Source organism: Phyllobates terribilis, unplaced genomic scaffold (genome assembly GCF_046119375.1).
Source record: "Phyllobates terribilis strain yellow unplaced genomic scaffold, ASM4611937v1 Scaffold_2__4_contigs__length_985480577, whole genome shotgun sequence".
Classification (NCBI taxonomy): Eukaryota; Metazoa; Chordata; class Amphibia; order Anura; family Dendrobatidae; genus Phyllobates; species Phyllobates terribilis.
In genome coordinates, this window is record NW_027362762.1 from 135,910,042 (window position 1) to 136,037,860 (window position 127,819).

General features: G+C 45.2%; 1 protein-coding gene across 1 annotated transcript; it reads right to left on the reverse strand.

The window, feature by feature from the left end:
• Window positions 1-41,447: 41,447 nt before the first annotated feature.
• Window positions 41,448-101,043, reverse strand: GPD1 (glycerol-3-phosphate dehydrogenase 1). Its single transcript, XM_073662822.1, has 8 exons — window positions 100,869-101,043; window positions 95,848-96,025; window positions 80,769-80,909; window positions 77,714-77,852; window positions 76,194-76,306; window positions 53,972-54,205; window positions 52,115-52,221; window positions 41,448-42,982 (listed from the first exon to the last, which is right to left on the reverse strand). Exons 1-8 carry the CDS (start codon window positions 101,018-101,020, stop codon window positions 42,886-42,888), a joined length of 1,161 nt encoding a protein of 386 aa, XP_073518923.1. The 5' UTR covers window positions 101,021-101,043; the 3' UTR covers window positions 41,448-42,885.
• Between the last annotated feature and the right edge of the window lie 26,776 nt (window positions 101,044-127,819).

Consider the following 127,819-nt stretch of genomic DNA (forward strand, 5'->3'; position numbering starts at 1 on the left):
TGTGCTAATCAATCAAAGAAGATCACAGCTTAAAAAGTCAACATAAAAATAAAGGTATACTGCTCTTGCCATCAGAAAGTATGTCTGGCATAATTAAGAAGAAAAGCTGTGTTGTCACAAACGGGTGTTTAATCTCCATAGGGCACATATGTCAAACTCTGGCACACAGGGTGAGTATATTTGGCCTGCGATGCCAGGCCGGCACCCCCCACTTCCCGTCCGGCATTGCACTTTCAACTGGATGCCGATATAATTGAAAGCATGATGGAGAAGGGTGCGTGAGTTGACGCTCCCTCCGCCATCATTATCCCTTGGTGTCTGACATCTCAGCTCAGTAGGTATGATGACGTCATTACAATGCGCCCACTGTGCAGAGCAGTGAAGAGCTTCATAGAGCTCACTGCTGAACCCGGAGTAGGGGGGAATGGGGAGGGTTGAGTATTTATTTATTTTTTTAATGTGGGGCCCATTATTCTGTATGCAGGACATTGCAGGGCCCCGTTATATTGTATGGAGCACTATGTGGGGTCCATTATACTGTATGGAGTACTATGTGGGGTCGTTATACTATATAGAGCACTATATGGGACCATTATACTGTATGGAGTACTATGTGGGGCTATTATACTGTATAGAGCACTATGTGGGGTCATTATACTATATAGAACAGTATGTGGGGCCATTATTGTTATGTTCTGCTACCAGAGCTAAGGAAAGAGAGGAGATCTGTCCCTACGATAGAACTCAGCTTAATCCCTACGATGTAACAGGGGACCTGATCCTGCGATCAGACCTGCTAAAGTCCTAAGCTAGTCTGTACGGAGACCTATAGATGTGGGGAAGGAATCCCTACAAGTACTAAGGACTGGGAGGAATATGGGACACCTCCTAACAGAAATAGTAGCAGACAGACGAACAAACAAAATATATAGAACATAGAGGTCAGTAGACCAAGCAAACTAACAGAGCAAGACACAGAGCACAGGCTAGCTAGAAAGTAGATATACAATGAAGTCCAGCAAAGCCAGAAGGGCGGAGCAGGATTAAATAGGCCAACAAGGTCATGTGACCAGCAAAGGAAAAAAAAACTAACAGCAAGGTTCTAACAGTACCCCCCCTTCTAAGAGGATCCTCCGGATCCCCTAGGACCAGGCTTATCAGGAAATCTCCTGTGAAACGCTCTGATAAGTCTGGACGCGGAAACATCATCCGACCTCACCCAAGAGTTATCCTCGGGACCGAAACCTTTCCAGGCCACAAGATACTGCAAACTACCTCTATACCGTCTAGAGTTAAGGATGCGAGAAATTTCATATTCCCCGTCCTCCACCACCGGAGGAACAGAGGCAGAGGCGTCACAATCCGATACAACAGCTTTTTTCAACAGAGAGACATGAAATACCGGATTAATTCTCCAGGAGGTAGGAACCTCCAACCTAACCGCAGATTGGTTGACAACCTGAAGCACCTTAAAGGGCCCTACAAACTTGGGACCCAATTTCTTTGAAGGAATCCTCAACCGCAGATTCCTAGAGGACAACCAAACCATGTCACCAACAGCGAACAAAACCTCCTGTCGTTTCCTATCAAAGTAGTCTTTAGATTTTCTGTTGGCCTCCTGAAGATTACCACGCACATCCGTCCAAACTCTCTCCAAATCACCGGAAAAATTCTCCTCCTCAGGCATGGCAGATCCCAACTTGGAGAACGACCCAAACGACGGATGTCTCCCAGAACAACAAAAAAAAGGCGAACAACCAGCAGAAGAAGATGTATGATTGTTCAGAGCAAATTCAGCAAGTGGCAGAAACTCAGACCACCCCTCTTGATTGTCTGCCACAAAACAACGCAAGAACTGCTCAACATCCTGGTTTTTCCTTTCTGTCTGGCCATTAGATTCAGGATGATATCCGGACGAGAACGACAAATGAACTCCCAACCTATCACAAAAGGCACGCCAAAAACGAGCCACGAACTGAGGACCCCTATCAGAAACAATGTCAGTAGGAACGCCATGAAGTCTGACAATTTCCTTGACAAAGGCCTTAGCGAGAGTTTTAGCGCAGGGCAGTTTGACGAAAGGAACCAAGTGACACATCTTGCTAAAACGGTCCACGACCACCCAGATGACAGTAAAACCCTCAGAGGGGGGAAGGTCAGTTATAAAGTCCATAGCCAAATGTGTCCAAGGAGCACTGGGAACCTCCAAAGGACAAAGCAACCCCGCAGCAGGAGTATGTGAGGACTTAGATCTAGCACATATAGTACATTGACGCACCCACTTAATGACTTCCTTCTGCCATCCAGGCCACCAAAAACTGCGACCCACCAGTCTCTTGGTCTCAGAGATTCCGGGATGACCTGCCAACCGAGATTCGTGACACTCAACAAACAAATCTCTCCTAAAGGTCCCAGGCACAAACAACCTCCCATGAGGAGTGTTAGAAGGGGCATTCTCCTGTGCTTTAAGAATCTCATTTTCCAAAACGGAGTCCAAAGCAGCTATCACAACACCTTCTTGTAAAATGTTCTCCTCTTTCTCAGCACCGACTATGGGAGAAAAACTGCGAGACAAGGCATCCGCCTTAACATTCTTAGTACCAGGGATGTAAGTAACGGAGAAATTAAACCGCGAGAAAAACAGTGCCCACCTAGCCTGACGGGCATTCAGGCGCTTGGCAGCATCAAGATATATCAGATTTTTATGATCCGTAAGAACCTGAATGGGAAATTCCGCACCTTCCAAGAAGTGGCGCCAGTGTTCAAATGCGAGTTTAATAGCCAATAATTCCCGATTACCAATATCGTAATTCAGTTCAGTCTCCGAAAATTTTTTTGAAAAAAAGGCACAGGGATGTAATCCATCCCCGTTATCCTGAGACAATACTGCGCCAACCCCCACAGAGGAAGCATCAACCTCAACCAAAAACGGCCTAGTAACATCAGGCTGCATAAGGATGGGAGCAGAGGTGAACCTCTCCTTGAGATACACAAAAGCTTCAATGGCCTCAGAAGACCACTGAACCGCATCAGCACCTTTCCTGGTGAGATCAGTCAGAGGTTTGACAATACTAGAAAATTTTTTTATGAATTTTCTGTAGTAATTGGCGAAACCCAAAAACCTCTGTATCGATTTCAAACCAATAGGCCTAGGCCATTCCTGCACAGCCTGAACCTTAACCGGATCCATCTCAAAACCTTTGCTGGAGATAATGTAGCCCAAAAAACTAATTCTCTGTACAGCGAACTCACATTTCTCCAGCTTAGCAAAAAGCGAATTGTCCATTAATAACTGTAATACCTCACGCACGCTCCGCCAATGAGACTCCAGATCCGGCAAATAAATCAAAATGTCATCCAAATACACAACCACATTTTTGCCGATCAAAGGTCTAAGGATGTCATTAATCAGATTCTGAAAAAATGCAGGAGCATTAGTAAGACCAAAAGGCATAACCAGATTCTCAAAATGACCCACAGGAGTGTTAAAAGCAGTCTTCCATTCGTCACCCTCCTTCATGCGCAACAGATTGTATGCCCCCTTAAGGTCAATTTTAGAGAACCACTTGGCCCCCATTAACTGGTTAAACAGATCAGGAATCAATGGCAGTGGGTAAGGATTGCGTACAGTAATTTTGTTAATCTCACGAAAATCCAGACAAGGACGTAAACCGCCGTCCTTTTTTTTTACAAAAAAAAATCCAACCGCCACAGGAGACTTAGAGGGCCTAATGTGACCGGCGGCCAAACTTGTCTGTATGTATTCCTCCAAAGCCTTCCTCTCAGGAATAGTAAGGTTAAATAAACGACTTTTAGGAAGAGTCGCTCCAGGGACAAATTCAATAGAACAATCATAGTCTCTATGGGGAGGCAAAACCTGCGAATCCTTCTCAGAAAAAACTCTCCAAAAATCCTGAATAGGAACAGGCAATTCTCCCCTATCCAAAGCTGCAATACGCCCGTTACAACACTTGTCATAACATTTATGGCTCCAGGATTTAATTTCACTGGTAGACCAATCCAGTACAGGATTGTGAAATTTTAACCAGGGCAATCCCAATATTACTGGAGAAGGCAAGTTATTCAACACTACCAAATCCAATTTCTCATGGTGAACACCATTAATAGTGAGAGGAAATTCACAGACCTTGAGAGTAATATTCTTCAAAGGGGAACCATCCACAGAAACCACAGCAATGGGGGATGATAAAGGTTCAGGTTTTAAATTGAGTCTTTCCACGAATCCCCCATCAATTACATTCAAAGTAGACCCGCAATCAACAAACACCCGAAATTCCATTAATTCTTTCTGAGCAATCGTGGAAGCAGCTAAAAATACACCCTTGGAATTTAAACAGGCAATACGGGCGTGACTGACCATTTTTTTTTCTTTCTTCATACGAAGCTCACAGCCTTTAATCAAATGACCATATTTTCCGCAATAGAAACACAAGCCTTCAGAAAATCGACGGTCTTTTTCTTGAGAGCGAGGTGCCACCGATCCAATCTCCATCGGTTCACCACTGTTAGTACACACATTCTCATAACCAGAAACTGACATAGCAGAGGATTTGCTCTCATTAACCCTTGCACGCAGTCTTCTATCCACCCGTATAGCTAATTGCATAGCCTGTTGCAAATCTTCAGGTGTAGGATAAGCAATTAGCAGGTCTTTAACCCTTTCACTGAGCCCAGCAAGAAATAGACTTTTCAGAGCAGAATCGTTCCACCCTGTTTGAGTAGACCAACGACGGAAATGAGTACAATATTTTTCCACATTACCTGATCCCTGTTTTAAACGTCTCAACTCAGTCTCAGCTGATGCGACACGGTCAGGATCATCATATAATAGTCCCAAAGCAGAAAAAAAACTATCCACTGATCTGAAGCATGTATCACTAGGTTGCAAAGAAAAAGCCCACTCCTGAGGCTCTTTGCGCAAGAGTGACATTATGAACCCTACACGCTGGGATTCATCCCCAGAGGACTTAGGTCTCAAACGAAAATACAATAAGCAAGCATTTTTAAATGAAAAAAATTCTCGGTGTTCACCAAAAAATAAATCCGGCAAACATACCTTAGGCTCCAAGAAATGTGCTCCAGGACAGTTACTCACGTGCTGACGGAGCTCGGCCACCTCCAGAGAGAGTCCCTGCAGGCGATGAACCAAATCCTGAACCGACACCATGATGGAACAGAAAAATCTTTCCTTAGAGAATTTGCTGGCTGGACTTACTGTTATGTTCTGCTACCAGAGCTAAGGAAAGAGAGGAGATCTGTCCCTACGATAGAACTCAGCTTAATCCCTACGATGTAACAGGGGACCTGATCCTGCGATCAGACCTGCTAAAGTCCTAAGCTAGTCTGTACGGAGACCTATAGATGTGGGGAAGGAATCCCTACAAGTACTAAGGACTGGGAGGAATATGGGACACCTCCTAACAGAAATAGTAGCAGACAGACGAACAAACAAAATATATAGAACATAGAGGTCAGTAGACCAAGCAAACTAACAGAGCAAGACACAGAGCACAGGCTAGCTAGAAAGTAGATATACAATGAAGTCCAGCAAAGCCAGAAGGGCGGAGCAGGATTAAATAGGCCAACAAGGTCATGTGACCAGCAAAGGAAAAAAAACCTAAGAGCAAGGTTCTAACAATTATACTGTATGGAGCACTATGTGGGGCAAATATACTGTATGGAAGACAATACAGGGCCAATTATACTGTATGGGGGACTATGTGGGGCAATTATACTGTATGGAGCACTATGTGGGGCAAATATACTGTATGGAAGACAATACAAGGCCCATTATACTGTATGGAGGACTATGTGAGGCAATTATATTGTATGGAAGACAATGCAGGGCCCATTATATTGTATGGAGGACAATGAGGTGGCCCATTATACTGTATGGAGGACTATGTGGGGTCCATTATACTGTATGGAGCACTATGTGGGGCCATTATACTGTATGGAGCACTATTTGGGGCCATTATACTATATGGATGACTATGTGGGGCCATTATACTGTATGGAGCAGTATATGGGGCCATTATACTGTATGGAGCTCTATGTGGGGCCATTATACTGTATGGAGCACTATGTGGGGCCATTATACTGTATGGAGCACTATGTGGGGCCCATTGTACTGTGAGGAGGACTATATGGGGCCCATTATATTGTATGGAGGACTGTGGGGGGCCATTATTCTGTATGAAGGACTATATGGGGCTATTATACTGTATGGATGATGTAATGCAGCGACTTGCTGGCATTACGGTAATGGTCCAGGATGTGTTTTACTTGACCATGTACCTTCCCCCTCAGGTGACTGGTCACATGACTGTGACATAGCACAGGTCCTGCGCGCACAGAATGTCTGTCTGATCACATGACTGTGACATCAGCAAGGTCCTGTCAGTACGTGTGTGTGTGCACGGGATGTATATATAAACCCTGCTTGATGGGAGACAGGTGTGTTCTGTGAGAGAGGCGTAAGGCCTGTTCCCGTGTGTGTGGGACACCGACCGTGTGAGGCCTAGTGAGGCCGAGTGAAGCCTGGTGCCTGAAAGGCAGAGCCTAGATCCTGTGTGGATGTCAGTGGCCTTTGAGGGAACGACGGCTAGAGACCCCCACCTGGGAAGCCGCAAAGCCACAGTGGTGGCGGAGTAATGGACTGAGACAGCTAAACCCGGCAAAGAAAATACACTACGTTATATGGACATTGCTATGGACATTGCTATATGATTACCTTGCTGAAGGCTGTACCTGGAACAAGTGGGCCTGTGTGTCACTTGGCTCATGAATATTGTATATGTGTGTCGGCGTGCCACTGAGTTGGACCCGGTCATATGCGGTTTATGAAGTAATAAACTGCAGCATTGTGGAAAAACCGGAAAGACATTGCACGTGTGCATTGATTGTCGCAGCGAAGCGAGTATCCCCCACTATGATGACTAGTGCTGCCTTACATATGATTCGAGAATGCGGGCAACTGCAGCCCGGTTGCTAGCGGCAACTACAACCCGGTTGCTAGGGGCAACGGCACAGGACGACGAGTGTGGATTAAAGCATCTGGCTGCAACTCGGTGGGGTTGCGAAGATTGTCGTCGCACTCAAACCTGGTTTGCTGTGGCTCGGCGGGGCTCACGAAGTTTAAAGCATCTGGCTGCAACTCGCGCGGGGTTGCGAAGGTTGTCGGCGCACTCAAATCCGGTTTTGCTGTAGCTCGGCGGTACCACGAAAATTTTCGGGGAGAGCGGTGTAAAGTGTCTAGTGTGTACCGTGATGGCCATGAATGGTGCAGTATCTCCAGACGGAATGGAGAAGGAGTTAGATGACCGTGTGCAATCGCTCTTCGGCATAATGGAGTTTCCTGAAGAAATGCAGGAGCAGATAATGATGGCTGTGAAGGGAGCAGCAGATGAGTCTGAAGCTGTAGAGCGATTAAAGTGCCTGTTAAAACCGGAGCAGGAATTTGAGAAACGTCTACTGGACATGAAACTGGACATGGTGCAGGAACCACAGGAGCTGTGGGCACCATATGGAATGGCGTCAGTGGACCATTCTATGAACTCTCCGGGGGCGCCAGTGTTGTCCCAGAGTGCCCGGGGAGGTGGTAAGAGCTGTTGTGAACTGAGTCCTAAGACTATTATTGATTTTTGTTGTAAAAATTTCCCTGCCAGTGTGGTTGTTAAAAAGGGGGCGGAGTCTAAAAAAGGGGGCGGTTGTTCAAAACAGCGTGGAGGATAGAAAATCAAAAAAAATTACTGGTGGTGGGTTGGTACCTCCTAAAAATGACAATGTGACCGTTGATAAAGGGGTAGCTCCAGTAGAAGGGGGTGACGTCAAAGTGGGAGGTGACCTGTTAGTCCACAACACCATGGGGAGTGACACAGACCCCGTAGCTGACGGTGACACTACGAAAGTAGAAGGAGAGGTCAGTTAGGAGGGGCTAGACGAGGTTAGAGAGTCCCCCTCTCGTCGTCGACGGCGCAAGGGCCACAAAAAGGTTGCTCCTGTAGACTTGGCTGAAAATGAAAATAAAAAGAATGTAGTACTGTGTGCCTTTGCTTTAAGTGTGGATCCTCCATTAGAGGTAGAAGAGGAAGTGACGTTGCCAGTAGCAACCTCCGGTACGGTACCGAGTCAGAAGGATCTGACAGCCCTGAACGAGGAGGCGGCCAGTCGTGACCAAGAGCTGGAGCCTATCGGCCAGCAGGGTCAGAGTGACGTGCAGCAATTATGTGAAAACCTGGGGAACGTGTCCTCAGACCAGTTGATCCTGGAGTCTGAACAGCAGAAAATACACCAGCTTATGAGGAACTGGCAGCGAGACGTGGAGCAAAGCCACGCGGAAATTAACCAGTGGAAGGAAATGTTCTACGCAATTAAGGAGGACCGCCGCAAAATCAAGGAAGAGGTTTTGCAGTTGAAGCTTGAGAAGTAGGCGCGGCAGGATGGTGTTTCTGGACGCGAACAAATCCTAGAACGACTGCGCAAACAGCTCAACCAGCAGCTGTGTGACTCCAAGAAGGAGTGTGGTGAACGCAGTAGGCAACTGCAACAGAGTAAGAGAGATTATGAGGATCTCCTCAAGGTGAAGGAGCTACAGATGTCCTGTGATACCCTCCAGAAGGCGGAGACGTACCTTAAGGAAACAGTCAGCAAGATGGAAGCTGAGCGAGAGAGGATGGAGGAGTCCATCGGAAAAGCCACAGACCAGGGCCAGGAGCTGACTGCTGGTGATGGGAGGTATGAAGCAGATACCTCCTCGAGTGATGTGGGCTCGGAGGGTTCGGTGAATGTCGGAGCCGAGATCAAGCAGCTCAAGGAGTTGCTACAAACCCAGTGGACGCAAGAGAAGCGTGAGAGACTGGCTATTGAGAGCCGAGTGGGCACATTGGAGACGGAGAGGTCTGAGAGAACTCTGCTGCTGGAAGAGCAGTTGAAGCAGGAAGAGCTTCAGAGACGGGCCGCTGAGAGGCGAGTGGCGGAGCTAGAAGAAGTTTCCGGGCTCAAAAGTCGCCTGACAAAGTATCACTCAGTGAACGAGGCCTTCTTGGAGAAGGAAAAGGGCGAACACGTTGCACTCACTCCCTTATACCATGAGAAGGTGGACCTGAGGAGAGGTAAGAGAGTGTTAAGCACAGATAAATATGAGATGGAAGTGGTCAAGACGGAAATTCGTGAAGTTGTAGCTGTGAGTCAACTCAGGGAAAGCATACAGGGTGAAGAAGCTGAAAGTCAGTTGTCCCTGAACCCTGAGCTGGTTGATCGTATGGAAACCACTGGTGAGACCGAAACATCTTGGTACAAGTGCCTCGTTGATGTGCCCGAGGATTTGAGGGAAGAATGCACCAGTGAGTCTGTGCATGAGGAGTTTAAGAAGGCCGTGGGAGCCTGTAAGGTGTACTTGACCTCAGAAGCTAAACAGCTGGTGGTCCTGTCCACGACCGAAGTCACAGTGAAGAGGGTGGCTATCCTAAGTGACATGCACTGGCGATGTATTCGCACAAAGCGGTTTCTCCGGTTGAAGATGGAACAAGCTGTTAGACAACTGGAGTTGATGAGGAAAGCTCACAGTATGCGTGAAGAGGTCATCCGGGTGCCTCATGTTCTGGTGAGGAAGCTTGTTGGGAGAAATGGTCGAGCCATGCAGATGATGGTCAAGAAGTCTGGGGTGGTGAAAGTAAGCAGTCCACGTGATCGTCAGGACTGGATACCTGACGAAGATGGCATGGTATCATTCTCCGCTGTAGGAACAGAAGAAAGCCTGGGATATATGCGCATGCTGTTGAAGTACTGAGTGACCTACCTGCGAGAGGTAGAACAGTTGAATCTCGCTAGACTGCGAGTGGATAGACAGCATCATCTGAGTAGCAGAAGAGAGCAGCCGTCTAGAAATTATGAGACCAGACAGAGAAAGGGCCCCTTAAATAACAGAACAGCTATAGCTGGAATTAGGGACCTTTCAAGATGTCCTGAGAGTAGTGGGCGTGGGTTTAGAGGTAGTGAGACCTCCAGTAACTCAGGTTTGAGCAGCCCATACAAACGACCCAATAGAGGATGGGACAGTACGGAGTTGAACCGGACCTTAGATACCACGGCATGTGAGTCACACCGCTGTATGCCTGACCGCTGGGAGCGGGGGAGACCTGACAAGGTTACAACTGACCGCTGGGAGCGGGGGAGCTCTGACAAGGTTACGACCCGGAAAGGTGACCTGACTAAGTCAGTGACAGTGACAAATGGTAGGTCCCTAAGGAATGGGCTAATGTCGTTGACTAATGTTCCAGGGGCTGAGTAGCACAATTGTAAAGTACATGGTCTCTATGTGAACTGGGGGTTATAATGTCATTGTGTATATTATGTGTTCAACCCCACAAGTTTGAACAGAGCTGGGGCTTATAGTGATTGTGTATATTATGTGTTCAACCCCACAAGTTTGAACAGAGGGGGGGGATATGTAATGCAGCGACTTGCTGGCATTACGGTAATGGTCCAGGATGTGTTTTACCTGACCATGTACCTTCCCCCTTAGGTGACTGGTCACATGACTGTGACATAGCACAGGTCCTGCGCGCACAGAATGTCTGTCTGATCACATGACTGTGACATCAGCAAGGTCCTGTCAGTATGTGTGTGTGTGTGCACAGGATGCATATATAAACCCTGCTTGATGGGAGACAGGTGTGTTCTGTGAGAGAGGTGTAAGGCCTGTTCCCGTGTGTGTGGGACACCGACCGTGTGAGGCCTAGTGAGGCCGAGTGAAGCCTGGTACCTGAAAGGCAGAGCCTAGATCCTGTGTGGATGTCAGTGGCCTTTGAGGGAACGACGGCTAGAGACCCCCACCTGGGAAGCCGCAAAGCCACAGTGGTGGCGGAGTAATGGACTGAGACAGCTAAACCCGGCAAAGGTAATACACTACGTTATATGGACATTGCTATGGACATTGCTATATGATTACCTTGCTGAAGGCTGTACCTGGAACAAGTGGGCCTGTGTGTCACTTGGCTCATGAATATTGTATATGTGTGTCGGCGTGCCACTGAGTTGGACCCAGTCATATGAGGTTTATGAAGTAATAAACTGCAGCATTGTGGAAAAACCGGAAAGACATTGCACGTGTGCATTGATTGTCGCAGCGAAGCGAGTATCCCCCACTATGATGACTAGTGCTGCCTTACAATGACTATATGGGGCCATTATACTGTATGTAAGACAGTGCAGGGCCCATTATACTGTATGGAGGACTATGTAGGGGCCATTATACTGTATGGAGGACTATTTGGGATCCATTATAATGTGTGGAGGGCTGTTTGGGGATTACAGTTGAGTAATCATACTGTGATGGGGTCACAATACTTTGCCGTGGGAGGTGATGGGAGGAGGTACAGTAGGGTCATCATACCGTGCGTGTGGAGGAATTCACTGTGAGGGTATCTTACGGTGTTTGGGGGGGTACTTTTGTTGGCATCATACTTTATTATTTGTATTACTCAAAGTTTTTTATCCTTTGTTATTACATATTTAAATTAGGAAATTGAGCCATATGCTTTTTACTGCTCTTACATAACATATTATATTATTCCTATATTTTATTCTAAGATCTATTAATTAAAATGTATCTTGTTTGTGGGACAACCCCTTTAAGTTTTTCCATATGAAAAGGTTCAATGTTATATTTGATAAGGAAAAACTTCCTAAATTGTAGACATTTTTTAAATAAATATGAAGGTTGGCCCGCGACTTTGTCCAAGTTTTTAATTTTGGCCCTCTGTGTATTTGAGCTTGACATCCCTACCAGGGTATTTGAACCTGTGATTGTTTGATTGCTTGTTCTACATAATGCTATACTACATTGCTGCAATATATAGATGGACTGATGGACTCCACAGGCAGGGCTTCATAGGAGCACAAAGTTGGCAGCCATGGGGGGCCTTCAGCAGGCCCCCAGCTGCTATAGCACACATCAGCTCCAGCCTGGTTTGTGTCACCTAAATGCCACTCTCAGAGATTGACAGCTGCATGTAAGGAGTTAAATAGCAGTGATCGAAGCAAGCTTTAGTTGCTGCAGTATAACACAGCCTGTGTGTAGTGGCAGAGATGTAGTTAAGAGTTCAGCTCAGGGGGGATGAAACACCTGAGTGGGCCCTTAACCAGGGAACAGTGGGTACAACTATGGTGGTGAAACCTGATCGTGGGTATAGAGGAACCTCAGGAGATGACCACGCTGTTACTGAAAATGAATCTCTACACAAAGACCAACACTGATGGTGACCATATAGTGGTAGATATCAGACCTGCAGACCATACAAGTAATCACAGTACAGTTATATATAGTAACTTACATCTGACATTCTTTCTGGTGGAGTAGTTGATTTTCCCATCTGGCCCAGACCAACATGACAACTTCTTCCAGCCAGGACTCGTCTGCAGAGATTACAACAAAAACACATGTGACTTCTCACATTTCCAGCCCCGTCCCCATCTATCCCCAACCTGCATAACCTCCTCATCCTGCTGATAACCCCAATGATGAGCCGCTGCTTCTGTATCTGCTGTGTGGTACAAAAACAGAGCTCCTCTTACTGCCCCACATAATAATGCCACCACTGTGCTCCTTACAAAGTAATAATGCCTCTTTGTGCCCTCTAGATGGTAAAATTGTTCCCTTGAAAAGATTAATGAACTGTGCAAATGCCCCAGAAAAGTGTACACATTTTGTCCCTTTGATGGTTACAATGCTCTGAGTGCCCCTATAACAATAATGCTTCTTAAGTGCCCATTTAAAATTTAATAATGTCCACAGCTCCTCTATATACAGTATAATGGACCCATAACTCCCTTATACAGAGTATAATATCCCCACAGCTCCCCTATATACAGTATGATGGGCCCATAGCTCCCCTATACACAGTATAATGCCCTACAGCTTCCTTTTACACAGTGTGGTGGGCCCACAGCTCCCATATACACAGAACCATTGTCAGTACATGAATGCAGCACCAAAACCACTACTGGTAAATGAATTCAGTACCAGAACTACTGTCAGTAGATGAATACAGCACTAGAACCACACTTTTCCTTCTCTGCATACTGCCCACAAGATACTGTGCCTTCACATTAACATCCCTCATATACAATAAAAGTCCCTATAACCTTCGGCTTTTCCCACTTTGGCAGCAGGGTGACAAGGGCAGCAGGAAACCATTGGCAGAAAGGTGATCGCCTCAGCCGGGTGACTACCTCTGATCAGTTATGAATTGGTACATTTTTACACGATCAGGACGACGGTCAGTACATGAATCCATTACCAGATGCACTGTCAGTACATGAATCCAACATCTCCATATTGTGCCCTCACTTCGTCATATTGTCCCCAAAACTCTCACCTCTCCATACTGTCCCCTAATGCTTCCATCTCTACATACTGTGCCCCCACTTCTCTTTATTGTCCCAAAAGCTTTCACCTCTATACTGTCCCGCCACTTCTTCATATTGTAGATCCACTTCTCCATAGGGTCCACCTACTCTCCCATTTCTCCATACTGTCCCCCACACTCCCACCTCTCCATAATGTCCCCCACTTCTCCATACAATCCCACTTCTCCATATGGTCCTCAGACGCTCCCAATTCTTCATTCTGTTCCCCAATATTGTGCCCTATGCTCCCACCTCTCCATACTATTCCCCCCACTTCTTCATATTGAACACCCATTTCTCCATATAGTCCCCCCACGCTCCCATTTCTCCATACGGCCCCCTACCGCTCCATAATGTCCCCCACTTCTCCAAATGGTCCCCCCACTCCTCCATTATGTCCCCCATGCTTCCTCCTCTACTGTCCCAACACTTTTATATATGGTCCACCCCCTTGCTGCTCCCGTTCACAATTTTCCCCACTGCCCCCCGCAAGCACGACACGACCTTTGCTGCTCTGCGGCTCAGTGATCACAGCAGCAGAGTGATGAGGACAGCACTGTGCAACCTCATCATTTCACTGCATGTTGGGGCGGGGAGATGATGAGCGCTCCCCTACCTCCCGGAGCTGCAGTGTTGCTCAGATATATTCACGTCTAAGAGACATGAATGCATCTGAGCTCAGGAAAAAAGGCAGCCAGCGGCGAGCCGCATGCTGTGCAGTCCTGGCTTAACTATATTGGGGCGCTGTGCACTCTGATGTAGTTAAGGGTAGCTTAGCTCCGAGTAGGTGACTCGTGGTAGCCCCTTCTTGAGCATGGGGTCCGGGACGACCGCACCCTCTGCCCCCCACCAGTAGCTACGCTACTGTAGGGCTCAGCTCCTAAACATACACCTGCACCTGACATGCGTCAAACATCTACGGCGGATATCAGGAAGGGATTAATACTAGTTTAGAAATGACAAGCTGCTTGGTTGGCTTGGACGATAAGGACATTCTTTATCACGGGAAATTCTTGAAATGTTTTCAACATCAATATAGAACATGATTCTTCACAGTTAAGGCCCCGTCACACTTAGCGACGCTGCAGCTATCCCGACAACGATACGACCTGTCAGGGATCGTTGCTGCGTCTCTATGTGGTCGCTGGTGAGCTGTCAAACAGGCAGGCTCACCAACGATCAGGGGAGCAGCGACATCGTGGAAAGAATCTTTCCACAATGTCCTGCTCCTGGTTACCAGCCTGCTGAAGCAGGAGCAGGCTGGTAACCATGGTAAACATCGGGTTACTAGGGGCACACACGCACCTAGTAACCCGTTGTTTATCATGGTTACCACTCTGCTACGGTGAGCGGGAGGTTACCGCTCACTTTAGCAGGCTTGTAACCATGATAAACAGCGGGTTACTAGGTGCGCGTGTGTCCCTAGTAACCCGCTGTTTATCATGGTTACCAGCCTGATCGCTGCTCCTGCTGGTCACACACAGCGATGTGTGCTGACCAGCGGGAGAGCAACGACCAAAAAATGGTCCAGGACATTCTGCAGCGATCAGCGACTTCACAGCAGGGGCCTGATCGCTGCAAAGTGTCACACATAGCGACATCGCTGGTGAGGTCACTGTTGCGTCACCAAAACCGTGACTCAGCAGCGATCTCACTAGCGATCTCGCTATGTGAGACGGGGGCTTTATAACAGTCAAACTATGTAGTTGATTTACAAATTCTAATTTTTAGATAGTGCAGACTTAGAGAAATTTAAAGTGTATTATGCGGTTTGAGAAATGTAGCACATCTTTAGACTGTCCATCATGTGTTGCAAGGCATGAAAGTTTTTTGACGCAAATTACGACAGAGTTCTGATTCATCTAACTTGTAACAATTGTAAATCAGCCACATTGGGGCATATTTAACAAATGAGCCAGAATTATGGTGTAATTTGTGGCAAAAAAAATGTCTTTCATGACTTGCACCATATTTATGATGTGTTTTGCAACTAGTCCAACTAGGGAGCATAGTTTTGCTGAAAAAGGACAGGGCTTAACGTGCAATAATACAATGTGTACATTTCTGACACAAAGAAAACCAACTACTAGGCAGTGTGAACTTAGGGGCCTATTTAGTGAAGTGTTTACACAAGATTTCTGGTGTGAAACACTTCGAAAAGTTGCACATTTTTTTTACATTGCGAAGTTGCTCATAATATTTGTAACTTTTGCCATTTTCATGCAAGCCCCAGCCAGCTTCACCAAAGTGGGCGAAGCATAGATGGGGTGGGATTGGGCGTCGCCCACTTGCTGCTAGATTCTTCAAAAGTTACGTCACTTTGGTGGCATGACTTACTCCAGAAACTGGCTGAAGTAGCATTTCTGGTGAATTGCATGAAGGAGCACACCACTGAGAAGATTCGTCAAATTCATTAAGTGATGGAGTTTGCCAAAACTTACCTGAGAAAGCCTAAAACATTTTGGAAGAATTTTCTCTGGTCAGATGAGACAAAAGTAGAGCTTTTTGGGAAAAAGCATCAACATAGAGTGTACAGGAAAAAAAAAGAGACATTCAAAGAAAAGAACACGGTCCCTACAGTCAAACATGGCGGAGGTTCCCTGATGTTTTGGGGTTGCTTTGCTGCCTCTGGCACTGGACTGCTTGACCGTGTGCATGGCATTATGAAGTCTGAAGACTGCCATCAAATTTTGCAGCATAATGTAGGGCCCAGTGTGAGAAAGCTGGGTCTCCCTCAGAGGTCATGGGTCTTCCAGCAGGACAATGACCCAAAACACACTTCCAAAAGCACTATAAAATGGTTTGAGAGAAAGCACTGGAGACTTCTAAGGTGGCCAGCAATGAGTCCAGACCTGAATCCCATAGAACACCTGTGGAGAGATCTCAAAATGGCAGTTTGGAGAAGGCACCCTTCAAATATCAGGGACCTGGAGCAGTTTGCCAAAGAAGAATGGTCTACAATTCCAGCAGAGCATTGTAAGAAACTCATTGATGGTTACCGGAAGCAGTTGTTTGCAGTTATTTTGGCTAAAGGTTGTGCAACTGAGTATTAGGCTGAGGGTGCCAATACTTTTGTCTGGCCCATTTTTGGAGTTTTGTTTGAAATGATCAATGATTTGATTTTTGCTTCATTCTCTTTTGTGTTTTTTCCTTGCAAGCAAATTAAATGAAGATAATAATACCAAAGAATTTGTGATTGCAATCATTTTCAGGAAGAAACTGAGTATTATCTGACAGAATTGCAGGGGTGCCAATACTTTTGGCCACCACTGTATGTGTCTTTTGCAAAACCTCAGTAACTGCGTAACGTCTATAAAACCAAAATATAGATTTTCTTTGGTGGAAAAGGATAGACAGGAGCGCTTTCTGAGCATAGTAAATGAAAAATATATCAACCAAATGTAGAAAATATTTTCACCTGGCAAAGTTGTGCTGTAGGCAGTGGATTCAGACATCCTGGTATACTGTGGGAAATTCCTCCATGGAGAGTTCCAGCATAGCCAGATAAAATGAAGAAAAAAACAAAACAAACAGAGCGCTCTCAATGTGATGGAATAGACAAATCGATCCAATGAGTGCAGATAAAACAAAAGTTAATAATAATAAAAACTTTTTATGTACAGTACAGACCAAAAGTTTGGACACACCTCATTTAAAGATTTTTCTGTATTTTCTTGACCATGAAAATTGTACATTCACACTGAAGGCATCAAAACTATGAATTAACACATGTGGAATTATATACTTAACAAAAAAGTGTGAAACAACTGAAAATATGTCTTATATTCTAGGTTCTTCAAAGTAGCCACCTTTTGCTTTGATGACTGCTTTGCACACTCTTGGCATTCTCTTGATGAGCTTCAAGAGGTAGTCACCGGACATGGTCTTCCAACAATCTTGAAGGAGTTCCCAGAGATGCTTAGCACTTGTTGGCCCTTTTCCCTTCACTCTGCGGTCCAGCTCACCCCAAACCATCTCGATTGGGTTCAGGTCTGGTGACTGTGGAGGCCAGGTCATCTGGCGTAGCACCCCATCACTCTCTTTCTTGGTCAAATAGCCCTTACACAGCCTAGAGGTGTGTTTGGGGTCATTGTCCTGTTGAAAAATAAATGATGGTCCAACTAAACGCAAACCGAATGGAATAGCATGCCGCTGCAAGATGCTGTGGTAGCCATGCTGGTTCAGTATGCCTTCAATTTTGAATGAATCCCCAACAGTGTCACCAGCAAAGCACCCCCACACCACCTCACCTCCTACTCCATTCTTCACGGTGGGAACCAGGCATATATAGTCCATCCGTTCACCTTTTCTGCGTCGCACAAAGACACGGTGGTTGGAACCAAAGATCTCAAATTTGGACTCATCAGACCAAAGCACAGATTTCCACTGGTCTAATGTCCATTCCTTGTGTTCTTTAGCCCAAACAAGTCTCTTCTGCTTGTTGCCTGTCCTTATCAGTGGTTTCCTAGCAACTATTTTACCATGAAGGCCTGCTGCACAAAGTCTCCTCTTAACATTTGTTGTAGAGATGTGTCTGCTGCTAGAACTCTTTGCGGCATTGACCTGGTCTCTGATCTGAGCTGCTGTTAACCTGCGATTTCTGAGGCTGGTGACTCGGATAAACTTATCCTCAGAAGCAGAGGTGACTCTTGGTCTTCCTTTCCTGGGGCGGTCCTCGTGTGAGCCAGTTTCTTTGTAGCGCTTGATGGTTTCTGCAACTGCACTTGGGGACACTTTCAAAGTTTTCCCAATTTTTCACACTGACTGACCTTCATTTCTTAAAGTAATGATGACCACTCGTTTTTCTTTACTTAGAATTTGTATTATGGCAAGAAAAAAGCAGCTAAGTAAAGAAAACGAGTGGTCATCATTACTTTAAGAAATGAAGGTCAGTCAGTGCGAAAAATTGGGCAAACTTTGAATGTGTCCCCAAGTGCAGTTGCAAAAACCATCAAGCGCTACAAAGAAACTGGCTCACACGAGGACCGCCCCAGGAAAGGAAGACCAAGAGTCACCTCTGCTTCTGAGGATAAGTTTATCCGAGTCACCAGCCTCAGAAATCGCAGGTTAACAGCAGCTCAGATTAGAGACCAGGTCAATGCCACAAAGAGTTCTAACAGCAGACACATCTCTACAACAAATGTTAAGAGGAGACTTTGTGCAGCAGGCCTTCATGGTAAAATAGTTGCTAGGAAACCACTGATAAGGACAGGCAACAAGCAGAAGAGACTTGTTTGGGCTAAAGAACACAAGGAATGGACATTAGACCAGTGGAAATCTGTGCTTTGGTCTGATGAGTCCAAATTTGAGATCTTTGGTTCCAACCACCGTGTCTTTGTGCGACGCAGAAAAGGTGAAAGGATGGACTATATATGCCTGGTTCCCACCGTGAAGAATGGAGTAGGAGGTGAGATGGTGTGGGGGTGCTTTGCTGGTGACACTGTTGGGGATTCATTCAAAATTGAAGGCATACTGAACCAGCATGGCTACCACAGCATCTTGCAGTGGCATGCTATTCCATTCGGTTTGCGTTTAGTTGGACCATCATTTATTTTTCAACAGGACAATGACCCCAAACACACCTCCAGGCTGTGTAAGGGCTATTTGACCAAGAAGGAGAGTGATGGGGTGCTACGCCAGATGACCTGGCCTCCACAGTCACCAGACCTGAACCCAATCGAGATGGTTTGGGGTGAGCTGGACCGCAGAGTGAAGGGAAAAGGGCCAACAAGTGCTAAGCATCTCTGGGAACTCCTTCAAGATTGTTGGAAGACCATTTCCGGTGACTACCTCTTGAAGCTCATCAAGAGAATGCCAAGAGTGTGCAAAGCAGTCATCAAAGCAAAAGGTGGCTACTTTGAAGAACCTACAATATAAGACATATTTTCAGTTGTTTCACACTTTTTTGTTAAGTATATAATTCCACATATGTTAATTCATAGTTTTGATGCCTTCAGTGTGAATGTATAATTTTCATAGTCATGAATATACAGAAAAATCTTTAAATGAGAAGGTGTGTCCAAACTTTTGGTCAGTACTGTATACACCTGAGGAAGGCTGGATGCAGCCAAAACGCGTAGTGTTTCTTAAATACGTTTTTATATTACCTGTGTTTTATTCACACCCATTGGATTGATTTGCCTCTGTCCATCACATTGTGAGCGCACTCTTTTTTTTTCTTCATCTACGTAATGTCTATATGAGCCGGCTGTTTCCCCCACTGTTTCAGGTTGCCAAACCTCAGTCTTGATAAAAATGATCTATTAGACATCGCCTTAAAGGGAATCTATCTGTACGATCAACCCTCCTAAGCCATCTATATGGGCATGAAGGTCATGGAAGCTGAATAAAATGATACCTTGATATCTGCTATCTGATGTTTGAATTCCATTGACTAGCCTTAGAGTCAAGCCAATGGAATTTGCAATGGAAACACAATGGATTCAAGCAAATTTAAATATACTTTATCACAGATACATGATCCCAGTAAAAGACAGCAGACCAACCATGAACTGAGGGAGTACACAAATGATATTTTTGACTTTAAAGCACCTTGTTTAATAGGCAAAAAAACATTAAACAAGGCAATCAGAACACAAGCAAAGAAGTGTATATGGAATAAAGAGGAATTGTGAGGGTAAGGGTATTTCCATAGGCCATACACTCAAAGTGATCAGCAACACTGTAAGACTAGGACTAAACGGTGACTTTAGCCATTACACCTGACCATAGTTTGCTAGGTGTCGCTGCTACATTACAGAACAATAGAAGTGAATGAGGTCACATTGCGACCCCGAGGGTACTGCGACTGCAAGAAGCAAGTTGAAAAAATTCCGACGTGGTTCCAGTACCAGTGGGGGCACAATGTGACCTCATTCACTTGTATTGCACTGCGATGTAGCAGTCACACCTAGTAAAGTTTGGTCTCTCAACAGGTGTTGCAGCCAAAGTCACCATGAAGACCCCAGCGTAAATGTAATTTACGACTCCATGTTTATCTTTGATAAATTAAGCTAATTCTTAAAATGGTCATCCCCTTTTAGAAAAAGTCCCTGACTGCAGCTTGTTGTAAATAGCAAAACGTTCAATACTCAACATCCCCCGGTCAGGTGCGCAGTCTCTGGTGCTGCTTCCAGTGTCCGGTATTAACTGTGATGCTGATGTCAAGTCCAGAGTGAGGTAGCCAATCAGTGAGCTCAGTGGCTCTGACGGGGGCAACCAGGGATAAAGATCTTTTGAAATGGGTCTAGCCCTTTAATATTGGTTCCTCCAATGTTTTGTTTCCTTCTAGACTCGCCTCACCTTGCTTCTGCCCCCTTGCACATAACGGGAGTTATCTTTCACAGTGTCAGACCTTCTCTAGTCCTGAAGGTCCTATTATTTGGAATAGGGCTGTCAGCAAGGTTACCAACTACTGAATGATAACTTTCTCATAAGCTGCTGTACAGGAATCTGTTCTTTTCTCTTTTGGATACGTTTGATGGGAGCCAACAAAGAACCTCAAGAATAGCACAGCATGCAACACCAAAAAAAAAAAAAAGCTCTAGATATTACATAATTAACAAATCCATTAAGTTTAACCTATAATCCACATGTATTAGCCCCGATTCATCAAAGCGATTACGTCGGAGTTCTGGCATAAATCGATTTGAAATGCCGCCAAATTTGTGCTGAGCAAAAATTTTGTGACGATTTCACGACTGTTTTTTCCAGCTCCATCAAAGAGCTGGGGCAAGACCGAGAAGTGACGCCACAGCTCGTCTAATTCACGAAGCGCACAAAACTTGTCAGAAGCCCCTGACTCTTAAGAAATCTGGTATGTTTGACTCCAAAACACCCCTTCATCAAGACCATTCATGAACATCTCCGGTCTTGATGAATTCCGGCCTTAGTGTGATGAAACGAAAGGCTTGTGTAGACGACTGTATTTTTAGTCCGAGTGTGATCCGACAAAATATCAGATCGCACATGACCACGGTTATTCTACGGGGCTGCACACAAGTCTGATTTTTTTTTTTCCTATGGACAGAGTCTGTCCGAGGAGGAAAATCACAGCATGCACGATTTGTGTCTGATAATTTTTTGGTCCAATTTTCACAGACTGACAGAATAGAGAATATGGAAAAAAAAATTCCCTTCTCATCTGAGAAAATCGGATCACACTGTGATCATACTCTGATCAGAGTGTTAGCATAATCGGACCGATATTATCAGATGAGATAATATATGGTTGTGTGACCCTAACGAGTCAGGTTTCATTAGATAGTATAATTTGTAGACCAAGCTGACAACTTACGACTGTATGAGAATTTTGCCCCAGATGTCTCCACAACCCAGTAGTGACAGTTGTCCAACAATGCCCCATTGTCACACAACTCATTCTAGTTAGGCTGGCACACTCACACATCACACACTGATTGACACCCCGACTCATGTGCACTGGACGCAGACAAGTCCAAGATTTAACTGGAAGAATCCTAGGTTGTCCATATACAAATGAAATCTTCGCTGAACGAGGTTCCAGATAAGAAATAATAAAAACGCTATTACAATGCATGTATGACTTGGCCAAATGTGTATTAAAGGGTTACTCCTATCTGAACATCTTGTGATGGAGTCCGCTCCAAACTAGGTATTTACTAATCAAAAAACTGAGTGTAAAAAAAACCACTTCACTTTACAGAACCAGCAAGGTCAAGGAGATTTCTGAAATCTCATGCATATTTTGCTAATATTTTCCTAACAAATTTGAACCATTAATACATTTTTGGAATCTGCAGCACGTCAATTCTTTTGGCATTTTTCACCCATTCGAATGAAAATGCATAAAAAAAGGTTGTGTATTTATTCCCTGCTAACACAATGGGTTATGAAGGTGTAGAAAAATCAGCTGTAAATATTCAACGTGTGCATATATCCGAATACATTTGTTTTGTGAACAATATCAGAATATTATTGTTCTTGGCAGTATGTGTTCTGTATACACAAGACCATCAGCCTCAGAAAATGATGATTTGTAACCTTTAATTAATTAGTCGGGAGAGGTCCATAGGACCCCAAGCCAGTTTGTTTTCATCACATTTCCACATGTATGGAAGGTGGGTAACCGTCCGTTTCGGTAGCTTCCTAGATCGGGCGCCGCTCTCTCCTCAGTCAGTGCATCGTGAGAAGTGGCTTCGACTACACGTACCACAGCGGGGTGCGTGACAAAGGCTATGTGTCCACGATGCAGAAATGCTCCGGATTTTTCCTGAGCGTTTCTGCATCTCCCTGGCAGAAAAAAACGCATGCGGATTGTACATGCGTTTTTCCTGCCAGGGACAAGCGGATGTGAAGCCTTCTTCACATGCATTTCCGCATGCGGGTTGACAGGCGCTTTCCAAGCGATTTTAGCATCACTTGGAAAGTGCTTGTCAACTTGGTCACACTATATAAATCCATGCAAACGGCATGGATTGATATAGTGTGACCCCAAAGAATGGTTAAAAATAAAAAAAAATAAATCTATACTTATCTTCTGATGGCCCCCGGAGTCTTGCTTCGCTCCGTCCTGGCTACCGGCAAATCGCGGTAGACTGAAAGATCTGCCGTCACATGACTATGACGTCAGCGCAGGTCCTTCAGTCCACCGCAATCTGCCGGCATGGGAGGATGAGCGCAGCGGGGGCCGTCAGATGGTAAATATAACATTTATTTTTTATTTTATTCTTTTTTTCAAAAGTTCTATGATACCCGGGTCAGGAGGAGAGTCTCCTCTCCTCCACACCTGGGTACCATCCACACATTGAAACGCATGGAATGCGCATCTCCAGATACAGTGATGCATAATCCATGCGTTTCAATGCAAGTCAATTGCGGGGAAAATGCCGCGCTTCCGCAAAATAATTGCTAGTGCTGCGTTTTTTTCCGCAGTGATAATCCGCAGCGGAAATTTCCGCAGCATGTGCACAGCACATGCGGATTATCATTGGGGAACATGGCAGGTCATCTACCATGCGTTTTTTTAAGCGTTTCTGAAGCGTTTTTGCCGCTGCGGAAACGCTTAAAAAAAACGCATCGTGGGCACACAGCCTTATAGTGTATTTTGGGTCAACTAACTGAAGGTTAACCAATCTTAAAAATCATTTCACCCAGAGAACAAGAGTTTGCTTGGTGATTGCTGGCCTGTTTAGGAACACTCATTTCCGGATTGTCGGCCAAGGTAAATTGGACCTAAGGGTTTATTTCAAAGGCTAATTAGTTTTGTAACCTTTTCCCTACATTCACTTTCTCTACAAGTAATGGTTTTACCTAGAGCCTACAAAGAGGAGATCTGCTTTCTCTGCCCTGGCTGTTAGCAGGAGGCTAGGACTTCTTATCAGTAATTAGGACTCTGAAGGCTGCACTTTGTAAATATCTGTCTGACAATCAACACACTTATCAGTAGTAATACAGTACCTGTATGAGGATCAGTTTTGCTGCTAGTTCACACAGTCGGCTTCTTAATGCAGCAAATGTTAACAAAAACAATCTAAGTTGAGCGTTTCAGCAGTAAATAGTAGGTCATTTATGCTGTTTCCTATTTTTATGCTGGTAAAAATAACGTCCTAATATATTTTTAGTACCAATTTCTCATGGCTTTCAAGATCTCGGTTTGCTGTCAGACAGGAGGTGTGGCGCCCCTGAGGGTTCGACCGCCACAGGGATGCTGCACTTCTCTAATGGAGTGTAGTGTTCCTCCTCTGAGGTAAGGACAGTGTGATAGTCGGGACCTAACCTTTTACATCCAACACCACACTTCTCCACCAGAGGGAGCTAGTATGCACTAAGTGCTGCTCCCCTGGTTACAGGGAGGCTGGGGAACCAAGAGTTAGGGGAACCAGTTAGTGGGTGAGGGTGGAGGACTCACAAGTTAGTTACACTTTAAATTTCATATTTACTAGAAAGCCATCTTTGGTCTTGGTCTTTCGGCTGTCTTTGTGCTGACAAATTACTGTGTGTTACTGTGGCCTCCCACCCTGAGCGTGGATCCTGTGTGGACCTGCAGGGGAGGGAGACACGGTCCTTGTACCCCGGCCTTGGGACGAGAGGCAGGTTGCAGACGGGGAATGTCTCAACCCGGCCAATGACCAGGATCAAGAAGGCCCGGAGCTTAAGAGTGTGGCTCCACAGCAAATGGATCCCAGGCAGGATGCAGACGGAGCGGTGTATGCCACCTGTCCTCGCCATGCTGATATATTCAGAGGGACTCCGGCTGCAAAAGGGGTACCGGCCCCCGACACCCGACCTTGCTACTCTATGTCCTGGTTGGGAAAGCCCGGTAGGCCCAGAGGATCCCATCGGGTATCGGATGGAGCGGAGCTGCCCCACGTACCCTTGTTCTGAGAGGAGCTCAGAGGGCGACCCGGCCTATTCGCACACACACGGACAGGAAAGGATTCGGTCTGTAGTTCAGGAACACTCTGCTGTAGGGTCCCGACTGAATGCTGGACTTTCTCGGAGGTTGTCGGACCCCCGTCCCTTGTGACCACAGGACTCCGCGGGGAGCAGGGAGTCACCTTCCTTTGCCAACTAAGTGAGTAAAGCCTTGGAAGTTCACCCCTATGGCCTCCGGACTGTTTATTCTGCGCCACACCGCACGACGCGGCGCCCGTCTCCCTCTACTACTACCCCCATCCTCCTGTCCCTCTGCCCTGAGGCCTTGCTCCGCCTGTGGGGAGTAGTAAGAACTCTGACCGCCATAAAACCAGGCCTCGGCGGACTGCAGCGGCGCTGGTGACCCTTCACCAGGCACCATAGGTGGCGTAGTCGTTAATTAGCTACTCAACCCGGATAAGCCCACACCATCTCTTTTAACTGTGACGGCCCTGAGCACGGGTCGGGCCCTGGCCACGGCTGCATCCCATTTCTCCATCACAGGGCCAGACACCGAGTCCCCCAACACCCAGGGTAAAACACGGGCTTTACGAGTAGAGGCGTCACAGAACTGGCGTAGTTGGCAGGATCTCGTGCCCGCAGCAACGGAGAAGAGTTCCCATTGCTACCGGGTACTACACGCCTTTCTAAATAGACTGTCGCCTTTTCACCTAAAATGGCGCCCGCCCAAGAAGAACGGACGCCATAATGCAAGGAAGGGACAGCGTCTCAGCACCTCCTATCGTGGGCCTGGCTCCCCAATGGCGCCAAGAGAGCAGACCGCCCCTTCCATTAGAGACTGTCCGCGGGGTAGTGTCCATCACCCCAGAGGGGACATTCGAGGGAGTGCCAGTCGGCCTGCAGCCTTAGTTTCGCCCCAAAAAGAGGTGGAGACGGAGAGGTGCAGCCATTTTTAGCGAGTTTCAGCATCATCACCACAAGCAGCGACGATGGATGCCGGTGGAGACGGAGCCAGATCCAATCCCCACCTGGGAGCCCCTGCGGTCCCCAGCTACGGACCGGTCAACCTGGCCTGGGATTTCATGGAGGCGGCTGCGCGGCAGCGAGAAGAGCAGCGGCGGAGGAGTGAGGCCTTTACCCAAGGGGCGGGTGCCCCAGACGAAGAGTCCCTGGAGGGCGCCTGTGGCCTAGGACCGGGTGAGTCTAGAGCCCTTACCCCGGCCGCAGAACAGGCCGAGCCCCTCCTGGACCTGTGGTCCGAGTGCCAGTTCCCAGGTGCGGTATCCTGGGAGGAAGCCTTCTCCGCGGAGCTCCATACCGCCGCCATCTCCGGAGACCTCCGTGGTCTCTCACCTCCCGTCCCAGAGGAACCCGGATCTGCATGGGGGTCCACGGGCCCCAACCCGGAATGGTCCGCGTACTCGGGCCTGCTGCAGCAACCCCTAACGCCGCTTCCGGCCCCCACAGTTAACTGCACGGCGGCAGAAGAATGGGCCTGGGATAACCAGGGGGGCAACCTAATGGGCTTCCCCAGGGAGATCCGAGCTGAAGCTCAGAGGAGGAACGAGTACTGCCTCCAACAAATTCAGTAGCTGAGTCGGGAGCAGCAGGAACGGGAGCTTCGCTGTGAGCAGCTTCAAGTGCGGGCCAAAGCTGCCAAGTCCAGGGCCCGCCAGTGGGAGGCGTCCAACCCAAGCCCCCGTGAAGAAGGGCAGGTGGTCCGCTTCCACCGTGAGGCAGGATGGGGCTTCATAAGGAGTCCTGGGCTGGAGCGGGACGTCTTCTTTAACCGGCGTGACGTCGAGCCCCAGCTCAAAAAGGGACACCCTGGCCGGAGTCTCACCGTGGGCGACATGGTGACCTACACCCGCCACAATGGAGTTCGAAGCTGGTACGCCCTGGATATCCATAAAGTGTCCAGGAGCGAGGCCCCCGCGCACTCATCTGTGGAGGACCGGCTAGCCTCCGTCGGGAGGAATGAGCCCTTTCCGCGGCGGGAACACATGGACTGAGCAGCCCCCGGCTGCTGTTACAGTTGAGTTATACTGGTTGCGTTACTACATTATGTTTATTTTGTTTTTCTAGAGACATGTGTCCCTGTGGACTGGCAGCAGACAGACTCTTTACTTGTATATAGTTTGCATCTTTTTAGGTGCTCCATATTGGTTTTATGTGAAACCGTGCTTTCTTTCTACCTCAAGACCTCAGAAGAAAAACCTGTCAGGGTGGCGCTGTGGGAGGTCCAACTCGGGATCTTCATGCCCTGCAGCCACCCCAGGGCCCACGTTGGGGGTTTAGGACAGGTCCCTCGCACTTCTGAACTGACTCTGTGTCCTTGCACCTTCTGTTTGCATAAAATGTCTCTGGAAAATGGTAGCACTTTTATAATTTTATACTTTTGTACTTTTATACTGTATACCCTGTTATGCAACATTTAAGAATATGTGCCTCCCATAAAGGGAAGATAGTTTTGTTATATTAAAAAGAAAATTTCCTGGGTGTTACTTCTTTTGCAGCCCGCGGACGTGCTGTGTTTTACCAGGGGGGAATGTGGCGCCCCTGAGGGTTCGACCGCCACAGAGATGCTGCACTTCTCTAATGGAGCGTAGTGTTCCTACTCTGAGGTAAGGACAGTGTGATAGTCGGGACCTAACCTTTTGCATCCAACACCACACTTCTCCACCAGAGGGAGCTAGTATGCACTAAGTGCTGCTCCCTTGGTTACAGGGAGACTGGGGAACCAAGAGTTAGGGGAACCAGTTAGTGGGTGAGGGTGGAGGACTTACAATTTAGTTACACTTTAAATTTCATATTTAATAGAAAGCCATCTTTGGTGTTGGTCTTTCGGCTGTCTTTGTGCTGTCAAATTACTGTGTGTTACTGTAGCCTCCCACCCTGAGCGTGGATCCTGTGTGGACCTGCAGGGGAGGGAGACACGGTCCTTGTACCCCAGCCTTGGGACGAGAGGCAGGTTGCAGACGGGGAATGTCTCAACCCGGCCAATGACCAGGATCAAGAAGGCCCGGAGCTTAAGAGTGTGGCTCCACAGCAAATGGATCCCAGGCAGGATGCAGACGGAGCGGTGTACACCACCTGTCCTCGCCATGCTGATATATTCAGAGGGACTCCGGCTGCAAAAGGGGTACCGGCCCCCAACACCCGACCTTGCTACTCTATGTCCTGGTTGGGAAAGCCCGGTAGGCCCAGAGGATCCCACCGGGTATCGGATGGAGCGGAGCTGCCCCACGTACCATTGTTCTGAGAGGAGCTCAGAGGGAGACCCGGCCTATTCGCACACACACGGACAGGAAAGGATTCGGTCCGTAGTTCAGGAACACTCTGCTGTAGGGTCCCGACTGAATGCTGGACTTCCTCGGAGGTTGTCGGACCCCCGTCCCTGGTGACCGCAGGACTCCGCGGGGAGCAGGGAGTCCCCTTCCTTTGCCAACTAAGTGAGTAAAGCCTTGGAAGTTCGCCCCTATGGCTTCCGGACTGTTTATTCTGCGCCACACCGCACGACGCGGCGCCCGTCTCCCTCTACTACTACCCCCATCCTCCTGTCCCTCTGCCCTGAGGCCTTGCTCCGCCTGTGGGGAGTAGTAAGAACTCTGACCGCCATAAAACCAGGCCTCGGCGGACTGCAGCGGCGCTGGTGACCCTTCACCAGGCACCACAGGTGGCGTAGTCATTAATTAGCTACTCAACCCGGATAAGCCGACACCATCTCTTTTAACTGTGACGGCCCTGAGCACGGGTCGGGCCCGGGCCATGGCTGCATCCCATCTCTCCATCACAGGGCCCGACACAGAGTCCCCCAACACCCAGGGTAAAACACGGGTTTTACGAGTAGAGGCGTCACAGAACTGAGGAACCTTCACTGCTTCTATCCAGTGGGTAAATCTATGTCCATGATGTGATGTGAGGTCTGATTAGCAGACAGCTCTGATAGCTGTACGGTCAGGGTCTTTTTTTTAAATTTATTTTATTGCAGTGGATCAGCTCCAAAACACGCCAGTAATGAATTGGTGGGAAAAAAAAATGGAAAGACTATTAACTTCTATTATAAAACCGCTCTGCTCTTCAGATCTTCAGTCTTTTGAGCATTTCTTTTTCCTGCTTCAGGTTTTGAAAAATGTCTGGGAAAGGGGTGGGGGATGGAGGGGCGGGAGAAAAGAAACTGTATGTCGCTTTTTTTTAAAGTGGCTCTTGATAGAAGTCGCTCCAAACTAAGCACTGTCTAATCAAAAGGTTTCCAAAACGCTTCAAAACTGCTTCATGAAACCAAAAACGCTTTAAAAAAAAAAAAAAAAAAACACCTTCCCAAACAAAGCGTCTCCTGAAGCGGTTTGCACTGAAAACTAGTTGTTTTTGACAGCCTCAAAAAACCCTACGTGAACATATCCTGAGGGTATGTAAACGCAGATTTGTTGCAGAAAACTGAAATCTCCGTTCTAGCGTAACATCTGGATAGGTAATGAATGATAGATTGTTGGAGGTCCAACCACTTCATTTAAAACCTATTCCAGTGGTGTTGTAAAGGGGAAGACCGGGGTGCAAGTACTTTGAGAACAAGGGATCCGGAACTGCCGAGGCCGTACCTTTGGTTGCAGGGGGAAGACAGACTGCGAGCACAGGAGTCAGGTGACTGGGAAGCTGGGGACAGGTCCAGAGTGAGAGCTGGGAAGTCAGGTGACCGGGAAACTGGTGGCGTGGCTAGACAGAGGGGGAGACGAGGACTTTGCACGGGAAAACGGCAGGAGAGTCCCGCTCAGGAGAGCAGTGTGAGACGGTCCAGGCTCCTGGCTCCAGTACTTGGAGCAAGATCTGAGTGCAGTGGACCGGAGGAGTCAAGCCGGCTAGAGGGAGAAGAGATGCAGGTTCCGTGGAGCAGAGTACGTGAGGTGCCGTGTTATGGACTAGGGGCTCAGCGGGTAAAACCGGAGACCGCCCGCTGCCGCCAGAGGAGAGAGCATTGTTTGGGCGGGGAAGCCTGAAGAAAGCAACACCGGCATCAGCTGGCAACTGCCTTGTGGAGGATAAGAGTCAGCTAAGTGTAAAAACTGTCGATTACAACCAGTTCGACTCTGCTACATCTAGTTAAACTGTGAACTGTCAGTTATAGACTTTTACCTGCTACTTCCCTTGTTTTTTCCCCATATTTTCCCCTGTTACTCCCTGCGTGGAGATTGACCCTGTTATCATAAACCTCCCCTGTTTATTAACCCTGTATTGGCTGCTCTGTGTTTCTGTGTCAATGCATCTAAAGTACCCGTGTTACAGTGGAAGCAGACAAGCACAGTGCTTGGCTCTTACCTTAATGGGGTGGTCTGGCCATAGGGTACAAGTCTGCAGTCACGTGACCACAAGTATCTGATTTGTATACTTGTAGTCATGTGTCGACTAGACGTGCGAGGCCTCGTTCAGTACAAGTGCATTGAATGAGGCTGGACACATCTAGTTGGTATGTGGCTGGAAGTATGCAAATTGCATACTTGCGGCCACATGACCACCTGCTCCCAACACTCGCACCGAGGAATCCTCACAGCGTGCAGGCGGCAGACTTGTACTCTAATGTCAGACAACCCCTTTAAAGAGAACCTGTCATCAGGATTTTAGAACTCAAACTAATGGCATATATCTATATATATATAAACCAGCTTTCATGCGGATTAAATCCTCACCTTTCTTGTTATAGAAATCAGTTTTGCCATTTTAGAGAAATCCATAGTTGAAATTGTGGGCTAATGAGTAGCAAGTGGAGTGCGTGGACTCTGTACTTTCAGCAGTTCTGCCTCTCACCCTATTCCCCGCCCACTTCCTGCCTCCTGTCTTTAACTGACAGGTCATTCAAGTTTCATAAAAATTGAAATAAAAGGTTACAAAACAATAAGAATACCTAATGTATCTTCACTAGTGTTGAGCATTCCGATACTGTAATATCGGGTATCGGCCGATATTCGCGGTATCGGAATTCCGATACTTAATTCCGATACTTTTACAATATCGGATACCGGAATCGGAAGTTCCCATAATGCCTGCGCTCTGCAGTGTCTGTGAAGGATGACAAGTTGGATGGCAGCGCGATCCAGTCTGTCATCAGAATGCCATCCCAGCGGGGGAGAATTCTCCTGATTGTTTAAAAGCCGGCGGGCGGTATAAAGCCGCCGGCTTTTAAACAATCACACAGCCCCATACTGCTTCCCCGCAGCCTTCCACCCCGATCCTCTGCTCCCCTCGCCACCTCCCATCCCGATCGTAAGTTAGGACCGGGCGGGGAGCGCAGCTCCAAGGAGCGGGGAGTGAAGGACCCGGGCGGGGAAGCCGGCAGTGAAAAGACTTCACCGCCGGCTTTCCCGTTCTGTGCTGCGCTTTCCCGCCGGTTATTTCAAATGAACAGCTGAGGTATCAGGTGATGCCGATCAGCTGTTCATTTGAAGTCGCCGCGTTGCCCTCAGAGGGTTCATGTGAGTTCATGCTTGACTGCATGAACTCACATGAACTTTCCCACGGCCGCACAGGTCAGCCTCACCTCCCAGACCCGTCATGATTAGTGTGTGTGCGGGGTGTGTGTGCGGGGTGTGTGCGCGATGTTTGTGCGGGTGTGCGCGGTGTCTGTGCGATGTGTGCGGGTGTGTGCGGTGTGTGTGCGTGCAGGCAGACATAGGCCGATGTGACACTACTACTCCCATCGGCCTATGTCTGTCCCCCGTCCACTCCTGCCAGCAGGATCAGCTCGATGGGAGCAGTAGTTCCCATCAGACTGATCCTGCTATTTAAATTGCCCTACTGTGTCCCCAATAAATGTTAAATACATGTCATTGGTGGCCAGTGGTTACCTAAAAGAAATTAGTTCATACATTACCTGTCCCCGCCGATCGCCACCTAAAATAAAGTAAAAAATAAAAAACTACACCTATACTCACCAAGACACCTAATTCCCCGAAGCCATCGATCTCCTGTAATAAAATATAAAATAATAAACCACAACCTTATCCTTACCCCTCCGTAGCAGTCCACGAGTGTCCCACGAAGATCTCCAGTTCAGAGCAGCCACATAGAATGTGACCGCTCTGAACCGCTGCCGCCGCTAGAATGACGGGGCCGTAAGGGTTCACCGGAGTTCAGGCAGCGCTGCTCCGGTTAGCTCCTTTACGGCCCTGCTGTATCGTGAGAAATTCCCACGGTACAGCAGTGCCGTAAAGGAGGTCTCCGGAGCTGCGCTGCCTGAATGCACTCCGGTGACCTCAGTCAGTGGCTCCCGCTGCCGGGAGCGGACGTGTTCCCGGCAGCGTGAGCTTACAGCAGCCATGCACAGCTGTCACCATCTCCAGATGTGACAGCTGTGCATGGGAGATCAGCGCAGGAACGTGGACAGGTAACTATTATTTTTAGTAAACTAAGAATTAAATAAAATTGTGTGTTTTATTTCAAATAAATTATTTTTTTCTGGGTGTAGTGTGTTTTTTCTTTTTAACACTTTGTAGGTTAGTAATGGGGGTGTCTTATAGACGCCCATCATTACTAACCTGGGCTTCATGGCAGCTGGCGCTGACATGAACCCCACCACTATTACCCCCTGCCACCGCACCAGGGCAGCGTGGAAGAGCGAGGCTAAGTGCCAGAGTTGGCGCATCCTATGGATGCGCCATTTCTGGGGCGGCTGACGACTGGTGTTTCTAGCCTGGGAGGGGGCCAATATTCATGGCACCCTTCCTGGGCTATTAATATCAGCCCCCAGCTGTCTGCCTAGCCTTTGCTAGCTATTAAAATAGGGGGGACCCCACGTCATTTTTTTGGGGGGGGTCCCCCATTTTAATAGCTAGTAAAGGCTAGGTATTCAGCTGGGGGCTGATATTAGTAGCCTGGGAAGCTCCGTGAGTTTTACCCCCTTCCCAGGCTTCAAACATCTGCCCCAGCCGTCTGCTTAACCTCCGCTAGAGACTAAAATTATGGGGGATCCCACGCCATTTTTTTTTAAAATAAATCCATTATTTTAACACTAAATGACATTTGAGGAGTTAATAAAGATGCAGTCCCTAAATTATTATTTATTTTTTAATTAATTTTTCCCAAAACTTTTGACGTGGGCTTCGCCATATTTTTGTATGCCAGCCAGGTACAGCATCCAGCTTCTATGAACGCGCCATTTTCCGGGGCGGCTGCGGACTGCAATTTTCAGCGGGGGGGCAGAAAGCTTGGGCCTCCCTGCGCTGCAGATTCCATCCCCCAGCTGCCTAGTTGTACCTGGCTGGACACAAAAATAGGGAGAAGCTCCACGTTTTTTTTTTTTTAATTATTTCATGAAATTCATGGAATAATTAAGAAAAAAAGGGCTTCCCTATATTGTTGTGTCCAACCAGGTACAAATAGGCAGCTGGTGGTTGGGGGCAGCCCGTTCCTGCCTGCTGTACCTGGCTGGACCCAAATATAGTGCAAAGCCCCACGTCAATTTTTTTTAAATTATTTCAGGAAATTCATGAAATAATTAAAAAAAAATTATGTGGGGCTTCGCCCTATATTTGTGTTCAGTCAGGTACAGCAGGCAGGAACGGGCTGCCCCCAACCACCAGCTGCCTATTTGTACCTAGCCGGACACAACAATATAGGGAAGCCCTTTTTTTCTTAATTATTCCATGAATTTCATGAAATAATTAAAAAAAAAAAATACGTGGGGCTTCGCCCTATTTTTGTGTTCAGCAAGGTACAACAAGGCAGCTGGGGGCTGGAATTCGCAGCGCAGGGAGGCCCAAGCTTTCTGGGCCCCACCCGCTGCAAATTGCAGTCCGCAGCCGCCCCGGAAAATGGCGCGTTCATAGAAGCGCCATCTTCTGGCGCTGTACCCAACTCATCCAGGGCCCTGGTGCGGTGGCTCACTGGGTAATAAAGGGGTTAAGGCCAGCTTGGCATTATCAGCTGGCCCTAAGCCCGAAATTCATGGGGTCACGCCAATATTAGACATGACCACCATGAATTTCTAGTAAAGTATTTAAAAAAAACACAAACACCCAGAAAAAAGTCCTTTAATTGAAATAAAGACACAATTCTTTATTGTTCTAAATTAAACCATACTTACAGTCACGCCCATTCCAGCTGAAGCCAACGATCTCCTGCAATAAAAGTAAAATAATAAAGCAACCTCATCCTTACCTTTCCATGGTTCCCAGGACAGCTTCAGCTCTGCTACATCGAGATGACAGGCTGGACCGCAGCAGAACGCTGCCATCCAGCCTGTCATCCCGCAGACACTGAGAAGCGCAGGCATGCTTGCGCTCCTCAGTGTCTCGCTGTGACGGCATCCAGATGAGCGGAGGTCATGTCCAATGAACTCAGCTCACCTCATGCACGTCACTGACAGCGTGGGAAAATTCTCACGCTGAAGCGCTGAGTGCAGGAGAATTCTCCCACGCTGTCAGTGACGTACATGAGGTGAGCCGAGTTCATTGTCGGCTCATCTGGATGCCGTCACAGCCAGACACTGAGGAGTGGAAGTATGCCTGCGCTTCTCAGTGTCTGCGGGATGACAGGCTGGATGGCAGCGTTCTGCTGCGGTCCAGCCTGTCATCTCGATGTAGCAGAGCTGGAGCCGTCGTGGGAGCCATGGAAAGGTAAGGATGAGGTTGCTTTATTATTTTACTTTTATTGCAGGAGATCGTTGGCTTCAGCTGGAATGGGCGTGACTGTAAGTATGGTTTAATTTAGAACAATAAAGAATTGTGTCTTTATTTCAATTAAAGGACTTTTTTCTGGGTGTTTGTGTTTTTTTTAAATACTTTACTAGAAATTCATGGTGGTCATGTCTAATATTGGCGTGACCCCATGAATTTCGGGCTTAGGGCCAGCTGATAATGCCAAGCTGGCCTTAACCCCTTTATTACCCAGTGAGCCACCGCACCAGGGCCCTGGATGAGTTGGGTACAGCGCCAGAAGATGGCGCTTCTATGAACGCGCCATTTTCCGGGGCGGCTGCAGACTGCAATTTGCAGCGGGTGGGGCCCAGAAAGCTTGGGCCTCCCTGCGCTGCAGATTCCAGCCCCCAGCTGCCTAGTTGTACCTTGCTGGACACAAAAATAGGGCGAAGCTCCACGTTTTTTTTTTTAAATTCATGAAATTCATGGAATAATTAAGAAAAAAAGGGCTTCCCTATATTGTTGTGTCCGGCCAGGTACAAATAGGCAGCTGGTGGTTGGGGGCAGCCCGTTCCTGCCTGCTGTACCTGACTGGACACAAATATAGGGCGAAGCCCCACATCAATTTTTTTTAATTATTTCATGAATTTCCTGAAATGATTTAAAAAAAATTGACGTGGGGCTTCGCACTATATTTGTGTCCAGCCAGGTACAGCAGGCAGGAACGGGCTGCCCCCAACCACCAGCTGCCTATTTGTACCCGGTTGGACACAACAATATAGGGAAGCCCTTTTTTTCTTAATTATTTCATGAATTTCATGAAATAATTAAAAAAAAAAAATACGTGAAGCTTCTCCCTATTTTTGTGTCCAGCCAGGTACAACTAGGCAGCTGGGGGATGGAATCTGCAGCGCAGGGAGGCCCAAGCTTTCTGCCCCCCCCGATGAAAATTGCAGTCCGCAGCCACCCCGGAAAATGGCGCGTTCATAGAAGCTGGATGCTGTACCTGGCTGGCATACAAAAATATGGCGAAGCCCACGTCAAAAGTTTTGGGAAAAATTAATTAAAAAATAAATAATAATTTAGGGACTGCATCTTTATTAACTCCTCAAATGTCATTTAGTGTTAAAATAAAGGATTTATTTTAAAAAAAATTGACGTGGGGCTTCGCCCTATATTTGTGTCCAGCCAGGTACAGCAGGCAGGAACAGGCTGCCCCCAACCACCAGCTGCCTATTTGTACCTGGCCGGACACAACAATATAGGGAAGCCCTTTTTTTCTTAATTATTCCATGAATTTCATGAAATAATTTAAAAAAAAAATGCGTGGGGCTTCGCCCTATTTTTGTGCCCAGCCAGATACAACTAGGCAGCTGGGGGCTGGAATCCGCAGCGCAGGGAGACCCAAGCTTTCTGGGCCACCCCCGCTGCAAATTGCAGTCCGCAGCCGCCCCAGAAAATGGCGCGTTCATAGAAGCGCCACCTTCTGGCGCTGTACCCAACTCATCCAGGGCCCTGGTGCGGTGGCTCACTGGGTAATAAAGGGGTTAAGGCCAGCTTGGCATTATCAGCTGGCCCTAAGCCCGAAATTCATGGGGTCACGCCAATATTAGACATGACCACCATGAATTTCTAGTAAAGTATTTAAAAAAACACAACACCCAGAAAAAAGTCCTTTAATTGAAATAAACACACAATTCTTTATTGTTCTAAATTAAACCATACTTACCATCACGCCCATTCCAGCTGAAGCCAACGATCTCCTGCAATAAAAGTAAAATAATAAAGCAACATCATCCTTACCTTTCCATGGCTCCCACGACAGCTTCAGCTCTGCTACATCGAGATGACAGGCTGGACCGCAGCAGAACGCTGCCATCCATCCTGTCATCCCGCAGACACTGAGAAGCGCAGGCATACTTCCACTCCTCAGTGTCTGGCTGTGACGGCATCCAGATGAGCCGAGGTCATGTCCAATGAACTCAGCTCACCTCATGTACGTCACTGACAGCGTGGGAAAATTCTCCTGCACTCAGCACTTCAGCGTGAGAATTTTCCCACGCTGTCAGTGACGTGCATGAGGTGAGCTGAGTTCATTGGACATGACCTCACCTCATGTATGTCACTGACAGCGTGGGAGAATTCTCACGCTGAAGCGCTGAGTGCAGGAGAATTTTCCCACGCTGTCAGTGACGTGCATGAGGTGAGCTGAGTTCATTGGACCTGACCTCGGCTCATCTGGATGACGTCACAGAGAGACACTGAGGAGCGCAAGCATGCCTGCGCTTCTCAGTGTCTGCGGGATGACAGGCTGGATGGCAGCGTTCTGCTGCGGTCCAGCCTGTCATCTCGATGTAGCAGAGCTGAAGCTGTCGTGGGAACCATGGAAAGGTAAGGATGAGGTTGCTTTATTATTTTACTTTTATTGCAGGAGATCGTTGGCTTCAGCTGGAATGGGCGTGATGGTAAGTATGGTTTAATTTAGAACAATAAAGAATTGTGTCTTTATTTCAATTAAAGGACTTTATTCTGGGTGTTTGTGTTTTCTTTTAACTTTGACTATGGGGTTAGTAATGGGGGTGTCTTATAGACGCCTCTCCATTACTAACCTGGGCTTGATGTCAGCTGGCATTATAAGCTGACATCAACCCCAACCCTATTACCCCCTGCCACCGCACCAGGGCAGCGTGGAAGAGCGAGGCTAAGTGCCAGAATTGGCGCATCCTATGGATGCGCCATTTCTGGGGCGGCTGACGGCTGGTGTTTCTAGCCTGGGAGGGGGCCAATATTCATGGCACCCTTCCTGGGCTATTAATATCAGCCCCCAGCTGTCTGCCTAGCCTTTGCTAGCTATTAAATTAGGGGGGATCCCACGTTATTTTTTTGGGGGGGTTCCCCCATTTTAATAGCTAGTAAAGGCTAGGTATTCAGCTGGGGGCTGATATTAGTAGCCTGGGAAGCTCCGTGGGTATTACCCCCTTCCCAGGCTTCAAACATCTGCCCCAGCCGTCTGCTTAACCTCCGCTAGAGCCTAAAATTAAGGGGAACCCCACGCCAATTTTTTTTTAAATAAATCCTTTATTTTAACACTAAATGACAAGTACAGTAATCAACACTGTCACTGTACTTCATATATATGTGACTGACATGTTTCTATCTATCTAATCTATGTGTGAAGCTCTATTCTGTCTGTTATAAATTGTCGGGTACCGCTGCTGAATTGCCGGCCGGCTTTCTTAAAGAGACGGTGCATGAAAACACTATTATTTTTTTAAATAAATCCTTTACACTAAATGACAAGTACAGTAAGCAACACTGTCACTGTACTTCTTATATATGTGGCTGACATGTTTCTATCTATCTAATCTATGTGTGATGCTCTATTCTTTCTGTTGTAAATTGTCGGGTACCGGTGTATGCCGCTGATGAATTGCCGGCTTTTCATGTCATTCTACATTATTCTTAGTTGTTTTACTTCATGTAGAATTAACCTACAAGGAAAGAAAGGGTTTATTTTCATTCCGATATTAGTGTCCCATTGACTTGCATTGGTTTCCGGTATCGGAATCGGCGATATCCGATACTTTTTGGGTATCGGCCCGATCCAATCCGATACGATATTTCCTGATATCGGAAGGTATCGCTCAACACTAATCTTCACACATCCCTTGTAGACTATGAGCCATCGCAGGCAGGGTCCCCTCTCCTTCTGTACCAGTCGGTGACTTGTATTGTTCATGATTATTGTACTTGTATTTATTATATATACACCCCTTTTCACACGTAAAGCGCTATGGAATAAATGGCACTATAATAAATAAAAATAAATAATAATGAAAAAAAAACAAAAAAAAAACTTTTAGGTTAATACTACAGCAAGGGATTAATATATTATGGCACAAATAAAGAATGCTTGATTGACAGTTCAGGCCAGCAGCATGGTTGTACTGCTGGACTGAACTGTGCTCTCCTGATGCACCAATATGAGGCAGCTTTGCCACTTCAGCATCAGAAGCGCAGTGGGAATGGTGTTGGAGGTCATAAGTAGCTAACAGTACAGTGCGCTCCTGCGATCCCAACCGGTCTCAGCGCAGGGCTCACAAGCTCAGCATTAAAGAGCCTGTAAGCACTGTGCATGTCTAGCAGTGGTAGCTAATCCCATTGATGACAATAATTAATAAAATGAAAAAATAAAAGATATCTGGTGAATGGAGCCAATTTTTATTAATAAGTAAATTGCATAGGTGTTTTTTAAAGAAACACTTTGCAATTTTATACATGTAAGGACCTCTGCCATAGACCCTTGGATAATAAATTGCCAACCAAACATTGAATATTGTATAATGATAATATCTAAAATAGCAAATACTCATGAATTTAAAGTTAAAGTGTCTTTTATATTGAAATGCCCACACCTAACCATGTTTTGTTTTTGTTTTTTTTGTTTTTTTAATTTAAAAGAGAACCTGACAACTGAGCTGCCCGATCCATGGGCAGAATGTATCAGACACTGGATCTCAGATTTCAGTCTGAAACACTGTGGCATTTCAGAGAAAAACAGTTTAAAACCTCTTCCCCAGTGGCTTCTCCCCGCCCACTCCCCTTGAGTGACAGGTCTCTCCCAGCGTATGTGCATACGGAGAAACTGGTCAGTAACTGGCAGCAAGCAAGGAGAAGCCACTGGGCACCCACCTCTCCAACTAGTCAACCGTGCGGCTTAAAGTACAATATATTCTTCTCTGAAACGCAGCAGAGTCATATATGCATGACTGAAATAGACGAATACGGCTGATACATTTTAGATCTCATCGTATAGCCTGAGCCTGCTCTTCTCTGCCATGTGCGACATACACTTCATTTATTCCCTGATGAATTGGATAAAGTAGAAATCAGTAATTCCCAGTTACATTGGTGGCATTTTTAGCCTTTTACATGATCTCTCTGGCAGGGATTATTTGATAGGACGACCCCCCCCCCCTGCAGAGCTTTATTGAAGCACAGGTCGTCACAGGCGAGAAAATCCCAAGAATCATCCCAGGTGCTCTACAGTGATATAAACTACACAATTATAGCCTTTACGGCAGACGCCTACACGCTGCTGGACTAATAAGGGTCCACGGCCATTTATTACAACCCTAGAAATAAAATAGTCAAAGCTGCAATTTCTAGTGGTGAGAATATAAGGCTTCACACACACTGCTCCAAATTCGATGACGGGTTTACGACTTCAAGTGATCAAAGGGGAATGTCGACCATAACCTGAATTCATAAAAAGCTGCCTGCTCTCCGCGCACAGGGTGTGATGATCATCATCATCTACTTGATCCTAGTACAATTTTGGGACTTGTCGATTTGTGCTAGTTCAGGATCTGCCATATTGACAAGTGGAACAGTAATTCCCTATCCTGAATTTATCCCCAAGTTTCCAGCACCTGCTGACTAGGCACTTTTTGCCACTGAGTACATTTGCCGCAGTATCAGTTTACAATTTTTATCTGATTGTTGGCCTGTGGTGAGACTTTTGCAGAGCACAGGCGGTAGAATATACGTTACACTAGACACAAGTTGCTAGAACTTGGTGATGGAAAAGGCAAGTAAGAAATTAATTCTCTAGCTCACTGGAGCGGCGCAGTCCTAGTTTACATATGTATGATGTACAGAGTCTGTGATGGAAAGCAATTTATGCGGGAGCTTTTAAAGATCAATAGGGTTCCGGTACTGCGGACTGACAAGATTTAGAAAGTCGTCTACTGTGACATTACATGTGCAAGTGTTGAAACCAAAAGCATTAAATTACATATAGATATAAAAGCTGAAATTACTAAATGCAATTATTTGCAACGCTACCAAACATGATGACTTTTGCCTTTTTATGAACTGTAACAGATCATAGCAAAACGTAGAAGTGTCGCTCTGTAAATCGCTTTTACACTTAAATTAGGTCCAACATTCCGTGCGGATTAATATTGTAATATGTTTCTATAGCGGTCAGGGCTCTGATTGTCTGATATAGAGTTCAGAACCTCCCGTGTGAACAGATAAAGGGGGGGCCTAGCTTAAGGTGGCCTTATCTTTCGATAAGTTTTAAATGCAAGATAATCGATAGCTTTAACTCCTTCACCCATGGCGATTTTTTTTTTTACTTTTTTTCCTCTCCTTTGTCCAAGAGCCATACATGGTTTATTTTTCCGTCCAAATAGCTGTATGGAGGGCTCGTTTTTTTTTGCGGGACGAGTTGTTCTTTGGAATGGCATCATTAATTTTATCATATGATGCACTGGAAAACGGGAAAAAAATTCCAAGAGCGTTGAAACAGCAAAAAAAAGTGCAATGGTAAGAATACGCAGATGTATAAAACGTATATAGTTTTGTTTTTTTATTTAGGTAGTGAAAAAAATTTCGGAAATTTGCAAAAAAAAAAAAAAAAATTTCAGGACATTGACCTATGTGATGGTTTATTTTTTTTGCGATGTGACCAAAAGTGAATTTACACAGAGACAATTAAGAATGAGCTGGACACGCCGGTGGGAAAACAATTTCTCTGGCCCGGGATACTGTATGACAGTTCTAAAAGTCTTAATACTAAAAGGTCATTTTAAGGACGACAGAGAAAAATTTTGGAATTCAAACTAATAAGAATGTTCAATTCCTTGACAATAGGACTCAATTTAACACCTGGATTTAGGACTCACTACATGGATATAATTCATACCTCCACCAGACGGACTCCAGATAATTAAACATTCCCACAGCCTCTCCATTTAGAAGGAAAAACCCTAATTTGATTTCCTTGGCTTATTAGGAGGCATCACCTCATGAACAAATATCTTGCTGTAACATCACTTACAGGGTTGTGCTTTTGTCTTATCAATTAATTTGTAATAGTGCCTGAAGAAGGAGTCTCTGTGCTCTGAAAGCTTGCATATATATTTTTTCTGGTTAGCCAATAAAAGGTATCACTACGAGAATACTTTTGTCATTTTTGGGTATAAAAATATTTACATCAGTATATCAAGAAAAGTCCATACGAGGCTATTATTGGTGTTTATCAGTTTTTATTTCAATCAAAATACAATGTTTATGCACAGATTACATCCTGGGAAAGAAAAAGTATTTTAACAATTAAAACAATGAATAGTTGGTAAAATATTCACAAGTTGTAATATATCCTGCTAGAACTTGTTAAAAGGGAATCTGTTACCAGGGTTCTGCTATGAAATTTGACAGTAGCATGATGTAGGCGCTAAGACCCCAATTCCAGTTATGTGTCACTTGCTGTCATTTTGATACAATCACAGCATTCTCTGCTGTAGATCGAGTAGTGCTCAGAATGCTGAGCCCTGTGTAACCCTGCCCACACCACTGATTGGCAGCTTTCTGTTAATGTACAGCGTCCACAGAAAGCTGCTAAATCAGTGGTAGGGGTGAGGGTTACACAAAGCAGTTGACTAAGAGGCACGAGACACCTAGTCCTGTAGTGATAATCTTCTGCTGATAAAACACTGATGGTTATTGAAACAGCAACACACAGCCTAGTAAGTGACACATCCCTGAAATCAGGGTCTCAGCCACTACATCATGCTGCTCTCAGATTACATAGAAAAACATGATGACAGATTAATTTAGCCAATTACAAACTGAAGAACTAAACCTTGTTTCACTTTAGACAGGACAATTAGAGTCAGGCAATAGTTTGGCTGATGCATGACACTGCCCAGCTGCGATATTCAAAGGCAATGTGATATACCCGCACAATTGTGTGGACTCTGTGGGAGAGTTGGGGGGGGTTCAGCCATGGGCATCGGCCACACCATGTGGTCTTACACTTAGAATAAGTTCACATGTGGCAAATTCCTCAAACCGAAATTCTGTTCCATACATCTAAATGGGATTGTTTCTGAAACAAGTGCAGCAAGTTCTGCAAACCCCTATCAGATGAATGGGACAAGAGTAAAAAAAAAAAAAAAAAATCTGCCACATCTAAAAGATCTTTAGGGTATGCTCATGCCATATAATGAAAATAACCCTTTTTGTTGCGCTTGCCTTCAGAACCCTATTTCCTCTGCTGTTAGAAGTTTGCCTATGACCTGATAACCATTTCAAGTTTTCATTCCTTATAAAATGGCATCCATGTAGATTATAGAGTAATATTTTTTTTCCCATTTAAAAAAAAAAAAATTCCCTTTGGGAACATACCTTAAAATTCTCCAGAGCAAACATGTCTAGGGGTGAATGAGTCCAATCTGGCCATGTCTGCATTAATGAATGCTTCTGGCTATGAGCACCAATATACAGTAGCTAATCTCTAAAATTGCAGGTAATGGGGTTAATACTAATAATCAAGAAGTCAGTTAGTGATATGTCCATGTACAGTGTAGACAGACATCATACATATGTAGAACACGTGGATTTGTGTTTATTACAGGAGGACCCATGATGTGGCGGGATTGTAGTGCGGAGATCCCCGGTTACATTACATGTGCTCGGGATGGTTCTGCAGGCAGGTTATGAATTCTGTCACTGGTTTTCCCTCATAACAGATCTGATATACAGCAGTGAAGAGCGGAAACCTGCGAGACAAAAGAGAATTATTTCAGAGGTCTAGTTAACAAGTCCTTATTTTTCATGCCTGGCTGCATAAGATAATGAGAAATTGAACAGAGATGCATGTTTAAAATGTGCATTATTATTTTTTCAACTATGTTCTTTTATTAAAGTGATGCTGTACTATTGGGGAAACTTTTTAAAATAGCTACAATAAAAAAAATAAAATAAAAAAATAAATAAATTTTGCAATATAAGTCATTATTTTCTTATTTCATGAGCCCGTTTTTGGTGTTCTGGACAAAGCAGATGTTATCAGCAACTAAAACATCTTGCTGACAGTTCCAAGTAAGGGAGAAGTCAGACGGCTGTATAAATCGGACCGAGATTGGACTGGCCGACGGCTCTCCCAGCCGGAGTGTGACAGCTGCCTAGAATGAAGCCATCACGCCCGAGTCAGGAGAGACCAGCCAGTCCATGCATTGTGGTCCGATCTCTGTCCGATTTATACGGCCATCTGACTGCGCAGTTAAAAAAAATGCAACAGAGTTTCTAACTGCAAAAAAGAGGAGCAATTTGATTCCTTCATGACAGCCAGTATTAATGTCTGTGCACTGAATCCTGGGCGCTTTCTGGTGCTTTACTAGGCCTTGTGAAATCATGACGTTGGGTCTAGTAAGATCAAGAGGTGCCCAGGATGCCAGGCACAGAAGTGAAGAATGGCTGTCATAGAGAACCAGACTGGACGCCAGACCAGGGCAGCTAGAAATCAAATTGCTCATCTCTAGAAGATATCATGGGCTGATAATACTTATAAATCACTATCAGTATTTGGTCAGTATTTTTTCTCAGGAGCGGGAGGTGAGGAACAATCAGAGAAAAGGTATAATAGAAACAAGTCACCAATTCTACATTTATCACCCACTCCTGAGAAAAAATACTGACCGAATACTGATAGTGGGGCCGTGGCCTCATATTGAAATAGTCCTGTGAATCTATAGAAAAGGGTATGCTTACAAGACTGTGTAGACTGTTCATGCGCCATTTTAGAAACTGTTCCCCACCACCAACACAAGTAAAAGTTACAATAAGGCCACGGTCACGGGTGTGTCAGAAGTGACAGAGTCGCCCTGCAGTTGGTTGCAGGAGATCTCTACGTTTGCCATTGCAGACACCTTCTTAGAGGCTGTCTCTAGGACCCAGTGGCTACCTTCCTCTGGCTAATTAACACCCTGGCCTGGGTGTATAAATACCTGCTGTGTTCCAGAGTGAGGTGCAGGCGATATTCATTACTCCTTGTGAAGACTTGAGCAAGAGCAGTACTTCTTCCTCTCTGGTGTGGAGGACGTTTGTGCAGTTGTCTGGAGTCGTCTAAAGCTAGGCAAGTCCCCTTTGTTTGTCCCCCCTTGTTGTCTTTCGTGTTAGTGGGGATCGACTAGTGCTCATCTCCTCCCTTCCCTAGCCTTAGCCAAACGCCAGGGAAAGACAGGGCAAGGAATGCGTGTGGCGATTGGTGAAGAACCAATATAGGGATGTTAAGGGAGACAGGGTGATATTCCAATCAGCCAGGAGGTCTCCACTCCCCCCTTTCCCTAGAGTCTGGGTTTCCTTTCCCTCTTCCCTTTGTGTTGCACTAAGTCTTTCCCACACCTTGCATGACAGCCACGTTCAGTATTTTACATCAGTATTGGTAAGCCAAAACCAGGAGTGGAACAATCAGAGGGAAAGTATAATAAATACAGAAGTGGTGACGGGTTTCTATCACCCACTCCTGGTTTTGGCTTACAAATACTGATGTAAATTACTGACCAAATACTGAACGTGTGAACATGGCCTTAGACTTAGGGTAGCAAGAGAGCACACTGTCAGTTTTGAGCCAGTAAGAGAGCGCTCTCCTTCCAGCTCGTCACTGCTCTATAAAGCCAACAAAGAAGCACAGCATCAGTACGCAGTGAAAGTAACACAGCGGCGAGCAGTGACAGCATACTGAGCAGGTGTTGGTATTGATAACCAGTGCATGCTTAGTATAGCAGAGAACAGCCCAGCTCCTGGAAGGGTCGTCCCGGGTGTGGTGATGGGGGCGGGGGGGCAGCTGCAACAGAGACCACAGCACCGGCCAGCTGATGACGTCTCGTTTGAGAATCCCCAGTGGGTGCTAGGAAACTCATAAGGAGCGTCATCTGAAGAGTATAAATGGATAGATAAAGCGGGGGTACAGATATAGTGCAAAATATAATGTGAAACAACGTATAGCAATTCGTGCAATGTATAAAATGTAACCTTTATTGGTATATTATTAAAAACTGATAGACTTAAAGTGCAATAATAGTGACGCGCCCCCTGGGCCTGTGCTGTGCAGGGGGATACCCGGAGCCGGATCGCTGGGATGCTGGGGGTTGTAGTTCTCTGTGGCGGTGACCCGGTCCGTGCCCAGGGCGGTCAAACCAGTGGCAGTCTTAATGTAATAATGTCCGACTACGCCACCCGTGGATTGCGGTCAGTGGGGACCGCCGCTGCGCTGCAGACCGCTGAGGCTGATGTTGTTTGCGCAGCCGAGTATGGGATAACTCCCCACGGGAGAAGTATTGCCTCAGGGCAGCTAATGTGGATGATGGGAGTGATGGTGTGAGTGTCCCAGTACTGATGGTGCTGGTGTGGCGATGAAACACAGAGACTTGTAATTGCAGTTTCCAAAGCTTTACTCACGGTTGTTATTCTGGTCACTTGTGCACATGAGGGACTGCCTGAGCCGTGCTGCGTTCACCAGGCAAGGGACTCGACCAACTCCCAGGCAATTCCAGAGCGTGGCACAGGGCTCCCTTCCTTTCCTTTCTCTGGCCGTCCCCACCAGTGACCCACCTTTGTCCAGCTCCCTCGGGCCTTCTCTGGGCACGCTGATCTCTGCGTCCCTGACCCTATATGGTATGCCTTCCTGGTGGATGTAGTGAGGGGTCGCACCAAGATGTGGTAACAACCTCCGGTCTTTGGCTGAGGAATCTGTTGCCTCTACCAATTTGGGTTCCGGTACCCTGTTCTGCCAACCCTTCACCCTGTATCTCCTGGGCATATGGGGTTCCTTCTGTCCTTGTGTCTCTGGGCCTCTCTCTGTGTTCCTTGCTTCCTTTCTCCTCTGTTACAGTTCCTTTCTTACTTTCCTTTCCTTCTCCTCTCTCTTTCTGCTGTTTCTGGCCTCCACTCCAGGCCTGCCTCTGGAGCTGGGCCCAGACTGAGCCACAGCTCCCTGTCAGCCCTCTCTGGCTGAGCTCCTCCTGACTGAACTGACTCCTGTCCTAAGATGGTGCCCACCTTATATACCTCCTTGTAACACCCAAGCCCAGGTGACTAGCAACCAATGGGCTCCTATCTATGCCCAGAGACCCACCCCTATCTGCTCCTACACCACTGGGTATTCCACCCCCCGCCCCACTTCAGCCAGGGACAGATGCTGTCGTGCCTGCACTTCTGTCTAGTTGGAGCACCGTTGAGCTGTCCCTCGGAAATGGGGTGTGTGTGGTGCATGCAGCTTACCGAGTCCTGGTCCACACTCCATCCTTACCCGGGAGTGGAATACCACACCTCTGGTTCGAGGTGCAATACCCCTGTAGCAGCCGAGCCCTCGGGGTGCTACAATAGTGCCACAAATCAAAACACCCACACAAGTGATGAGATAACCAGTATCTCAAAAAAGAAGTGAAAAAAAAACTCTTGCACAGAAATGGAAAAATATGCCTTTTAATTCCTTTTTACCATTTGTATAATCAAAGGAAGCAATCAATCCAATCTTATAGGCACACCATTACCTAGCCAAACCGTACGGGTCTGCTCATGGGTTGTAGTACAGTGTTACTGTCAAAAATACTTCATAATGGCAGTCATGTAACACCTGAGAGATAGCCTCACCATTTCTCAATTAATTGCTTGAACAACCCCCACTGTCTGTCCTAATGAGGACCGTATTATTTGATAATTTAGACAGGGATGGGCCAGCATGTAAAATATGGTTTTATAGGTGCAGACCTAACATGTACAATACAGGAATAGATCATGGAACATGAGTGGTTATTACAGATATCAATTCATACTCCGAGATCGTTCTTTGGAATGGCTTGTGCAAGACCACCCAATACCTGATGCAGCTAAAAGTATATATATACGACAAATGCAAAAGATTATGGTATGCACATCCAGATGATTAGTATTATTGGAACGTGAATAGCCATGTAATACATTTAATTTCTCATTTTGCCTTTTTACTCAGCTAATTCTTCTGTTCTCCATTACGTCTATGACTTCACATGATTAAAAACCTGACCAGCTGAATCCTCCTAAGTTCTATGTAGAAAAAGGAGATCAATTTTCCCTGTATGAATCATAAGTCACAGCAAAAGTCCCTGGCAGGGGGACGGAGCAGCGGGGGCACAAGTTAAAGAGGGGAATGATTTCTGCAGGGAAACAACACTTCCTGTTTCTACATCGAGCAGAGAAAAGAAGAATTATCTGGGTAGAAAGGCAAAGTGAGCAATTGTAAGTACACAGTGCTATATAATATGATCGCAATAGACTAAGGGGATAAAAACTTTGATTGGATTTAAGATTAACCTTATAAACACAGTCGTTTTAGAATACCAAAGCTCTGAACTGAAGTTAACCTTCCTATGTTTCGAGGGACATGAGGGCATGTGCACACATTAAGTGTATCATACTAACATATCTGTTAGAAACATGTGTTTCTTGTCAGGAATAACCCTGCATAAAGTGCGTTGTTTTTTTTTTACTTGTGTTTTTGATGCGTCTTTTCCCCAATCATTAGAATGGGTGAAAAACGCTGCAAAACAACACTGAAAGAATTTACATGCTGCAGATTTGAAACTGCAAAAACATTAAAAAAAAGCAATGTGTGCATGAGATTTCAGAAATCTTTGCTGGGACAATAAAATGATGCGTTTGTTTTTTTTGTGGAAAGAAAGGAGAAAAACACAAAATATGAACATACCCTTACTCTGCAGTGTATGAATATGGGAAAAAAATACAAAATAAAAAATAAGCTAATTATAAGATATTGGCGTGCATTACAAAGATGCTAGATTTTATTTGCATTAACTATTTACTCAGAGTTTATTATTAAAAGCAGAGAAAAATCATAGAAAGAAAAATTCCACTAATATAAGAAAGAAATGAAAGCCATTTAAAAAATGTGAAACTTGTTCAATTCTCTATTCTTTATATTACAAAAAGTATCGGCAAAAAGAACTTGGGAGCAAGAAAAGCTTGGAAGTTCCCGAATAAGGACTCCTATGTCACACAACGCTAAGATGCCGCACAATGAGGAATGTTTCTTTTGACTTTGAGCTGGGTACACGACGAGAGGACTCATTAAATGAAAGTTTTGCTAATAGGGCCGCACAGAGTAGGAGATGTTCAATGGCAGGAAGAGTGGAAAGTGCACGGCTACCACAGATTTAGAGGCAGCCGTATTAATACATTCACAGCATCAAATTAACACCCACTACAGATCAAACAATAGATTATAGGAGATATAAATTTTCATCCCTGCTGTGACCAAATTTAAAACCAGTCATCAGAGATCTCTGTGCCCCCGAGAGGAAAACAGAGCGTGCTGTGCCCGCTGTAGACGTGATAATGTGTGAGCGACAGCGGCTGATTTACTTTTCATCATCTGGTAATGTGCTGCTATAAAATTGTTCAGACGGCACATATGTAACAATTATTGTTATTATATCCAGTAATGGATGGAAGAGGGTATATGCGACGCCCAGATGCGCTTGGTATCACTGATCCTGGAAGAGTGCATTGATGGATTCCTCCACAAGAGGGCCCCATAACCCTTCACACATCTCCACCTTCCACCTCAGACCAGCAGAGGGAGCCCGTTAGGGATAGATAAATGGGGAAGGTGGAGCCAGGCAGCAGTTAGTCTATTCTGGTTTAGCAGTGAGTCCAGTACAGTCTGAGAAGAGTTACCTCAGAGGACAAAAGCCTGTTCCAGCTCCTGCAATTGCTATCCTGCAGTGGAGCTTATCCAGATCAAGACTCCGTGTAGCTCAGAGAAGTGAGCTTTAGCTGTGCCGGCGCCATAAGATCGGTGAAGCGCAGCAAGCTGCCGTTAGTGTGAGTAGCCTAGTGAGGGCCCGAGTAGACCGAAGGCGAGTGGAGAGTTAGTACATAGGGGGCAGAGGAGCTTAACTTGCTCACCCCGAAGCATTTACCGGACACCGGGTCCGAAGTTTACCGGGATCTCTATGACCCAGTAAGATATAACCGGAATCCCTGGAGAACGACAAGTCCTGGGATCGCTAAAGGGCTGATACGTAACAGAAAAGGGAGACACATAGGCCCCGCAAGCTGAGGAACGTGTACTCCAAGAAAAGGCCCTACCACAAGGTCAAAGTTAGGCCTAGCTCCAGGCAGGTCAGAAACTTACTACGCAGAGGCAAGAAACAGGAGGCCCTAAACCGCTCATCGGGGAGGATCCTGACATGCACCCTTCACCCTACAGTGCTCCGGGACGTGCCTGAATTTCCATCAGTAAAAGGTACTGAAGTGACTATCGTGTCTGTCCCTGTTCTTGCTCTGACCCGGCTGGGTCTCGCCTGGCCTGCATTGCCCTTTCCGTACACTGCCCTGAGGCCTAGCTCCACCTGTGGGGAGCTATACCATCGAGCTGCCTTATCATCGGCCTCAGTGGACTGAGCAGCGCTGGTGAATCTCACCAGAAACCACAGGTGGCGTCACAAACTTTTATAAAATAAACAACTATTAACGCCTTTTTAAAGAGTGACCCCAGGGTACGGGCCCGGGAGCTGACCACCGCGACATCCCCAAGGCCAGGCTAAAGGCCTGGGTACCCGAGTAATCCCCATCCCCCTGGGCGAGTCATATATATGTGCTGAAGATGACAAATTACCAGAACAGACATGATTATATAGTGTTATGTAATAAATGAATGTCAAGGGGGTAGACATGTAACAGACCCGGACAGCAAGGTGTCCGTAGTTACTTTAAATGAAGCTTAACTCCTTAATGACCAGACCAAATTTTTTTTTAAGATCTGACATGTGTCACTTTATGTAGTAATAACTCTGGAATGCTTCTGTCACCGCACGGTTGGTTGGTGACCAGGGAACAGAAGCCCCTACCCTGTCCCTAAACACTAGGGGGAGCCCTAGCTCACCCTATTCCCCAGGATACCTCTGAAGGAGAGGATGCCGGGACCCTCCGCCCTCTCCCTAACTCCTGAGTTAGCCCTCCGTCTGTTCTCCTCCCCCACCCAGGGAAGGGGGCGCTACTGTGCACCGTAGAACACCCACCCAACAAGGCTACACAGACAGGAGTAAACAGAAAACTCCAGGCACACAAAATATTCACTCACATATAACAGAGGGAAGCACCAGGGTGTGAAGGTAGGGGAATAAACCAAAATAGAGAAGGATAAGGAATTACCATGCGTACAAACCACACAACAGTCTCTGATAATCCCTTCAACTCTCCTTCTCATAATAACTCCCCTCCCTCCGTTAGCCATGCAGCAAAAGCTAGCTCTGACAAGGACTAAAAGCAGAGCCCAGATTATAAAGGGAAAAGAAGTGGCTAACTGAGCTCAGTTGTGAGCACATGGCCGTTTAACCCCTGCTCTGCCAAAAAAAAACATGTCTTAAAATGAAGAAGGAGAAGTGCTTCTTCTTGGAGCTAGAGTAGGAGCCCTCAGACGCTGTGATCTTCTGGCTCCACCCTGTTGCGGTAACCCCGTGGCAGCTTCAACATATCCCATGGATTTTGAGATTCTTTTTTCGTGACACATTATACTTTATGATATTTTTTAAAAATAAACACAAAACCTATCAACTAAATTTACCACCATCAGAAATGTGACAAATTTTGAAAAAATTAGCAATTTTCAAACTTTGAATGTTATCCCTTTTATCCAGATAGTCATAGCACACAAAAACATTAATAAATAACATTTCCCTCATGTCTGCATTGCATCAGCACCATTTGTAAAATGTTGTTTTATTTTGTTAACATCTTAGGAGGTTTAAAAATGTAGCAGTAATTTGTCATATTTTTCAAGGAAATTTACAAAACTTAATTTTTTTAGGGACCTATTCACTTTTGAAATGACTTTGGGGGTCCTATATATTGGAAAACCCCAAAAGTGATACCATTTTAAAAACAGCGCCCCTCAACATATTCAAAATGTCTTTCAGGTAGTTTATTAACCCTTCAGGTGCTTTTCAGGAGTTAATCCAGAGTGACATGACAGGAATGAAAAACATATATATTTTTACCACCTAAATGTTTCTAACTTCTGAACAGGCCTCTATAGCTGGAAGACTTAAGGCCAGTATTGGACTATGAATTGCCATGGCAAACATCAAGACCACATAGTCAAGATCTCAGGGTGCCGATGGGGTTAAAGAGGGAGCCATCATCATTGTCCCCATTGGAGCTCACAATCTAGATTCCCTATCAGTAGCTCTTTGGAGTGCGGGAAAAACAAAACAAAACAGAGAACCAGGAGGAAATCCACGCAAACACGGGAAGAACATACAAACTTCTTGCAGATGTTGGTCTTAATGGAATTTGAACTCAGGACTCCAGTGCTAACCACTAAGCCACCATGTATTTACTAATGTGTGTGAAAGAATGGGACTAAAGAGCTCTCTGATATCAGCACGTACTAGGAGGTCACTGGTGCAGCTTCAGTACATAGAGTGGCGTCTGTAACTGTGACCCTGGCACTGACTGACAGCCAGGTCTAATGATGAGTGAGCTGTCAGTCAGTGCCGGAGGTGCGGTTACAGCCGCCGCTCTCTATACTCAAAGCGGTGACTGAACTCGCACCGGCGTCGCCTCCATGACAAATGCTGCCAGAGAAATAAAGTTAATTTCCTCCCGGCAGTGGAGCTTTAACTGTAGATTCAGAATGATATTAACCTGTAGATTAACCCCACATCTGCAGGTTAATAGCATTTTTTCACGTGACAGGTTCACTATAAGCTTTCCTTTCCACTAGAGAATATGTAAAGTCTGTCCAGTAACTATCGAAGCGGTGTTCTTAGTAGATATATGTAGCAAACCATTACACAGTAAACCATTACTATCAGGGAACAATGTCCTCATGTCTACCATGTACTTACTTCTCTACCATGTTCTTGCTCTTGAGGATGTGGTTGAGCTCGGCTGAGGTCTGTGGTCCCTGCAGTTTTTGTCCATTCAGCATTTCTATCTCCAGTTGCTCTATAGACTGAAATAGAAAAAAATAAATTGCTTAGGTATTTTCTTCCTGTGGGTAACATATAAATAGCGGATGATCATGAACAGAAATTAAACTACTTTTAAAATAACAGAAACTAAGAATTTGAAAAAAAAAGAAGCCCCATAACTGTGCTAACATACTGACAGCCACATTGCTCCCATGATAGCCATGTCACAGGATATGCTTGTTCCTGCAATGTTTAGTTAGTTAATGAAGTGCAGAAAGTTACATATAAAGCTGCAGGCTAAGCACTCTCGTAATTTAATAGGGTATTCCCATCTCCAAGATCCTATCCCAATATGTAGTAGGTGTGATAATAATATTAGGAAATACCTCCAACGTAGTATAGTTCTTTTAATTCACTATATCGCTTACCCTATGTGCAAGCCATTGCAGTAGCTTAGGTAGCCACTGTTACAACCATTTATATAGTGACAGCGGTTAGTGGTTGTAACTCTGGCTACCTAAGCTACTGCAATGCCCTGCACATAGGGTAAGCGACATAGTGAATCAGAAGAACTATACGATATTTCCGATTGCAGGTATTTGCTAATATTATTATTGTTATCATTATTACCTACTACATATTGAGATAGGATCTTGGAGATAGGAGTACCCCTTTAAGTCTCACTTTTCTGCATGATTGGCAGCAGCATGAGTACTACCATTACCAATGATGGAGAGGGATCCAGTGTTCCTTTATATAACCAAATTGGTTCAGACCCTGGGTTTTCGGGTAACAAGGATGGTGGGGCACATTCTGAAATTACTGCCTTGGATACCCAAAAGAAAAAAAAAAAAAAAAGAAAAAAAAAAAAGAAAGCGCTTGTCCCACCCCAAAATGCTGCTCCATATTCTTCAGATGCCAAACCTTCCCTAGACTCACAACATATTACTCCCACCCAACCCCAATACTAGCCCTAATTGTAAAAGGCAAGACAACTCCAAATTCCTCAATTGCCAAGATGCAAACTATTTCCACAAACTACTTTACCCCAGCTTCACATCAGAAGGCAATTCCCAACCCCCCGTCCCCCCGTCCCACCCAGCTGTCAATCTATGGGCCATTTAAAAAAGGACCCATCACCAGGCCAAAAGTGGCAAGTTTATCCAATTTTATTCCCACTGCTCCCTTAAATAGGCCTTTTATTTATTTATTTTTTTAAATCCGCCATATGGTTCCAGAGATCTGGGCCTTTTTATTTAGTGTTAACTTTTTCGGTCTTTACAAGGGGTTACTTATGCAGAGCAGCCCAAAACACGCCCCCCCGGAGAATTCTGCGAGCTACGCCCCCTTTCTAAAAGATCAATAAAATTAGCACTAAATTAAAAGGCCCATATCTCTGAAACTGTGTCAGTATTTAAAAAAAAAATATATAAAAAAATATATATATATGGAATACTCATGGAGCAGTGGGAATAAAAAGTGCAAAAAGTGCCCACTCTTGGGTTCCCTTTAAACAGTGTGGAGCCGCAGTCACCCAGTAAAAGGATAAGTTATCAATATAAATTTAGTGAACGACCTCTTTAATCTATCCAAATATGCAGATACGGAATAATTATTACTAATACATGTATTTGAACATTTTATTTGTCTTTTCCTGGTTGCATTTATCTAATACATTTTAGTATGGGAGTAAAATACTTTAACCAAACTAGATATGTGGAGGCATCTTTGTATTAAACCGGTGAGGGGCCATCTACGAATTCTAACATGAAGGAATCCACATGTTCTTACCTTGCCAGTCCGGGCAAATGCTTCACCAACTTTCCTATTCCTGCCCCCATAACACGTGGTGATGAGATCGGCCACGCCGCAGCTCTCCAGGAAAGTGGCAGATGTAACCGGTCCAGCACAAAACAGTTTGGAAAAGGCAATCATCTCCATTAACCCCAGGCGGATAACAGCAGCTTTTGTGTTATCTCCAAAACCAAGTCCATCACAGAAGCCGGCGCCAACTGCGACAATGTTCTGACAAGAGAGTAAAATAATTATTAGTTATGTCTCCAATAGCAGTTCGCACAAACCATAACTTCCATGGGAATATCGATGAGCAAGTGGTGGTCTTAGATTACATAAGTGGCTCTCAAGAGGAGCCATGCAGATTGAACTCCTCCAGGGCATAGGTGGTGGTGATCGGTGCCATGGAACTTGCCCAGTTAGTGGACTAGTCTAGGCAGGGGTGTGACATTGAAGAGCTGGCAGACAGAAAGCCCGGGAAGGCAGTCCCAACCGGACTTCTGCCAAGTGGAAAAAATGTTGAACTGGATTTCTGATCATGGACATGGATGTCGAAATATAAGTTACCAATCATAGTCCACGAGATCCAACCATAGTGTCAAAATTAATGTAGTTACAAGGAGTGACAACATGATATACGGAAAATGGTTAGTGCTATTAAATGTGAATTTCCTCTAGGGTGGTCATAGCATGGACATATTGATTGGCATTTTGTCCTATGTCCAATATGTCAGGTCTGAATGTGGCTCTAAAACGATGTTCTAGTTATGGCTGGATGTCTGCCGATCAGACGTGGTACAGAACAAGGAAGTACAAAATGGGTAAAAACAGAATACAAACATCTGTCAATGGCGAAACATAACAGTAACAGAAGATTGCGAAAAAAACAAAACAAAAAACAACTATGTTATATCAACAGCTTGGAAGTGGTCCTCTCAGTCCAAGTCTACTCAATGCAGCCTATTAGAACACCACTTAATTTCTATCTGGATACGTATACAGCTGCTCACTGTCCTAACCAATACATTGCGCAGCAGAGCAGAATGTTCTTTCATTATTATAATGAGCCTGATTAAAGCAGATGGTAATGTTATAAAACTAAAAACTATAGTAGCAGGGATTTCTGCTAATGAAATTGCATTAAATAAAGTACAAATGAAACAATAATTACATCGTTCACACTTCTTGAGCATTTACAAAACTTCCTATCTGTCCTTTTATTTCACATAGAATGAAATCAGGGACGCTCGACTGCACCTGTACATAGACACTGAATGCTGCAGTCCTTCCTGCGTCTGCACTCAGATAACAAGAGCAACCTGTACATATAAATGTCCAGTGAATATAAAAAGTCTACACACCCCTATTAAAATACCAGGTTTTTGTAATAATTTAAAAAAAAATAATAATCACACCAAGAAGAATCATTTCAGAGCTTTTTCCACTGTTAATGTCAATCAATCTATACAAATCCATTGAGAAAGAAGCCAAAATCAATTTGAGGGGGAAAATATAAAAAACAAAACTAAAATAATGTGATTGCGTAAGTGTGAACACCCTCTAATAATTGGGGATGTGGAGATGACCGGCACTAGCTGGTCATCTCCCGGCTGCTCGCAGCAGAAGTACCCCGACTGGCGGCCTAGGCGGCGCCGCTCCCCGGTCCTCCCTTCACACTTGCCGTCGGGAGATCAGAGACCCTAGCCGCTGATCTCCCGACGGTAGCCGCATGGAGGTCAGCGGCGATGCAGCTGGAAGTACCCGCACAGGCAGCGTCGCTCCACGGTCCTCACTAACACGGTTCTCTGATTGGTGCGAAATTTAAAACACCGCTGTCCTGATTGGTGGCGGCCGCCGGCCGTGACCAATCAGCAACGAGCGCAGTCCGGCCGCGACTTGGCGTCGTATTTGAAACACACATCGCTGATTGATCGCACCCGCCCGGCCGCGACCAATCAGCGACTGGCGCAGCCCAGCCGCGAATTTGCGCCGGATTTGAAACACGCAGACCACCGTCGGGAGATCAGCGGTGATGCAGCCGGGAGATGACCGGTGCTAGCCGGTCATCTCCGGGCTGCTCGCAGCAGAAGTACCCCGACCAGCGGCCTTGCTCCCCGGTCCTCCCTTCACACTTGCCGTCAGGAGATCAGCGGCCCTAGCCGCTGATCTCCCGACAGTAGCCGCATGGAGGTCAGCGGCGATGCAGCCGGGAGATGACCGGCGCTAGCCGGTCATCTCCCGGCTGCTCGCAGCGGAAGTACCCACACAGGCAGCTCCGCTCCCTGGTCCTCACTAACACGGTTCGGAACAGGAGACTCCTGGCTGCAGCCGCAAATAGTCGTGATGTAAGCGGAAGCAAGAGCCAGCTGCAGCCGGGGGAATTACGAGCTGGCTGTGCGTCATCAGCGATGTTGTCACAAGCAGTATTGACTACATGACGTAATTACAAAATTCATTAGGGGCTCCAGGGGGGGGGATACATTGGGGGGTTAATTTAAAGTAGTGCACAACCCATTTAAACACTGCTTCGCTGATTAGTCGCGCCCGGTCGGCCGCATACATATTCTAGAATACCTGATGCGTTAGAATTGGGCCACCATCTATAACATTTCCATGAATGTTATAGAAAGAAGAGAAGCTGCTGGCCAGATTGCTCGTTTCAGACACCTGCCCGCTTAATTTGTTGGGAGCAGATCTACTCCAGAAGGTAAATGCTCAGATATCATATGATGAGAATGGAATGCATCTAGATGTCTCTACTCCATTATCATTAAAGGAACACACGAAGGTAAATGCCCTCCCATTGTGAGTCATCCAATTTGCGACAACCGCCATACCACAGCATTATCTTGACGTCATACCACCTGAACTCTAGTCTCAAGGTCCTGATGATATAGGCCGGCTGCCTGTCCCGCCAGTCCAAGTTTTCCTGAAAGAAGGTGCACGGATTCCCAGGCTCCCACAGTACCCACTGAAAGCAGCCAAAGAAGTGTCATTATATGCCCAGATCCAAGAATTACTCAAGAAAGGAGCATTAATTCCCTGTGTGTCTCCTGCTAATACTCCATTGTTTCCAGTGAAGAAGAAAACTGCAAGAGGAGAACCGGATACTTTCAGGATGATGCAAGATCTAAGAGCGGTGAATGCAGTTACAATCCTGGAGACCCCAGTGGTGCCAAATCCACATACAGTACAGACCAAAAGTTTGAACACACCTTCTCATTTAAAGATTGTTCTGTATTTTCATGACTATGAAAATTGTACATTCAAGAGAATGCCAAGAGTGTGCAAAGCAGTCATCAAAGCAAAAGGTGGCTACATTGAAGAACCTAGAATATAAGACATATTTTCAGTTGTTTCACACTTTTTTGTTTAGTATATAATTCCACATGTGTTAATTCATAGTTTTGATGCCTTCAGTGTGAATGTACAATTTTCATAGTCATGAAAATACAGAAAAATCAGAAGGTGTGTCCAAACTTTTGGTCTGTACTGTGTATATATATATATATATATATATATATATATATATATATATATATATATATATATATATATATATATATATACATATATTTTTTTTCTTACAGGCATTTATTTTTTGGCTAAAAATAATTTTTGCAGTAAGATACTGACTCGTTTGGTTTCTACAGCATCTATGTATAAAAGTACATAGTAGACACCAGAACGAGATAACCGTCAAATCAGTCAGTGTGCTCGTCTTATTTTTCTCTTCTGAATGATCTTTTAAACTCAATTATTTGTAAAAGAAAGTTTCACTTTAAAGGGAATTTGTCACCACTTTGGAGTTATCAGACTTCTACTATGGGCATACAGGGTAAAGAAAAGTAAATCTATACATACCTAATAAGCAGATAAGCGGGGATTGCTTGGCATCCTCCGGACGTCAAGCCTGTACAAGATAGAATTGATTGAAGCACTTTTCTCTGCAATCAAACCTCTGCTATGCGCCATACAGTTATGCATAGATTTACTTTTCTATACCCTGTATGGCCATAGTAGAGGTCTGATAACTCCAAAGTGGTGACAGATTCCCTTTAAATTTGATTACTTGAATAATTCAGAAGAGCAGATTGTACTCAGACCAGCTCACTGATTGATATGACTGGAAAGCCTGTCATACACAGGAGATGGCTGTCAGTCGAACGATGCTTCGAATGATCGTTTGGCTACCTGTCCAATACATAGGAGCGCTTGACTGAGTGCTCCTGCCTTCTCTAAGAGAGGTGCTGCTAAACATGTCTGACGGCTGATTATGTCAGAGACAATGGCGTATGGTCCATAGAGGCAGACCACGCAGCCGCTATGGGGCCCGTGAGCCATCAGGGCCCAGGAGTCGGGAGATGAAATCCACTCTGTAAAACTTGTGCATCCTGGGCAGCAGAGGATGACTCCCCAGCTGCAGTGCAGTGAAGGAGTGGAGGCTCCGCCCACCAGCTGAGCACAGAGCCACCTTACAGTATGGACATTGCTCTCCCTGCCCCCTCCCCTGCTCTGCTCTCCCCCTCCTGCCCTGCAATTACACCAAGAAAGCTCTGCAGTCGGGCCCAATGAAGAGGGGAGGCTACATTATAGAGAAGATGGAAGAACCTGCATCATGTGCAGCCATCTACAAAGAGGGTAAGTCCATGTGCAATGTGTGGTTATAAATATAGAAGGTCTAATATGTTTGTATAGAAGTGTGTAATATGTCATGTCTATGTATTTGTGTACATATGTGTATGTGATGCCCATGTATTTATCTGTGGGTACATCCATATATTCACATATGCAGGGCCGGCGTCAGCACCCAGGCAGGTACCGGGACCCTGGACCATCAGAGGGGCTCACTTGCCGTTGGGAACCGGGCCGCTTCCACAGCATTTGTGTAGGACCTCTAGTGCTGCTTGATTGCCGGCATTTCACCTGACATGGCCGTGCACTGCGTGGCTGTGTGCATCGCCCCTGCCGCGTCATTACTACCAGACACAGTGGCACATCGCACTGGGCACGGCCATGTCAGGTGAAGTGTCGGCAATCAAGCAGCGCCAGAGGTCCTACACAAATGCTGTGGAAGCGGCCCAGGCCCCGACGGCCCGGGCCCCCCTGATGGTGCAGGACCATGTCTGTGACACGCCAGCAGCACTGCACTGACACATGCCTGAGGAGCTGGATGGGACACAGGCCGGGGCAGGTGAGTGAGGCTTGTCGCCAGCTTCCCCAAACCCCATAATAAAAATAATTCTGTGTGTATGTGTATGACTGTGTGTATATATTTATGTCTGTTTTATGTGTTTTTAAGAAGGTGTTCAAATATGTATGTGTGTCTGCATGCACGTGTCTGCTTATTGTATGTGTGCATATCTGTGTACCATGTGCATGTGTGTGTATGTTTGCTTACCGTGTGCGTGCATGTCTGCGTACTGTGTGTGTGCAGGTGTGCATGTCTGCGTACTGTGTGTGTGCAGGTGTGCATGTCTGCGTACTGTGTGTGTGCAGGTGTGCATGTCTGCGTACTGTGTGTGTGCAGGTGTGCATGTCTGCGTACTGTGTGTGTGCAGGTGTGCATGTCTGCGTACTGTGTGTGTGCAGGTGTGCATGTCTGCGTACTGTGTGTGTGCAGGTGTGCATGTCTGCGTACTGTGTGTGTGCAGGTGTGCATGTCTGCGTACTGTGTGTGCAGGTGTGCATGTCTGCGTACTCTGTGTGTGTGTGTGTGCGCAGGTGTGCATGTCTGCGTACTGTGTGTGTGCAGGTGTGCATGTCTGCGTACTGTGTGTGCAGGTGTGCATGTCTGCGTACTGTGTGTGTGCGCAGGTGTGCATGTCTGCGTACTCTGTGTGTGTGTGTGCGCAGGTGTGCATGTCTGCGTACTGTGTGTGTGCATGTCTGCGTACTGTGTGTGTGCGCAGGTGTGCATGTCTGCGTACTGTGTGTGTGCGCATGTTTGCATATGTGAAGGATGAGGAGGCAGGCTGGGTCCTGTGTTGTAAACCTATATTTCTCTGTGTCATGTGACACTCCCTCTCTCATCATTCCTCCTCTGCGTCTGACGCAGCGGCATGATGACGCGCCACACTGTCAGACAGTGGAGCTGGCAGCTGCTGAGGTGATGACAGAGACGCGCTGCAGAGACTGAAGCAGCAGGGAACGAGGAGCAGTAAGTATATATTTATTTTCAAATCAGTGAGTACTGATAATACTGGAGGACTGGGGCTGCATTTTTACCCTATGGTAGGGGCTGCATTTTTATCCTATGGTGGGGGCCGCATTTTTACCTTATGGGGGGCTACATTATACTGCATACAGGACCACGAGGAGTGCAATATACTGTGCGGAGGACCATGGGGAGTGCAATATACTGTGTGGAGGACCATGGCGAGTGCATTATACTATGTAGAGTGTGAAGGTTTGTGCTGGCCATTATACTGTATATAGGCCCATTATACGGCATGGAGGGCTGTGTGGGGGGGGGGTCACAGTTGGAGGATCATACTGTGTTGGGGTCACCATACTTTGCCAGGGCAGTTGAGGGGAGGTACAGTAGGGTCATTATACTGCGCATGTGGAGGAATTCACCATGGGGGTATCATACGGTGTTTGAGGGACACTTTTGTTGGCATCACACTTTATGAGGCAAAGAAAAAGGAATCTAGGACTTCAGCAGGAAGAAAATTACTATGTAAAGGCTGGAAAGTTGTGAGGTTTACATTTTTTTTTTTTGGGGGGGGGGGGGGGGTGTGCCCAGGAGGGGGGGGCAATTAGAACTTCTGCTATGGGGCCCCATGATTCCTATGTACGCCCTTGGTCAGAGAGGACAAAAGTATCAGCAGTCCAAAGTCAGACATGCTGAATCCTTAACTACCCCAACAAAGTTGTCTCTGGTCCCTATACAGATTAGACAGTCGGCCATACCCATCAATATTAGCAGGTTCAGCCAACATTACTCTAAGGTGTATGGGGGGAGTTAACTCTTTCTGCAGTCTGCTATGCACTAGAACAGTTTATATTCTGGCTTTCTGTGTTCAGTTTTAATGTGTACTAATTTTTGTTTGGGTTTTTTAGCTCTTATCGTATTCTGAAGAGGTCTGTATCAATCACTTTTCATTATTCTGTGGAATTGCAGCTCAAGGGAAGTAATTTACATAATTCCGGTGCATTCTGGGAAGAGTGAAGAGTCGCCGCAAGTCTGAAGATCTCTGGGTGTAGCTGGATCGAGCTGCTTGAAGGAAATCTTTACCACAGTTCAACAGCAATTCATTTTGTTAAAGATGAAGGAGATTACCCATATGGTGAGCTGCAATGTGTGCTATATGTTTACAGAGTTGCCAGAGGAAAAGAAAAACTTTAAGTGCCAGAAATGCAAGCTTGTGACTTTGTTAGAGGAAAAGGTGCAATGTCTTCAGGAGAGAATAGCTACACTGGAGCTCATAAAAAGAAGATGAGGATTTCCAGAATGTTGCAAGAGAAAAACTTTTCAGTGTTCCTGCAGAAGCTAATGACAGAAATAACTATTCAGAATGTTCAAAGAAAAGCATCTTTCAATGTACCTGCAGAAGAAGAGAAAGGGAAACATGTGACCCAAAAAAGCAAGAGGATGAGGTGGCAGTCAGCACCCATAATGCTGTAGAACCGCTACCAGGGTCTCACACAGGACAACTACGAAGATGTACATAAAAAAAAGTGCTTTGCCCACAAAGAACACTCCAGTAAGAAATCAGAAGCCTCTTGAAGGGAGAAAAAGAAGTGCTGTGATGAAGAAGAAAATGAGAGCGGTGATTGTGAGGGATTTCCTACCAAGATGAACAGAAGCCACTGTCTGCAGAGCGAACATCACCTCACGAGAAGTGTTCTGTCTTCCAGGTGCTCAAATCAAAGAGGTGTCCGATAGGGTATCAAGACTACTGAGTCCCACAGATTACTACCCATGCCTACTAATACACATGGGAACAAATGACAGCAAAAAAAAGGACCTGGAAACTATATACAGAGGCTTTGAAGACCTAGGCCGGAAAGTGAATGAAGTGTTATCTCAGATCTTCTTCTCATCTATCCTCCCAGTGGATGGATATGGAACAAAGAGATTGAATAGTATTCTACAGGTGAACAACTGGGTATGTCGATGGTGCAGTCAGCAACATTCTGGATTTCTTGACCATGGAGTGAATTACTTGTATGATAGACTCCTCCCTAGAGATGGGTTCCAGCTTACGAAAACAGGAAAACACATATTTGGTAGACGCCTTGCTACACTCATCAGGAGAGCTTTAAACTAGAGCAATGTTGGATGGGAAATACATGGCCAGGAAAAAGTATTCAGCTAATGAATTCTTTTGAATTAGAAATGGAAAGAACAAAGACAACAAATTCTGAATGAATATAGAGGAGCAAGAGAAACCAACTACAAACTAAAATGTGTCTATACAAATGCATAGAGCATGGGAAACAAACAAAGAGAATTGGAGCTGCTAACACAGGAAGAGAGATATGATGTCATAGGCATCACTGAAACGTGGTGGGATGATACACATGATTGGAATACAAACCTTCAAGTCTACAAGTTATTTATAAGAAACAGGCTTAAAATGAGGGGGGTAGGTGTTGCATTGTATGTTAGGAAAGCGTATATCTCCACTGAGATCCAAGCTTCAGAGACTGGGAGTTCTGTAGAAACAGTTTTGGTAAGAATACAAGGAGAGAAGAACAGAAAGGACACTATTGTAGGTGTTTGCTATAGGCCACCGGAACAGACAGAAGACATGGATGAACTCTTTTTACATCAGATGTCTTTGTTCTCAAATAAGTGACAGTGATCATGGGAGATTTTAACTATCCAGATATTTGAGAGAATCTCTCTCAGGAAAAAGTAATGAGTCCAGAAAATTCTTCTCTTCTCTCGCGGACAACTTGATCTTTCAAAAGGAAGAAGAGAGAACAAGAGGATCTGCCATCTTGGACTGAATTCTTACCAACAGGGAGGAAATGGTTGAGGAAGTAAAGGTGGCTGGGAATTTAGGAGGCAGCAATCATGCTATCCTCGAATTTTGGATTACAAGAGGAGGAAGACCTGTGAGGACTCAGACCTTAAGTTTGGACTTCAGAAAGGCAAATTTTAATCGGCTCAGAAAAAGGGTAAGAAAAGGTCGAATGGCTGGATGTTCTAAGGACAGAAATGTCCAAGAAGGATGGGAAATTTTGCTACATTAAATTTTCACTGCACAACTGTAACAATCCCAAAAAGTAGTAAGAATTGGCAGCATTTAAAGAGACCAGGATGGATGAAAACAGAACTTAAACACATGCTAAAAAAGGAAGAAAGAAATGTATAGCAAATGGAAAGCGGAGGGAATATCTAAAAAAGAATATAATGCTGTCTGCAGTGAAAGCGTTAGCAGAGCTAAAGCCAGTAATGAATTGAAGCTCCCAGGTAGACCAAAAGCAATAAAAAAATGATTTTGGGGGTATGTCAAAAGAAAAAGGTCAAAGATGCTATAGGATTTTTGCAGGAGGAAAAAAGTGAAGTGGTCAAAAATGCTGTTTTGAAATCCGAACTTCTAAATTCCTATTTTGCATCTGTGTTCTCTAAGAAAGCAAATGTAACATCAACTGATCAGCTATCAAAGGAATAAAAGAATCCACGCCATCTATAAACAGATGGTGAGACAAAACGTAACTAATTTAAATCTACTAGTCGAGATGAATTACATCATAGGATACTGAAAGAGATAGATGAAATTGCGAACCATTAGCCAGAATCATTGAAAAATCTTGGAGATCAGAAGTCCCAGAAGATTGGAGAAGGGCAAATATTGTTCCTATATTCAAAAAAAGGGAAGAAGATGAAGCCAGGAAATTATAGGCCAGTAAGCCTTACTTCTATACCAGGAAAGATCTTTAAACAAATTATACTTGGATAAGAGTATAATAATTAACCAGAGCCAGCATGGGTTTGTAGCAAACAAGTCATGCCTGACTAATCTAATTTCCTTCTATGATGGAATCACTGACTGGGTAATACTATATAATTTGGGAGGAAAATGGGGGGTGCGTCTTATGGTCCGAACGTAGAGTTTACCTGATAGTTGCGGTGGTGGCTGAGTGGGATCGCAGGGCCCTCCGTTCCTTCCCTCCTTCAGGAATCCGCAGCAGCAGCAAAAGTGATGATATGCCGCGGACCGGTGTCTGGCTCGGGGCCACAGCCGGTGTTTGGCTGGGGACCGGTGAGCGGCGTGTGCGGCTTTCCGGTGTGCGCGGCCATCTTCCTGAAGCTGTGATCTACAGGATAATGGCCGCTCGAGCTGGCGCATGTGTGGCGCCCCTGAGGGTTCAGTCACCACAGAGATACTGCACCTCACCCCGAGGTGTGGTGTCTCCCTTCTCTCAGGTAAGGAGGGAGTGCTGCACGGAACCCCAACCACCTACATCCAACACAACACTGCTCCAGGCCAGCCGGAGGGGCAAGACGCAATGTAGTTTTCTGCCGAGCCCTGGCCCTGGCTGGAGTAGGGGGGGAACCCAAAGGTAGGGGGAACCAATAGTGGGTGTGGGTGGAGGAAACAGATACATGGAGCACATATACAGCAAGTATATAATAGGAAGCCATATTAGGTCTAGAGGAGTTCAGTCCAGTACAGAGGGCAGTTCTAGTGAGGGTTGTTCAAAGTCCGGGAGCAGAGGCTCAGTCAGAGCTCTGCTCCACAAGTTAGGGCCCAGGATAGAGGCCCCGGAGGGGAGCAGGCTCCATTCTACTTAAAGGATCCCAGGGAGTACGGCGCGTGCAGGACGGCACCCGTACGCCCCGCTCCTGCCAGGTGATCAGGAGGGATCGGTTGCTACACTCAAAACCCCAGGGGGTCAGGTTGGTGTACACACATACACACACTGTCCCCCAAACAGTAAGGCCCACGGGGGTGTAACACATGCGCAGACTGGTAGCTCGGGCTGCCATTTTCCTGTAGGTCACAGCTTCAGGAAGATGGCCGCACACGATGCTCTGCAATGCCGCACACTGGCCCCCGGCCCCCAGACAGACACTGGGCCCCAGCCAGACACCGGGCCCCAACCATCTCACCTCTTCTGCTGCAGCCGCCAGGTTCCTGAGGGAGGGAACGGAGGGCCCTGCAATCCTGCTCCACAACCACCGCAACTCCCCGCTGCTGGAGCAATGGCTTCCTGGAGGACCCTGCCAGCTGTGACCCTCGCTCCACCGACCCCCAGGTAAGATATGTATTCAGACTATAATAAAAAAAAAAAATTTCCTATATTCCACCCCAAAATTTGGGGTGCGTCATATATATGGTAAGTGTCGCCAAAACCAAGGACCATCATCATGTGCCTCAACCCTGATGCGCGTTTCGCTCCTGCTTCTTCCAAGGGCATGTCGGGTTTGAGAGACATCGCTGAGTTAAAATCCAAGGCCAGCCAATGGGAAAGAACTACATAGGTGCAGTTGCATGCTGGGTAATGACGGAGCATGAGGTCTGAGCAGCGTCGCATGTAATCGTGACTTCTAGTCTGCGGGCCAGTGGAATGCAGAGGTTACGGTCATTCCCAGATGGCTGCAATTAAATCCACTCTCATAGGTAACACCATAATTATTTATCTTACATACTGAGTCATACTAATATATGCTTATTTTAATGTTATAATTCCGGGATGGTCATATATCCAATTATGGATGGTAATCTGTACATTGTTACTAGGTCACTATTTAGACTCTTCAAATAATTCTCACAAATTTTTACTACTGACCACTATACATGCACCCTCTGAGGCACCTTTTTTATATGCATACTTTTAAAGTATTTCTTATTTCTTTTTTTCTAATATAGAAATACTATATACCTTTGGACATTTGTGTTGACTTTTCAGTGACTTATTTTTAGCACCGAGTTGGTGTGGTAATATATACTTATAAGTGCTGTCCATTATGGTTTTCTGGTTCATTATTGGACTACTATATGTACTCACTTGTTTGCATGAACAAAATAACCTTTTGTCTTTGTGCTGTATAAGCGATTATTAAATTCTTTACACCATTATAATCCTCTTATATTTCAGTCTTTATATATCCTCATTGCCATGTAACCAACAATCAAACATAATATTGCAAGTTAAAAAGTGTATTCAACAAAGGTTCGTCCTGACTGAGAATAAAGCTCTTATGTTAGAATAAAGTCTGATTAACTATTTGTTTAAACATTAACTAAATAAAGAGCTATTGAAACTCAGAGCCTGGCAGGAACAGGGCAAGCAGCAAGCGCCAAGCCAAAGTCAATAGTTCTCATTTACATAATAGTGAGCAAACATCCTTGTTTGTGACTAGAATCATTATCACTAAAAAGCCAGGTCTGCCAACAATCAGGCATTGACTTGGGCATTCTGGTTTTAAGATGCTTTTTTCCAGTTATAAGCTCTGTGAATGTTTGGGCGCACATCTGCTCCATTCTAATGGGCACAATGGGCAGTGGCTTAACTAGAGTCCGATGGGCCCCGATGCAAAATTTAGACCTGGGGCTCCCCCCCTCCCCATTATGTAGTAATGTATTCCAGGATGGAGCCCAGGATGGGGGACATGTCCCCCATTCTGGGCCTATCCTACTATATGTCCCCCATCCTGGTATATACGTCTCATATCCTTGCCCCATCCAGGTATATATGTCCATTTGAAAAAAAATTCCAAATGCGGTGAAATTGCAAAAAAAAGTGCAATACCGCAGTTGTTTTTTTTTTTTTTTTTTTTTTTTTACCACGTTCACTGAATGCTAAAAACTGACCTGCCAATATTATTCTTCAGGTCATTACTAGTGATAGGCGAGCACTAAAATGCTCGGGTGCTCGATGCTCGATGCTCGGGTCGAGCACATTGGAATACTCGGGTGCTCGACCTGAGCAACGAGCCCAATGTAAGTCTATGGGAAACTCGAGCATTTTTCAGGCGGCTCCCCCCCAGCGGTCTGCAGAGGGCCTAAAAATTGCCCAAATCAATGGGAACAGCATGGGGAAGACCCCTGGAAGCATTTCACTGGTCACTGCTGTCAACAACGTTGTCAGAGTATTACGCCACTTTTACGGACTCACAATACAAAAACAAAACCAAAATGGATTTTCCTGGGAAATATGTTAAAGAACATCCTTTCCAGGGTAATGACTTGTATACAAGGCAAAATAAATAACCAAAAACAAAAATGCTCCTCTACACCTTGGGCTCTGTTCACAAGTAGCGTTTTTGATGCGTTTTTTTTTGCACTTTTGCATTGCTTTCAACCGTGACAAATGCATTCACCGGGAAATGTCATTTTAACATTTTACAACCTTATCTGGCCACGTGGTGTGAGAGACCTGATCAGACACAGCCTGTTTCATTTATGAAGGAGGGACTCTGAAAGTCACAAAGCCTATTTTTATAGGCCCATCAGTATTCTTAAAGGGCCAGCAGTCAGCCCTCACTATTCTTAGAGAGCCATCAGCCAGCTATGCTTTGTTGTTCCCATACTAAAGAGTGGGTCTCCTATACGGTTATTGCGTATGCAGTGAGTGGCAGGGCTACCCAAATTTTGGACACACCCCAATACCCCTTTGAAGAGACTTAGCAGAGGGCCTCCTAAAAACAATGTTCATATTATTAGGAAGTGGGTCTCCCATACTGTTTGCCTATGCAGTGAATGCAAGGGCTACCAAAAATTGGGAGGCACTCCAATGCCCCTTGGAAGAGATGTAGAGGGCCTCATAAAAAAAATGTTCCCATTAGAAAGGAGCGGGTCTCCTGACAAACATTTACCCCTGGGGGGTATACATGAACATACTATATAGAATTTTTTTTTTTTTTAACGGGCATCATAAACACCCTTTAAAAAAAATTATGTGGGTGTTGCATCACAGACCACGGTCACCTTGGTGATATGGTGGTGGAGGATGAGGAGAAGGAGGAGGACAAGAGCAAATAGCCAAAATCAGGAAGCATATACCCATGTGTGGGTGTGAAAAGGTGCATGGGAATACACCTCCCAAGAAAAGACACTGGATTTGAGTTTATGTTACGCTGCTATCATTCGGTGGTGTGGAGAAGTCTGGCCCAATCCAGCCCTTGTTCATTTTTATAAGAGTCACCCTGTCAGCATTTTCAGTTGACAGGCGGATGCGCTTATCAGTTATAATTCCACCAGCGGCACTAAAAACCCACTCTGATAAAACGCTAAGACTCAGCCATGCGTGCCAGACTGCTAACAGGCAAGACTTCCGTGTCCTCACCAAGAGGATGACTGACCATGCTCTCCTCCTCCTCCCTGTTCTCAGGCCATCCATGCTAAACAGGCGATATGACAGTTCTGCAGGTAGTAGGGTCTATAACGCATGAAACTAGCTCATGTTCTTCCTCCTCCTCCTCCTCTTCCTCATTGTCACCCAATCCACGTTGGGATGAGATGAGGCTGGGCTGTGTGTAATCACCCTGTATGGTTCCTTGCTCCATCTCATCGTGCTCCACCTCAAATGCATCCTCTTTGATTGTGAGCAGAGAGCGTTTCAGAAGACAGAGAAGCGGGATGGTGACGCTAATTATGGCGTCATCGCCACTCACCATCTTGGTGGAGTCCTCAAAGTATTGGAGGATAGTACATATGTCTGACATCCATGTCCACTCCTGAGGTCTTATGTGTGGAGTCTGAACTGAATACAGATGGCCTTGTTGACGCTGGTACTCAACTGCCCTCTTATGCTCACAAATCATTCCCAACATCTGCAGTGTAGAGTTCCAACGCGTGGGGACATCACACACCAGTCGGTGAGCCGGAAGCTGCCAACGCTGCTGAAGCACGGCGAGGGCAGCGGAAGCTGTAGCTGACTTTCTAAAATGGAGACACAGGCGGCGTACTTTAACAAGCAGATTCGGCAGCTCCGGGTAGGTTTTGAGAAACCGCTGAACCACAAGGTTAAGCACATGGGCCAGGCATGGTACTTGTGTGAGCTTGCCTCGCCTCAGAGCCGCCACCAGGTTCTGGCCATTGTCACACACGACCATCCCTGGATGTAAGATCAGCTGTAAGATCAGTGGTGTCAGCCACAGATCTGCCTGCTCTTTCAGAGCTGTCCACAACTCTTCAGCATTGTGCGATTTGTCACCTAAGCATATTAGTTTCAGCACAGCCTGTTGCTGCTTGGCTGAGGCAGTGCAAAAGTGCTTCCAGCTTGTGCCTGATGTGGTCATTTTGGAGATGGAGGCGGAAGAGGATGAGGAGGCTGAAGAGGATGAGGAGGCTGAAGAGGATGAGGAGGCTGAAGAGGATGAGGAGGCTGAAGAGGATGAGGAGGCTGAAGAGGATGAGGTGTAGGAGCTGTAGTCTGTGGGGGACACCCTGATTGACCTAGGGTCCACAATCCTTGGCGTCGGAAGGATGTGTTCCGTCCCAAGGTCCGACTGGGTCCCGGCTTCCACTATGCTAACCCAGAGTGCCGTCAGCGAGATGTACCGTCCCTACCCACAAGCACTCGTCCACGTGTCCGTGGTTAGGTGGAATTTCCCAGTAACTGCATTGTTGAGGGCACGGCTAATGTTGTGGGACACGTGCTTGTGTAATGCGGGGACGGCACACCGGGAGAAATAATGGCGGCTGGGGACAGAGTACCGAGGGACGGCCGCCGCCATCAGGTTGCGGAAAGCTTCCTTCTCCACGAGCCTAAAAGGCAACATTTCAAGCTCAATCAGTCGCGAAATGTGGGGATTTAGTAGTGTGGCCTGTGGGGCGTTGGCAGCGTATTTGCCCTTACGTTCCAAGGACTGGCGTATGGACATCTGAACGCTGTGCTGGGACAAGGACATGCTTGCTGATGGTGCTAGTTGACAGTGTGCAACGACAGGGCAGGAGGCATCTTCTCATGCACTATGGACAGGGGATTGGCTTGCATGCACAACAGCGGAAGCAGCAGTGGTGTCACCCACAGACACTGTTCCTGGACCCTGGGGTTCAGCCCACAAAGTCGGGTGCTTCGCTGCCATGTGCCTGATCATGCTGGTGGGTGGTCAGGCTGGTAGTTTTGCTACCCCTGTTGATGCTGGCCTGGCAGGTGGTGCAAATGGCCTTTTTTGGGTTATCGGCAGAGTCTTTAAAAAACAACCAGACTGGGGAAGACCTAACAGTTGTACTGGCAACTTCCGTCGTGTTGGTGTTACGGGGAACGGTTGCCCGCCTTCTGTCTGCAGCCACCACACTGCTTCTTCCTGCATGTTGGGGTGCTCTGCCTCCCTCCCCGTGTGCTGCTGTCCTCGCTCTGCATGTCCTCCTTCCAGGTTGGGTCAGTTACTATATCATCCACCACCTGGTCATCCTCCTGACTTTCTGGCAATTATGTCTCATCATCGTCCACCTCGTGACACTTTCCCACCGTCACCTTCGTATGACCGTGGCTGCTCAAATATTTGGGCATCGCTACATGCGATCTCCTCTTGCCCTGCTTCAAGTGGACCAGGTGAGAGGCCCGAATCTATAAATGGAAAAGTGAACAGCTCTTTGGAGTGTCCAAGTGTGGGATCAGTTGTCTCTGGGCACTCGGCATAATGGGAGGAAAGAGGATCAGGGTGAGGAATATGCGGTCCAGACTCACAGCTACTGAGACTTGACCGTGTGGAAGACAAGGTGGTGGTAGTGGCAAAGTGACTGGAAGCCTTATCCGCTATCCAACCAACAACCTTTTGACACTGCTCTAGGTTCAATAGTGGTGTGCTGTGGTCCCCTAGTAATTGGGACAGGAGGGTCAGGCGAGAAGATGTTGGTGTTTGTTGTGGCCCAATTTCAGCTTGCCCACGGCCTCACCCTCTGCATGCACCATCACCATCACGTTCAGTTCCCCATCCCTTGCCCATTTTAAATGGAGGACAATATCTTCCACTCTCACTACAAATGGCTGAATTTGGAGCAAACTTATATGTGATCCGTGTGACGGACAAACCACAGTTTTAAATAGCTGGCCTGTAGGTAACTATTTTTAACAGTAAACTGGTGTCAATAACTTCGCTGACACACTGAAACAAAATTTTAATGGAGGCCAGAAATGGCAGAATTTTCCACAAACTTATATGTGATCCGTGTGACGGACAAACCACAATTTTAATTAGCTGGATTTTTAGCGCTGTAATATGGAAAGGACCTGGCTGTATTCTGTAGTGCCAACAAGCAAATGGCGCAGAAAAAAGGTGTTCTCTGGATTGCTTTTTAAGCGAATAATCAGGATTAAGACAAAAAAATATATATTCCTGGCCACTGATACCTGGGGCTATTTCTACTACAGCTGACATGTGCCCGGTTCAGTGTGGGCTCAGCGCCGGAGCCAGCGCTGATCCGGGGATTCCGAAGTGGAGCATACTATTACGTACCACGTCGGAAAGGGGTTAATATTAGAGATCAGGACTATCTTGAGTTTGGCTGCACCTAGACATTGGTGGGAAGGCTTCTATGCTTTTTTTTTTAAATCAAAAACTGTGTTTACCAAGTACCCAATGTTATTTATGGGCACTATTGCTTTTACTTATTTATTTACAGCAGGGTATTTATTTAGTTTCTGATTGTGTCTGTTTCTCAGCCAGTCTGAACATGCTTCTATTTTGCATGCATACCAACTTGACTCCAGTTAATTTCTTTTGGTTTTGGATTTAGCTAATGGTCTAATGTGTACGGGGGGCGCCGGCTGACTGATGGTCAGGAGAGATGTTGATCACACATATCTAATTTTGAACTGCCAAGTGCATTGTTCTCACCGAGTTAAGACGCCGGCCGATGTGACAGTTGTCTGCTTTCTTATAGAGAACACAGGAGCACTTGGTCGAACAAGCGATTCGGTGTTTGGGAGTCGGAGCAGATGGCTGTCGGCTGAAAGATCAGCTGAAGCATGGTTCGGTGTATAGCCATCTAATGTGAATGGCCAGCCTAAGGGACTGAATGCCCCATGATAGGAGAGAGTGAAAAGTTTTCCTGTCCTGGGCCCTAATAGGTTGATTAGCACTATAGAGAATTGGTGACCCGCACAGGATGTATTGGGGGAGGGGGTCACTATTCTCATGTAGTAATGCTGCTAATAAATCTGTTCGCACACAGTGAAGGAAGGGGTGATCGGTAAAGGAGTCCGAGAAGGACGCTTGCTCGTCTCACTGAGGCAGGAGGCTGCACACACTGGAGAAGTAGCATTTAGTGCAGGAACAAGAGCAGCTGCACACCAATGTATTGCCCACATTGCCAGGCTCTGGGTGAGGAGGGTGGAGGGTGAATCAGGATTTCACTCCTCTGCAGTCAGTAGTCTGGAGGTGAATCACTTGGAGCTCCATACAGAAGAGGGGGCTGCGGCCACAGCTGCGCGGATGTCTACTGTATAGTGTAGTGTATGTACACTGAGTACTCACTGAGACTACAAGATTTTGGAGCGAGTTGGCAGGAATTTTTGTCCAGTCATCTGTGAGGTCCTAAACTGATCTTGGAGGAGAAGGCCTGGCCTGCAATCTCCATTCTAGTGTTCGATGAGGTTGATGTCAGAGTTCTGGGTGGCCGGTCAAGATCTTCCACACCAAAACTCCTCCAACCCTTACATTTATGGACCTTCCTTTATGCACAGTCATGCTGGAACAGAAAAAGACCTTCTCAAAACAGTTTCCGAGTTGAAAGTTATGACTGTCCAAAATGTCTTGGCATGCTGAAGCATGAAAGATTTTCCTTACCTGGAACTAAGAGGTCTAGTCCAAACCCTGAAAGACAACCCCATAGCATTATCCTCTCTTCACTAAACATTATCTGGGATCTTATGGACAAATCTTTGTATGGTTAATGCCAGGAAAATGTTACTTGACTGCATTGTGCCAGATGTAGAGAAGTGTGATCCGTCACAAAACAAGTTTTTCACTGCTGTAGAGTCAATGGCGTTGGCTTTACACCACTACATCTGACACTTTGCATCGTGCTTGGTGATGTAAGGCTTGTATGCAGCTGCTCGGAAATGGAAACCTATGCCATGAAGCTTCCGATGCACAGCAGAGCGTTGGTGACTTTTATACACCATGATCCTCAATACTCAGTGACCCCGCTCAGTAATTTTATATGGTCTCCAAATCATGGCTGAGTTGCTGCAGCTTCTTCCACTTCTCAATAATATCACTCAGAGGTGTTGGTGAAATATTTAGGAGAAAATAAATATGTTCTAACTTGATACACAGGTGACGCCTATTAACAGACTATGGTCAGTGAGCTCTTTAGAATGAACCACTTTTCAAACATTTTAGTAAAAGGCAGACGGCACGGCGAGGGGCTGGACATCATACAACTGTGGTAATGGGGCTGTATGTTGAAAGAGAGGTGTCTTAATACTTTATTCCTTATAGAGTATTTAGGTATATAATGATTCCTAGCCTGTGGCTTCCTGCTCTGTCAGTGCTGAAAACATGCACATGGCATCAGCACTTTGACATCACTATATGGTGCTACCTGCGCTGAGCCACTGACTGTACACAATAAAGTTTGCCTCTATTTTAGGGAGCAGTACTATGTTCTACGTACACAAAGGGGGCATTCCTTTTTTGTAGGGGGTGATTAATAATCTGTTGGGGTAGAAGGGAGGCATTATTGTCCAAGACAAATTTTGTATAAGGGGCACAACAGTGGGCACGATTACTGTGCAAGGCATTAGGAGGAACATTATTACTGTGTGGGGTCTTTGAGGTACACTACGAACCTGGTGTCTGCCCAGTACTGGATGTTAGAGTTGATCTTGTGCTGCTCAACTCTGTATTCATGCTTGGAAGTATTTTTTTTAAGGATATAATTATGTTTTCCTTTAAAAATAGCAAGCTTTTAATTACATTTACCAAATGTATTGCAAATTATGTTCTCCTCCTTGACTATCAATACTCTTAATTGCTAAAATATGTAGTGCGACCTCTGCACTAAACCCAGTTGGCACTCGGGCCACTCACTTTTATTAGAATGAGAGTTCCTGCATTTGACCCTCATTAAAGCCATGTTGGGCAGTCGAGTGGTTTAACCAGTTATGGGGATGGACACTCTACTCAGCAGCACTATTAAACTGCCCTTTTACTTTCGATAACTGTCAGCTTGTTTGGGTGACAGCTGTTCCTCCAAACCCATCATACACATGTACACTTGGCTTCTGAACCAGGAGTGGGGTGACATAAGCTGCCAGACAGCTCCATCAGTGGTTTACTCTCCCTGGGAAAAATAAAAAGGGCCAGACATGTTGAAATCCAATATGCCTGACCTTACTCTCCTTAACATCTGCCATGAGTGGATGGTCAATACACACCATATACATCCATCCATCCACATTAGATGCTGTGCTCTGATGTATATGGGGCCCCTAATTCAATATTCCATAAAGCTGCGCACACTGGCAGACACAGACAAAAGAGGGCCCCTGTGCAAGAACTGTATATGGGCTCTTTTCAGTCCAAAAGCTCCTCATAATGCACAATTCCACCTATTTTGGGGGTGGATAAGGGCCCCTTATTGTTGAGCCATTGTGGGATTGCACAGGTTGCACCAATGATATATTCGCCCCTGGCTGTGCATTAAAAAAAAATCAGTTTGACTAAGTTCACACGACAGTTTTTCTTGCATCCAAGAAAAATGGGTTCAATTATGCTAATCATGCTCTTATCCGATTTTCTTGGATGTGGAGAAAAATAAAAATTTTCCAATCTTCTCCATTCTGTCAATCCGTAAAAATTGGACCGCACTAATCAGATGTCGAGAACAGCCCCAAACAACAACATGGAGATGAGTGCTAGCCATCAAAACGACAGATAGGACTTGTCCAATTTTTACGGTCGTCTGCACAAGCCCCTATGGCAAGTGGTCACTTTAACATTGTTTTGTCTGCACTACTGACCTGCCAATATTAATAAATACATTTTTTTATCCAATTCTAGAGCACCATTTCTTAGAAATTCGCCTTGTGCTGTTCCTCTTATTCAGCGTTGAAATATACTGGGGGGGGTCACCATTCCCAGTGGGGGTACGCCAATAGAGGCAGGCCACGCAACTGCTCTGGGGCCTGTGAGCCAGGGGAGCCCAATGTCAGCGCCCATATTAGGCCCCCCCTGCACAGCCAGCGCTACCCCCCCAACCCGCATAAAACTGTATCGGCAGATGCTGATACTGTTGAAAGCAATGATGAAGGAGGAAGCATCAGGTGACGCTCCCTCGCCCATCATTCCCTCTCAGCGTCTGACAAAGTGGCGCGATGACATCACCTCATCGAGCTACGCTGGGTAAGGCAGTGAAGCTGACGAGACGCGCTGCAGAGACTGAAGCAGCGGGGGGGGGGGGACGGACGAGGAGCGGTAAGTGTGTATTTATTTATGTTTTTAAATCAGTAAGTATGTGGCGCTTATATTACTGGAGGACTGTGGCTGCACTATATTGTATGGAGGACCATGGTGGGGTGCATTTTATTATGTGGAGGACCATGGTGGGGTGCATTATATTATGTGGAGGACCATGGTGTGGAGCACCATAGGGGGTGCATTATAATATTTGGAAGATTATGTGGGGCCATTATATTGGGTGCATGCAATTATACAGTGCGAAGGTTTGTGTGGGGTCCATCTTACTGTTTGGAGGGCTAGTGCGGGCCATTATACGGCATGGAGGGCTGTGTGTGTGTGTGTGTGTGTGTGTGTGTGTGTGTGTGTGTGTGTGTGTGTGTGTGTGTGTGTGTGTGTGTGTGTGTGTGTGTGTGTGTGTGTGTGTGTGGCGGGGGGGGGGGTCACACTGTGTTGGGGTCACCATATCACCATACTTTGCGTCAGGAGTTGAGGTGGGGTACAGTAAGGTCATTATACTGTGTATGTGGAGGAATTCACCATGGGGGTATCATTCTGCGTTTGGGGGGCACTTTTGTTTGCATCATACTTAATGGGGGCAATGAAAGAGGAATCTAGGAATTCAGCAAGAGGAAAATCACTATATAGAGGCTGGAATGGAAAGTTGTGAGATCTGCTCTTCTGTAACGCCGACAATTATTTAATTTTTTTTTTTTTTGGGGGGGGTGGTAGGGCAATTAGAACTTCTGCTATGGGGCCCCATGATTTCTATGTACGCCCCTGACCATTCCCCTAGTATATCTGACTTGCCTGTTCGGTTCTGACCGTGTCATGGGTGCACCCTATTGACAATGTGAACAATAACGCTCAGTGCTACTATTTATGTACAATACTTCTTCCTACCTTCAACGCTCCGCATATTTCTACTGTATCAGCTTCTTCCACTACTGTGATACGGAAATTTGGTGTCTGAAACAACTCCTTCAGGATCTTTCCTTGCTCCTTATTTTTGCTACCTGCAGAAAAAAACAACAACATTACAACATGGCAAGAATTTTCTGGTGGAAAACAGATTATAAAAAAGGAAACAATACACAGATGATATTGGACCCATGGAGGTCAAGGGCCTAGCTCTACAGCTTGAGGTCACAGTAGTTACCGGCAGCTGCCACTAGGGGAGGACTACCACAGACATTCTTAGGCTGCGTGCCCACTATGCGTTTTTGCCGCGGAATTTCCGCAGCAAAAACGCTTAAAAAAACGCCTGGTAATACGTGCCCCATGGTCCCCAATGATAATCAGCATGTGCTGTGCACATGCTGCGGAAATTTCCGCTGCGGATTATCATTGCGGAAAAATCCGCAGCATGTCCATTAATTTTGCGGACACGCAGCGTAATTGCCGCCCTTGACTTGCATTGAATCGCTTAATATCCGTGTCAGCACATTTGCACACACGGATATTAAGCAATTCTATGTGCGGATGGTACCCGGGTTTGGAGAAGAGGAGACTCTCCTCCAGACCCAGGTACCATAGAACCTGTAGAAGAAATAATTTAAAATAAAAAATAAAGATTATGCTTACCTTCCGATGTCCCCCGGTCTCCTCAGTGATGCATCCGGTCTGTTGTATGGGTCGCGGTGGTGTGAAAGGACCTGCAATGACGTCATTGAGTCATGTGACAGGTCACGCGACCGCTGATGTCGGTGGTTGCGTGACCTGTCACATGACTCAATGACGTCATCGCAGGTCCTTTCACACCACCGCGACCCATACAACAGACCGGACGGAGCGGAGAAAATACCGGGGGCCATCGGAAGGCAAGTATAATCTTTATTTTTTACCATTTTTATTCTTTTTTTTTTTTTTTAACTATTACTTGGTCACACTATATAAATCCATGCCGGTTGCATGGATTTATATAGTGTGACCAAGTTTTCAAGCACTTTCCAAGTGATGCTAAAATCGCTTGGAAAAGCGCTTGATAAACCGCATGCAGAAATGCATGCAAAACGCTTGACAAACGCTTCTACCTGGTGGGAAAACGCATGCAAAATCCGCATGAGTTTTTCCTGCCAGGGAGAAGCGGAAACAATATGCAGCATATCTGCATCGTGGGCACATAGTATTAAAAACAGTGGACGCTAAGGCTAATTGTATTAATCCATATGCAGTGTGCTCCCCCTAGTGGTGGCTGCCGAGAGCCAGAATATTATTTTTTACTTGTGAAGGTCAGAAAAGGTGCGTAGAATTGTATTTGACAAGGAAAACACACCCTTAGTAATAATATACATGTAAGCAATTATAACGTATGCTAACTACTAACAATAGCGCTTATGGTGGGATTTCAATGAAGGTGGGACTTATTCTGAGTTTTGCTATGGAGGTCCTATAGTGGCCCTTAGAATGGTGAAATATCTTACCAATTGTAGTCTCACAAAATTTCCCATCAGCAACTTCATTGGCAATGTTGGCACCCATTAGCACACTCATTTGGATGCCTAACCTCTCGTGAATGATGTCAGATATTAACCGAAGACCTTCGGGGCCCTCGTCTACACCCTGAAAAGAATCCAAAAGCAATAAATAATCCAGTGTTGACTACTTCATGCAAAATATCGATAGCAGATTGTACTTTTTAATCCAATATTACAAACATAGGATAAATCTTCTGAATCTTGTTGGCTCAGTTATCACAATGTACAAGTAGTGCTGCCCTAAAGAGTTTGTTGTAGAACAGACCCCATTAAGTAGCTGCTTCACACCATTGTACTAACTAGTTGTTGGACCCCCGCCCCCTCAGTGATTGGAATTTTATCACCCGAGACTCACTGATCATGAGATTCTGGGTTTCAAAGCCCCTATGTCAATGGAGCAGTAGTGAGCATGTGCAAGCATGTTTGTATTCAATTTCTATATGAGCGGTGTTTGCACACGCTCACTACTTTTTCAATCACACAAGCGATATTGGCCTGTGTCCTCAGGAATGGTGTGTGTGTGTGTGTGGGGGGGGTCTCAGCTGTCATACCCCCAGCAATCATACATTTATCACCTCTTCTGTGAACAGGTGATAAAGGTTTATGGGAGACCCCCAGAACCAAGAAGATGGAACCCTCATTTTCTGTGAATCCCACCGCCTTGTTTGTCCTCTGGCAGCAGGATCGACAAACGACTGATAAGCAATACTTCTTTAGGGTCATTTTAGTAGCTGCTGCTGACTACTAAATTACCAAAAACCTGAGCCGGACTATAAGCTGGTATACGTGCAAAGTGGAAGAGCATGTTCATATTGTGGCCATTTCAGACAAAGCACAAGAAAAAAAAAAGGCCATTGTGTAAACATTCTCTTACACTTTGCACATATACAGTTGAAACCAGAAGTTTCCATACACTATATAAAAAGACACATCTGCATGTTTTTCTCAATATCTGACATGAAATCAGAATAAACCTTTCCCGTTTTAGGTTAATTAGGATTACCATAGTTTTTAATATTTGCCGGGAGGGGGAGAGGGAGAGAATGTTTAAGGCATTTTTATTACTTACTGCAAAGTCAAAAGTTTACATACACTAAGACTACTATGCCTTTAGATAATTCTGGACTACCCATATGATGAGGTCATGTGTTTGGAAGCTTCTGATAGTTTTTTGGCAACATCTGAGTTAGAGACACACCTGTGGACATATTTTAATGCACACCTGAAACACACTGCTTCTTTGTGTAGCATCATGGGAAAATCTAAAGAAATCAGCCAAGATATCAGGAAGAGAATTGTGGGCTTGCACAAGTCTGGCTCATCCTTGGGTACAATGATACCTGAAGGTGCCTCATTCATCTGTACAAACAATTATATGCAAGTACAACCAAGATGGGAATGTCCAGCCATCATACCGCTCAGGAAGGAGACGGGTTCTGTGACTCAGAGATGAACGTGCTTTTGTCCGACATGTGCATATCAGCCCAAGGACAAAAGCAAAAGACTTTGTGAAGATGATGGCGGAATCTGGTAAGCTTGTATCAATAACCACAGTGAAACAAGTACTGTATCAATATGGGCTGAAAGGCCACTCTGCCAGGAAGAAGCCATTACTCCAAAAGAAACAAAAAAGCCATATTAATGTTTGCAAATGCACACAGGAACAAAGACCGTAATTTTTGGAGACATGTCCTGTGGTCTGATGAAACTAAAATTGAACTTTTTGGGCATAATGACCATCGTTACATTTGGAGGAAAAAGGGAGAAGCTTGGAAGCCCAAGAACAACATCCCAACTGTGAAACATGGGGGTGGCAGCATCATATTGTGGGGTTGTTTTGCTGCACTTCACAAAATAGATGGCATCATGGGAAAAGAAGATTATGTGGCAATACTGAAGCAACATCTCAAGAGATCAGCCAGGAAGTTAAAGCTTGGGTGGGAATGGCTCTTCCAAATGGACAATGACCCGAAGCATACAGCCAAAATGGTAACAAAGTGACTTAAGGATAACAAAGTCAATGTTTTGGAGTGGCCATCACAAAGCCCTGATCTCAATCCTATTGAAAATGTATGGACAAAGCTGAAAAGGCTGCGAGCAAGGCAACCTACAAAGCTGGATCAGTTACACCAGTTTTGTCAGGAGGAATGGGCCCAAATTCTAACAAACTATTGTGAGAAGCTTGTGGAAGGATATCCCAAATGTTTGACCCAAGTCATTCAGTTTAAAGGGTAATGGTACCAAATACTAATGAAATGTATGTAAACTTTTGACTTTGCAGTAAGTAATAAAAACGCCTTAAAACATTCGCTCTCTCTCTCATTATTCTGGCATTTGGCAAATATTAAAAATTATGGTAATCCTAACTGACCTAAAACGGGAAAGGTTTCATGTAAGATATTGAGAAAAACATGCAGATGTGTCTTTTTATATAGTGTATGTAAACTTCTGGTTTCAACTGTACCAGCTTATAGTCCTGCTCAGTTTTTTTGGTTTTGCTGTTATCTCTTGTACAAACAGGGAGCGTTGCCCCTTTCTGCGCTGAATATTCCAGCTTTCAGTCTGGCTCTGTCCTGCTCTGCTCGGCTTCACATTGACGTTGTTGGACACATGGTAAGAGTTTAATACTGGAGACAGGTTAGGACAGTCCTGATGGGTGCACCTTGTTATGGTGGGATGGCTTTTATGATCAAAATAGTGTTAACCAAGTACCTCGTGTTATTTACATATACTATTACTATATACTGATTTATTTGTCGTTTGGTATATGCTCATTTTTATTTATTTTTCTTGCGTTTTATATTACTAAATTAGTATTCTCTATTGTGCTGTCAAATCCACAGAGCTATTGTAATTGGATGTTCCCAACAGGAAAGAAAATAGAACACTTTTTCTTCCTAAAAAAGTGACAGCCTTATGGGATTGTGTCATTAGAAAGCCATCTAGCCCTATATACAGCAGTCTCAGAAAATAACATGAGAAGAACGATAATCACTCACACCTTTATGAGAGACACTCCAAATGTTTCTTTCTTTACTTGAGTTTTCAGTTGTTCGCATAATTTACCAATAAATTGATGGGGGACAACAAAAATTAATATATCTGCCCCCTTCGCGGCCTCCAGCAGGTCTGGCACTGCCACCTAGTGAATGAAAAAACATGAATAATAACTTATCTGTAATAGATGTATCAACATAAGCACAAATAAGGGGTTATCCCATCTTATATAAATATTGCCTAGAGGTTTCCCCCTGTAAGTAACAGCACATCCCACCCAGTGTAGATCATAGGAATCTGATTACAGGGACCCCCACATATCATCACATTAGTTTTGAGGCACATTGCGGTGTCTGAGCTGGAATGGTAAAATTTCTGATTACTGTGAGTGCAATAGATAACTATAACAGGGGTCCCGAGCCCCCTGTTCCCTCCACAGTTTGTATGGAGCAGTAGTGTAACCCGCAATCTGCTGCTTCTTATAAATGCAATAAGAATTACGGAAGCAAGAATTCTATAGCCCTCTTAGAAGTCTGACTCTTCGGAGTTGGAACCACTTTTTCATCCATGTAATGATCCGTTTTTCATCCATTATAGCCCCCCAAAATATAATGTGTGAATGTGCAGTCTGTGGACAAAAAAAAAACCTGATGTATTTTGTTAAAGGGGTTCTCTGACAGTGAAATATTTTTTTTTTCCAGGCATAGATGGTTTTACAATAAATGGAAGCATGCTCACCTTCCAGCGTAAGCCGCTCCAGAGGTAGCGTTAGCACTGCTCAAAGTCATGGGACTACTGCAGCCTGTGATTGGCTGCAGTGGTCAGATGCCTAGACTAGAACACCACGACATCGGTGATGGTCTCTTCTAACCACTGCAGCCAATCAAAGGCTGCAGCAGTTCAGTGACCTCCGAATTGAGCATAGCTGCCGGAGTAGATCTCCGAAACAGTCTGCTCTGGATCTGCCGATACACTGTAAGAGGAGTATACCTCGATATATTATTTTTAAAACTATCCATGCCTTTAAAAAAGAAAAAAAAAAAAAAATACTGTTGGAAAACCCCTTTAAAAAAGGCTAAAATATGAGAAGTATAAGGTTTGTGCAGGTTCAGTCCAAAGGCCTCATTCCCACTTGTGAATTTAGGTCAGTATAGATATTTGGAAAGCAAAAACAGAAACATATTAAAAGAAAAATGTGCCCCTCCTCTGTGCTTTGGACCTCGTTTTAGCCTACAAAAGCCGTTGCAAAATGTGAATACGGACTCAGGATGCAAACAACTTTTAATTTACAAAACAGCAGCAAACAAATATGACAAAGATAAAAAAGGGTGAAATCCGAGGCGCTAGAACAATGCGGAACTTGATTGTAGAAAGCGTTTGAGCTCAACGGTCAGTCACACCGGACAGTTCTTTCAAATAGCTAATGATGTTAGAAATCTGAAGAACTTACAAATAAAGAACCTTTTTATGTCACCTACAAGCACTGACTGTACGTCACCATCTTGCCTTGAATACAATTTTTTTTCTTAAATGGTCACTGATGTGATATTGATGTTTGCATGTTTGTCTCATGATAAGAGCTATGAATGAGGGTATGTATGAGTTATACATACTCCGGGCCACAGCCTGACTAGTGGGCGCGGCCTCGCTCCATACACTTGTATGGAGGAAGGCCGCCCCCCGACTAGAGACACAGCTGTCCAGTGGGCATGGATGACTAGAGGGCGCGGCCTCACTCCATACAAGTGAATGGAGCAAGGCTGCGGCCAGTGGCCGGAAGTATGTATAATGTATACCCTCCGGTACCGGTTCAGAAACTGGCGAATCCCCGCAGTGCCCAGTGCTGAATCCCCCCAGATTCATTAGTCTGCAGTCACACAGAGGGACTACAGACTTACCAATTTGAACCAGCTAACCCCCCTTTAAGTAGACAGAGGGGGACACTGGAAACGATAGGTATGCTGTAATTCTCACCAGATTTTCACTATATTCAAAATCTAGTTTTAAAGACCAATGGGTTTCCAGAAACTCATGTAAAGCAAATGTATTTAGCCGTATCCATGAGTCCACTTTTATACAGCATGTCCTTCAAATATGCAAAATTCAAAACAGAACTAGAATTAAACAGTCCCTGGTTCCAGATCTGAGAGATCGGGGTCATTCATTTAACCTTCTGGCACTTTTCAGAGCTCAGCGTGAACCTTTATGTAACTCTGTGTTGAAAAAGGATTTTCACACAAAGAACTTTACTGGGATTTCAATGTTCAAGTGACTATCTACAAATACACAAATGAACAGAAAAGGCTTTAAGATGTCTACATTTTTTACATTGTATAGACAAAAATCAGACAGTTTTGATGAGGTTTCTGCTTTTATTTAAATAAAAGTCATTGATTGACACCAAGGAGAGATGTCCATATACAGCACGATCGGTCACGACATTTATCTACATTGCATCAGGCGGACATGCTGTCTGACAGGACAAACATATGGAAATTAGATGATAGTAAATGTCAAATTATGAAACTTTGTAATTCTCTAATTAGAGAAATCTACAGTACTTCTTTCTCCTCCTGGACTGATAATTTATTCTCAAAATTCTCATTTCACAGGTAATATCATCTGTCTTCAGCGAAGACAGATTTTCCCATTACTAAGATAGGAGATGGCAGTTGGTGCTCATAGAGTTCTACTGAGAACCGTAACTAATTTCAGGAGAACGTGTGTGTGTTTCCTGCTCGCTCCTCCCCCTTACCCTAATCCTAACCCAGTCATCTCAAATTTTGATATTATCTTCACTGAATACAGATTTTTCCTGTGAACTGAGGGTGAAAGAAGCAGAATTCTCTAAGAATACCTATTACAAAAGTTTATCATTTTCATTTCTACTATTGATTTCTTAAATAAAATTAAAATGATAGCTATTCTTTAAACAAAACTAGAAATTATATTCTGTTAGATTTCATGCAGTTAAAGAAGCACTCCTCTCCCCCCCCCCATCAAAAGTTTTTATCTTCTTAATATATTGCAGTCATCATATTATACAGCAATGTATACTTACAATTGCTCATTTTGCCTTTTTACCCAGTTAATTCTTCTGTTTTCCATTATATCTATCACATCACATGATTAAAATCTGACTAGCTGAATCCTACTAAGCTGCAAGTAGAAACAGGTCAGTTTTCTCTGCAAAAGTCCCTGGCATGGGGGGGGGGAGGGGGAGCAGCGGAGTCAGAAGTTGAAGAGGGGAATGATAAATGTAATGACAAGAGACTGTTTCTACATAGAGCAGAGAAAAGAGAAGAATTGGTTGCGTAGAAAGGCAAAATGAGCAATTGTTAGTACACAGTGCCATATAATATCATGACTGCAATATATTAAGAGGATAAAAACTTTGATGGGAGGAGTAGTGCTTCTTTAATGAAAAATTAATATATATGGGAGTGCTTCTTTAATGATTTTGGCACATCTTACTACAGCTTACTCAATTTATGAAGACTGAGATACACAATGCCAGTCTTGATGAATCAGGAGCTTCCTTTGTCAATACAATAACCAGGAGCTAAACAATTCTTAGTAACTTGTAAATTTGTTTTGATGCCAACCAGGTATTGTGCATCATGCTGTGATTTTCCATTCTGCTTTACCCACACGAATGTGCCGGTGGGGATGGTGCGGACGCCCCTGCATGTTTCAATGAATCAGGCTGTCAGCAAATCACACTGAACAGGACAGAATTCTGGCTGAGTCAAGGCAGTACAGTGTGTGTAAAAATAGTACGCCACCCTGCAAGTCCATACACAGGACTCCAAATGTGCAATTAGTTTAAGAAAGCGTAAAGAACAAAATTCCCATTTATTTATTATCAATTTATGATTATCAAATATTCTGGATTAATCAGACAGTCATAAGGCAATCTAGAAAACTTCCCTTGAGGGAACAAGTCAGATAGATGTCTGCCAAGTCTAGTCCTGAAAAAAAATCCACATCATACTGCTGTTCAGCGCTGAAAACAAGTACTAGCATTACTACTAGTATTACTACTACTACTACTACTACTACTAGTATTAGCACATTTTCTAGAATTTCAAATCCCCAAAAGGCATTTCATGTAATTCATTGTATTAAAAAGAAAAAAAAAATAATGCTCTCAAAAACCCAAAATAAGAATACTACAGGTGTATTCCTCTGATGGGCCGTGTAGTACTAGCCACAGACCATTTGGAAAGAAGTAGATCCTTATTTCCTAATTTTACATGTCATCATTAAAGAGGTTGTCCACAACTTTAATAATGGTGATCTATCCTTACGATAAGTTATCAATGTCTGATCAGTTGGGGGGTGCGACTTCTGGCACCCTCATTGATCAGCTGTTCTCGATGAAGGCGGCTGCCGGAAGCACTCAGTTATAGAACAGCTCAGTCTACCAACAGTGACCGCGGCCGGGTACTTCATGTCTGTCCCCTATTCAAATCAATAGGGGCAGACGTGCAGTACCCACTCAGCGGAGCAGCTCTGTAGCCGAGCACTTCTGTCAGCCCATTGTCAGGGGTGCCGAGTGATCCGCCAACTGATCGCAGGGGTGCCGGGTGTTGCACCCCCACCGATCAGACATTGATGACCTATGCTGAGGATAGGTCATTAATGTTCAAGTAGTGGACAAGTCTTAAGATGGGGCCGGAACGGGCACAGCTAGAGTGTAGAGCTGCACATGACAGGGGTTAGAAAGGGTTAACTTAATTCTGCATGTCCATAGGAATAGTTAAGAGGTGTGGGTAGAGGGATAGGACACATGGGGTGGGTTCAAGTCAGGATTAGGCAATAGGTTATGGGAGGTGGGGTAGTAACTTTAGGGTACCTTATAACAGGAAGAGGACCCATGGACCAATGGCTTCTATTTAAGATTCAGGACCAGTGAAGATCCAGCCCACCCGCCCGTTTTCAGGAACTAATATCGGTGGTGGGGTGTGATATTTTTGTTTTAACCTATAATTATGTTATAGCAGCTGGAGGTGAGGCGGTCATGGATGGCCTTGGCTAATGGGGGTCGAGGTCACATCGGAGGTATGGTGACCCTTCATTACCAAGTGTGGTTAGTTCCCGCTGGGATCATGCTCCGGGAACATGAAATTGTTGTGTGGGCAGTACCATGACAGTTTGTCAGCCCTGAGTTGGAGTGGTGCGACTGGGGAGTGTTTTACTCGGTACTGTCCAGGGTTGGCGGACCATCCATGATCTCCTGCAGAAATAGATGGTGCTTAGGTTTGTGTTATATAGATGTTGTAATCAATAAAGGCTGCTGTGGCCATATACTTCCATCCTCAGGTTTTGTTTATTCATTAATGCCGTAGACACTTTTCAATATGCTAGTCAAATATCATTCGCACACTGTAAATGGTGTGTCATGCATGTTTTTCTACAGCGATGTCTGTAGAGAAAAAAAAAAAATAGGAATAACGCTATAGCTACAGCATACTGTGTTTTGCTAAAAACTACACTGACTCCAAAAAGGTATAGATATTTGGAGGTGGGAGGGGACACACACACACTGAATTTGGTCTAACGAGGATTATACTTTCAAACTTCATAAGCATCATAAGGCCACATCAGTATTTGTTCAATATTCGGTCAGGAGTGGGAGCCAAAACCAGGAGTAGGAGATAAATGCAGAATTGGTGACTTGTTTCTATTATACCTTTTCTCTGATTGTTCCTCACCTGGTTTTGGCTCCCACTCCTGAGAGAAAATACTGACCGAATACTGATGGCCTTATGATGTGGCCATATGATGAGATCAGTGGTGGCTCAGTCCGAATACTTAGACCCAGGGCACAGCTCAATAAAATCCCTTCACAAATGCATCAGACAAAGCACACTGTGCTCATTTGTATAGGGTCCGACAGGAAAGTGAACTTTACAGCATCCAGTTATTATTCTTGACCAGCACACTAGTTTACATAGTAACAGTTTTTAAGGTTGAAGGAAGACCAAGTCCATCTAGTTCAACCCATAGCCTAACATGTTGATCCAGAGGAAGGCAAAAAAAAAAAACAAAACATGTGGCAAACACTAAGCTCCACATTGGGGAAAAAAATTCCTTCCTAACTCCATATGACAATCAGACTAGTTCCCTGGATCAACGCCCTATCAAGGAATCTAGTATATATAGCCTGTAATATTATACTTTTCAAGAAAGGCATCCAGGCCCTTCTTAAATTTTAACAGTGAATCACTCATTACAACATCATGCGGCAGAGAGTTCCATAGTCTCACTGCTGTTACAGTAAAGAATCCCCGTCTGTGATTATGATTAAACCTTCTTTCCTCCAGACGTAGAAGATGCCCCCTTGTCCCCGTCTCAGGCGTAAAAAGATCAGTAGAAAGGTCTTTGTACTGTCCCCTCATATACTTGTACATAGTAATAAGATCACCCCTAAGCCTTCTTTTTTCCACAGTAAATAACCTCAAGTGTAATAACCTGTCTTGGTATTGCAGACCCCCCAGTCCTCTAATAACCTTGGTCGCTCTTCTCTGCACCCGCTCTAGTTCAGCTATGTCTTTCTTATACACCAGAGACCAGAACTGTACACAGTATTCTAAGTGTGGTCGCACTAGTGACTTGTATAGAGGTAAAATTATGTTCTCCTCATGAGCATCTATGCCTCTTTTAATGCATCCCATTATTTTATTTGCCTTTGCAGCAGCTGCCTGACACTGGCCACTAAACGTGAGCTTGTCGTCCACCAATACACCCAGGTCTTTTTCAGTTACAGTTTTGCCAAGTGTTTTACAATTAAGCATATAATTATACATTTTCTTTCCTCTGCCCAAGTGCATTACCTTACATTTATCCCCATTAAAGCTCATTTGCCATTTATCAGCCCAAGCTTCTAGTTTACATGGATCCTCCTGTAATATAAAATTATCCTCCTCTGTATTGTTTACCCTGCAGAGTTTAGTGTCATCTGCAAATATTGAAATACTACTCTGTATGCCCCCTAGAAGGTACAAGGTCATTATATAATAGACTGGGTGCAGAAATGCATGAAATGTGAGTTATTACCGCCGTGGTGTCAGAGAAGCCCTGATAGAATGACATGTATAGCCTCGCTTCCACTGCCCCAGACAATGTTTGATTTCATTCAAACCTGCAGGCTCTCGTTACATCTTTTGAGCCTTCAATGCATTTTTTTTTTTTTTTTAATCTGAATATTGGACACTCTTGTCATCTCACCAGCCGATGTCCGTGGCGCCTCTTGATTAGCCGGCCTGGCACAAGATCATCATTGTGGATACGCAGACACACCCTGATCAAAAATAGAGCCACAGTGGCCGGCTACTAGGAGGCAGTCACCAGGGCTACCATCAAGTGGCCATGGAATATTGACCAGGCCGCTGGACCGGGGGTCCTGCTACTTTATTCGCTCATGTCTATTGGTTAACCTTGGACTTGGTGGAACAAACAAGTATGTTATACAGAGGAATAAAATATCCAATATGAAAGATGTGGCATGCGGTAAATGTTATGGGGCCTAAAACAGAAAGGAATATTTATAAAAACTGGTCCAGAAAGCAGTTGCCTAAAGGAACTGTCACAATACTGTTGTCCGATAACCCAGGACCTGGGGCTCCTACCCTGTCCCTAAGGCTAAGGGTGTCCTAGCTAACCCTGTTCCCCAGGTTACTTCTGATGGTGAAGATGCTGGGACCGCATACCTTGCTGTAACCCTGAATCAGCCCTTCGCCCAGGGAAGTGGGGAGAAATAGTGTATGTAAATACACAAACAAGACAAACAAGGAAAGGACATACAGGGATAAATGAAAATACCAAACATACAAAATAAGCACTCACAGAGGGAAAACACCAAAGGGATAAGGAAGGTAAACAAAAATAGAAGAGGAAGGGACTTTGCACACAGTCAAAACACCAAGCAACAGTCAATACAAGACTTAACGCTGGCAATCCAGATTGCCAGAGCAGAGACTATATAGGAGAGGGGAGTGGCTGATACTGCACAGCTGAGAACTTCCAACAAGAAAGTTACAGACACTCAAAACTGAGCAGATTAACTCCTGCACTGCTGAAAGAAACTAGCCCCATTTAATAAAAGGGAGAAGTGGTTCTATTCAATGCAGGAGTACGTAAACTCAGACGCAGCAAGTCTTCTGGCTCCTCTCTGTCGCGGTAAACCCGTGACAGCAACCCATTATTTTACAGCTTTCTTTTAAAAATGCATGCCTGAAAAATAAGAGCTAGAAACTGATTGGTTACTATTGGCAACTGCTTCACCTTTTTATATGTACCAATTTGATGTATTACTCTCATACAGTATCAGCATACAGAACCCAATGGTCCTCAATCATCTCTACCTGTACTATCATTATATATTACCATATTGCCAGATAAATAGTGGGAATATATCATGATAGTATAGCTTTTTTTTACTCCATACATAGGCTTATATTAAAGTGTTATTCCCAACATTGAAAGTTATGACCCATTCACAGCACAAGTGATAATTTGCTAATCGGTAAAATCCTGACTTCTGTGACCAATGGTGCATCAGATGTTCCACAGATCCCACTAGATTGAAGCTTGTGGGCCCCAATGGAAAATCTCACACAGGGACCTCACACAGGGACCTCAACAGTCACAGGTTTTTAATGATATTGGCCTATCTATATGGGCCAAAGGGACCTTTTGGGCCCCGCCCCCCATAGTCTCTAGGGCCGAAGCATGACTGCAACTCTTGGATGCACTTTAGTTACTCCTTTATCTGGGACCCCTTTTGATCTAGAAAATAAGTTCTGAAACCCCCTTTGCTTCATACATTGCCCATGGGCCTGACTGAAAATGCCATCCTCCGTACCCAGCTATCTTCAGTATTCCCATATACAATTAACAGAGATTAGTTGACTGCATCATCCCGGCAAGGCAAAAAAAAATAATAATATGCTATTAACCTGCAGATATGGGGTTAATCTGTAGGTTAATAGCAATCCGAAGCTGTTTGGGGCCTGCACTTAGAGTCCCTCTGCAGGAAGGAAACTTTATGTATAGTGAACGGTGGCTGAAACCACAGCCCGGCACTGACTGACAGCCAACTAATGCGGATCAGTCAGTTCTCAGGAGTGATTTCGACCGCTGCTAACTATGCACTGAGCAGTGACTTGAGTCACGCCGATGGCACCCCTAGGACTTAAAGCCCAAGGCTGCCAGGAGGAATAAAAGTAATTTCCTCCTGGCAGAGGGGCTCTCAGCGCAGGCCTCAGGTAGCTTCAGAATGCTATTAACGTCATATCTTCAGGTTTATAGAGGTTTTTTTTCATGACAGGGCCCATTTAAGTAGTCATCTTTTTTTTTATGCTCTGTAAAGTTCTGAATATTACAGTTTTTCGAAATAAAGTATATTTCCTATAGCCGCTAATCAAAATCTAGATTTTCCTCCACGATAAACAGCTGTTTGGCTCACTGCTGCCTCGTGAGAGGTCAAGAGCGACAAATGACTGAACACTTGTGGATCTATCAATCATTCATGCATTCATTCACTCCGTCTGTAGTACAACATCAGAGTAAACCGAGCAGAACATTGCATTCTGATTGATAAGTAGGTTTCATGTATTGAGGCCAAAGGCTGTGTTGCATTAGTGAGCAATAAAATGGTCGCGTTGGTTTTGATAATCTCCAAGTCTCCTTTGAAATGTAATGATTGATCAGAACATGCCTCCTTGCCTGGGAATAAAGAGATTATATACTCTGGTAGGTGCACCAATTTACACTGGACTACAATACATGTCCAGAAACAAAGCAAGCGAATCTAAAGATAAAAAAATTCCTTCATTCCAGTAACACCTTATCCTCATGGACGCGCAGGAGTCGTCCATCATATTCTTATATGCATTGACAAGCTCAGATTATCAGGGAGATGTTCTGAATGTTACTAGCAGCTTTCAATTAACCTTTAAATTTTAATTTATTTCCAGCAATTAACTTTAAATGCTCCTGATCTCATAGATTTCTTTGATTCATGCAGTTTTTTATTGTAATATTATACTATGCGATGTTGATCACATCCCCTGAGCGCTTAACACTAATTAGATACATACAACTAATTAGATATGGATATGGACTAGGGGCAGGCTTACTTTAGCCCAGTGTTTCCCAAATCCATTCCTCACGGCCCCCCAACAGATCATGTTTTCAGGATTTCCTTAGTATTGCACAGGTGGTGGAATTATTATTAAAGAAGTTGTCCACTACTTGGACAACTCCTTGTCATACCCCATGCTTGGCCCCTATAAAATAAAAAAGCTTATACTCACCTCCTGTGCTTGTGTCTTTCCCGTCGTGCATTTGCGCTCCCCGGGGCTCCCGTGCTGTTATGACACATGACGCGCCGGCGCCCCCAATCAGCGCTGGCGTCACTATCTCCGCCTCCTGTCGAATTGAACATGAAAAGGAAGTCAGAGATCAGCTACAGCCTGAACTTCCTCTTCATATTCAATTCGACAGAAGACAGGGACAGTGAAGCCGGCGCTGATTGGGGGCGCCAGCGCGTCATGTGTCACAACAGCACGGGAGCCCCGGGGAGAGCGAGTGCGGACACCGCTGGAATGGCATTGGCACGGGAGGAGTGTATAAGCTTTATTTTACCAGGGCCAAACAATTAGATCAAAAAGGGGTTGTCCAAGTAGTGGACAACCCCTTTAAAGGCATCAGAATTGGCCACAGGTTTGCTCACTTGTGCAACACTAAGTAAAGCCTGAAAACATGGATGTGTGGGGGTTGTGAGGACTGCATTTGGGAAACACAGATTTACACCATTATAGGCACAATTGCTCAGTTGATAAAAAAAAACAAAACAAAAAAAACATGCATTGTAACTTTAAATAAAAATAAAAGTTGGTACATAAACAATAACTAAGGCCGGCTTAGCATGTCCACATTTCATGGTCCTTGAAGTTAGTTAGGATCAGGACACCTGCATTCAGTCCACAAATTGCAGTCCATATACAGATTGTGAAATACAAACATGTGAGGCCGACCCAACTCAGAACAGCACATACTGTATACTACTAGACTGGTGGGAAAATCCCCCGAACAGAATGGGTCAAATAGCCTTCAATAAGGGTAGGTTCACACAAGAGTTAAAAAAAAATAAATAAATAAATAAAAAAATTATATATTATCATTCAGATCATTTCATCCAGAAAACGTATTTCTCATAAGTCATCTGTGTGTAGTCTGTACAGCAGCAGTTATCAATAGTTTACTATATACCAAAATTACACATTTTTAATTTATTTTTTTTACAGGGTATAGCCAGGCCCATCTATGGTGACCTTGTAAACTAGGGGCCTGTCCCCCTATGATGCATATAGAGTGCCAGCAGCCTGCTGTGCTATACATGTGTGACTGGTGCCCTATTGCAAGTCTCATCTGTGTGCAATTCTAGTACTGGACAATCACCCCCTCCATTAACTTGTAAGTCATGAGTGGTTGTTTTAGCAGTATTTTGCACCGGTTTTGCTTCCACCTTTATTAAAGGGGTCTGCTGCATCCTGTTTGTGCATTCATTTCTGTGACCTTGGCTGGTAAGTACCATTACCTTTTTGCTATGTTTTTAGTTTAATTCTTGAGGAATTTTTGTAAAGTACCTTTTATTTCTTTGGCTATACATTTGATTTTACAGAGCCATTTACAGTTTCCCATGTTGCAGAATTGCAATGTGTCCGTAGATGCTATATTATGGTTCCAAATTTTCTTTTTGCTCACCCATAGACCTGAATGGCCGAGTCTCATCCAATTTAGGGAAGAAACGAGTGCGATATTTTTTTTTTCCCCACAATTTGGTCAGTGCATTAAAAACAAAAAACAAACACACACTCATTAGCACTGAATACCATTGGTCCAAATGCAGTTCGTTTTTTTTTCATGGATTGCACTTGGATTGAAAATATGGTCATGTGAACGAGCCCTACGAGAGTCTTCATCAAGCCAAGTTCACACGCTGTACAAAAATATGGAACCGACCTTAAAATGTCGTACTAAAATCCTCAATGATATCCAAATGTGTTACATGCAAATTCAGTACTTGATTTGGTGGGAATTAACCCAGAAAGGCCACATGCTGGTTATTTGAAATCCATAACATGCCTGCAATCCATGGAAAGTATTTTCTGATGTGAGTGAATAGGGAGTGTAAAAAGGCCATTGACTAGATTATGCTGTACTTAGGGTTCTTTTTGCGGAATCTGTACAGAAATTATGCAACAAAGCATGAATTTAACCTAAAAAAAAAAAAAATGCTACAAAAAGAGAAAAACATTTGAAATTGGAGAGTGACATAACGAGTGAGTAACATCGGTATTATTGCACTTTACACTGAACTATATACCGTATTTTTCAGACTATAAGACGCACTTTTTTCCTCCAAAATTTTGGAGGAAAATGGGGGGTGCATCTTATAGTCCGAATGTTGGGGGGGGATGTATATATATGTGGGGTGTGGGGGGGGAGCGGTAGCGGTGGAGGAGCGGGGGGGCCACAGGAGGCAGCAGCCACCCACTGCAGCCTACACTGTCCCCGCTGCTAAAGAAAAGCAATATTCACTGTTCCCCTCGCCCATGGGGCGTGGGGAGCACTGAATATTCATGCTCCTTAATAGCAGCACACAGTGTAGCCGTGCTGCGGCTCCTGCCGGAATCGCCTGTGCCCGCTGTTAAAGGGCATGAATATTCAACCTCTCTCCACACCCATGGGCGTGGGGAGGGGGTGAATATTCATGCCCTTTAATAAGCGGGCACACGCGATAGCCCGGCAGTAGCAGGAGCCGCAGCGTGGCTCCACTGTGTGCCAGCTATGAAGGAGAGTGAAGTCACTGCTCCCCGCGCACACAGACCCGGCATGGGGAGCAGTGACTTCCGGCAGCTGATCTTTCCATGTGAGCTGTGCATGGCAGCGACGTCATGCGCGGCTCACATGGAGAGATCAGTGCAGGCAGACCGGACGCAGCGCTGGAGGAGAGAAGAAAGGCGAGTAGGAGTGTTTATTTTTTTTTTTTATGTGCAGCCTGATGGGGATTAGGTGGACCATGCATACTAGGGTATGGATGGGGGGGGGGGGGGGGCGGCATACAAACCAGGATAGGGATGCCATGCACACCAGGAAGGGGATTAGGGGTGCCATGCAAACCAGGATAGGGATTAGGGGTGCCATGCATACCAGGATAGGGATTAGGGGTGCCATGCATACCAGGATGGGGATACCTGTGCCATGCATACCAGGATGGGGATTAGGGGTGCCATGCATACCAGGATGGAGGGGTGCCATGCATACCAGGATGAGGATGGGGACCACGTATAAAAGGAAGGGGGGGGCATATATACCAGGATAGGGGATATTGTCAGAATTGGGGGATATTACCCCTATACCAGTGTCAGCAGAAGACCCCCTCCCGCTTAAAAGTGCATCATGAACACATTTTTTGCTTACATTTTTTATTTTCCTCCTCTAAAACCTAGGTGCGTCTTATGGTCCGGTGCGTCTTATAGTCCGAAAAATACGGTATACACCAATATTATCCCAACTATGTGACCATAAAGTCGCACTACCACCATACAACAAGCCAATAAACAAGTTTTACCAAAAAATATTAAAATATGAATTTTATTAATGAAAAAATAAATATATAGTTCCAACACACGGAAATGAAATCTCATTAGCAGTCAACTATCTCATATGGGAGACTCCCGATGTTCCCCAACAAAGGATGTACATTGAATTTCTTTCCCAGATTCTTCTATTCTAAAAGAGAAGCTGCTGCCAAACGGGTCTTGTAATAGGTGTCGGCAGCAGATTACCCCCCTCCACACTGAAAATACATGAACTCTCCAATAAAGCAGCAGGTGTATGGGGGAGGGGGAGTCAGGAAGAAAAGCTGTCGGCAGTGAGTACCATATTTGGCCAACAGCTATCAAAATTATAGGCCACAGCGTGTGTGTATTGGTCATGGGATGGTCTCAGTATGGGCCCTTCCGTTATGACTCCACCAAGAATGATGCAGGAAAGCACCATGGTACTTTGTCTCCAGATAGCTCAGAATCTTGGAGGCCTCCGAAAACAAGGAGGAGATTCAATCATCTGATTGCTGGGCAAATTCAAGAAGGAATCGTCCTATCGGGAATTATTAGTACAGTACTAAAGGGAATCTGTCACTAGGATTTTTATATGGAATCCAAGAGCAGCATAATGTAAAGAGACCCTGATTCCAGCGATGTGTCACTTACTGGGCTGCTTGCTGTAGTTTTGATAAAAATCAGTTTTAAAATCAGCAGGAGATCATCATTGGAGGACTAGTAAATCTGTTGCCAAGTAGTCCTCCATATTCTTGTGCACTATATAACCTTGCCCCCACCACTGATTGGCAGCTTTCTGCCTATGCACAGTGTACACAGAAAGCTGCCAATCAATGGTGTGGGCGGATTATACAGGACTCAGCATTCAGAGAACTGCTAGATCTACAGCAGAGTAATCTGACTGTATCAAAATGACAGCAAGTAGTCCAGTAAGTGACACATGACAGGAATCAGAGTCTCTGTCCCTACATTATTCTGCTCTAACATTGGGTGGCAAAAATGTGACAGATTCCACTTAATGATGTCAATAGGTAGTTTCACGTTCCTTTTCTTTTTTATTATGACCTTTCTCTGGGTATACCAGTTCATTTTTATTCCATTGGCATCAAGATCACAAAAGGTGATTTATGTTATGGGCAACTATGAAAAGTATAAAAAGGTAAAAACAAAATTGTTCATCAAAAAGTTACGTACAGGAGTTTATCATTTGTCAGTTACAACAGGAATCATTACGTAAATCAGTCATCATATTATGTAATGAAAAGCGATATGTACTTCACATACACAAGAGAAGAGATTATTACCGGGGTTGGTGGAAAAAGAATTAAAAAAAAAAAAAAAAAAAAAAATCTACAGTCTGTTTTCCCGTTATTACAAAGAAAACACTGGAGTCATAGACGAGCAATTCAAGGATAAAGATTAAAAAACAATGAAATGCATACTTACCACGTTGGCTGGAAGTTTGTGCCCGGGGAGATATTTCACATTTTCGTGTTCAGTGTTGATTATCTCAGTCAGTTTCTTCCCTGATATTAGCTCCTCAAATACCCACATGTTCACTATGTTATCAAACTGAGGAAGCCGAGCCGCATTCTCCCCGACAAGCTTCGCAATGGCAGATCCCCTGTGCAGACATGAATACGTTACGACAGGCAAAAGTCCATAAACGAACAAATATTATTACAGCTCAGGGCACAATTCTCTCAGGATGACTACAAAAATCTACTAAATTGATCTCATCCCTTCACCCTCCTCATGGTGCCATGTTTATATACAAACACCAATACTAAGTACACTCAGCTCTGGGCCCATGTAGGCGGTATGTATTGTAACACTTAGTTGTGAGACAATGTTAAAGTGAAGGTCACGGTTGCAAACGTGAATTTTTTTTTTTTTTTTTTTTAATGTGGGAAACTTATCCAAAAATCAGACATTTTTTACTGAAAAATTGTAAACAATTATAAGTTATGCATGTCTGTAGCTCAATATATTATTAAAGGTCCCATTGCCAGTATTTACTTTGAGGTGTAAACTGGTTGTAATTTTATTAGAATTACTTTCTGTTGTACCACCAGCCTCAAAAAAATAAAAAAAAAATCTATAAATATTATAGATTAATTTTTCCTCCATGGAAGCTGGAAAAAAAAAAAAAAAAGTCTCCTAATGTTAATGACTGTTTGGGAAATTTATGGAAAATTGGCAATTCTAGTAAAAGTACACTTTCACAATTTTTTATTTTAAATTGTTCCAAATTTATCACATTACACCAGGAAGGGTCCTAGGACAGAGGGGGGGGACATTACGCCAGGAAGGGTCCCAGGACGGAGGGGGACATTACGCCAGGAAGGGTCCCAGGACGGAGGGGGACATTACGCCAGGAAGGGGGCCACTATTACATAGAGGGTGAACACGCATGTCTATATATGATCTAGGCCCATACATCTAACCAACATGCAGGTGGGGGTCCAGGGTCAAATTTTGCATCGGGCCAAGTGGACTCTCATTACGCCACTGGTCACTTTATTATGTGTCAGTGTATATGGGTACCCATAAAATCTCATAGAATTTCATGGATTTAACTGTATAACTACCTTTGGACCACCCTGTATATTACATATAATTACCCATGTCCAAAGGAAGATACACAGGAGGAAATCAGTGATCACTATTCCATAAAGTTTATGGCAAATACAAAAAAGCCAAGTGATTGCAACCAATCTATGGGTCGCATTCAAAAGAAAGAGAAAAAAAAAAATGATGATCAATGTTGGAGGAGTGTGCAGACTAAACATCCCCCCAGTCGTGGAGCAGTAAGTAAGAGGTTACATAAGCTAAGCAGACATGTGCTATACCTTCTCTCCTCACTACATGGCCATTCATCAATGCAAATAGTATTCCCAGGTGACTTTACTGCCCTCTGTAACCATTTCATAGGAATTATGGGGAGGGGGAGGGATATGTCATAAGCAGGTCCGCTCATCTATGAAGGTATCCTGAGTGAGGGCACCTGTACTGGCAGGAGCTCCTGTCTGCGGTCGTCAAGGTGAATCATCTACACAAGGACAATATTACATGCTGTCTGATATAAATGATAAGTAAAAGTGCACTCAATCAATTTATCTAACATCAGAGCCGAGGCGACTGAATACAGAGGTGGCAATTAGTCTGTTACTATTACTCCCACTCAATTAGGCTCCGGCAGCAGGGATGTAGAAATGTATCGGCACATCGGCTGAGACTTCACACTGATATAATAGGTCATATAATCCCGGGCCGGAGCTGCAATGGCTCAAGAATTAATGGAGTCCCAGGATGAGGCCGACGGGATATTGTGTAAATGATGTTCCACAAACAAGGGCTGGACCGCCCGAGGACGGTGTGAGCACAAGAGCAAGGGAACGTGTCAGCCGGGCCAGGCGGATCAGTCCTTGTGTGAATAGCAAAAACAATGACAAAGCTGCCAGCAAACCCCCCTCAGGAAAAAGACCACCGACCCGACTGTTTCCTGAAGCAACTTCTAGGAAAACCTTGATGGGTCAGCTGGCGTCTTACAGACATCGTGTGCACATACCCTCGGGGCTTGTGCGCACAATGAATATTTGAAAGCAGATTTTTCTGTGTTGGCAGGAAAAACTATGTAAAATATGCACTTTTTTATACATTTTTCCCCATTTATTTGAATGGGTTCGAAATGCTGCAAAAACGCTGAAAGAATTGACATGCTGCCGATTTGTGAAATGCTTTGGTGGTTCAAATCCGCAAGGATAAAATAAGCAGCATGTGGTGAGATTTCAGAAATCTCATTCACTTTGCTGGTACTGAAAAAAAAAAAAAAAAACGCTGTATTTTTTTTCCTGTTGGAAAAAAAAAACAAAAAACCACATGACAAAAATGCAGAATGCGAACAAGCGCTTAGGGTATTTTTACTTAGTGCTGTATCTGATTTTACCTTTAAAAAGATATCATTCTAGCAGCCTACGGGCACCACTAGAGGGAGCTGAAGAGACTTCAGCATACAGATCTGTCATACATTTTATGTTATTAAGCGGGTGTCATGGCCCTCTGAACTAGTCTGTTGTCAGGCCACAACAGTCATGTATTGTATACTAGTGATACTGTATGTAGAATAATAATTCTGTATATATTCTATAATAATTGAGTTTATCCCTACGGCTTTTTTCTTGTGCAGCACAAAGCTTTTCCTAGAAGCAAAAAACACATTTCTTTCATTAATATCCATCTTGGTCCGTATGTCTATTTTTACCATCAGTGTTTGATCCGTATGTCATCGGTACAAATGGACACATAGCTCAAACACTGATGACACTGATGGTAAAAATGGACACACGGCCCAAACACTGATGGTAAAAATAGACATACAGACTAAAAACTGATGACACACGGACCAAACAATATCAGTGTCAGTGTTTGGGCCATGTATCCATTTTTACCATCAGCGCTAGGTCCGTGTGTCATCAGCGCTAGGTCCGTGTGTCCGTTTTAATCATCAGTGTTTTTCATGGATGGATAAAGAAATAAATGACAAAGCGTCGCCTATATTTTGCAATGTTAAACACGGACAGCACATGGATGGCATCTGGATACAACACGTACGTGCAACACGGACAACTGAATGAAGCCTTATAGCTGAAGTATTATGTTACATCCAATATGTCCTTCCATACATACATTTATATCCAGTTTAGGCAATTTTTGTGAGCCTGATACATTTCACACTGTCACAGTGGAGATGGAGAATTACATAAACTGATTACATATACAATATACATATACATTTTTTTGACACTTAGACCAGCATGTGATTGCAGTACAAAAGTGCATTAGTTATAACAAGGATATATAAAATATATTAACTTTTTTCAATTGTTCACTATGTTTGGCAATTGAGTGCGGTCATGCTTGTGCATGTAGTGCCACTTATCTATCACTTCTCAATAAAGGTTGTTTATAGAAATTACTTTGTCTCTTTGGACCTAATCATTCGGTGGTTCTCTTTATGCTATATATTCTGAAACCTACAAGAAAACAGCTGTCCCCTTGGCATTATATAAGCGGGTACATAGCCAAAGGTACCGAGGACTTGGGGATGCCACTTTGCTTTGGGCAGGATATAGGATTGAACTTTTGCCCTTGGTGTTAAGGTTCGGACATAAGGAGGAAAGGGCAAAGCGCTCATTTCTCCTGATGCCATTCATGAATGCACCATGACCCCTTCTGCAAAAAGCTGAATTCAAATATTGTACATCAGACCATTGGGAGTGGCAAAATCAGATAACGGGTATGCGTCCTCCATACGTCAGGGTAAAAATAAAGATATTGCTCCAACTCCTCTGTACATAATGGATGGGACATGGAATCTAGAAATTTACAAGCTGACCTACAAGTTGCATCGTTCAGCAGAATCCAATCCTACAGAAGCCACTTCCACATATCACAAAGTAAAATGTTGAAGATAAGTCATGTGGACGTACAGAGTCGTATGCTGCGGTGGCTATCTGCAGGCTGATGTGTTCAGCACTGTACTCTGTCTATAGACTGTATGCATGGAAATAATCACAGTCCTGGAGCCAAAGCCTCGAGGGCCACATCAAACCAGAGAACACAGGATCTACAAAGTGCCCAAACTTCTGAGAACTGCAGAACATTGGGTCTTGCTTCATTTCCCCCCAAAAAAAACAAAACAAAAATAAAACTCCAGGTTTTGTTTTTTAACCTTCAGTAAGTTCCCTGCAGCATGCGGGAGGCTCCTTACTGTAGTGTAAGAGGAGAGGCTGTTAGGTGGAATTTGCCCTCTTCAGCACATAGACCATAGTGCAGAGGTTGTGTCATGAGCAGTGGACAAGATGCCCTGCAGATAAGCAGCACTGTAGAGAAAACACTACTGCGGATCTTCAGTGTAAGGTTCATGGAGGACTTTGAGCAGACTTATTGCTGGCCACCTGCACTCGCCCGCGGGCAGCAATGTTGGCCACCTGCACTCGCCCGCGGGCAGCAATGTTGGCCACCTGCACTCGCCTGTGAGTGCTAGGTAGTTTTTCCAGTAGTGCCCCCCACCCACCCCCATGTCTGCCAGGTTCTCTGTCATTTAACTAAGCTGCAGTAGTCTCGGTAGAGAAAACCACTCTGTACTCTGCACCCTGTGAGCAGCCACAGGCCATATACAATATATGACCATCCGATGAGTATAACTGAACAGATCACAGGCACATCAGTCTTGTGACAGAAGGGAGAAGTGCAGCATGTAAACTGTATCGAGGGTGGATCATGTCCTCCTGCTGCTCAATGAGCATGAAACAAAGGCCTGTCTGTCGGATCCACAGTACCACATGCTGCTGTATGGGGGTGCACAGCTCCTGCAGCTGATCCCTGGAGACACTGAGCTTCTTATACTAACACAGGACAGAAGCAACATGTACAGCTCACACACATCATGTACACATACTGACCAATTGCCAGAGCCAACGATGCAAACTTTCAGTGCCATGTCGCTGTGCCCAGACTGCTTTGCAGCTCTCTCCCGGCTGTAGACAGGTCTGTGCTGCCGCCCTCCCCTCTCACCAGCTGCTGATACTTTCACCCAGCGCCAAACTCTTGGCATTTAAACCTGATCTGTCAGTCTGGTGCAAGCCCGGCCCCGCCCCCGGCCAATGATTGGCTGAGCGCTCAGTTCTTGCCCATCTTGTCAGTGTAGCGCCAGAATGTGCAACAGGCAGGAGGCGGGCTGTCACTACATTAGCCGGGCTATTACTACATTAGCCGGGCTGTTATTATAGGAGCTGACTGTCAGTGCAGGAGTCTGGTTATCACTATAGGAGCTGATTGTCAGTGCAGGAGTCTGGTTATCACTATAGGAGCTGATTGTCGGTGCAGGAGTCTGGTTATCACTATAGGAGCTGATTGTCGGTGCAGGAGTCTGGTTATCACTATAGGAGCTGACTGTCGGTGCAGGAGTCTGGTTATCACTATAGGAGCTGACTGTCGGTGCAGGAGTCTGGTTATCACTATAGGAGCTGACTGTCAGTGCAGGAGTCTGGTTATCACTATAGGAGCTGACTGTCGGTGCAGGAGTCTGGTTATCACTATAGGAGCTGACTGTCAGTGCAGGAGTCTGGTTATCACTATAGGAGCTGACTGTCAGTGCAGGAGTCTGGTTATCACTATAGGAGCTGACTGTCGGTGCAGGAGTCTGGTTATCACTATAGGAGCTGACTGTCAGTGCAGGAGTCTGGTTATCACTATAGGAGCTGACTGTCGGTGCAGGAGTCTGGTTATCACTATAGGAGCTGACTGTCAGTGCAGGAGTCTGGTTATCACTATAGGAGCTGATTGTCGGTGCAGGAGTCTGGTTATCACTATAGGAGCTGACTGTCAGTGCAGGAGTCTGGTTATCACTATAGGAGCTGACTGTCGGTGCAGGAGTCTGGTTGTCACTATAGGAGCTGACTGTCAGTGCAGGAGTCTGGTTATCACTATAGGAGCTGACTGTCGGTGCAGGAGTCTGGTTATCACTATAGGAGCTGACTGTCGGTGCAGGAGTCTGGTTATCACTATAGGAGCTGACTGTCGGTGCAGGAGTCTGGTTGTCACTATAGGAGCTGACTGTCAGTGCAGGAGTCTGGTTATCACTATAGGAGCTGACTGTCGGTGCAGGAGTCTGGTTGTCACTATAGGAGCTGACTGTCGGTGCAGGAGTCTGGTTATCACTATAGGAGCTGACTGTCAGTGCAGGAGTCTGGTTATCACTATAGGAGCTGACTGTCGGTGCAGGAGTCTGGTTATCACTATAGGAGCTGACTGTCGGTGCAGGAGTCTGGTTATCACTATAGGAGCTGACTGTCGGTGCAGGAGTCTGGTTGTCACTATAGGAGCTGACTGTCGGTGCAGGAGTCTGGTTATCACTATAGGAGCTGACTGTCGGTGCAGGAGTCTGGTTGTCACTATAGGAGCTGACTGTCGGTGCAGGAGTCTGGTTATCACTATAGGAGCTGACTGTCAGTGCAGGAGTCTGGTTATCACTATAGGAGCTGATTGTCGGTGCAGGAGTCTGGTTATCACTATAGGAGCTGACTGTCAGTGCAGGAGTCTGGTTATCACTATAGGAGCTGACTGTCAGTGCAGGAGTCTGGTTATCACTATAGGAGCTGACTGTCAGTGCAGGAGTCTGGTTATCACTATAGGAGCTGACTGTCAGTGCAGGAGTCTGGTTATCACTATAGGAGCTGATTGTCGGTGCAGGAGTCTGGTTGTCACTATAGGAGCTGACTGTCGGTGCAGGAGCCGGGTTGTCAATTTAGGAGCTGACTGTCGGTGCAGGAGTCTGGTTGTCACTATAGGAGCTGACTGTGGGTGCAGGAGTCTGGTTGTCACTATAGGAGCTGACTGTCGGTGTAGGAGTCTGGTTGTCACTATAGGAGCTGACTGTCGGTGCAGGAGCCGGGCTGTCACTATAGGAGCTGACTGTCAGTGCAGGAGTCTGGTTGTCACTATAGGAGCTGACTGTCGGTGCAGGAGTCTGGTTGTCACTATAGGAGCTGACTGTCGGTGCAGGAGTCTGGTTGTCACTATAGGAGTTGACTGTCGGTGTAGGAGTCCGGTTGTCACTATAGGAGTTGACTGTCGGTGTAGGAGTCTGGTTGTCACTATAGGAGCTGACTGTCAGTACAGGAGTCTGGTTGTCACTATAGGAGTTGACTGTCGGTGTAGGAGTCCGGTTGTCACTATAGGAGCTGACTGTCAGTGCAGGAGGCGGGCTGTCACTATAACAGCTGGCTGTCAGTGCAGGAGTCGGGCTGTCACTATAGGAGCTGACTGTCAGTACAGGAGTCTGGCTGTCACTATAAGATAAGAAATTTTATTATTTAATCAGGACACCAAACAACATATTAAAAACATATATGACACAAACAAAAACAAGTTAAAAAGCAGGACGGTGCATGCAGCAAGACAAATGACAAGAATATTACTAGATTACAAAGTGCCCCATACAATTGAATTTATAAAGTATTTTTAATAACGACAGGGATGTACTGTCATAGGTAAATATATGAAGTGCGATGAAGGTTAGTGCAGTCAAGTCTAAAGAGGCATAGTGCAAAAATAACTTACCAATTCACAAAGAGTAGGCACATAGACTCATAGCCAAGTTTAGCATGAAGGGAGCACTGTCACCAGTAAGCACATAAGGTGCCAGTGCACCAGTAATAAGCAGTTTACCAAATACAGCACATATCATAATTGATTATATAAATAACACACTGCCACAGGGAGGTATATAAAGTGCAGTGCACATAAGAAATCAGACCTGAAGTGAAATAGTGCGGCTATAAACACCAATTTATAGAGCACAACACTTGTGTTACATAATATGTACAGTGCACATCAGAACTAAAGTGACATAGTGCAACAGTACTTAGCACTTCATATAGCACAGCACTTGATATTAAATGATATACCTGTATTCATGCTGCAGGCACCGTACGCAAGATACGAGCACTCCAACGCGCGTTTCACACGTTCGCTTCCTCTGGGAGTGACTCAGTGACTGGTGCTCCCTTCAGCGGTGACAGTGCTCCCTTCATGCTAAACTTGGCTTTGAGTCTATGTGCCTACTCTTTGTGAATTATGAAGTTATTTTTGCACTATGCCTCTTTAGACTTGACTGCACTAACCTTCATCTCACTTCATATATTTACCTATGACAGTACATCCCTGTCGTTATTAAAAATGCTTTATATTTTCAATTGTATGGGGCACTTTGTAATCTAGTAATATTCTTGTCATTTGTTTCGCTGCATGCACCGTCCTGCTTTTTAACTTGTTTTTGTTTGTGTCGTATATGTTTTTAATATGTTGTTTGGTGTCCTGATTAAATAAGAACATTTTAATTTGTTCATTAATGAGTTGATGGTAGTTTTTGAGCAGCTTTTTTGGTCAAACTATTAGTCTTTCGTGCTTGGATAATGCCCTTGGTGGCGGTATGTGTTATATGCTGATATGGTTTGGGACTTTAATCCTTCCTTACTTTTGGCATTTATTAACTATAAGATAAGAGCTGGCTGCCAGTGCAGGAGCCGGGCTGTCACTATAGCAGCTGGCTGTCAGTGCAGGAGTTTGGCTCTCACTATAGGAGCTGGCTGTCAGTGCAGGAGCCGCGCTTCACTATAGGAGCCGGCTGTCACTAGAGGAGCCGGCTGTCACTATAGCAGCTGGCTGTCAGTGCAGGAGTTTGGCTCTCACTATAGGAGCAGAGCTATCATTATAGGAGCTGCCTGTCAGTGCAGGAGCCGCGCTTCACTATAGGAGCAGGCTGTCACTAGAGGAGCCGGCTGTCACTATAGCAGCTGGCTGTCAGTGCAGGAGTTTGGCTCTCACTATAGGAGCAGAGCTATCATTATAGGAGCTGCCTGTCAGTGCAGGAGCCGCGCTTCACTATAGGAGCAGGCTGTCACTAGAGGAGCCGGCTGTCACTATAGCAGCTGGCTGTCAGTGCAGGAGTTTGGCTCTCACTATAGGAGCAGAGCTATCATTATAGGAGCTGCCTGTCAGTGCAGGAGCCGCGCTTCACTATAGGAGCAGGCTGTCACTAGAGGAGCCGGCTGTCACTATAGCAACTGGCTGTCAGTGCAGGAGTCTGGCTCTCACTATAGGAGCTGGCTGTCAGTGCAGGAGCCGCGCTTCACTATAGGAGCCGGCTGTCACTAGAGGAGCCGGCTGTCACTATAGGAGTCTGGTTGTCAATATAGAAGATGGCTGTCAGTGCAGGAGTCTGGCTGTCACTGTAGGAGCTGGCTGTCAGTGTAGGAATCAGGCTATCACTATAGAAGCCAGCTGTCAGTGCAGGAGTCTGCTTGTCACTATAGGAGCCGGCTGTCAGTGCAGGAGTCTGGCTGTCACAATAGGAGCCGGCTGTCAACGTAGGAGTCTGGCTGTCCCTATAGGAGCCGGCTGTCATTATAGGGGCCAGGTTGTCAGTGCAGGAGTCTGGCTGCCACTATAGAAGCTAGCTGTCAGTGCAGGAGCCAAGCTGTCACTATAAGAGCTGGCTGTCAGTGCAGGAGTCTGGCTGTCACTATAGGAGCTGGCTGTCAGTGCAGGAGTCTAGCTGACACTATAGGAGCTGACTGTCAGTGCAGGAGTCTGGCTATCACTATAGGGGCCGGCTGTCAATGCAAGTGCGGGGCTGTCACTATAGGAGCTGACTGTCAGTGCAGGAGTCTGGCTGTCACTATAAGAGCTGGCTGTCACTATAGGAGCTGGCTGTCCGTGCAGGAGTCTGGCTATCACTAACGGGGCCGGCTGTCAATGCAGGTGTGGGGCAGTCACTATAGGAGTGGACTGTCAGTGCATGAGTCTGGCTGTCACTATAGGAGCTGGCTGTCAGTGCAGGAGCTGGGTTGTCACTATAAGAGCTGGCTGTCAGTGCAGGAGCCGGTTTGTCACTATAGGAGCTGACTGTCAGTGCAGGAGTCTGGCTGTCACTATAGGAGCCGACTGTCAGTGCAGGAGTCTGGCTGTCACTATAGGAGCCGGCTGTCAGTGCAGGTGTCTGGCTGTCACTATTGGAGCTGACTGTCAGTGCAGGAGTCTGGCTTTCACTGTAGGAGCCGGCTGTCAGTGCAGGAGTCTGGCTGTCACTATAAGAGCTGGCTGTCACTATAGGAGCTGACTGTCAGTGCAGGAGTCTGGCTGTCACTAAAGGAGCCAACTGTCAGTGCAGGAGTCTGGCTGTCACTATAGGAGCTGTCAGTGCAGGAGTCTGGCTGTCACTATAGGAGCCAACTGTCAGTGCAGGAGTCTGGCTGTCACTATAGGAGCTGACTGTCAGTGCAGGAGTCTGGCTGTCACTAAAGGAGCCAACTGTCAGTGCAGGAGTCTGGCTGTCACTATAGGAGCTGTCAGTGCAGGAGTCTGGCTGTCACTATAGGAGCCAACTGTCAGTGCAGGAGTCTGGCTGTCACTATAGGAGCTGACTGTCAGTGCAGGAGTCTGGCTGTCACTACAGGAGCCGGCTGTCAGTGCAGGAGCTGGGCTGTCACTATAAGAGCTGGCTGTCAGCGCTGGAGCCGGGCTGTCACTATAGGAGCTGACTGTCAGTGCAGGAGCTGGGTTGTCACTATAAGATAAGAGCTGGCTGTCAGTGCAGGAGTCTGACTGTCACTATAGGAGCTGGCTGTCAGTGCAGGAGTCTGGCTGTCACTATAAGAGCTGGCTGTCAGAACTGGAGCTGGGCTGTCACTATAGGAGCTGACTGTCAGTGCAGGAGCTGGGTTGTCACTATAAGAGCCGGCTGTCCGTGCAGGGGCCAGGCTGTAACTATTGGAGCCAGCTGTCAGTGCAGGAGTCTGGCTGTCACTATCGGAGCTGACTGTCAGTGCAGGAGTCTGGCTGTGACTATAGGAGCCAGGATGTCATTATCGGGGCCAGATTGTCAGTGCAGGAGTCTGGCTGTGACTATAGGAGTCTGGCTGTGACTATAGGAGTCTGGCTGTCATTATATGGGCGAGGCTGTCAGTGCAGGAGTCGGGCTGTCACTATAGGAGTGGATTCAGTGTGGTCACTGGAGCTCATTAACACTTTCATTCAATCATCTCTCATTTATTAAGGGTCAGGAAACAAAGTCAACAAATCAGGATGATTTCCAGGCTCAGCAAGCAGTGTACACAGCAGCCACTACTCACAGGGTTATTTTTTACTTTTAATTCTGTGTTTTTTGAAACATTACTCAGCTTTCTAATATAGCTTGAGTTTTAATTCCTCACCATGTTCAATATCTCAGCTGAGTGTAAGGTAAGTGAATGGAAGTAACTTGATCTGTCATCTTGTCATAGTTTCAGCTCATAACAAGTTTGTTTCAGTTTGTTACAAGATGTGAACAGGGCTCAGCTGGGCTTGGAGAGGGCAGGGTTTCAGAGTCTAAGGTTAAAGGGGTTTTCCCACAAACAAAAGTTCATTTTAATCAATAGATCTTTGAATAATAATAATTTCCACAATTGGATGTGTTTAAATAAAATGTTCCCGTGCTGAGATAATCTTATAAATGTGCCCCTGTGTAATATCTGTGTCTGACCGTACATGGGCGTACCCAGGATCAAAACTAGGGGAGGGGGCAAGCCATGGTCACAGATACCGAAGAGAAATATATATATAGTACAATGCAAAGATTTCACTTCTTACATTACATGAGTGATATCTATTGTAAATTCCACAATAGCTCAGAAACCAGCGAATCGCTCCACACAGTATACTGGCCCCCATAAAATGCTCCATACAGGATACTGGTCCCCATATAACGATCCATACAGGATACTGGCCCCCATATAACGCTCTATACAGAATACTGGCCCCCATTTAACGCTCCATACAGAATACTGGCTCCCATATAACGCTCCATACAGGATACTGGCCCCCATATAACGCTCCATACAGGATACTGGCCCCCATATAATGCTCCATACAGAATACTGGCCCCCATATAACGCTCCATACAGAATACTGGCTCCCATATAACGCTCCATACAGGATACTGGCCCCCATATAACGATCCATACAGGATACTGGCCCCCATATAACGCTCTATACAGAATACTGGCCCCCATTTAACGCTCCATACAGAATACTGGCTCCCATATAACGCTCCATACAGGATACTGGCCCCCATATAACGCTCCATACAGGATACTGGCCCCCATATAATGCTCCATACAGAATACTGGCCCCCATATAATGCTCCATACAGAATACTGGCCCCCATATAACGCTCCATACAGGATACTGGCCCCCATACAATGCTCCATACAGAATACTGGCCCCCATAAAATGCTCCATACAGAATACTGGCCCCCATATAATGTTCCATACAGAATACTGGCCCTCATATAATGCTTCATACAGAATACTGGCCCCCATATAACGCTCCATACAGGATACTGGTCCCCATATAATGCTCCATACAGAATACTGGCCCCCATAAAATGCTCCATACAGAATACTGGCCCCCATATAACGCTCCATGCAGGCTGTTCCCCACACATAATGCCTCATGCAGGCTGTTCCCCCCACATAATGCCCCACGCAGGCTGTTCCCCCCACATAATGCACCACGCAGGCTGTTCCCCCCACATAATGCCTCATGCAGGCTGTTCCCCCCCATATAATGCCCCATGTAGGATGTCACCCCCCCTTATAATGCCCCATGCAGGATGACACCCCCCCCTACCTTATAATGTCCCATGCAGGATGTCACACACCCCCCTCCCTTATAATGTCCCATGCAGGATGTCACTCCCCTCTTATAATGCCCCATGCAGGATGTCACCCCCCCCTCCCTTATACTGCCCCATGCAGGATGTCACACAACCACCCCATATAATGCCCCATGCAGGATGTCAACCCCCCCCTTATAATGCCCCATGCAGGATGTCACCCCTCCCCCCATATAATGCCCCATGCAGGATGTCACCCCCCCTTATAATGCCCCATGATGGTTGTCATCCCCCCCCTTATAATGCCCCATGCAAGATGTCACCCCCCCCTTATAATGCCCCATGCAGGATGTCACCCCCCCTATAATGCCCCATGCAGGATGTCACACACACACACCCTTCCTTATAATGCCCTATGCAGGATGTCACCCCCCCCCTTATAATGCCCCATGCAGGATGTCACCCCTCCCCCCATATAATGCCCCATGCAGGATGTCACCCCCCCTTATAATGCCCCATGCAGGATGTCACCCCCCCTCCCTTATAATGCCCCATGCAGGATGTCACAACCCCCCCTCCCTTATAATGCCCCATGCAGGATGTCACACACCCGCCCTCCCTTATAGTGCCCCATGCAGGACGTCACCCCCCTCTTATAATGCCCCATGCAGGATGTCACACACACCCCCCTCCCTTATAATGCCCCATGCAGGATGTCACCCCCCCCTTATAATGCCCCATGCAGGATGTCACCCCCCCCTTATAATGCCCCATGCAGGATGTCACACACACTCCCTCCCTTATACTGCCCCATGCAGGATGTCACACAAGCACCCCATATAATGCCCCATGCAGGATGTCACCCCCCCTTATAATGCCCCATGCAGGATGTCACACACCCCCTCCCTTATAATGCCCCATGCAGGATGTCACACACCCCCACCTCACCCCCCTCCTTTATACTGCCACAGGCCTCCATACAATCAAAAAAAAAAATGAAATACTCACCTCACGTCTCACCTGCTGCCGCTGCTCTGGACTCCAGCGTCGCCGGCCTCATCCCGCTCTGCGCTGTGACTGCTCAGGAGAGAGCGCGGTGTAAAGACGTCACCGCGCCCTCTGACCTGAGACGTCACAGTGCAGCAGCCGCGGAGGATGCCGGAGCTGCTGCAGAGGCACGGGGAAGGGGTAAGTATTGTGCCAGGTGTCGGGGCCCTGAGCAAGCGGGGGGGGGGGGGGGGGAGAGCGGGCGCTGACACTGCTCTCCTCCACTCATGGGTCCCGACAGTGAGGGCCCCGGCATTTGCCCAGGTGCGCCGGGTGCTGACGCCGGCCCTGGTGTGCGTTGTGCGTCCCTGCTTCTAGGGGGGGGCTGCTGCCCCACGGTGGGTACGCCCATGTGACCGTACATGGAACATGGTCTGATCATACCAGATCTCTTGGGCAGGGGAGGACACCAAAGAGTATACAGGCATTACAGCTCGGGATCACAGCTGATTCTTTCTTTGAAGTAAAACATTGTTTAAAAACGGGCAGGGAAATGTTTTACCTCAAAGAAAGAATCAGCGGTGATCCCCTGCTGTAATGTCTGTATACTCTTTTGCTTCCTCCCCTGCCCAGGAGTTGTGGTACGATCAGACCATGTTCCTGTACGGTCAGACACGGACGTTACACAGGGGAACATTTATAAGATTATCTCAGGACAGGAACATTTTATTCAAACACATCCATTTGTGGAAGCTATTATTCCAAGATCTATTGATTAAATTGAACTTTCGTTCGTGGGAAAACCCTTTTAAGTTCCCATGATGAGTTTTTGATGTTGCAGATTCTCTGCATTTCTGCACCTATTAAGTAAATTGAGTTACTTGCTTTTTATTGCGTTTTTCTCGTCTCTGGCGCTTCGGTTTTTGTCTCTTGTTGGTATGTCATGTTTTAAATAAAATTTCTTTGTTTTTGATACTTTCTGGTATTTGGCTATGACAAACATTTATTGATACAATCATGTGCAGATTACATGCATTTCCGCTGCAGAAACGCATTAAAAACACCTGTGCGCTTTTTGCCAGTGGATTTTCCACATCTAATACAAGTCTGTGAGAATAATCTGCACAGAAAATACTGCAGGTCATCTTGTAAAAAAACACAAGCCGATAAACAGTTTTGAAAAAAATTATTGACGTAAACTTTGTAATTTTTTTTTTAAATGGACAGTTTTACTGGGAGAGCTGTCGTCATCAAGGCGGGCGCGCAAAATGGTCATAGTATATTCACACACAGCAGATTTGTTGCAGCCATTTCTGTTCATATTTTTGGTAATTTACAGATGAAAAATCTGAATTTCTTTGTTTCTTTTAGAAGATGCGTGGAATTTAGATGGGTAGGACACCCACAGAAGGTGAACATCATGTATTTGGAGTGGATTTTACACATGGATTTCTAAACTGAAAGTGTTTCGCCATCTAAAATCCATGCATATTTTCCACACTTATTCCTGCATTTTCATGTGCAGAAATGCACAAAAAAAAAAAAAAAGCAATGCCAGGCCAGCAGCTCAACAATTAACCTGTCAATTTTGGTTCCCCATTGAAATGAATGTGTAAACTCTGAACCAAACAGGTGCATTTCTGCAACAAAAATTGATGTGCTGTGGATTATAGGGCTCGCTCACATGAGCTGATAATACAACCGAGCGCTATGTGATATTTTATCAGATAGCACTCGGCCCAATGTTATACTATGGAGCAGTGTAGATCTGCTATTTTTTTTCTCATACCGATTCAGAAAGAGAGTAAAATAACAACATACTGCGAGTGGCTCTGGAATTTGGATCATGCGCACCCATACAAGTCTATGTGAAACATCGGACTGCACTCAGATGTAATCCGAGTGCAGTCCGATATCCGCGGACACAGACAATGAAGAAATCGAGTTCTCCATCTTCTCTGCACCTGTGCTGCAATTCTCTCATGTGAGAGAAAACGATCATACTCAGATGACACTCCGATATAGTGTCAATAGCATAATCGGCCTGATTCTCTCCAATGAGAGAATCATCACTCGTGTGACCCCGGCCTAAAATTGCAACGTCTGCATAGAATCTGCACTAAATAACAAAGCAGTATGTGGATGACATTGAGTTAAAACTCATCCACTTTGCTGTTATTGTAAAATGTTTATGTGCATAAAATCTACGACAAGTTTGTATGAACCCGGCTTAGAGGTTGCTGTTCCAGTTGCAGCCATAGTAAGGCCTCATTCAGACGTCTGGTTTTCATGTACATATTCTATCAGTGATTTTCACATATAGAACACATATCCATTTTAACCTATGGAGCCCGTCACATGTCCATATTTTTTTTTACACATCATGAGTCCGCAAAAAGAAAAATTACAGAGACGTTTCCATTTTTGATCTGTGCTGGATGAAAATCATCTATACAAGTCTATGGGTCCATGAAAATTATGAACACCATGCAGACGGCATCAGTGTATAGCAGTGGCGGACACAGACAGCAGAGGCCCCCTGCAGGAGAACAATATATGGGCTTTTTGCAGTCCAATAGCTCATCATAATGCAGAATTCCACTTGCTTGGCTCCCTTACATCTGGGGCCCCGGTGTGGCTGCACAGGTTGCACCCAGGGGTGTGATTCAGCCTGTTCTCATCGGTTCGGGGGAACCGATTGTTAAAATTACAACTGGTTCCCCGAACCGGCAGGAAGCAGTGCACCCATCCAGTTCTGGGGGCCTGCCGGTGTCAACTGATCCTCGGATGCACATTCAATTGAAATATGTTTTGGTGCAGGAAGCCCTTCCTGCACCGTAATAGTGTAAAGCAGGAGACCAAATGCAACGCACAGGAGGCACGAGCAGCCAAGGAACGATTTATTTACTTCCGATTTAGCGGGAATTCGCAGTGGTTAGGGAACAATTAATAATATGAAACAGTGGGAACAGAAGTAAACCGTCCGATAATAAACATACAATGAATTCGAGAATACAATTAAAACAATGAGAAATCTCGAATTATACTTGAGTCCTTCTTACAAGGGTGGTATACCCGTTCCTGGAAGCTACTTTGATAGCTCTTCCTGCAAGAATGGCCCTAGTGGGGGTCACCGGCTTTTCTCATTAGGCCACTAGTTCTCCTGACAAAGTCTATCAAGGAACGTTGAGCTTCTTGTGTACCAACCGGCTCCCACCCAACCTGTTGTCCTAACCCAGGCCAACCCCTGTACCGTACGATATGGCTGGAAGTGACAGCCCGGCTCACTTGTGTCATCCTTCTGTAACCACAGGCGTACTCCTGTGGTTAGGTTCTCCTCATGGATATTCGGTGCTTGACCGACGGCGGGTGTCTCCTAGGCCTGGGGAAGAGAAGACTGGGTCCCAGTTCTCGACAGTCGTCGTCTGGCATAGGATCTTGACCGGCGTAGTTACGTCTTTGGATTTCACTGGACTTCGTCTGGGCCTTGTCTGATGGCGGCCAGCACCCTGATGCCACACACTCTCCGCTGAGGCCTGTCACACTGGCATAAGTGTCGTCTCTGGCCCACGCCGCACCGCTCCTCTCCTTGGCACCAAATCTCCTTGTGGTTTGGCACGCAGAACTTTTATATCCAGGAATATCGTCATCCAAGTCACCTGACTGGGTCCCTCATATGAACTTGCTCCCCCTAAAACTCTTCTGGTGCCGGTTGGTTCCGCATGGTTTTGTCCAGCCAGCAGATGGCAGTCTTTCCTCACTAATGCCACATCACGCAGGGGCTCTTCATGGGTACCATCGCTTCCTCTTACAATAGTTAAAGTAGACACTAGCCTATCAGAGGCTGGCAGCTGAAATGGGCACGCACAACACATATGCATGATGTCACTGCCATACACTGGCCCGTCCGCGCCACCAATGAAGCAGGAAGAGGACGCTGCTGGATTGCGGACAGGTAAGCAGGGCTGTGGAGTCGGTAAGCCAAACCTTCGACTCCGATTCCTCAATTTCTATGACACCGACTCCAACTCCGACTCCACGACTCCCTCATACATGGCTCATGTTTAAGTGATAAATTTACTGTAGCACAGATTCATCTCAGCTAAAAGTATAGACCCTTAGATCAGGAATAGGACAGACATTTATAGGACATTTCATAACTTTCCCAAATTCTTATGGAAACATTTCCAGCACATCCTGCATTGAACTACTGTACCCAATTTATTATATATTTTAGGAGTCGGAGTGGGTCCATTTTATACCGACTCAGACTCCTCCAAAATGGACACCGACTCAGACTCCACAGCCCTGCAGGTAAGAAGAATCTTTTTATTTTCTTACAGTAGAGTGCTATATAGGGTACATATGGGGACCTGGATGAGGGTCATATGTCGAACATACTGTATGGGGACCAGGATGAGGGTTATTATTACATAAAGGGGTCAAGATGGAGGACATTATTAAAAGAAGGGGCCCAGGATAGGGACGTTAAATAAAGGGGCCAGGATGAGGGACATTATTACAGGAAGGAGCCAGGATGGAAACATTATTACAGGAAGGGGTCCAGGATGGGGGACATTATTACAGAAGGGGGCCAGGACTGAGGAAATTATTACAGGATGGGAGAGATAATTACAGGAAGGGGCCAGGATGAGTGACAATTACTGTATGGAGGCCAGAATGAGGAACATAGATTATTGCTTTATAGAGGCAAATGGGGGACATTATTAGTACTGTAATATAATTTTCTATTAAGGATACAGTTTTCCATGTGGGGGACAAAAGGGAGGTCCTGTTACTGTGTAGGGCGGCACTATGTTGCTTTTTTTCTTCATTTGGTGTAGTATAGAAGTCGGGGAAAAAAATAGGGAATGTGTTCTAGAAGCAATCAGTTATAGATGACTGTGTGTTTTTTCCTGCAGAGTCCGGGCTGGAAGAAGTGATAGCGGTCTCCACCGGATGAAGAGGAAAAGTGAAGATGAATGACTTCAATTAGAGACGTCACTGTATTAACTGTACACTTACACTATATATTATTTACAGAGATCCTGTGTATAATGTCACCGGTGACCACTGTATTACCTGTACACAATATACTATATGTACACAGCTCCTGTGTATAATGTCACCACTGGTGATCACTGTATTACCTGTACACTACACAGAGCTCCTGGGTATAATGTCACTGGTGATCCTTAAATTACTTGTATATTATATACAGAGCTCCTGTGTATGTCACTGGTGGTCCCTGAATTACCAGTACACTATACAGAGCTCCTGTGTATAATGTTACTGGGGAACACTATTACCTGCACACCATATACAGAGCTCCTGTGTATAATGTCACTGGTAATTCCTGCATTACTTGTACATTATATACAGAGCTCCTGTGTATAATGTCACTGATGGTCCCTGTATTACCTGTACACTATACAGGACTGTATTGTAATGAAATAAAAGGTTTATCTGTAAACATGGTATTCTTTTATTAACTCCCATAATTAAATCCTCGTGTGTTTTATGATGTACTATATTGGAGGCCATCCTCAACATCCAACCTGCGTACCCTCTTTCATGTAACCTGACACTGGCTTGACTGAGCTCATCCTGTAATTGATCCATATTGCTACAGTTCCTTTTGATTCTGGTGATTTCACCAACAGGAACTGAACTGACGGTATGTTTTAGATGACTGAAATTTGCCCGTAAAATTGTATTACCAGTCATTGGTTTCTTATATGTAGAGATGCAGATAATATTGTCATGTTTTCCTGATAATTTAAGATCCAAAAATGAGATCTGAGTAGGATGAAAAGAATAAGTACATTTGAGATTAAATGAATTACTATTTTTCTGGAGTGTTATCGGTGAGGAGAGGGAGGGGGGTTGTATTCGTTTGTTTGAATGTAAAGAAATAGAATCCTTAATAAAAATTATCTGATTAAAAAAAAAATGAATTACGGAGATATTGTCACAGTTTGAAAAAGTTTTAGTGTTGATTGCAGTTTGGTATGGCAGATACATCTCCCGTCCATATGATCAACAGATCGTCGATGTAGCTGTCATACCAAACTTGTACACATGCAATCAACACTAAAACTTTTTCTAACCGTGACAAGTCCTATGTCAATAATATTAAGCATTTTATTAATTGCAATTCTCAAAATATTATCTACGCAATCCATTACACAACATGCTTTAAGATGTATATAGGATGTACCTCTCGTAAAATGAAGATTCGAATTTCAGAACATTTATATGATATTTCTAGTACTAAAATACTTACTGTAATATTTCTTTAGCAACAAGACATTTTACTACGTCATCAATGCAGTATTTCTTTCCTTCAGGTCTTTGGTATTGAAAAAGTTACTCAATCCTTCCACAGAAGAAACTTGAGGAGACGCCTCCTTACTCGGGAGGCCTTTTGGATCTATAAATTGGGAACCAGATTCCCGGGAGGTCTCAACAAACGGAATGAGATTATGTTTCATTATTGGACATGGGAGAAGTTTAATTATATTTTTCATTTATTAATAGAATTTTTCAGTTTTCTTTTCTGATCAGAACATTTTACATATTGTATTGCATGTTTTTTCTTTCAGGACCTGTCCCGGGTTTTATCATGTGACATTTTATTTGATTTGTGATTGGTTCACTTATGTATTTAATCTATGCATGTGTGTTGTAGGAACTAGCGTAGATTAAGACCGCAACTGCGGTCGAAACGCGTCGCTTTTTCTCTCATCTCCACATGTTAAACCAGCCCAGTGCCATTCTATTTTAGCTTGTTTCAGTACAATTATGTTAATTTTTAAATCAGGAGCTGGATCTATTTTTTTTCCTTTTTCTGCTATTCATCCACGTGTGATCAGAACGGAGTTCCGTGCACCTGAATCAACTCATGAGTGGTGAACTGACTTTTTCTCTCTATTACTGTTTCATGTACTGATCTGATTTTTGTCGTCCACACCACTCGAATTTCAATTTTTGTACGGATTTTTTTTATGGCACTAACTAGGCTGTGTTTTTGAAACCAAATTCAAAAGTATCCAAATAATATGTTATCTGATCCGAATCAGGAGAGTTTGCTTAGGGCTGCAAAGTTTTTTTCTGATGATAAGGACAACATGATTGATCATTTTCACCAATTGGAAAAACTTGACACAGGAGACTAAAGTGTGGTGGGATCATGCCATTTTACAAAATCATTTACATAAGGGAATAATCCTGAGAGGACTGCACCTCAAAAAAAAATTCCCACTACCATATATTCCCCCGTATTTGTTAATGAATGGAACCAGATTCTAACAAATTGTTCATTCAATCTGATACTTTTGATCATTAAGCATGAAGAAGTTAAGTTCTGAACTGCAAACATCAACAGAATCAGTTCAAACTTCATTACAACCATTCAACAACTCTAAATATGAGGAACACTTTAAAAAAATAAAGGAATTTGTTTCCTGTTTAGAAGAAAAAAAACGCAAGTTCCAAAGTGACAGCAACAACTATACTACCAAACAGGTATAGGAGTGGGGTAGATGGGTGAAAACAACTAAAACAATTTTAAAATGCAGTCTTCCGAATAATACTGAAATTAATAGATCACGTCAGTTTCTCATCGTCTGAATGGGACTCATCAGACATGAATATCAGTAATTCAGATGTATCCACTAAGATGCGGTGGCCGCAAACATCAGAATTTATGTAGGAATGACGACTCGCTGCAGGAAAATGATGTGAATCTGAACAAGCCTGGGGATGTCCTGAATATGTCTTCCAAACTTTTAACACCGCAAAAGTTGGAAACTTTATCTTTAGGACTTAACATTATTCCTGGTCAGAACTTTAATCTTTTTTTTTGCCTTTACTGGATGTAAATAAAGTTATTAGGAATCGAACCATACGTAGACATTATTGGAACCAACAATCAGTTTCCACCATTGCCAGTACTGAAATTAATTATAATGAATATCGAAATTTGGATTTTAGCGAACAATTGTCCCTTCATATCTTGCGAGAATTGAATTCATCTCGCACCGATGGGAGAACTCCCATCAGTCAGTTATCTACATTCACAACAAAAAATCCCTTTTGCTATCCTATCCAATCAAGAAAAGACTGAATGTATCGTTTCTAAGAAGTTGTGGAACGTGAATTAAAACATCTCAGTGAACAACAAGTACAGTCCTGCTCATCGTTATTGACACCTATGAAGTTTAAGTACATAATGTGGAGTATCTCCTGAAAAAGTTGAATCAAGTGAAAGTTTTTTTTTGTATAGAGCCCTCGTGTTAAATACAAAAGAGCAAATGATAAACAATTTAAAACAAAAAACAATGGGACGGAAAATAGAAAAACCTAAAGCTTGCTGTGTCACTGGTATTAGCACCCTTTACATTAATTTAGTATGGAAACACATTTTGACTCACCTGTAGTAAATCACAAAAGAGATTCACCTGTGATTGTCGGTGCCCATGTGACATGAATTAGCCAATGAATGATGACTTCAGTATTTTAAAAAGCCACATGGTAGGCCCTGTTCCTTTGTCACAATGGTGAAGACAGGAGCTGTTTGAATTCATCAGAACTGCTATTAGCAAACACAAGACTTGCAAAGGGTATAAGCCCATCTCCAAAGACCTTGATATCCCAATTCCAACAGTGCGCAATGTTATTAATAAGTTTGCCAAGCATGGAACCGTCAAGAACCTCCCTGGACATGGGGAAAAGAGGAAAATTGACAAGAGATATCTTCGAAGGTTGGTGTGAATGGTGGAAATAACACCACGTGAAACATCCAAAGACCTGAAGGCCAACCTGGAACAGTCTGGGGTCATGGTTTCAACAAGTATCTTACGCCGCAAACTAAACCAAGCAGAGCTTTACGGGCGAAGGCCAAGGAAGAAACCATTTCTGAAGAAAAGACATAAAAAGGAAAGACTGATCTTTGCCAAAGAGTACCTTGACAAGCCACAATCCTTCTGGGAAAATGTTCTGTGGACAAATGAAACAAAATAGAGCTTTTTGACAATGCAAAGCAACAGTTTGTTTACAGACGGCGCAATGAAGTTCATAAGGAAAAGAACACCTTACCACAGTTAAGCATGGTGGAGGATCCATAATGCTGTGGGGTTGCTTTGCTGCGTCTGGTACTGGAGGCCTTGACCATATCACAGGAATCATGAAATCAGAGAATTATCAAGAGATTTTAGAGCGAAATGTCCTACCCAGTGTAAGAAAACTTAGTTTGAGTCGAAGATCATGGGTCATCCAGCAAGACAATGACCCAAAGCACACATCCAAAAGTACACATGAATGGTTGAAAAAGAAAAAATTGACTTTTTTAAAATGGCCAGCAATGAGTCCTGACCTCAATCCCATTGAAAATCTTTGTGGTGAGCTGAAATCTGCCATTGGGAAAAAGAACCCTGCAAACATTCAAGAGCTTGAACAAACTGCAAGAAGAGTGGGAGAAAACTCCAGATGAGAAGCGTAATAAGCTTATAGATGGCTACAAGAAATGTTTGGAGGCTGTCATCAATGCCAAAGGGTGGGCAACCAAATATTAAGGGTACCTTTATTGCTGCACATGCTGTTTATTCTGTTTTTTCTTTCAAATTGCAACATGGAAGTTGAAAAACAATGTTTTATTGTTGTATAAGGCTGTGTGCACGCGATGCGTTTTTAATGCGTTTCCGCAGCGTTTTTGCAGCTGCGGAAACGCATTAAAAACGCATGGTAGAAGGGCAGCAATGTTCCCCAATGATAATCCGCATGTGCTGTGCACATACTGCGGAAATTTCCACTGCAGATTATCATTGCGGAAAAAAACGCAGCACTACCAATTATTTTGCGGAAGTGCTGCGTCTTCGCCGCCATTGACTTGCATTAGACTGCATGGAATCCGCATCACTGCATCTGTAGATGCGTAATCCAAGCATTCTAATGTGCGGATGGTACCCGGGTGTAGATGAGAGGAGAATCTCATCCACACCCAGGTACCATTAAAAAATCTGTAAAAAAAAAAAAGAATAAAATAAAAAATAAATGTATACTTACCTTCTATCAGCCCGCGCACCGCTCCTGCTTGGTTCCCGGCACTGTGCAGTGAGTTCAAGGACCTGCGCTGACGTCAGAGTCATGTGACGGGTCACGCGACGCTGACGCCGGCAGGTCTTTCAATTCACTGTTGTCGGCAAGGGAGAACGGAGTGAGGGGGCCATCGGAGGGTAAGTATATACAGTGCCTACAAGTAGTATTCAACCCCCTGCAGATTTAGCTGGTTTGATAAGATGCAAATAAGTTAGAGCCTTCAAACTGCAAACGAGAGTAGGTTTTATGAACAGAAGCATAAATCTTACAAACAAAAAAGTTATGTTGCTCAGTTGAATTTTATTAAATTTTAAACATAAAAGTGTGGGTCAATTATTATACAACCCCTATGTTTAATATTTTGTGGAATAACCCTTGTTTGCAATTACAGCTAATAATCGTCTTTTATAAGACCTGATCAGGCCGGCACAGGTCTGTGGAGTTATCTTGGCCCACTCCTCCATGCAGATCTTCTCCAAGTTATCTAGGTTCTTTGGGTGTCTCATGTGGACTTTATTCTTGAGCTCCTTCCACAAGTTTTCAATTGGGTTAAGGTCAGGAGACTGACTAGGCCACTCCAACACCTTGACTTTTTCCCTCTTGAACCAGGCCTTGGTTTTCTTGGCTGTGTGCTTTGGGTCGTTGTCTTGTTGGAAGATGAAATTACAACCCATCTTAAGATCCTTGATGGAGGAGCGGAGGTTCTTGGCCAAAATCTCCAGGTAGGCCGTGCTATCCATCTTCCCATGGATGCGGACCAGATGGCCAGGCCCCTTGGCTGAGAAACAGCCCCACAGCATGATGCTGCCACCACCATGCTTGACTGTAGGGATGGTATTCTTGGGGTCGTATGCAGTGCCATCCAGTCTCCAAACGTCACGTGTGTGGTTGGCACCAAAGATCTCGATCTTGGTCTCATCAGACCATAGAACCTTGAACCAGTCTGTCTCAGAGTCCTCCAAGTGATCATGAGCAAACTGTAGACGAGCCTTGACATGACGCTTTGAAAGTAAGGTACCTTACGGGCTCGTCTGGAACGGAGACCATTGCGGTGGAGTACGTTACTTATGGTATTGACTGAAACCAATGTCCCCACTGCCATGAGATCTTCCCGGAGCTCCTTCCTTGTTGTCCTTGGGTTAGCCTTGACTCTTCGGACAAGCCTGGCCTCGGCACGGGAGGACACTTTCAAAGGCTGTCCAGGCCGTGGAAGGCTAACAGTAGTTCCATAAGCCTTCCACTTACGGATGATGCTCCCAACAGTGGAGACAGGTAGGCCCAACTCCTTGGAAAGGGTTTTGTACCCCTTGCCAGCCTTGTGACCCTCCACGATCTTGTCTCTGATGGCCTTGGAATGCTCCTTTGTCTTTCCCATGTTGACCATGTCTGAGTGCTGTTCACAAGTTTGGGGAGGGTCTTAAATAGTCAGAAAAGGCTGGCAAAAGAGATCTTTAATCCACACATGTGAAGCTCATTATTCATGGTGCCTGAACTACTTCTTAATACTTTAGGGGGACCAAACAGAATTCTTGTGGTTTGAGGGGTTGAATAATAAATGACACTCTGAATTAACTTTTTTTTTTTTTTTTAAACCGTTAAAACAAAAACAAAATTTGCTGCAGTGCATTTCCCACTTCCAGGCTGATCTACAGTACAAATGTCACAATGCCAAGTTAATTCCGCATGTGTCAACCAGCTAAATCTGCAGAATGAATACTACTTGTAGGCACTGTATTTATTTTTTTATTTTTACCACTCTCTCGGGTCACACTATATAAATCCATGCTGTTTGCATGGATTTATATAGTGTGACCTAGTTGTCACAAGCACTTTCCAAGTGATGCTAATCGCTTGGAAAGCGCTTGTCAATCCTCATGCGGAAATGTCAGTGGGTAACTGCTCCATTTCTGCATGTCCCTGGCAGGAAAACGCATGTACAATCCGCATGCGTTTTTTCTGCCAGGGAGATGCAGAAACGCTCAGGAAAAAATCCTGAGCATTTCTGCATCGTGGGCACATAGCCTTTCTTTGGACCACTAATTAAAAAATCCTCAGGATATAACTTTGGTACATTTTCATTTATTTCTGAAGATATTGCACAGTCTATGAAACAAATGAAGGGCTACCAATAATGGTGAGCAGCACTGTATTCCTGCAAAAACACACCAACCTAACGCACAACTAAAATGTGTTTACAGGAATTAAAGGACGTCTGACATCACAATCAAGATGTCCGACAAGGGAGGCGTTGTAGTCATTATGGACTCTGATAGAATGAACATAGTGACCGATTGTCCAGAAGCTAAGGATCCTGTTCATGTTATCTCATGTATATTAGGTGGTTAATCTTCATTCCGTCTCCACCCAATGTTGTAGCGCAGTTAATTGCTATTTCCCTAGTCAATTTTCTGGGATTGAAAGACTGATCTATAATGCAGCGGCTCCTTTGTGAAGTCTGTCAAGATTGATGCAAAAACACAACTTATCTGATTCCATATGTGCCTTCAGAATTCCTTCAAGTTTTACCCGCTTTTAAATAGGGAATTGTTAAGAGTCAATGGATTTAAAAACTTCAGACATTTTACCTGCTTCAGTGAAAAAAAAGTGATGAGAAAAACAAACTACTTAACGAGGAAATCAAAATCAGGCTGTTTCTCTCGGATGGTAACAGATGAGAACGGGGCCGCAGGAGAAGAGAAGAGAACGGGGCCGCAGGAGAAGAGAAGAGAACGGGGCCGCAGGAGAAGAGAAGAGAACGGGGCCGCAGGAGAAGAGAAGAGAACGGGGCCGCAGGAGAAGAGAAGAGAACGGGGCCGCAGGAGAAGAGAAGAGAACGGGGCCGCAGGAGAAGAGAAGAGAACGGGGCCGCAGGAGAAGAGAAGAGAACGGGGCCGCAGGAGAAGAGAAGAGAACGGGGCCGCAGGAGAAGAGAAGAGAACGGGGCCGCAGGAGAAGAGAAGAGAACGGGGCCGCAGGAGAAGAGAAGAGAACGGGGCCGCAGGAGAAGAGAAGAGAACGGGGCCGCAGGAGAAGAGAAGAGAACGGGGCCGCAGGAGAAGAGAAGAGAACGGGGCCGCAGGAGAAGAGAAGAGAACGGGGCCGCAGGAGAAGAGAAGAGAACGGGGCCGCAGGAGAAGAGAACGGGGCCGCAGGAGAAGAGAACGGGGCCGCAGGAGAAGAGAAGAGAACGGGGCCGCAGGAGAAGAGAAGAGAACGGGGCCGCAGGAGAAGAGAACGGGGCCGCAGGAGAAGAGAAGAGAACGGGGCCGCAGGAGAAGAGAACGGGGCCGCAGGAGAAGAGAAGAGAACGGGGCCGCAGGAGAAGAGAAGAGAACGGGGCCGCAGGAGAAGAGAAGAGAACGGGGCCGCAGGAGAAGAGAAGAGAACGGGGCCGCAGGAGAACAAAACGGGGCCGCAAAACAGAACAGGGCCGCAGGAGAACAGAACAGGGCTACAGGAGAGCAGAACAGAACAGGGCCGCAGGAGAACAGAACAAAACGGGGCCGCAGGAGAACAGAACAAAACGGGGCCGCAGGAGAACAGAACAAAACGGGGCTGCAGGAGAACAGAACAAAACGGGGCCGCAGGAGAACAGAACAGGGCCGCAGGAGAACAGAACAGAACAGGGCCGCAGGAGAACAGAACAGAACAGGGCCGCAGGAGAACAGAACAGGGCCGCAGGAGAACAGAACAGGGCCGCAGCAGAACAGAACAGGGCCGCAGCAGAACAGAACAGGGCCGCAGCAGAACAGAACAGGGCCGCAGCAGAACAGAACAGGGCCGCAGCAGAACAGAACAGGGCCGCAGCAGAACAGAACAGGGCCGCAGCAGAACAGAACAGGGCCGCAGCAGAACAGAACAGGGCCGCAGCAGAACAGAACTGAACAGGGCCGCAGCAGAACAGAACTGAACAGGGCCGCAAGAGAACAGAACGGGGCCGCAAGAGAACAGAACAGAACGGGGCCGCAAGAGAACAGAACAGAACGGGGCCGCAAGAGAACAGAACAGAACGGGGCCGCAAGAGAACAGAACAGGGCCGGAGGCCTCATGCACAGTACAGTGGCACATGGACACATACTTGATTAATGGAATGTACTCGTATATTTTTGTTTTCATCTTTCAGATGAATTCAGAATTCAAGTGTCTCTTTAAGAAATCAGATGCATATGGAGGTTCACTAGAGGCCCAATTAGTTTAAAAGCTGTACAGAGAAATCAGCTCAGTACATGAATGCCATATCCAATTATTTCTGTGACATCTCCGCCATGGAGATATTATATGGGAACGTTGCCAAACACAGGCAAAATGTGAAAAATGTATATATATGCTCTACTTTTGTCTGTGATATTCTGATCATACCTGGAACGTATGAGTGAAGCCAAAGCCACCGAATGAAGATTCCCATTTTCTGCCCTATTTATACAATAAGAAAATCCTGTTAGGAGTATTCAGGACGGGAGTAGAAACAATCATGTGTATGAAGCCGTTTGATATCTCTGGCATTTAAAAAAAAAAAAAAAAAAAAAAAAAGAAAAAGATCCCTGATGGCCGTATGTCACAGTCCATATATCCATATATATGGACCGCAATGCCTGAGCTGATGTGGGGCTCTGGGTTAAGGTCATATGGACCATTAAATATGTAATTCTGAACCCAGCTATTCTAGCAATTCCCACCCCCCCCTTTTCCTGTAACCCCCGCCTGACATGTGACTGCTGCAGCCAATCAACTAGTAAGTGTTGGAAACAGAGCGGCAGGGAATCCGTAAGGTGAGCATGACTATTTATTGTTTTCTAACCTTATAGGCCAGTGCTTCTCAGAGATGCCTCCTACTTATTAATGAGGCACAGCAGAGGCGGTGGTTTTTATACAAGTGACTGGAAGCAGCAGAGTCATTTCTCTGACTGCAGCAATCTCTGGTTTAGCATAATTGAATTTTTTCTTTAATGTTATACAGTTTTACAGAGGTTTTGAAATAAATTAAAAGGGTAAAATAAGTAATGTTTTAATTTTGCCATGGACTGCCTCCACATATGGTGAGACCAAGGCATCAACCTGGTCAGTCTAGTGAGGTTTCGTACAGTCAGAAATTCTGGTCTTTTAAAGTAGTTAACATTGGCGAAAAAATTATTTTATGTTGACACTGCCATTTGCCTGCTCTTTTGTGGCAGCCATGCTTGCAAATTTTTCAATAAGGCCTCATTCAGACTTCCGTGATTTTTCTGGGACGCAAAAAGAAAAAACGGGTCAAGTTTTTGCGTTTCATCAGTGTTTGATCCATGAGTCAGCTTATATAGGAGTAGTCGGGCACTTTAACACCGATGATCTATCCGTAGGATAGGTCATCAATGTCTGATTGGTCGGGGTGCGACACCCCCGCCGATCAGCTGTTCCCAGTGTCAGCTGGAACAGCTCTGTTGACTAAATAATGGCTGTGGCCGGTTACTGCACATCCACCGCCTATTGATTTGAGTAGGTGACCAATGTGCAGTACCCAGCCATGGTCACTATACATTCGATGGAGTGGTGCAGCCCCACAACTGAGCAGTTCCGGCCGACACCAGGAACAGCAGATCGGCGGGGTGCCGGGTGTCGCACATTCACCGATCAGACATTTTAATGGATTAGGATAAGCCATGAATGTTAATCACAGACAACACATTGACTACACATGGATGCCAACCATGTGCTGCCTATGAAAATCACGAATGAGCAATTTCAATCCGTGACTCGGATCAAAAACAGACATAACTGCGACTAATGCATACAGACATGTGAACAGCCACAATGATTATAATGGGAACGTGTTCTATCCGTGAAAAACACTGATCAAATATATACATGGAAAGTTTTAGCCTCTTGAGAGGACCAAGTGCAGCCATTTGGTTTTCTTTTGAATTCGCTTCTTTTGATTCGATTCTGCACAATCTAGTTATTTTCAATACAGCTGAGCATTCAAGTGGAACTCATCATATTTAGCATGAATCAAACACTTGGTGCATGATTGGAACCAGGTATGTTTTACTCTGAAGTCCTGTAACCTTTCACAGTAAACATTGTGTGAAAAGCTGTCCGGGAACTATGCATGTATCCTGGCTAACGAGGCAGGTACCCAGCGGGCTTCTCCCCGACCTGCTCCAATCGACTTTCAAGTGTCTCGCAATTTCTTCCTACACAGGGCGAGAAATGTGAGAGGGCGAAGCCGGCCGTGGACCCGCCTCAGGTCCATTGCACCTGGCCGGCCGTGGACCAGCCTCAGGTCCATTGCACCCGGCCGGCCGTGGACCCGCCTCAGGTCCATTGCACCCGGCCGGCCGTGGACCCGCCTGTTCAAAATGTGTTTACTCTGAAACACCGCAGCACTTCACAGTAAAACCTTCCTGGCTTCAATCGCGCAGCTAGACTCTAATCCAGGCTGAATGTTCTTCGGGCAACATGAAGGAGATAACAGATTCCCTTCAATGTGAAAACAAAGCAACAAAAAAGATGAACACCTGAAAGCAATGGCGTTTTCTTGCTCCATATTATACACCTCCGAGCACTGCAGCAGGGTATCAGGGTTGTTGAGAGGCGCAAGTCATCCAATTAGTCCTCCATTCCTTTTTAGGCTATGTGCCCACGATGCAGAAATGCTCCAGATTTTTCCTGAGCGTTTCTGCATCTCCCTGGCAGAAAAAAAACGCGTGCGGATTGTACATGCGTTTTTCCTGCCAGGGACATGCGGAAGTGAAGCGTTCTTCACATGCATTTCCGCATGCGGATTGACAAGCGCTTTCCAAGCGATTTTAGCATCACTTGGAAAGTGCTTGACAACTTGGTCACACTATATAAATCCATGCAAAAGGCATGGATTTATACAGTGTGAACTTAAAGAATAGTTAAAAATAAAAAAATTAATCTATACTTGCCTTCCGATGGCCCCCGGAGTCTTGCTTCGCTCCGTCCTGGCTGCCGGCAGATCGCGGTACACTGAAGGACCTGCCGTCACATGACTGACGTCAGCGCAGGTCCTTCAGTCCACCGCGATCTGCCAGCAAGGGAGGACGAGCGCAGCGGGGGCTATCAGAAGGTAAATATAACATTTATTTTATTTTTTTCACAGGTTCTATGGTACCTGGGTCCGGAGGAGAGTCTCCTCTCCTCTACACCCGGGTACCATCCGCACATTGAAATGCATGGAATGCGCATGTACAGATCCAGTGATGCGGATTCCATGCGTTTCAATGCAAGTCAATGGCGGCGAAAACGCAGCACTTCCGCAAAATAATTGGTAGTGCTGCGTTTTTTTCCGCAATGATAATCTGCAGCGGAAATTTCTGCAGCATGTACACAGCACATGCGGATCATCATTGGGGGACATGGCAGGCCTTCTACCATGCGTTTTTTAAGCATTTCTGCAGCGTTTTTGCCGCTGCGGAAATGCTTAAACGCATCGTGGGCACACAGCCTTTTTTGGTAGGTGATGTTAGTATGTTGTGTAATTTTGCACAATTTTCAGTGTGTGGGGATAGTTAACTGGAGCAAGGGCATGTTTCCTTTACAGACAGCTTCAAGCACTTGCACAAATGATTGTTCGTGCTATATTCAGACCGGTCAGATTTGGTGCAGAAATTACTGTGGCTACTCGCGAGTTCTGCTCTTCGAAATAGAGTTCTCCTGGTGGCAAATATGAATTTCTGATATCCACATTGAAATGGAAAAGACATAAAAAAAAATGTTGGCAACAAATCTGCCACATATTTGAATGTAGAAAAAAGTTTTAGAATTAAAGTTACAAAATGTCTCACACTTAATTGTTCTGATCACCATCAAATGTACCCGATTCATCAAAGCTTTACAACAGTATTCTGGCGTAAAAAGCTTTAAAAAGCACAAATGGCGGCTGTGCTAAAATGATGCAACTTTTGGCACTCTCACCCCTAACAATGTGGGTGGAACTGTGGCGCGACGGGGGCGTAGCGACAGCTGCTTGTCAAATTTATGCCACAGATCTTACTCCAGCAGGGGAACTGGGGTGGGATTTGTGTCGCGACACATGATACACGTGCGAGCTACAGATCCATTTAGAGGCATGCTTATAACTTGTGTTTGGATCAGCTGACTTCTGGCCA

Bases quoted from the DNA above. Each gene is read 5' to 3' on its own strand.
- GPD1 (XM_073662822.1), bottom strand. From the start codon at position 101,020: ATGCCAAGAGTTTGGCGCTGGGTGAAAGTATCAGCAGCTGGTGAGAGG. The intron at 52,222-53,971 runs GTAAGAACATGT...TTTCTATTTCAG, and splicing joins CATTTGCCCGGACTGGCAAG to TCTATAGAGCAACTGGAGAT. The intron at 42,983-52,114 runs GTAAGTACATGG...TTTGTCTCGCAG, and splicing joins AGCAAGAACATGGTAGAGAA to GTTTCCGCTCTTCACTGCTG.